Source organism: Urocitellus parryii, chromosome 3 (assembly GCF_045843805.1).
Source record: "Urocitellus parryii isolate mUroPar1 chromosome 3, mUroPar1.hap1, whole genome shotgun sequence".
In the NCBI taxonomy this organism is placed as follows: domain Eukaryota; kingdom Metazoa; phylum Chordata; class Mammalia; order Rodentia; family Sciuridae; genus Urocitellus; species Urocitellus parryii.
The window spans coordinates 61,328,327-61,472,505 of NC_135533.1; the positions used below are offsets into that span (position 1 = coordinate 61,328,327).

At 35.8% G+C, this 144,179-nt stretch overlaps 1 protein-coding gene across 1 annotated transcript; it reads left to right on the top strand.

Annotated features, from left to right (window-relative positions):
• The first annotated feature begins 30,145 nt into the window (after window positions 1-30,145).
• Window positions 30,146-113,128, top strand: Gnai1 (G protein subunit alpha i1). Its single transcript, XM_026384978.2, has 8 exons — window positions 30,146-30,559; window positions 81,877-81,919; window positions 82,012-82,153; window positions 93,334-93,491; window positions 97,522-97,650; window positions 105,884-106,013; window positions 107,062-107,215; window positions 111,481-113,128. Exons 1-8 carry the CDS (start codon window positions 30,442-30,444, stop codon window positions 111,669-111,671), a joined length of 1,065 nt encoding a protein of 354 aa, XP_026240763.2. The 5' UTR covers window positions 30,146-30,441; the 3' UTR covers window positions 111,672-113,128.
• Window positions 113,129-144,179: the final 31,051 nt, after the last annotated feature.

The window sequence follows — 144,179 nt, forward strand, 5'->3', positions numbered from 1 at the left end:
ATGAATCACAACATTTATAATTTTCTCTGGTATTTATCTCTGTATATAAATAACATATTTCCCTGTTGGAGCTATCCATGGGCTGTGTGTGAGTTATGCAAATTTGAGCATATGAGGGGACTGGTCTGGCGCTGGGTGCTGATTGGGCTGTGGGATGCAAGTGTGCCTTTCCTCTTGCTCTGCTTGTGATTCCACACAGCATCTGAGATGGGTGTGACTTGCCAAGATGTCAATCAATCTGCTGACCACAAGACATCACCAAGCAGGACTCCATCCTTCGAAACCCTACCCCTTGCCTTATTTGGGTAGAATATTCTACCAAATGTCTTTTCTCCAATAAATATGGGGGATCCAGGAGGGAGCACTCTCTTGCTTCTTTCAGTGCTATCCAGCATGGAGCTGACCCTCAGGGTCACCAAACATTCCCACCCTCGAAACTCGTGTTTTGCGTGGTTTCTTTGCTTTTTTCTCAGTTTATTGCTGCAGCCAGCTCCTTTGAACCCAGCTCATCTGGCCAGCCTGGCCACCTGGCGACACACACTTATACAACTATGTTGTACCTGTATCAGTTTTAGCAATTACATTCTGTTTTCGCACTATGGCAAATTAGAATTTAGCACTCTTGTACATGAATCTCCATTTCTTCCACACCTATGATCAGTGCAGACATAGAAATATTAGTTAAATCTAGTTTCTGTGTTCATGTACATTATATGTTACATGAAAGGTGCCCCTGTGATTCTTCAAAGTAGGAATAGAAAATAAATAGTTATGCTTGTGTAAATATTCTTTGCTTCCCAAAGAGTGCACTTTGATTATTTTCTTTCCGATGATGTCATACTTATAATCTATGCAGCTTAACAAATGACTCCAATATTTAGTTAAAACAACAATAAATATTTCTAACTTAAACAATTTCTGTGGGTCAGGAATTCAGAACCAACTTAACTGTGTGATTCTGGTTCAGAACCTCCTGGCAAGTGGTAGTCAAGATTTGGCCGGGGTTGCAGTCATCTGAAGGGGTGAGAATGTATTCACAAATTTCTTCACTCACATGGGGCTGGCTGCCAGCAGAAGGCCTGATTCCTGCCACCAGGGTCTTTCCATGAGCTGTTTGAGCATCTTCATATGATGGCTGGTTGCCCTCAAGAGAGAAAGTGAGCATGCCAAGAAAGAGTGTGGCAGAAGAAGAGTATCACGCCTCATCCAAATTCAGTAGTCACACACCATCATTTCTTTAGGGGGAGGGAGGAAAAAAAAAAACAACCACCTTTGGGAGATATAATTCATAAACAATTCTCAACTTAAAATGTGCAATTCTGTGTGTGTGTGTGTGTGTGTGTTTTTTTTGTTGTTGTTGTTTTTTTTTAGTGTACACAAAGACAGGTGCACCCATTACCAGAGTCGGATTTTCTATCTCTTATGGATATCCTTTATTATTTTCTCTGGTGCTTTAAGCTTGTTCCTTTGTACCTGGTTTTGAAATTTCACATTTCATGTAGTTTCTCAAGTCTTCTTCAAGTTTTCTGAGTCATACTATAGTTTGGAATCTTAATGTCACCTACAGCCCGTGTTATAAACACTTGGTCATCAGCTTGGTGCTGTTAGAAAATGGTGGATTTTCCAGTTGGTGGAAACTTTAAGAGGCTGGGCAGAGTAGGCGATTTTAGGTCATCAGAGGTATAACCTCCAAAGGGATTAGGGGACCCGAGTCTCTTTTTTTTCCCTCTCTTTCGTGTTTTGGCCATGAGGTGAATTTTACAATGTGCTTCTGGCAACGATATTCTGTCTCATTGAAGTCCCAAAAATAATGGATCCACCCAATCCTGAAATAAATCCTCCAAAATTATGAGCCAAAAAAACATTTTCTCTTTATAAGGTCATTGTTTCATGAATTCATTACAGTAATGGAAAGTTAATTAACATGGGCCACATATGCTAGACACCTTCAATTTGGAGATTTATGTCCTTTAAGTAAAAAAAAAAAAGCTTGTATTTTTTCCTCTCCATTTCATATTAAATGGATGCTGAATATCATGAATTTATTCTCCAACTTTTTTTTTCTATATTCCCTGTGTGTGTGTGTCTGTGTGTGTGTGTATGTGTTTTAACCTTTGTTCCTGGACTTTATCTTTAAATTATTTTATACTGTTATTTATTTCTATTATATTTTTGTTCTATGATGTTTTTCTTTTATAGCATCCTTCTTTTGTTATATCTATTGGAGAATTTTAGAGTTTTTTACATTAAAAAAATTTTTGGATTCTTTTCAATGTTTGTTTGCTTGTGTGTTTTAATGTTTGTATATAATCTTTCTTATTGTTTTATTATTTTGCTATCATTTTAGTGAGATTCACAGAAGAAAAACAAATAATATATAATGAGTCACATGCATTTTGAAAAAGAAATTTATTTTATCTTTTTATTTTCCCAAATAGTCATTTCAGGATTATCTGTTTGCACTGGTTTGAATAATGTCCTGCTAGAATATATCTTCTCAGAACCTATGAAAGAAGTTTTTTATGAAAATAGGATCTTTGCAGATGTAATGAATTTAAGATGTGGTTATACTGGGTCCTAAATTTAATATGACCATTGTCAAAATATGAAAAGGGAAATTTGGATATTCCCAGAGGAAGAAAGGGATTGGAGTGGTTCATCTATAAACCAAGTTATACCTAGATTGCTGGTCACCACAAGAAGCTTTAAGGGATAAGGAAGGATTCTTCTCCAGAAGCCTCAGAGGGAGGGGAGCGAGGGCCTGCTGACACATTGAATTCAAACTTCCATCCTCAGAATTGTGAAAGAATAAACTTCTCTGATAAATCAGCCAGTATTTGATGCTTTATTAAGACAGCCCTGGGAAACAAATACACCTCTTCTTCATTACTATGCTTAGAGAACATAGTACAAATAGAAAGCTCACCTTTATTTTTCAAGCATGCCTCAAGTTAGTACCATTTAAACCTTTCTTTTTCAGAAACAGAAAACTCAAGACAGCTCAGAGTCAGGCAGCTCTTCCTTGTGATCATACCAAGGTTGAAGAAGTTCCCGCCACCCCACTGTGCAGTGGCGTCTCCCAGCCAGGTCAGTCTGGGCAACACTAACAATATTTTCCACCCAATGATGTGTGGGTAGAACCAAACAGTTCTTTCCTGTGGTGATAACTGAAGATAAAATTATAGTTTTGTATATTTAGCTAATTAGAAGTATAGATAATGACTGCTTTTCTTATATAATTTTGGGGCCTGGGCAGTTTGATGCTTCTTTCTCTACAATTAGATTGACATTCATTTTTCTTTTATGTCTAAGAATTTGTTTTGCTCTGCTCATAATTTTACTTAATTATTTTTGCTTCAAGGAAAAAAGTGTAGAAAACAAAGAATCAAGCCCAGAAAGTGGTGGGTTTAAGAAGAAAATAGTCAATTTTATCAAATGCCACAGACTCTAGGTAAAATACTGTCTGAGAACGGATTTATGCAGAGGACATTACTGTCACTGGTGTCTTGGGGAGGGCTGGGAAAGAGCAAATTGCTGCAGGCTCCTGACTAAATAGAGGTGAAGAAATGGGTAGGTGTGCAGAGCTCTACTCTCAAGCAGTTTGGTTTTGAAAGGAAGGAAGGAGAAGCAGTTATAGTGCCTTATTTTTAGAAGTCACTCAGAGTGTTTATATTCAGAAGGGAAAGAAAAGATTCTGAAAGGAAAAGGCCTGTGGAGCTGGTGTTGAAAACAGGCAAGAAGAAAAAATAGCGATGACATAGAAGGAGAGGTAGAGGTAGAGGTAGAGGTAGAGGTAGAGGTAGAGGTAGAGAGAGAGAGAGAGAGAGAGAGAGAGAGAGAGAGAGAAGAAATTAAAAAAGACAGTGAGAGAGAGAATTGGTAAATATATTTTCAGATACTCATATTCAGGCAAAAACAAAGCCCACCCCTCAGACTAGAAAGAAAAATAACTGACATCCATGCAGCTTTGTTTTCAGGGAGTTAAGTGGGAAGGGAGAGGAAACAAAGACTCCACTTTGGATTTAGAAGATAAACTTGTATGCTGAGTGCATTTATAGAAATAAACTAAATTTAACAAGCTGAAATTATTATTTTACCTCCACGTCAAAATAGGGGGAAAAATGACAAAAATAAGCAAGTGCTCCAAGAACTCTCTTTAATATAACACTAACACAATCATTGAGTAACACCCAGTGTTCTAAGCACGTGGCTCCTTAGCAGGCCATTAACAGAAATTATGGATTTCACATGGCCCATCAATCTTTTATTTTTAGTTCATCTACAAAACAATAAATGACAGGTACAGGCTGTGGTTTCAGACTCTAAGAGGCCTGTAGGTTCATCTATTTTCTCTCTGAAGGCTCTAAGTATCCTGTTTCGATTGAAAAATATATATCTCTGCTTCCTCTAAAAGACATCCATTGAGGATGTGGCTTTATGAAGCAGGGTTTTACTTTTTTGCCTAAGTGCTTGCTCTTCGGGGCATAAGAAAAAGCCACACAGAAGTTGATATTTGACTTATCTAGTAGCCTTATCTTATTTCAGAAAAAAATAAAATATATATATGTATCTATATAAAAAATAAGTATGTCACTCCTGTAGATAAAGTGAAAGCTTCTCACATAAATTTCAAACATCAGTATAGACAATATTACTTACTGAAATATTGCATATCAAATTGCTTTTCTGGAAAAGAAAGTACTTTCATCAGCTAAGCATATAATTTATTCAGTCCTCGAAATTAAATGAGCACATTCATAATTGAACATGGCACAAATGTGTGCAAGAATGCCAAGAAACACACAGAAAAAGACCTTTGTTTACAAAAAAAAAAAAATCTGTAGACATATTTGTGAAGCACAAAAAATCAAGGAAGCATTGTAAGAGTATTTCAGCATTGCTATTTATATTTGCAACTTTTCTCCTTGCTTTTTGTTATGCTTATGTGTATTCCAGACCAAAAAGGAGAGTAATGACACAGGTACAACTTTTGTATTTGGCATATACACATAACTACCTGTAGCTAGCTCTGTTTTCAAGTGAATCAGTCAGAACTTGTAGAAACTACAGACACAGATTTGGATGAAAGCTATGACTATGACTAGCAAATTAATCAATGCTACCCTTATGGTGAACCTCTTTGTGATGCTTTTCTTCCTGCCCATTGGGTTAATGATGGAAGAACGAAGTTGTTTTAAATATGGTGCCTGTCTTCTTGGTTTTTACTTTTCCTACCAATGATTATTTCTGAATGGATTTTAGTTTTGCAAATTATAGCACAATGTCAGATTCAAAAATTCTCAGGAAAGACTGAAAATATAGAATTATGGAAATGATCCTAGCCACACTTAAAAACCCTTATTGTACTCATGTAAATGAGACTGCTTTAACTCAAAAGTCAGATAGAAATTGAGGGTTCTGATTACCATTGAAATAGAAGATCTGAGTTTTTAAAATGCTGTTAGCAGCATAATATTTCAAGATTTATTGAGAAGCAGAGGAAGCAGTACGTGGGTGGAAAGATATTGTATACTCATTCAATGTATAATTAATTGATACTAAAGCATTACATTAATGAAATTTTATCTTTTACACTTTTATACTGGATTTATTATATTTTAGTTAAAAAAGAAGAAATCTATTATTTTAAGAAAAACGTTTATATTACACATGGAGGTCTTCTTTTAAATATATAAAATTAAACCTAAGGGAGAGAAACAAATATTTATAGGTATATATAAAATAGTTTGCAACAAAACAAGAGCACATACATTAATAATGTTAGTGTTATTTAATTCTTAACTATATTCCATGTTTAAAAAATTTCCACAAACATGGTATGCAAACTGAGTTTTGTGTTTGCAGCAAAGAAATCTAGATAAGCTATTAATGTATTGCTTATCCTTGCTCATTGACACAGATGTCCATACATAAATACCTGATGATACAAAGAATAACTTACTGGTTTGTAGTAATTTCAATAAACTCAAATTTTTGAAATAGAAAGCTCATTACTATGGTTGTGCATCTCTGAGTAGTGCAGGGTTCATTGCTTAGCCTCTAGGGACCCAACAGTATGTATTACCAAGATTATCATAATTTGTAATTTGTATGTTTGTATTTGTCAGAATTCTCTTTTTTTGGGGGGAGGGTCAGGTACTGGGGATTGAACTCAGGGGCACTCAGCCACTGAGTCACATCCCCAGCCCTATTTTGTATTTTATTTAGAGACAGGGTCTCACTGAGTTGCTTAGAGCCTCACCATTGCTGAGGCTGGCTTTGAACTCATGATCCTCCTGCCTTAGCCTCCCTTGCCACTGGGAATACAGGCGCACACCACCATGCCTGGTTTAGAATTCTCTTAATAAAGCTAAATGTTCATATCTTGGTTTGTCTTCTAAGTCCTTATTACTCAAATGTGATTCCTAGATCATCAGTATCCACATCTCCTGGCTGCTTGTCAAAAATGCAGACTTCAGGCCCTAACCCAGATCTTCCTAGTTGTAATTTGCATTTTAACAAGATCCTCCGGTTATCTGTATGCACATTAGTGTGAGCAGACATGCTTAAAATATTAGAAACCTAATAAGTCTCGGGTAATGTGGAAAGAAAACAAATTCCAAAGAAAGGTAGCCCCAAATTATATTTAATTTAATATTTTCCAATCTTGGATTCTGTTTAGAATCTTTATGTTGTAATTACATCATTGAGTGAATCTGTTAAGCAAATAGGCATATTTCAGGATCTGGTAGAAACCACAAATTTTAATTAGGGCTAGTATGTTGGAAAATTGTTTCTTGTGCTGAGGCTGTAGCTCAGTGGTAGAGCACCCACCTTGCACGTGTGAGGCACTGGGTTATATCTTCAGCACCACATAAAAATAAATAAAGATACTAAAAAGAGAGAGAGAGAGAAAAAAATTGTTTCTAAAGTAGAAAAAGAGCTAGTAGTTATTGCTGAGTTGTTTTTTTCTGTGAATTTCTTCATCATTTTAAATCACAAATTCAGTAACATTCAATGTGTCCCTGCATTAAATGCAAAAATCTTTAAATAGTCAAGTGATTGAAAACTCCATTCACTTTCTTTGCATGATTTGAAAAGACTTCCAAATCTAAAGAAGTTGTAATAAAGTAGAGAATACACCGGCATTGCTCCTCTTGTGACAGTCCACTTGATTTATGTGCTGGAAAATTTTCCACCTTCACACATTGAGTCCTTTATGAACATTTGTTTAACGAATAAACTAGTCAGGAATCAAAGGCAAAGACTATTCTTTCTACAATAGACTATAATAAAAATATACAGGGTAATGTGCAAAAATAATATACATTCAAAATGATTTTATTTAACCGTTCATAAACCCAAAAAGCCAAACTGTTGTTTCAAAATGAGAATTATATCATCACTGATCAGGACATTCTCTTCCTGGAGAAAATATGTTTCAGAAGAAGTGTTTAATCAGAAAGTTATTATAAACCAGAGATGTTAGCTGAATGGTTATAATGATTAGTGCCATCAAGCCTGAAAAACAAATGCATTGTGTTTTGCCATAAGAATGTGTTAAGTTCACAGAATATTTGATTTTGTGTGTTCAGGGCACCTCATCTGCTGATCAGTAGACACATTTTTTAACTAGTTTTCTTGATTCCTCTCTCCCTTGCATGCGCGGGCTCTCTCCCATTCTTCCCTCCTTCTCCCTCTGTCTCTCCTTCTTTAAGACAAATAGATTGAGGGATAGATTGAGAATGGATTGAGAGAGAGCAGTTAGGCATTATTGCTCCAGTAAGTTTGCACACACATGACCTCAGTTACTAGTTTGGCTAGAAAGGCCTTGTTTACATCTATTTATCATTTCGTTAGGATTTTCTGTTTTTATCAAAACATTGGTATTAATATTTGCATTAAATAATCAGGGGTTAGTTTGCTAGTTATAATTTTTATATTTCTAGCTTCTATCAATCTGTCTGACACATAGTTAGCATCTTTTTTAAAAAATTTTATTTATTTATTTTTATATGGTGCTGAGGATCAAACCCAGTGTCTCACCTGTGCTAGGCAAAAGCTCTACCACTGAGCCACAACCCCAAACCCATAGTTGATATCTTAAAATCAATCTTTTATAACCATCTGCCTCTTCCAGAGCCTCTCCAGATTCAGTGTAACTAACATTTCCCTTTCAAAGATGGCATACAGTTCACTCACTATTAACACCAAGCATTCTTGGATATCAAGGTCTAAGGACAGTCAACTCTTTGCAGTTTTAGGTAGTGATGAAAAATGCTTTTGAAGTTATAATTTCTGGTAGACACTTGACAAAGCAGCCCCTCTTTTGTGACATAAGCCACAGCCCAGAAGATGCTTGAGGTCACCAGTCAATAATAAATGAAAAATTATAAAGAGAAGATATTTCTGCAATATAGGTAGAAAATACTCTAAAATATCTTGCTACTATAATTTTGACATATATTGAACACTGTGAATACTATGAATATTTATTTTATTATTTGGTAAAGCTTTGTTTTTATTTTGCTTTAGACGCTTTTGGCAGCAATGAACTCAAAAAGTGAAAAGTATGTTTGATGAAAAATCCAATACTGAATATCCACTTTTCAATCAAATAGAATATTAATACAAACTTGCACAAAAAATGCTAATCAATACTTTTATCATTACCATGGAGACCATAGTAAAGTTAATAGTCACTGGAAGGTCAAGAAATACAAATCTCTAAGACATATCAACATCTACTACAAAAGTTATTTTTAAAAGAATATTCCCAAAGACAACAATTTAACATGTGCGGCTGCTACATTCCATTCTCAAAAGCATGAATTTTCATTTAGGTCAGATCAGTGTTCTTCTAAATAATTAATTTATTTCCAATTCCAAGTGAAGCAAATAGTTTTGATGTTATTTTTATATAAGTACTATTAGAAACTTCAAGAAAGACATTATAGAAGATAATTCCAAAATTACTGTGATATTTTTCCACTCACTTTATGGAATCAAAGTAATATTAAAATGAACATTTTTGGGAAAGTGAAACATTGTCTTTTAATTTGAAAGCTGAACATTTTAAATATAGTTGTTTCCTTTTACAGTGATAATATGAATGCTGTAAAAGGCAAGCATTGTGGCAAAAAATAACATTGTATCTAATTTAAGAAACCTATTGTATCAATTGGCCATTTCCACATTAATATTTCATAATAAATCAATCCTAAATCCAGTGGTTTAAAACAGCATTTATTCTCATGGACATATGATTAGCTATCAGCAATAATACTAGCTGACAGGGTAATGCAATAATCAAGAATGAGATGATGGTGGCTCAGAGAAGAAGTGAAGACTTGTGTAGTGGTGAGAAGTTAATGAATTTAACTGTGGGTTTGGGCTTTGTTTCAGGCTATGGCATCTCAGGCCAAATGATCTGAGCTCCATTCAGCTGACATTCTATTTCATGTTTCCCACCCTCTCATGGAACCAGGTGTCTGTCTAGACCAGGTCTTGCTCTTCTCCTAGTGATGGAAAAAGGCTCAGAAGCAGAAGCAGAATTACTGAAGGCCTCTTAGAGCCTAGACTCAGAACTAGCACATTTTCAAACCTATCCACTGGCCAAAATAAGCCAAGAGATGGGGAAGTACTATTCTCGGAATAAGAGTATAAATTCAAAAAAGATGCAAAGATGTAGGTCAGTCATTCAGTATATAAACCCTTTTGGAATTGGCTAGCAGGCACAAGTAATTTTTGCATTCCCCAAAGTGTGATAATCAAACTAGAGAATTTAGATGTCAAATTTTTATTATTTTGTAGTGGGAATCTAATCCAGAGCCACTAGACTACATCCCCAGAACTTTTTATTTTCTATTTTGAGACGGGAGCTCACTAAGTTGCTGAGGACCTGGCTAAATTGTTGATGTTGATAGTGAACTTGTGATCCTCCTGCTCAGTCACTGGGATTACAGGTATATGCACTATCATGTCAAAATTTACACATTTTTGTATGTTCAAAGACTAGATGAACTACAAAAAATTTTTGATAAAAGTTATTTTTAAATAAAACCCACTTCAGTTTGGCAATAGATATTTTTTCTCTTCACTGTTCATCATCAATAAGATTTTTAAAAAATAACTGAAGTTTTGATGAATTTGTTTATACAATAACTTAAAGACTGCGTGGACTTGAACTAAAAAAAGGTACATGATTTAATATCTTAACCCTATAATTGCATCCAGAATATTTAAATTTGTGGGATGAACCCTTTAATCAAGGGCTTTTTATTTGATAAACTTATAATTTCTACTAAAATTGAATAAAAGACCTACAATGTCAAATTGGTAAAATATTCATAAATTTAAAATATTCAGAAATTTAAATAATCATCAAAGAAAATTTTCTGAATGGAGACAAAAATGTAAAAGTGTGCCAAAATATTGACTGAAATACTTGTATATTTTAATTAAAATAAGTAAATAAACAGTAAAATTTTAAAAAATTGACAATATCCCCCACTTAACAGTTTGGTCAGATCTTAACCAAACATTTTAGTATCCATAAAGAGAATATTTAATTAAAAATATGATGATCTACAAATAAAAGTCAGTTTAAATAATCAGCAATTTCAAATTTATTAATTATAAGATGTAAACTGGATGATTATAGGTAATTTTATCAAAATAGGACAATATTGAAAAAAACATAAGAAAAATATTAGTGGTATTATATATAGAAATATACATTGTAAACTGATTAAAGAGTATTTTCTAAGAATAATTATTTTGCTTACATTTTAAATGTTTCTATAATCAATGTAAATCAATGTTAAAATTTTCTTTATTGACCATGATTATATATATGTTATTTCTGTTTTTATAAATTATTTTATAGTTTGAGCATTATACTAAAATCATTGTCTTTTACTGGTAAAAAGAGAAACATTTAAAAATATATGCAATTTATTTTGGATCCTCTTTAATCCCCTAAAATATGCCAAATCAAAGGCTTAAAACAAGGTGTCAAACCCATATTTCAGAGACCTATACATGACAAAATGGTACATTAAACTAGGTAGATGGTATTTGTCAGAAAGAAATGAAGACAGAGTTTAATTTTATTTAAGAAGTAAAATCAATAGGATGTGACATTGACACTCCTAGGTTTATTGTAGTTAGTGAAACTATGTGGCTAGTGGGTTAGTAGATGCTGGCCTTCAAGGGATTAAAAAAAAGATACAGTTTATCAGGCAACTAGTTTTCAAGTGAGATTTTCAAGAAATATTACCCATTGGTCTTAAGCCTGGAGAAGTGTTGGCTATGGATGTAAACTGAAGGAACAACTTCTTCCTCAAGTGACTTCATCAAAAGCACTTCTCTTATTGAACTTACTGAGTTCTATTCATTTGAAATCTCTGAATATAGTCACATTAGGTGTTTTGAAAAGATATCACAGAAAAAAAAATAACATTTTCTGTATTTATCTTGGTAGAATAGAATAAGAAGATAGTAATGAGAAAAAATACTTATCATGTGTTAAAATTTTTATACCAGGTAAATCAATGAAGAGTTCAGCAAGACAATATTGAGAGGTAATTTTATAATTACATTTATCCTGTAAACATAATGTATAGTTCAACTAAACAATAAATCCATTGGAATTTAGTGTGGTGAAGTAATTAAAAATTAACGTAATGTTTTGAACAACTAATAATAAAAATTTTTAAAAAATATTGATTCATTATTCAAAAAAGATACTGTTGTTTGTTGTGTATAAAGGCATACATGCTACGTACATTGACTCACAGCCCATACAGTACCTCAGTTAAAAATGTTGATATATGATATATAAATCTGGGGCAATTGAGTATTTTATTTATTTATTTTTGTTATTGCTCTTTATTCCATCTTTTTCCCCTTTTTTAAAATTTGTTCTAATTAGTTACACATGACAGTAGAATGCATTTTGACACAACATATATATACGGAATGTAACTTCTCATTCTTCTGGTTGTACATGATGTAGAATCACACTGGTGATGCAATCATATACGCACATAGGGTATCAACGTCCAATTCATTCTACTATCCTTCCTACCTCCATTTCCTTCCCTCCTTTTGCTCCCCTCTGCCCAATCCAAAGTACCTTTGTTCTTCCCTAGTCCCCCACTTATTGTGAATTAGCATGCACATATCAGAGAAAACATTGGCCTTTGGGTTTTGGGGATTGGCTTATTTTGCTTCGGATGATATTCTCAAGCTCCATCCATTTACCTGCAAATGCCAAATTTCATTCTTCTTTAAGGATGAATATTATTCCATTTGTATAAATACCACATTTTCTTTATTTATTCATCTGTTGAAGGGTATCTAGATTGTTTCCATAGTTTAGCTATTGTGAATTGAGCTACTGTAAACATTGATGTGGCTGCATCACTGTAGTATGCTCATTTGAAGTCCTTTGGGGATAAACTGAAGAGTGGGATAGCTGGGTCAAATGGTGGTTCCATTTCAAGCTTTCTGAGGAATCTCCACATTGCTTTCCATTATGATTGTACCAGCGATTGGGCATTTTAAAGGTTTTAAAAACAATAGACTATTTTAAAATTTTAACTTGATCAAGGTTTTTAGTCTTCCAATATATGTAATAGGACACTTGATTTTTGCTTTAGTATTAATTAGGTTATTTGCACTATCTTATTATTAAAATTCAGGCTTTTTTGTTTCCTATCTTTAAGATCTTAAATTATTTTATGTTAATTTAATCTTATTTGTTTGAATATCTTGAAAAGAAATTTTTGCATATGTGTACATTATGGAAAATACTTGTGGAAAATATGATGTAGATTCCTGCAATAATATAACAACTTAATTTATGGGGCAGGAATTGGTATTTCCAGGATTTCTCATTACTTTCAAGGTACTCTAAGTAATACCTGACTCTCTTTTTTTTTTCTTTTTCACTTTACTGGGGATTGATCACTGGGGTACTATATTTCTTTGGGGTATTCCCAATCTTTTGATTTCTTACTTTGACACAGGATCTTGCTAAGCTGCCCAGGTTAATTTCAAACTTGTGATCCACCTGCTTTATTTCCCAAATCTGGGATTAGAGACATATGACTAAATACCTCTTTTTATCGATGACATTTAGATATTTAGTCAGGCTAGGTGTCAGCGTAGCTAATCAAATGCTTCCCAGATAACTAAAAGCAGAACAGAAAATAAATTAGCTAAATGGAAACACAATCAATTAGATTATAACAACTATTAGAAAGCTAAATCTCAATTTAATAGGAGGCCTTAATTTCTGAACCTGTGAAAATATGTCAGTCAGACTACTTGATCACTCATCTCTCATGTCATGTCTCACTCATTGTTATATTAGAACACGACATGAACATCCTCCGTTGCTCCTAGTGAGAACATCCTCTTCCCCATCCCATCCCCAATTAACTGATGCTCAGGTCTTCCTCTTGCTCCAGACCTGCCTCTGCTCAGCTCAGTCTTTTGCTCTTAGCCAATATCACAACCTACCTCCTGGTTAACTGAAAAAGTTACTGCATGGGAACTCCTTCACATTCCCAGAAGCAGATTTATTCATTTTTTGTTCATTCACTCCTACAGGTTCAAAAGAACTCACTGTCCTATTAACTCTATTATCAGCATACAATATTTTCTATTTCCATTTTTAAAAGCCCTCCCCTAAACCTTTATTTCTGCCAGTTCCTGCTCTATTTTTTTTAAAAAAAACTTTTAATTTGCTTTAATTAGATGTACATGAATGTAGAATGCATTTATGCACTTTGATATATCATACATAGATGGGGTATAATTTCTCATTTTTCTGATTGTACATGTTGTAGAATCACATTGGTCCTGCAGTCTTATATATACATAAAGTTATAATGTTTGTTTCATTCTACTATCCTTCATATTCCCATATCCCCTCCTGTCCCCTCCCCTCATTCCCCTCTACCCAATCTAAGGTAACTCTATTCTTCCCAAGTGCCCCCCCGCCCTGAATTGTGAATTAGCATTCACATATTAGAGAAGACATTTTGGCCTTTTGATTTTGGGGGGTTCAGATAGTGCTCTATTCTTTTTTTTTTTTTAACTCTTCTTCCCAGAAAATTTTTCTGTTTAGTTGCCTTGATTACTTTTTCTAATTTCATTTCTACAATTCACACATTAAATTACACATACTTGACATGATTCTCCTTTTCACTGACTCTGTCCTTTCCAAGATCACCAAGGTCAAAGTTGCCAATTCCAGGAGGAATTTCTCTATGTTTAGCCTACTTGGCCTGACAACAGCATTTCACCCACTGGCTGCACAGTTCTTCTGGAAACCTTCCCTCCTAGACTCCTTGACTTCATAGTCTTGGGCCTTTCATCCTTCCTCACTGTCTCCTTAAACTCTAATTTGGGTCCTGTTCTTTCTGACCCACTTTTCTCATGGCTATTCACATATTTTTTCTCAGTTATCCCAGTCTCTCCTATTGCTTTTGGTAGCATTTCTGTGCTCCCATTCACAATTCTCTTTCTGAGGTGAGGTCTATCCCCTTAATCTCAATTTTAACTCATATATTCAATTGCCTCTCTGACATCTTAGATACCTAATTAGGTTGAAATGTTCAAAAAGTAGCTGGTGATTCTCTTTGGCAACTCATTCCTCTTATTTTTCATCTTATAAAATGACTCTGCCAGTTAATTAATTAAAAGAAAAATCTAAAATTTATCCTTGGTTCCTCTCTGCTCTCTACCACCACCCCTGACTATTGGTCATCAGCTCCTCTTGATTCTAACTCTGAACTGCCACGGCCCTATTCTAAATTATCTTCCTGTCTTTTCTAAAATACTGTAAGAATATCTTAGTTACTATCCCTCTTTAATAGTTCATCTATTCTCCACATTGTGGCAAGAGTGATCTTTTAAAATAAATTGGATCACTTTGCTTCTCTGTTTATTCTTTGATTGTTCCCATTGCTCCTCTGTTTACCCCTACAACACAGGTCCCCATATTATCTCTTGCCTATGCTCCGTGCTCTCCAATATCCAGGTTACCTTTCTCTGCTTAAAATCTTCTTCTTTCCACCCTTACCCTTCACCTGGCTCATTCTCATCCTTCAGATTTGAGCTCAAACTTCTGTTTGCATATTCCTTCCCTCTTCATACCATTTAAAGTAGACTCTGCCTTATGTTCTTTATCTTCTCATTCTGTTTATTTGGCCCTGCATCACACCAAAACATCCAATTTGTCTTATTGATGATCATTTGATTATCCACTGCAACATAACAGGGACATTGAATTTTGTATTCTTTTAGTTCTAGAAAAGTGCTTGTACTATATAGCAGTAGACAGATAATTGTTTTCTAAGTTCAAATGAATGTTCAAATGAATAGATTATTTATATAGCTTCTTTTTATACGGAAAAGGCCAAAGACTATGGTGTTGGATGACATCACAACGTAACTCAAAATAAATGATCTGCCAACATCAATTGTCTAGAAAATTCAGAAAATATTTCAAAATCTTAGAGGACATGGAATAACAGCAGAGTTGAAAACAACAAAAATAAAAAAGAGGGATCGTTTTTCTTTCCTTTTCTGAGAAATTATCAGCAATGTATATATAACTATAGAAATCTTAATTATGTAAGGTACCTGAACTTCCTTCATCTGGTTAGAATCTCAGTTAGTACATTATATAATTCCCAGATTTTCCTATGGAGATCTGGGTATGATTACCGAATTCTTGAAATGTGGTTAGTGCAAATGAGAAGCCGAATTTTAATTTTAATTAATTTTTAATAAAACTAAAAACTTAAGAAATATTTTCCAGTAAACACCACTCTATTGTTTGGTACAGTTACATTTATTGAAAATGCAATCTTGAGCCAGGTGTGGTGGCACACGCCTGTAATCTCACTGGCTCACGAGGATGAGTAGGAGGACTATAAGTTCGAAGCCAGCCTCAACAAAAGCTAGGTGCTAAGCAACTCAATGAGACTCTGTCCCTAAATAAAATACGAAAAAGGGCTGGGGATGTGGGTTAGTGGTCAAATGCCCCTGAGTTCAATCCCTGGTACACACATCCCCACCAGAAAAAAAAAATGCAATCCTGAAATTGAGATGTTTTATAAGTCTAAAATATCTGAAGGATTTTTGAAGAAAATGTACAAAAGAATGCAAAATATCTTAATGTTTTTGTTGATTAGATGTTTAAATGGTCCTATTTTGGGTCTCATGGATTAAATTAAACATACCTCAAAAAATAAATTTATTTATTTTTAGTTTTCCTACTGTGGCCACCAGAAAATTTAGATTACATTTGGTTTATCTTATTTCTATTGAATTGCAATAGATATACATATACACATATCTGGGTTTTTAATGAAACTTAATTTAATAAACCACTTCTTGGCAATATCACAAAATCATTTTTGAAGTAAATAAATACAAATTTATATTTGGACTTTTTGAATAATTATTTAGTATTTCACTGTGACAAATATTATACATTTTTTATTAGTAAATGTTTAGGTGGTTTCTAAATTTTCACCTTTATATTTAATACCAGTATAAACATAGTACAGGGCACTTTTATTGGTGGGGAATGATTATAAAGTATCTTCTAGGCTAACATTTAAAAATATTTGAGAAGGCTATGGGATAATTTTGGAAAATCATTTTTATTATGTACATAAGCTTACATTACTTTGTGAAAGCATAGATCATATAACTTTACATATTTTTAAGATATTTATTTTTTTAGTTTCAAGTGGACACAATATCGTTATTTTACATTGTGCAAACTCAGTGCCTCAACATGCTAGGCGAGCACCCTACCATTGAGCCACAACCCTAGTCCCTAGCTTTTCATATTTTATAAAGTGCATTAATCATAATATAAAATGCATAATGTGTATTATGAAGATTTTTATCAATAACAAATTTCTTAATGCTAAGACATTTTTAATTTTCTGAAAAATAAAAAGATGATGATGATGATTTTACCTAAGAATGCTTTTTATAATTTTGAATAAGTGAAATGTTGCTATTTAAAATACAAACCCTCGGATATAAGTTACTGAAATCTCTGACCTATTTCTGTCATTTTTGTCTGTCTGTGAGAAGATGCCCTGAGTACAACCTCTCGTAAACAGCCTGCATGAACAGGTTCCTGGAGCAGTCCTCCTGAGAACATGCTTGTCATCTGTATGCTGATGTCATCCATCTAGGTTCTAGTTAGGGTTTGCAGACATGTGGAACTGAATACTTCTCAGGCCAGGTAGCGAGACCTTTATCCCTCACACTTAACCTGTTATACCTACTCCACATGAACAGAATCTGTAACAATATCCCTAGAGTATCAGAATATACTCTATATTAGAGGAAATAAATGAAGTAGGACTCTTTGTATCAATTGTTTAAGTGTTTTGAGTATATTATATGCTCAATCTTTCAGTATTATATATATTCAACATGTATTTCAGTATCTAAGGCCACAACCAGGTTCCAACATAGCAAAGGATGCAGGCTTAAGACAGAGAAAATTACAGATATAGACAAGAAAATACTGTATGGTATTATATCAAAGTAAAAAAAAAAAAAGATAAACATTATATTTAGTAATGCTAGAAAAAGAATTTTAGAATTTGAATCAGTTGTTTTTCTTAAAACAAACCAGTCACAGTGTATGGGAACTGGCCACCAAAGGCTATAGGGGCAGTGAGACCCATGAAACAGACAGACATATCCAGGACTGCACAAAGTGCAATTTATTGGGGACTTAGGGGCAGAAACAGGTCTTGGGCAGCAGCAAGACAGAAGGATCCCCCACACCTCAAGGCAAGAGGAAGGATTTGTATGCTCAACTAGACAAGGTGGGTGTGGCTAACCAGAATGTACCTGACCTTTCTCAAATAACTGTCAGCATCTGTAAGGTCAGTTAAGAAACAGTCCAGGCACCAGTGGCCAGAACACCACACTCTACTGACTATATATTACTGACATTGTCCTAAGGGCATATGTGACAGGTCTCGTGGTGGACAAAATGGCAGTTATGACCAAGATGGCTTTAGTCATACCAAGCTAGATTCCTATAGTTATGCCACTTGCCTTCTAAATCAAATGCCTTTCTTGATTAAGAGCAGTAAAATCCCATAATTTTCCATTGTTAACAAAGTTCTCACTCTTTTGTTACCTAGGTCTTCCATTAGAATTTTACTATAATTTCACTCAATTTAAATGGATAGTGAGATATAACCAATGTTCAATTTCTAACCTTTACCCCTTTTGTATAACTAAGTTAGAAATTCAGTTAGCAGGCCCTTCTGTCTGCGTTATCTCTATAGTGTTCCAGAAGCACCCAGAAGCTCTATCCTCTTTTACTGGTTCTGTCAGTACTAATTATGTAACCGAGAACATGCCAATTAATTCCTCTGCAAGTCAATTTCTCATCTATAATACAGGGACAATGAATCCCATGCTATCATCTACTTCATAGGATTGTCATGAGAATCAAATGAGTCAAAACATTTCAAAACACCTGGAAAAGAGAGACCGACTATTCCAGGAAGCCTAGAACAATTTTAATACTGATAACAATAACGAGCCCTCATTTTGTATCTGTTCTTTATATTATTAGGTCTCTTGTGATTACAAGCAATAGAAATCAACTAAAGCTAGTTTGAGTGGGACAAAAGGTGGAGACAAGGTTGTATTATAAGCACACAAAAGCATTTCCTGACAGCAAAATCTAGGAGCACATCAAGGTCCCAGGAAAAAAAAAAACAAAACCAATTACTTTTGCTCTCTCTTCTCTCTTTTATTTGTTCTGTTTGTCTAAAGTATTTTTTTAAAAAAAATCTAAAGATGGATTTCTTCTGCTTATTCTTGAATGAAAATGTCACTGCCTGCAGATTCATACCATACATTTTACAGATCCAGTCAACTACAGACAATGATCTCTCTTTTATTTCCAACTACAAAATCACACGGCATCTAACTTTGCCAGATTATGAATGATAAAGGAGGAAATAAATCAAATGGCTGCTGAATGAGTACTGCTATGTTCCAATGTATTGGAAAGAGAGCTCATCCCCCAATCTACTACTACAAAGGGGTCATCAAATATGGAATCTCTTAGGTATCTACTATTCTCTTTAAATTTCCAAAGCACATTCACATGTGAATGAAATGGGGGGAAATGTATTATATTAACAGATAGAAACAGAATTTCTCTAAGGGATGAAACTATTTGGGTTGACAGGGAAAAAAGATACTTTGGCAAACCATTTGAAAGAGAAGTGAGAGCTTGGGGGCATTGGTACCAGCTGAGTTCCAAGAACAAAAGAGCTTAGGGTGCTCTGCTGCAGAAAACTAAAGGCATTGGCTTCTGCTCCTAAGAGGATTGGGGAACAAAAAGGCAGGAAAGAGGAATCTGTAAGGCAAAGTGTTGTGCATCAATGCTGATGGAGTAAAGTATTTGTAAAAATCTCCAGTATCGGCCCCAGTAAACCAACCCACTGCCCCCCCCCCCCGCCCCACACATGGAAAAAAAAAATACCTTTAAGTTAAAAAATACCCAATGTATGAGTTTCAGTTGCTTCCAGGTAATTTTGGTTCTTTGTCTTCTCTGAACATTGCATGAACCAGAAAGGTGTGTGTGTGTATAAATTCAGTGTGTCTGGACCAGATCAGCATAGAACAGAGGGGATATGTTTTAAAACAAAGGTGGAGGCAGAGCATACATCACTCAACCACTCAGAATGCCAAGGGCAGGGAGGCAGAAGCTGAATTTGAGTTATGAATGCATTATTTCCTGTAATCTGCCCAACAACTTGTCAAGTAACTGCGACAGATGTCATTACCACTTAACAGATGAGGAAACTGAAGATAACCCTTTACCTAATGTCTTATAGCAAATGAGTCTCAGAACTGAAATAAAGCATATATGTCTTCCCTCCCAGGGAAGTTCGTATTATTGCACTAAACTTCCTTCCTTCAAATAGTATGACAGTGACAGAACAGTGGTAGAATACCTTAGTGGAAAGAATCAAGAAGACATTCCTTTAATGAATGCCTTCAGTGTTTTTAATTAAAACAGTAAGATTACCTGTACTCTCTGTTCCTTTCATTGAATATATATTTCCTAAATTCCTACTCTGTAACCAGTAGCGGGATAGGTGCCAGTCCTTTGCTTGTGAGTAATAATGATCTGATTAAAGTGAATGTTAAAATTATGAAAAGACTAAATAATAATGGAAGGCCAAGCACTTCACGGCATTTACTTCCTTTCTTTTTTTTTATTTTTTTCTGTACTTTTTGAAATTTCAATGACACACAAAGTCTGATTATGGTTCTAGCAGCAGAGGTTACTAAGAATTCAAGTCTAGCCACATCAACCTCATATACTGATAGGGAGAATATAATGATATATCCATTTTGGAAAACACCTTGGCAGTTGCTCTCAAACCTAAAAAGAGTTAGCATATGACCCAGCAACTCCTCCTTAGGTACATGCTTAAGAGAAATAAAAACAGGTATTAAAATCAATATTTGTACATAAATTTTCATATCAGCACTATTCATAATAGCCAAAAGGTAAAAACAAACCAAATTTACTAATGTTTGGATAAATAAGAGGTAGCATATCCATACATAGAAAAATATTCAGCAATATATTCAGGAATAAATTACCCATGCATGCTACAACATCGAGGAAGTTTGAAACAGTATGAAGGAAGACACAAGAAGTCATATGTTGTATGATACCATTTATATGAAAAGTCCAGAATAGTCAAATGCACAAGACAGAAAATAGTTAGTGGTTGCTATGGGCTGGGACAGTAGGGAATTGGAAGTGACTACTAACAGGTAGCAGATTTCATTTGGGGGTGATGAAAATGTTCTGGAATTAGTGTCAATGGTTGCACAACATTATGAACATGCTAAAATTTTCTGAATTCTTTACTTTAAAATGGTGAATTTCATGTATGAATTAAAACAAACTAACCACATAATATTTCTGTGTACAAGGACAATAAAACCAACATCAAAAGGAACACTGAACACAGAGAAATCACAGTAGGTCACTACCTTCTCCTTTTCAGTGTCTCCCCTGTGCTATCCAACATTTCCTCAGTTAGCTCCCTTATGTTAAAAAGCAGCCTCAGCAGTCTTGGGGAGGCTGAATTTCTAAGAGAGAGCTGTGCCTTTCTTTACTCTTCATTTTTTCAACATTCTGGTTCTACTTTATTATTTTTTTTAGCTATATTCTCATAATAAACTTTTTGTTATTGTTGAAAAAGCAATTATTAGTGGCTCAGCCTCCTGTAGATCAATTGACAACCTTCATTGTATGAATTATTAGAGATTAAGGTAAAACGTAGATAATTATTTTGATTTTTCTTTGTAGGGTCAAGAAATGCTTGGAAAGTGCCCTGTCAACAGAAAGCCTCTTCTTTATGTAGGAGTTCCCAGGAGCTATTTAGAAAATGGGCAGGAGTACTCTGTGGATCAAAGCATCACTCTTGTAAATAACCATGCTTCCCCAGATATCCAAAGTCCAGCCTCAGTGAAGGGAAGAGGGTGAATGCATGGCTGAAGTTTGAGGACTAAGCAGTACCTCCTAGTGAATTGTGGGAACAACAACAACAAACATGTAACCAGGCAGGCTTTGAGCCTGTGTTCCCATTAGAGTGAATCAAATGGAAGAGAAAGCCCCACAGAGGCCCTACCTGAGTCTGTCCAACCCTTGGAGGTCAGAAGCAAGACATGTAAGCAGAGCCCCTCTTTACAAGACAATGTTCTGGGACCCATTCCATGTCTAGGGTGTTGGTCTATTGAATTGATTAGTGCATCTTCCTGGATGTTAGGATAACAGTAAGCTGGAAATTAAAGGGATATGTGCCATGGATATGTGCAGAGATAACGTGCCAGGTCAGGAGAGGTGACCACGGATTTTATTTCATTTGATCTATTTTGTCCCTGTCACTTTTTTTTTTTTTTTCAGAAGATTTAGGGATATAATCTTCAGCATTTGACTGATTGACTTTCCATTTTGCTGGCTGGTATGGTATATGGAAAATGTAGATAATCCCATGCCTTAAAGCTTCACATGCCATTTTTCTCCCACTCAATGATCTTGAACTCTTACAAAGAGCTTTTATTTAAAAAAAAAAAAATCTTAAAACATATCTTGTCCCTTTTAGCTCCTAATTTATATGTAATCTAATAAGGTACTGAAGTTGGCAAATGTTTGCCAAACTCCTTAATACTATTATTTGGAATAACATTCCTTCTAATAGTAATTAGGATAGAAAAGCTCTTAATAGTGCTTCTCTGAATCCCTTTGGCCCAGTCCTCTATCAACCCTTCTGTTGCAGTTCCTGCTGAGCTGAACAAGAGACACACATGTTGGCTTTGGCTTAAACAAAGAGCTACAGTGAGTGGAAAAACAGCTGAGCCAGCAGGAAGCATAAACAGAGGGGGAGGTGTCAATATAGCTATTTTTTAATCCAATGTAGTAATGTAGTAAACAGGCCTTAGTAGAGCCAGGTAACTCTTTCCTTGAGAAGCTAGCCCTTGCTTCAAGCTTCGCTCCAGGTTGGCTTCATTCTTTATTAGGACGGTTCTTATGAAATTTTGGTAAAGTCAAACAAATATTGGGTGCAAGAGAAGACATGTCCTCCTGCTTAGCCTTATTATCACAAAGAAAAGCAGGAAGTTTGAGAATCATGAAAACACATGGCCTATAGGAATCACAGAAATATATACATATATGTATACATACATAATTTTGTTACCCATTAAGCTACAAGTGTATATTGTATCATGAATTTAGTACAAAGCAATTTTTCCCTTTTGGATCTAATCCCCCTTCAAAGCCCTCAGATATTTCTTTACCTTAATCTCCTTTTTCCTTCTATTTTGCTCTTACTCTGATCTCACAAAGCAGAAAGAAAACAGTACTATAATTATAAGCACATGATGTGCTAGGGACAGTTATGCATCATATTATTCATACAGTGCAACATTGCTGGTACCTCCAGTTTTGAAGAAGAAATTGACAAAAATATCAATTTAAAATAAATGTGAAATGATGTTACAATGAAGTCTGATTACCTCCAGATGGCCTACACAGCTCTAAGGACCTAGTCCCTGCTGACCAGGCAGCCCTCAGCTCTCCCATCTCCTACTGCATATTCAATTACTAAATTCTGAGTTCCTTGAGGAACTAGGAACTAATCAGGCTAACTTCAGTCCTACCCTAGGGACTTTGCCCTTGCACTCTGTCTGTGAGAGAGGTTGAAATCTTTTTCACGCAAAATCTGTTTCCTTCTTGTTATCTAGTTTCAGCTCAAACATGTCATCTCCCTAGAACAACCTCCATGAACATTCAGGTGAAGTTGCCTAACTCTTCCCTCAGAATGACTCCTTACTGTGGCCACTTAGGTGCATGTTCAGTTCACTACTTAGGATAGTATAGGTGGCCTAGAGGCTCCAAATGCCCATCTTTAGACCCACCACAGAGTTCACAGCTAGGCCAGAGGCCTCACTCCAGGGAGGCTGCCTCCAACCCAAGCCTGCAAGGCAGGGACACTAGACCTTGCCCATTTTATCCATCTCTGCCCAGTGAATAATACTGCCCTTCATGAGCAATATTCATTCAAGATAGGCTGTGCAGACATCCCTATAGGCCTTGCTAAGACCTTCTCAGAGTGGCACCGGGGTCAGAGGCTCTTACTACACAAAATGTGTTTCCTTCTCTCTTGCCCTGGTTTCAAAGCTGTATCCCTGGTTTCAAGGCTGTATTCCTTACTCCTGTGCATTTTCTCCTTTGTGTTTCATGACCATATCCCCCAGTAAATAAGAATCTCATCAAATTCTGCTTTAACATCCACTTCTCAAAACACTAAACTGTTATACTTTCTTGTGAGTTTTATTATCTTCATAGCATGCAGAACAATTTTTATTTTATCCCATTTAATGAATCTACTTACATGTTTATTCAGTATCTTCCTTGTACACTGCTATCATCTCCATCTCAATTTAATCTTATTCACTACCTTATTCTCAGTGTTAAGAACACTTCCTGGATCATTATAGGTCTTCAACTAATATTGTTGAGTAAGTGTATTAATAAATTTAGAAAACTAATTTATACTCTAAATCCTGTTCCTCCTCTTTGTTCATGTACTATAAATTTTACTGTTTTAGGCACTGGACACAAAATAGTACACAATGGGAGCAAATCCTCTGACCTTTTGAATTTATACTCAATTAGAAAAGATAGGCAATAAGTAATCACAAAAATAATATGCTTTATGATGAGAGTTATAAAAAATCATAGTGCATAGTAAAGGAATAAAGAAGGATGAGTGGGTGGAGAGACTATACCTCTCTGATAAGGTGACATTTGAACAGAGATTTGAATGAAATAAGGGAGTGAGTCAAGCAAGTATCTGGCTGAGTAGTGTTCTAGGTACGTGGAACTTAAGTGCAAAGGCAAGTTCAAGGAATAGCCTAGGGTCAAAGAGGCTGACCATAGAGAATAAGAGGGAGGGTGATAGTATATAATATGGGTAAAAAGGGTGGGCATGTTGAATCAGGTCAATCCTTTTATGACATCATAAGAACTTTGGGATTTTTTTCAAACATGTAAATAAATGAATAACTCTGATATTTTGAAAGGATGACTCTGGTTACTATGTGGAACATAATAAGGGATAAAGGTGGAAACCAAGGGACCAGAAATCAGGCTATTACAGTATTCCATAAATGTCTTGAACTCAGGTATATTAGTCTAGATGGATAAAATTCTGGATATATTTGAAGATGGTGTTGACAGGAGTTTTTGACAGCTTGAATGTATATGCTTTGAAGAAAAGGACACAATCAAAGATGACTTGAAGTTTTTGACCTGAACAAATCAAAGGGTGGAGTTGTTGATTACTGTGTTTTCCTCCAGTGAAACTTAGCTGTATAGGTACAGACACAGATAAGCAAAGAGTAGATTCAAGCAGATTTTAGGTATTCCCTCGGAACTACAGTGGCAGAGATGTTTTGAAGGTATATATAAGGAAATGATTATCCTGATGAAAAAATGGAAGATAAGCTGAATAAGGAGAAAAACTCACACATGAGAAGGCATAAAACCCAGGGAAATGACCTATGATCACTAGATGGAAGGTCTCTTGGGATTAAAGAAGTAACAGTGATGAGGTAACAGGAGTGAGATGAACAGGTCAGAGGTGGAGGAAGAAAGTGGCATAACTATATTCTTACAACCTCCAAAACCACCTCCCCATTTACAGCCCCATGCGTCTAACACATTCTGTGGTTAAAATTTAGTACCCTTATCAATCTTCTGAATTCTCATTATTTACTTACTACTGAATCCTATATGGGAAGGCTTCTATTCATACAAATGTTTCAGTATATTTGCCAACCATCTTGTCTGGTTGAATGACAACCTCATACAAATTCAGAATTATTGGAACTTTGTTTTGATGATCTAATTCAATACATTCATGTTTATAGATAGGAATATAGCAATTAGAGGTTAAAGGACTTCAAAGGACAGATACGGAGTTAAAGACAGAATTCTGAATTGCTATAAGGGTGCCTGATTTCTGGTCTAGAGTTTCTTCCCTATACCACAACCACCACTTCCTTTTCTTTATGTTTGTTCATAGTGATCTTCTCTTGATGCATTGAAAACCACATATTTCTTTCTTTTTTTTTCTAAACTTCTCCCACCTTTACTTATGAGGCCGTGTTGCCCTCTCTGCCTCCTGGCCCCATCAACAGTGACTTCAAGACTTATCTGCTTCAGTAGAAAATTAAATCTCTCCAGCCTATTCCCTAGATATTTCTGAGTCCTCCAATGTGGTATCATGTTTACAAGTGCTCATGAACTAGTCTGCTGGTTGGTGTCACTGCCTAGTATTTTCCATTTCCCCCTGTTTTACAGTTCTTTTTTGTGGTAGTCACTGTCTATGAAGCTACTTGAGGGAGACTTGAGTATTGCTGATGGTGTAGGATCCATCAGCAGAATGCAAATGTCCATACTCAGAGTGTTATAGATGCCATGATGTTCCCTCTATCTTTCTAAATATGCCTAGCTTGTGCCAAAACATTTTTCTCCTTTAGAAAGCAAAAAACGCCAATGCAGTAATGAAGAGGTGTGAACATGCCACATCGGTTAGCAGCTTAACTAGCCAAAGATATGCAATGCCCTTCTGATCTTGCCTCCCCTCCACCTACCAGGTCATATCCTCTTTCCAATGTTCCTCTTTATTCTCATGCTAATCCATCAAAAGATCAAACCAAGATATCTCAAACTATCCTTTCCCACTTTTACCTGTTTATCTGAGGATAGTATGAGTAGGGAAAACACTTGAGGCCAGAGGAGTTTACAAGTAGTACAATCTCAGCCTCTGACACCAGTCTCTTTTGATGTCTGAATAATACAGAATCTCATAGTTGGGAGTCATCCTAAGAGTTCACCCAGCTCTAGATTGTGCCCAATATGAGAGTTTTACATCTTAGTCAAATGTTTTTGAGATTGCCTATTTCACATGTGCACATGTGGTTGGTATCACTGCCTAGAAATTGTGTAACATTTTTCCCCACATCAAGATAAAATTTTGCTTGTCATAACTTTCCTTTAGTACTTCTAAGTCTATGTATGACCTTGAAGCAGGACAGAAAGTGTGTCTTTCCTCTGACTTGTGACATCTCTTCAGTCATTTGGAAATAACTGTCAAGTCACTTGTATCTTCTTGTTCCTTCAATAAATATCCCCAGTTTCTCCAATTATTCCTTATGACACAGTTTGAGTTACTTAAAGCCTGATGCTTTCAGCTGAACGTGTTCCAATTTGTCTCTTAACATATGTCTAACTCTCTTAACATATGATGTTCAGTATTATTCAGCAATAAAAAGAAATGAAGTAATGAGACCTGCTCAACATGAATAAACCTTAAACATTTTATGTTGAGTGAAAAAAGTCAATTACAAAAGACTACATCCATATTATCCCTTTTATATAAAATGTCTAGAATATGCAAATACAGAGGCAGAATTTAAATTGGTAGTGTCTAGGACTAGCAGAATGGAAGGATGGGGAATGATGGGGATGGATGCAGGGATTCCTTTGGGGGTGATGAAAATGTTCTACAATTTGGTAGTGGCTCCACAACTGTGAATATACTAAAGCCATTGAACTGTATGTTTTAAATGGGTAAGTTCTATGGTATGTGATTTATGTCTCAATAAAGAGGTTATGATGTTCAGAAGGGAAAACACTATTCTGAAGTAGAATGCTTTAACCTCTGCAATTTAAATTTCTCTCTTTCACTCTCTATAAAATAGATGAGTTATTAATGTCTGCTCCACCTCCTTGAAAAGGTTGTTGAATCATATTTCACAACCTCATAACTATGTAAGTTATTAGTCTGAATGACTCTCTTACCACCCCATGTTTGGATTACTAATACCATGCACTTGTTGGTAACTCATTTGTTTTACACATATGGTAAGAGGGTTTTTATTTTTTCTTAAACATCTATTACCCAACTCAGGAGAATGTATGGGACACTTAGTATTCACTGTGTCAAGTCCAACTTTTCACCTTAAGATGTAAAGCTCTCTTTCAATATTGCCCCATATATCTTATCATTCATCATATCCAAACTACCTTTAAATTGTTAAATAATCACTATTTTTTGTGTACTTCGTCATTCCTCTGAAACAAAAATTCACTATTCTGGACTGAATGTGTATGTCTCCCCAGATTCATATGTTGAAGTCCTAAACCCCAATGTGATAGTAGTTGGAGGGAGAACCTTGGATAGGTGATTTAGTTTAGTGGTCCTGATAGTGGAGTATCTATGACAAGATTAATGACCCTATAAGTAAAGGAATAGAGAGCAAACGTGGCTTTTCTCTTCCTTTCCCTTCTTTCCCTCTCTCTCACACCTCCCCAACTTCTTCCTTTCCACCATGTGAGGACACAGAAAGAAGGCAGTCATCTGCAAGCCAGGAAGAGGGGTTTCATAAGAGATCTCAATCAGTTGACACCTTAATCTTTGGCTTACTGGCCTCCAGAAACACGAGACGTTATTCCCATCCAGTCTATGGTATTTTGTTTTGGCAGATGGTATTGACTAATATATTCTCCTTCAAACTCGCCTCTAATATCCTGTTATCACTTCCTTCAATATTTTTTTCAAACTTTTTTCTCCTGGAGTTTCCTTCCATACTGATTATTTTATTACTTTGTATCCTCTTAGAAGTTTTGTTTCACATAAGATTAATTTGCAGTTCTTAATTGTCTATGTACTACATATAAGCTACTCAACTACTTGACAAGCTTTTCAAATTGATAGAGATAATGTGTATAATTTCATTACAACTTAATTTCTCCAAAACACAAGTTCTGTAGTGGTTTCTACCAGTACTCAGTCATAATTGATTCCTCTTTGGCTAAAACTGTTGATCCTACACTCCATCTGGCCTGAAGCTTATAGGAAAGACAGTAACAGATCAGCCCAAATGACTAATACGAAAATACCGTGTTGAAAGTTGATTTCATTAAATTTAATTTCAGAGTTCCTGATGGACATGTAATGTGCCAGGAATTATAATGAGGGTAGAAGGTGATTAGGTACCATTGAAGATTGCTCCTTTTTGTTGTTATATTACAAAAGGCCATAGGAAAATTTAGGCAGGTTTTGAAATCATATCGCAGGTCTGACTTCGGGGAAAACAGGAAAGGGCAGGTCCCATATAGAAGGAATTGACAATTCAACTGGCTCTGATGGTTTGGAGCACAAGCATGGCCAGTGGGGTGTAGAGCAGAACTAGCTTACAGGCCTGGTCTGAATGACCCAACCTAAAGGTATTCTGCCCTCTACCCGTGCCATCAATTCAATATCAATTTCTTAGAAAAAACTCAAGCCCGGTTTTCTCAAATGATTTTTAGAAAATAAGACTTCTGAATGGAAACCTAAAAGCAATAAAAAAAAAATTTAACACATCAAGGAAGACATCTTTCTTTGACATTAGTTTCATCTTTCCATCAGTCAACGTTTTTTTCCTGCGGTGTTTGTAAGGAAAACCTTAGAACAACAGGCATTGAGAAATGAGACCTTAAATCTATCCTCATCCATTTGGTGTTGGGTGGATGAATGCATCATCCCTGCCTGCCGGAGTTGGAAGGAGGAAACAATATCGCACAACTCCTCATTTTATGTGCAAGGAAGCCATTGCTTCCAAAAAAGAATGGCATGCCCATTGGCACAGGAGTTAGGAACATGGTCATAAATACTGGTTCAAAACTTGGCATGGGAGCTTACATATGCGCTAGAGGAGATCTGCTACGGCTGTGGAGCAGACTTGTTTGTGTGGGTGTGTTTTATTGCTCTTGTCATTTTTAAATATACTCTTTGATTTTTGGTCTCACATTTTCTAAGGTTATGAAGAAATCCTTAAAATTATAATCTGTTTATGAAAAGGAAGGCGACAAAGGAAGGAAAAAGGGAAAGAAAGAAAAATGGAAGGAAGTTGACCTTGGTGCCCACTACCACCACATCTCCTGACTTCTGTTTCCCACTGTCCCCACCTCTGGTCCCACCGCGGCTCCATTTGCAGCTCCCTGTCTTTCCCACCGCCCTGAACGCCGGCCGACACCGTTTTACATTTTAAAACCCTTGTTTGTTTGCGGGCGCTGGGCTTGCTCAAACGCCCTGGACAGGCTTTTCTGGGCTTCCAACTTTGGCATCTCTCCCATCCCCATCGGTAGAGGGACAGGTACGCACACATTCCTTGGTATCAGTAAACCCGGAGAAATCACCCCATTCCCGCCGCGGGCGCAGGGTTAGGGAGCGCATAGGGCCTGAGGCCATAGCCCCTCGGGCAATTCCTCGCTCTCTGGCACTTCCAGGGAGCGCGCGGGGGCGCGGGGCCCTCGCGGGGTGCGCGGCCCCGTGGTCGGCGGCCACGCGGGCGCGCGGCCCTTCGGAGGGGGCGCTGTCCGAGGGCACGTGCGCGGGAGCGCGCTCTGGGAGTGGTCGCGGGGTGGCGGGAGAGGCGGGCAGGGGCGGGGCCGCGGCGGCGCGCGGACGCGGAGCTCGCCTGAGCTTTGCGAGGCTGCGGCTCGGCCACCGGCTGGAGGGCGGTAGCCTCTGAAGCCAGAGCCTTCAAACCTGGGTCTCCCGGCGCTGAGCGGCGCCAAAAGCGGAGCCGGGCCGGGGAACTAGGCGCCCAGGGCTGTTTGCTCGTTTGCGGAAAGCGTTTCTCTGGACTCGGTTTAGGACGTAGTGGGGGTGGTGTGGCCGGCGTTGGGAGGTATTCGAAAGAGAGCTTTCACCTGTGTTCCGAGGCAGCAACCGGGCGAGGAGGGAGCGGCGGCAGGCTCTCGCTCTAGGCACCATGGGCTGTACGCTGAGCGCCGAGGACAAGGCGGCGGTGGAGCGGAGTAAGATGATCGACCGGAACCTCCGCGAGGATGGCGAGAAGGCGGCGCGCGAGGTCAAGCTGCTGCTGCTCGGTGAGGCTGGCCGAAGGGCTAGGTGCCGGGGCGGGCGAATGAGCGAGTGGGCTGGGCGCGGCGGGGGCCGCTGTGGGCCCCTCGGCGTCGGGAAACCGGAGGGAACGCGTGACAGCAGGCGAGGACGCGTCTGGCAGCGCCCGAGGTTGGTTCGGAGTGCGAGTGTGGCCCTTGAGGTGCGGAACCGAGGCGGGTCCCCTCCTAGGTCCCCTTCCGCCCTCCTGCCAGGCGCTGAGATCTCCCCGCGGTAGGGCAGGCATTGCACTGCGCTCTGTGCTTTAGTGACCCCACTGGAAGCCGAGCTGCATTTTGAGGCGGCAGATCTCGTGTAAACCCTTTTCTTTGAAGTTTAGCTGAGCCTTACAAATGTGAAGGGGTATTCATGTCAAGAAAATAAAAGACACCACCACCCCCCCCTTTCCCGGAAAACCTTTCATCCAGAGGGTGGTTTCTCGTTGGTGGTTTTTCTCACACCAGGAGTGCCGCTTTTGGTGAAGTCAGTGCACCTTTCCTGGGGCCTCTGTGGGGTTGAAATGTGTCTTTACTGTCAACTTCCCATGGCGACTCAGTGAGTGTTAAAAAGCACCGATTATGTTTACCCTGCGTAAGGAAATAAGCTATGCTGGATATTTGATTTTTATCACTGTGGGGGTAGGGAAACCACCAAAGTTGGGTTGCGTTTGCTCCAGTAGTAGGTAAGGAAGATACTTCAGTGGTGGAACCGCTGTGAAAGGTGCAGAGGGGTCACCGGAACAACAGGATTTTCTCTACTGCTATCGTTTCTGATGAATGAGGTTTGCCAGGTGCACGCCAGGCTTTGATTTGTTCTTAGCCCTGTTCTCTTGATGAAGTGCGACCTGGAGATCTTTTTCCAATTGTTTGAAGGGGAAGAGAATAATAAGGAGTAACCCGGGGACACTTGACTGAGGGAAACATTGTGATAATATTCACAGTTTAAGATCTTTAAATCTCTGAGTTAGGGGTTCCTTTTGTTTGGTTTCTTCCCACACTCTAAGTATTAGATAGATGAAAGATTTCTTAAAATCTTCATTTGCACTTTCAGCTTGTATTTTTTTATATAAGTTATAATAAAAGAGAAATATTATTGCCTAAATCCGTTTTCAGTAAGCTCCAGTTTTATTGGTTTAATGACTGTAGGGAAAAATGGTGGGCTTTTTTTTTTTTTCTTTCTCCATTACTAGTAGGCTTAGAAGCAAACTTGGCATGACTAAAAGTAATAATGATCTGAGTCATTTTGCAAGCAAACTGTGAAATAACTTTGCATTTTAAAGACCTGGTGGCTTTTTCACCCTCCGCAGCCTCCAGCATAAATCTTTCTTTGTAAATACTGTTAACCTAAGTTTTTAATTAATAAGATATATTGTATTTTGACAATGCCAGTGAATTTTCAGAGTATTGGCTATAGAAGACACACAGCTTGATAATGGAACCATGTAAATGCTCCTCTTGCAAAGTGAATCGTTCTAGACAGAAATGAAATGAAAGGATTTAAAAGTTCTTTTTCTGCTTTTCTGCTCTGATACATTATCTCTATTTATTTCTGTGTGACTTTTATTTGGAACCAACCATCCACCATGTTTAAACCAATTGAAAAATGGGTCTTTGGGTGGTGGTGGTTTAGTCCTTTAATTGACTGTTAGACATGGGCTAGGATAAAGGTCCAAGAAGTAGGTTGTTGCTTGAACTGTATTCAGGAGAGATCAGTGTTTCTTAACCTAGTACTGTTGGCATTTTGAACTTGATAATTCTTTGTGGTCAGGTTATCTTGTGCACTGTAAGGATGTTTAACAGCATCTTTAGCCACCATCCATTAGATGCCAACAGCTGCCCCCCATACCAAACTGTGACCCTTAAAAATGTTGTCATATGTCTCCTGGGGAAAAATGTAACCTTCAGTGAGAACTACTGTTCTAGATTAACATATATAGTTTAATACAGTGTAGACCCTAAAGCTGAATTGCTACAGTCATCTATGGTGATTTATGAGGAAACTGAAGGAAAGTCCTGATTTTCAGAAGAAATTATGGAATTTTTATTTCTTCTTACCAGTGACATTAGAAAGATTCCAAAAAGATTTTTTTTTTTAAATTAGGTAACTGATTTCCTTCAGTTGTCTAATCTAGCTTGGGCTTTTGCATTTCCCTACATCTCTTCTTTCTATAGGAATCCAGTTACTTCCCTTTCTTGTTGGTCTAACACTGTCATCTGTCTTACCCCACTCCACTCTACCCTTTGCCCAGACTTCCAACACCCTATAAACAAAATGCTGGCTTACTTATTTCATAAATCTTAATTCTTGGAAGGCTTGAAAACATTTTTCCCCCCTAATTTGACTTTAGGAGTGAATTGCGACCTTTGGTTCATTTTTGGATGTTTAAAGGCTATGTGTAAGCAACTCAATGGAACCATTCCATTTAAAACATAGCAATTGAATCAACTAGAAATGTAAAATGGATTCTAGGTAATCTATAACAATGTCACTTACATGTACATCAGTAGTTCTTCCTCATCAATTATTTTGTTTTTCCTCATTAAAGATTTTTTCAAATTTTATTTAAAGTACAATATCTTTAGAGTACCTTTAACATGGTATATTAATAGTTCATTATGTTGTATTTTTTGCTAGAGAATATATGGTCTTTAGATATTGGGACTGAAAGATTAAAAAATAAGATTTGCACATTATTTAGTAAATATTTGGTGCTGGGATGTCTAATATATATAATTTATATCAGAGGCATTTCACTATCCTAATTAAGCGCAGTAAATTAGGGCTTGAAAAAGAGAGGACCTCGTCTAATCATTGACCTAAAGGAAATTAGGTCATGGTTTGGGTGATTTAAGGCTTTCAGGTCTAATTTTCAGGTTTCACAGTGTTATAATATAATCCTAAATAGAGAAAAATTAATGAAAGAAATAAAAAGAAAAGTTTCTTTCCATTATATATGGGTACTTGTTAACAAAGGAAAATATTTTTATTGTTGTATCTTTGAGGATGTAACTTATCATCTTTTTAAGGTCAGTATCATTAATCTTCAAATGCTTTTCAGTAAGACTATGGTGTACTACTGATTTTATAAAATTACAGTTTTCATGAATTAGCTTATTCCTAAATCACAATATCACTTCAAATGTTTGTACTTCATTATACTAGTCCTTTTCTTGACTCTATATATCTCCACAACCAGACCAGCAAACAAAAATCTATACCTTCATCTTCTTCTCGAGCTTAGTTTAATATCCCAGGATTGGGCAAAAATAAATGAGAAGTTGCAGCTCTTTTGTTTCCTGCATATTTTCCATTGCTACCACAAACCAGCTATTTGGGATGCTACGTCATTAATCTTTTCACTCTCTTTGAACTTGCCCTGTGACTTCCCTAGTTGAGAAATTATGGCATTGCAGGACTTATTTCATTGCTTTAGCTTTTTCCTTCCAATTGGCTGAGGATCTTAAGTAGCACAAACCTATTTCCTTGAACAAATGGATCTGGTATTTAAACATGGGTTGTGTGCTTCTCTCTGCCTGGTTTACCTTGAATTAGTAGATACTTTTGATAGAAGCCACAGGTGGTATAAAATTATGTGCTGAGATTCGAGATTTTTCTGCATCTTCTGTTTTTCATTCTCAAATTCATAGTTCAGGTTCTCTCCTTCTGACAGCCTAATTCCAGTAGGCTCTCCTGCTTCCAGTCTTTCCTTTTAGCCTGTTCTTCTGGTATCATAATACTAGCTTGATCAAAAACTTTCTTTTAGACCTGGCTTTCCTGAGTCTTACACTGTTTTCCTCAGGGTGCTCTCCTCCAAGCAGGAGCAGTTAACATATGTTAAAAGCTATTTTGGTCTTGGTTCCTAGCGGTTGAGACTTAGGCCCTGCTTGTTTCACTATTACTGTGAGCACTTTAGCAGCAGAATCTTCATCTTTGTGTTCTTAGCAACGCTTCTACTTTGTCATGTGTAAAATGTGCTCTAAATGATGTAAAATTATCTTTCTGCTTTCTGGAATATAAACCACATACTCTGCCATTTTCAGTATTTATCGGAATAAATAACTACTCAAACAGTGTTTAAAAAAAAGAAAAGTAAAGAAAGAAAGAAAAAGGGAATAGAAGAACATGTATGATGACCAAAGTTAACGCATGGTATTTAAAAGCAAGTATTTAGAAACAAAATAAAAATAAAAGCAAGCAATTTGGTTTAGTATTTTATTTTCCATATGTAATAGTATTTCATAGACATTATATTCTTTGACAAAAAATTAGACAAAATCTCTATTGATGGAGAATCTGCTATGTCTGTTGAAGCTGTGATGTTTTTCCTTAATTTTTTTTTTTTTTTTTTTTTTTTGCGGGGGTGAAGGTACATCTCATTTTCTAGCATTTATTTTGGCCTCTTTTATAAAGAATTTATCAAGGATAGCAAACATAATGCCTACCTTTTAGGATTTAGTGGAAAATAGTAGGAAATATAATTGCTTACAGGATTTAGTAGATGTTATTTAAACATGAAAAAGATTGCTATAATTTTTTAAACCAAAATGAACTATCCAGCCACAATTCTTATTTTGTTACACACTTCTCATTGCCCTGGAAAACTTAAGATAGAGCAAATTCATGTAAGGGGACTTGAGTGTATTAGCCGCATTTCTAGGTCACATATTTCTTAATCACATGTCCTGGCCTGCATTTTACTCAGTGTGCGACTACCCAGAGTATGACATTGGTGAAGTTCAGATCCCAGATGGCATTTGAGCCTGTGAACTAAAGTTAACAGTACCTAATCTTAGGCTGTTTTCTGGTATAATTTATTAAACGATAATTAAAAACCCTAAGATAAATAGCAAACTAATTTTAAAATGAATATCTATTACTATATGCTTAGCAACTTCTGAAAAAAATATTATTATATAGTTAGAGGTTAGAAATCCACAGAGGGTATGCACAGGGCTAAAAATCAGGGCTTTTCTTCTGCACTTTCTAGGAGACTCCCTTTCCCTTCCCCAGGCTCTGTCAAGGGGCTGCCTGCTTTCATTGGCTCATGGTGCCTTTCCCCATCTTCAGAGGCAACTGTGGTTGGTGGTTTCCTTCTTTGACTTCCCTCTCCTGCCTTCTGCTTTCATTTATGAGAACCCTTGCAGGATAACAGCCCCACATCAAAATTCTTAATCAAATTATACCTGCAGTATTCTTTTTACCATGTAAGGTAACATATTCACAGGTTTCAGGGATTGGGGGATATGTCTCTCTGGGGTCTATTATAGTGCCTACCATAGTTCACCATCTGGATCCTAAAGATTGAAGTCCATTTTTCATGAAAAATGCATTCACCACCTTCCAACATCTGCAAAAGCTTTAACTCATTATAGAACCTACTCAAATTCCAAAGCTCCGGATCTAACTCAGGGATGGGTGCAATTTGGGGTCTAATCAGTACTAGGATAAATCCTTTTAATCTGTGAACTGGTGAAACTATAAAACAAGTTATCTTATCCCAGATTATAATGGTGGGACAGGCACAGGTTATCAATTACAGACATTGTCATTTCAAAAGGGAGAAAATGGAAAGGAAAAAAGAATTATCTATCTCAAGTACAGCCAAAACTACATTAGGTTTCAAGAGCTGGGAATAGACCTCTGTGACTCGACTGCGCCTTTGCCACCCTGGACTCTGCCCTTGGGTCTTTCTAAAGAAGAGTAGGATGTGTACTCAGCTGGTAGTCTGTCAGCCTAGTACTTACTCATAGCAGTTTGGTGGTCTTACAGCATTTCATTTTGTAGTGTCATAATTTTTTTCCCATCTTAATATAACCAGCAAGGAAAGACCACATCTTTAATACCTAACTTGGAAACGTCTTCATTTCAGTATCTGGGTTCATGGGTCATAAGGTTTGATTTCACATAATAGCAGGTCACAATTTATCTAAGCTTTCTGCGTCTGAATAACAAGTGTTCCCTTACTTCTGGTCTCTAGTAAGATGTCCTTCCTTTCTCACCAGCAGCACATTTAAAGCCTATGTTTCTTTTCCACAGTCTTTCATTATAATTTAGGTATTTTCTAGGATGAAATAAATTTCCTCCATAATGCTTCTCACTTCTTTCTGAGCCCTCGCAAGGAGAGGCATTAATATCAGGTCTCTCCTAACAGTTATGGAAACAGCCAAGGCCTTTTCTATCATGTTCCTTAATATTCTTTCAGCCTTTACCTATTTCCCAAATCCAAAGCCATTTCAACATTTTTAAATATTTGTAACAGCATTGCCCCCTCTCCCAGGTATCTTTATTGATATCACATGAATTATACTTTAGGGAAAGCATAATGATTATAATTTTGTATTCTCTAATCCTTCATACTTTATGTAACTATGGTAACCCTAAAATCACCAGTTTCTGGCATTTAATATTGAACCCCTGGTATTTTACTCAAGTCATAATGTAAAAGAGAAAGGCTTTTGTTTGTCTCCTCCTCTTCAATGAAGTTTTTCTTGATCATCCAGCCAAAATTACTCTTCCTCGCCCTTCCTGCTTACACCATACTAAAATCATTCTGTGCATTTACTTGTTCTAATCGTTTGTCTCTATGGCATCAGCTTCCTTAGAACATGAATCCTGTAGAACTTGTTTATCATCTGATGGAATGGCATATAGTATCCATTTCATAAATAAATGTTGGTTGAATGAATGAATACCATAGTGAACACTAATTTTGTCCTTCAGAAGTAGAGAATTGATTTTTTTTGTACTTTGAGTAATTAAGTGAATTTTGCCACAATATATGCACTTTAAAAAAAATCTTGGTTGTTAGAGTAACTAAAGCCTATATTATTCCTAACATTCGTTCAAAAATTAAGTTAATCAGCATGACAAATTATTGCATGATCAGAAAACAATTGTGATTCAGCTAATTGAAAGTAGGATTTTCATATGTGCCATTTGAGTACTTTGTTTTCTTCAGTATTATTTCATTGCTGCTTCACATTTGAACACTTTCTTAAAATGCCCAATTCTATGTGGCATGTGCTATGTTCTCACAGCTGTGTATATCACACAGGATGGTGTGATTATTGGTAACCTTGGCTTTCAGGAGCCAGCAGGGTGCTCATCCCCAGTGTGTTTTATGTCTTGCCAGCCTTTATGTGGTGGAAATCCTTGGCTGCATTTGTAAAGTATGTTCTGTGCTTTGGGGAGGTCCAGCTATGCCTTAGGCTTACCAGATCATTAAGAGAATGTGAAGTCTACTTAGGGAAGTAAACCAGATGCATGAAAATGATTCATCATAATGGCAAATGGGGAGGTAATAAAATGATAATAGACGCTAAGAGAGATGAGATTCAGTATTGGGTACCTCAGTGTTGGTCCTGTGGGGCAAGGGTAGAGGTGGACATAGAAAGACTCTCAGGAATTATTGTGGTTCTAAATCTGTCAGTTTCCTTCATGTATTTCTGAGCTGCTTCTTTAATTCTAATTGACTTTAAACTCTATGTTGTATAGAAATACAATTTAGAAGAGACCCTGCTGTTAGTGAATGGTGAATTTAGTTTTCTTCTATTCTTTCTGCATAAGGAAATTTATCCTCCAAGGTTTATTCAGTTCTGTAGGGACACTCTCCCGATAGGGGATAAAGCAGTTGACCTAGAACTCTAGTGGTAAAATGTTTTTTCTTAGGACCTTGGACAGGTTATCCAAATTATTTAAGCTTCAGTTTTCTTTTCTGTGCTGGATAATAAACGTATCTACCTCACAGGGCCAGGGACAGAGTAAGCTAATGTACTGACGTACTGAGACTAGAATGTGGCACATAAGTACTTAATAAATATAAGCTGTTATTATAAACATTTTAGAGACTTTGAGATCAGCCCTCCCTGTAGTTTGATCCATTTTTTGTCATAGACGTTAATCCCTTTGTTGGCTTTTCTTAGCAAGGGTGTGTGTATAGCATAGACTTCAAGAAGTACAAAATCAATTTTAATTACTAGTTTCTGATCCCACCCTAGATTACTTGTGGAATAGGAATTTCTGGTAACAGGCTCCTTATTAGGACTAGACCATGTAAATATCTGTACTATGTGAAGAATTATACACAGAGTGAATTTTAAGCAATCAGAAAACTATACAAATCATTTGAAAGTAATTTTCTCTGTATTTTATTATTCATTGTTGGAATAAATTCAGTGATTTCTTCTGAACTTTTCATTTGCACTTTCTTGCAAATAAAAGCTATTAGTTTTTTAAATATGAAACATTATTTGAGTTACTTAAAAAGAATGTGCCTTTTCTCAGGCATAGATTTTAAAATCTCACAAAATTCAAAATCTTACTGAAGCTTTCCATATTGTTGGCTCAGGAGATGCCTAACAAAACTCTAGTTACCATGATTATACTTTTAAGAGAAGTGTCTCTTGAAAAGCGGTACCAACCTTGACTTAGAAACACTGAGGCATTAAATCCATGATAGTGTTTGTACCTTTTAATAAAATTTAAAAGCAGTCCCTTAAGACCTAGCCTTGAGTTGTCAGGGCCTCTTTCTGTTGCCTCATCTTTCTAAGGTACAGTCCAAGAGCTTTTTCTAGTTATTTACTTGTCTAATCCATATTATATTTTTTCTTTCTTGGACACGTGCCTTTTATATGACAGCCTTTTCTTAAGGTTTACTAATGTTGTTCTTCATGGTATTTAAGAGGTATGGAACTTGTCAATTAAGTTGCAGGTAAGTTCAATATAATATACTAAGAATTAGAAAAAAATGCTGTTTTTAGGCTGTTTTTCTTTTTTTTAAAACTTTTTAGTCACTTGAAAAAATGTTTTACTATGAATTATATCGTTTTTTTTTATAGACACAGAATAGACTTTAAAATGTAGACTTTTTTTATGGAACTAGATGTGTTGAGAAATATAGGGAGACAATCATGTAACCCATACCTGTTTGTATTTATTTAAAGAGGTGACATCTTGTGTCTGTTCTTTCTCCTCTCCTTATGGAATACTTTCGTATGTAGGTTGGGCTTCTCATTTTACCTTCTATTTAACCTCTGTTTTATTTCTTTTTAAACTTCTTTATCTTGTGTTCTAGGTTCATTTGTCCCTTTGCTAATAACTTAATCTGCTTTTAACATATTGACCTTTCAATATTAATGATTTTTATATCTGGAAGTGATTTCTAATCCATCTTTTAACATTCATTTACCATTCTTTCCCCTTATTTTCTAGTTACTTTCGTCTTACTATGCCTCTTATCTAGTTTGAAGAGTGTATCCTTCCAGGTGATTGTGTTCGTTTGGGTGTCTAGACCTCTCAACGGCAGTATCCTCTTGTAATTCCTCATTGTGAGCCTATGTTAAGCAGTGAATTGTCTGTGTGACCCTGTGCACACTGGGTTGGCTGCAGTTTTTCTGTCAGTCCCTTGGGGTAGGGGTGGAGGACAGGTCTATTTCTAACTTACCCTAACACAGCATAAAAGCTGAAAGCATCATTTCTCATCCTTGGGTTAACTACTTTCTCCATGCTTCATCTGTCTTAGTTGACACCCTCTATCCTTGTCATCTCATTTATCTTAACACCCGATAAATCAAAAGCCTCATTTATTCTAAACATTTTACTCATTTTCCTGCCTCACATTTTATGATCCAGTAACACAGAACTGATGGTTTTCTGTGTGTGTTTGAGAGAGAAAGTGAGTGCATGTGTGCCCTGAAGGGTTTCCTAATACTCTTCTGGGCGTCTTGTGGACTTTGATGGTGTGCCTATAAGTCAGCTTATTTCTTACCTGCTGGCATCTGCTCCTGAAGTGTGAGTGTACTTGTTAGCCCATTGTCTCTCATTTTTATCACAGCCAGGACCAAGTCTCTTACTGTCTTGGCACTATTGTGTCTCGTGAGTGCTGTGGCCCTCCTAGTCACCATTTTCTCCAGGCAATCCTTTGCTGCAGAACCACTATGCGGGAGCCAGGCTTTGAGCTATCTTGAGTCCTCTGCCTTCTCAAGTCTTTTCAAGCATAAGGAAAATTACATGTTGCATTAGTTGCACAGAGGTGCCAATATGCTAGGGTGAAATGAGCTCAGGAGTTCCTTCTGCTTAGCCAACTTCTCCACCAGGCCCCTGGGAGACTTTCTTACCCCAAATCGGTAACTCTGCCTCTAGCAGTCTCTTCATCTTCCCCAACCTACCATTTACCTCTGGAACTTGGTTCTGCCCAGAGAGGCAATCAAGATAAAGAGTTCTGCCTCTCTGCTTCCCTTACCCCATCTGCCTTGGGCAGTTGCTGCTTACTGATTGCCCAAGTAACTTATGTTTTATACATTCATATATATGCCCTCACACACACGCATGTAATGCCTGTCACACTTGATTTTGTTGCTCTATAGTTAAGCTTCTGATGTTAATCTGGAACCTTGTTTCAGCAGTGCGTTTTGAGAAAAATTTTTCAGTATTATTTTATATGGAAACGTGAACTGCCTGAGGTGTGACCAGAAGCTGTGAGTGATAATGAATCTTCTAGTATTTCTATGTATGCAAGAATTTTGTAAGTGGAGTTCTTTTGATGACAGGTTTATTCAGGCCAGGTTGAAAGTGTACCTAAAATAGTGTTTTTATGACTATTTTTATCTCTGAATGTTCATGATAAAATTTCTGTCAGAAGTAAATAAAGTGCGGTTGCTTGCCATGGACTGAATGTTTCTATCTTCTCCAAAAGTATATGTTAAAATCCTAATCAACCCATCTCCCACACCCCAAAAACCCTAATCCCCAATATGGGGACTTTGGAAGGTAATTAGGGTTGGAATAGATCATGAGGGTTGGGCCTTTGTGATAGGACTGAAATTAATGGTGCTGGCACCCTGATCTTGGATTTCTAGCCTCCAGGACTATGAGAAATAAATGTTTAGTTTTTAAGACACCTGATCTATATATGCCATTTTAGTAGCCCAGACTAAATGAGGTATGTAAAGTGTGAAGATGCTAGAGAGAACCATTTGATAACATTTTATAGTCATTGGACTTGAAATAATTGATCATGTTACTTTTATATAACCTCAGCTCTCCTAATCTAAAGCCACATGCAATGGAATTTCCATTGCTTTTAAAAGGGAATTACAATCTTAGAAAATTCATCTTCCTGTTAATATTTAGTGATAAGTAATCACAAAAATGTTTTGTGATTAAACATGGCCTAAGTGTCCCACAGCTTCTTTCTTTCATTATAGTATCCTTTGCTGGTTGGGCTTACTTGAAGTTAGTCATAACATCTGGTTCTTATGAAACATGTGTAATTCATTCAGCAAATATTTATAGAATGTCAGCTCTATGGACTACATGTTCTAGATATCTGGATATGGAACAGTCTTTGTGATGCTGATATAAATTAGACAAAATATTCTTTAAACATTTGCCATTAGGTACAACAATGTGGTTATTTTGGATTGTTGAGTTATAAATACTAAAAAAAAAAAAAAAAAAAAAAATAGTTCTTGGTACTTTCCTATCCCATTTATCTCAGTATGCCTTTGTAGTAGGTTATTTTAACTTTGTTTTGAATGACTGCACTTTGTAGGTCAGGTTAAATTTTATTTATATTTGCTAAAAGCTACTCCAGGATTCTCAGAGTAAAAACTAAATAGTGACATCTCACAGAAATTTATACTGTGCACATGGTGATACTTAGAATTTCAGAATTTCCTGAAAAAGTTACTAACCAACAAAGATATAGTCCATTTTTGTCGACTTATCTGTGACATCTGAAATAACTTAAGCCCCAGTTTAAAAAGTAACTAATGTAGAGAATGATTCTGAATAAAATATAAAACTCTTAATGAGATCTCAATAGTGACTTCTTTTGGAGAATAGGATTTATGTTGTATAATTCATTAACTTGTATAGATTTGAATTGTATTTTGCTATTTGTGTACTTTTTTTGTTCATCAGTGAGCAAATGTTATTTTAACATTAAAGCATGAAAATAAGAGCTCATAAAATTCAAACATCTGAATGAGCTAAAAAAACCAATATTTTCTGAATATAAGTAAAAAATGCTATGAAGCATTTCTAGAATTGGTTCATATACATAAGCAAATGTGTAAGTTGAGAGCTAAACTTTAATATTTTAGAATTATATAGTGCTATTATTCTGTAAACGATTTATTTTTAAGACTTTCCTGTATTTCTGAAAGTTAAGATTGAGTATTTTGATTTATGACAATTTTAGTCCTTAAATACTATGTGGATAATATTTAATATGTGTATGTGTATGCATTATTGTCTGTGTTCCTTATTATTTCCTTAAGTTACTGATTAAAAGTTCTTAAGTGTTTTAAGGCCTACCATATGTATAAGGAGATCAGGAAGAGGCATCCATTGTACTGTAATGTTTAATTCTTAAGCATGTTGCTGGATGCCTAGATCTTTATCATCTTATTTTTCCAGGACAAAAATATTTCATAAAGAAACAAAAAATTTATTAATGTAGGCCAGTACATGTCAACTTTGTTATCTTCTTTTCCTGTGCTTTCACATCTAATTATTTCCTAAGCCTCATCATTCTTAATTTAGATTGCCTTGACCATCATCCTCGTTTTTCCATTTTCACGTAAGTCAGTCTGTTGAAATATCCTCCTCCTTGGTCTTCCTACCTACATAGTTTTCCACCCTTCAGTCTATATATGCCTCCTGAATGATAGCTTTGATCTTATCAGTAGTTCCAATTGTAACAGAAGGGCCACCCTGTTCATTAACATGGTGTTTGGGAACCTCTGTGATTTGGCTTCCACCCAGCCTTTCTGTATTTCCCATCATCAGTGCTTCCCTTGGTTTCCCATCTCAGTAACCTTACTCACACTATTCCTTTTTGCTAGGAATGCCTTTCCACCCTTATTTGTTCTCAGTTCTTTCTATGTATGTCCATGATCAGAGTTTGGGACATTTTTTCTCAAAACTCAATAATATCTGGATCCCACATAAAGCAATTTTTATCAATTCCTAATTTTAAATGTATTTCAGTATCTCTTAAAGGTATAAAATTATGTAAGATATAATTAGACAAGTTTCTCAGCCCTAGTCTCCACTTCCGTAACCACAGAGTTCCCCCCAAAATTATATACAAGACCCAAACAAATTCAATTCTCATTAACATTAATTGTTTTGTGGTCCTTGTGATGCCAGCCAAGTAGAGTGCTTTGCATTGGGCATGTCTACCATTAAATGCCAAAAGATGTCTCATTTCTCCCGTCCTCATTCTCTAATTGCAAAACCATCATTCTTGGAATGGTCCCACCTTCAACAGAATGAATTCTTCCATGAGGCATTATCTGTGGTATCATGAATCATAAGGCTAATTAGTGTGCCCATTAAGTACCTGCTTTTATATGTGAAAAAAATAAAACAACTGGATTAGAATTAGAATTAGAATTAGAATTTAGCATTGCTTAAGTTCAGGTAATTGTTCATTAAATATTAAATTATCTTCTGTCTGTCTGCTAAGGCCTGTGTCAAGGATTATATGCATCCAAACATGAATCTAACATGGATCCTGCCCTCAAGAGGCTTCGAAGCAAAAGAAAAAAATGAAATATTTATTGGAAGGATGAATTCTGGGAATGAGATTTGGACTTGCATAGGGAGCAGTGAACTTCAAGTTGAGAGCTGTTAACTATTTAGCCCTTTCAGCTATTAAAGGGCACAATCAAGAATAGGAGATCTGTTTATTTTGAGTTGACTTTTCTATTTTTATGTTTTGTTCTTCGTTTATTGCCTCTTCTCATTACTTTTTCATAGACTCTATTTCCTTGAGTTGTCTAGAACTAAAGTAAGTAGTATTAATCTCATGTTGAAAATCAGGAAATCCAGACTTTGATAAGTAAGTTATTTGCTCAAGGACATACAGTTAGTAAGTGGCAGGCTGGGTCTTCTTCTGCCTCTTGTTGTTTGGTTTCCATTTAACTCTCTTGATTATACTGCCTCTTAGTACTTACTTATACTTGAAACCAAAGAATACTTCTGTCTATTATTTCATGTGGACCTTTGCACCTGTGAAATTAAATAGAGCCTGATAGAATAGACACCAAATAAATATTGTTGAGAATGTGAACAATGATAGGCTCAGATAATAAATTAACTATAACTTATCATGCCAGCATTATCCATTATACCTAATCAGGTGTTTTAACCAAATATTTTTAAAAGTGGGGCTGAATTATACATATATGTTAAAATAGTGTATTTCTATTTTAAAAATTTATTTACTTATTTATTTTGGTACTAAGGGGTACTTTAAGCACTGAGCCACATCCTCAGATCTATTAAAAAACTTTTATTTTCAAACAGGGTCTTGCTAAGTTGCTTAGGGCCTCACTAAATTGCTGAGACTGGCTTTGAACTTGGACGTCTCCTGCCTCAACCTTCTAAGCCCTGGGATAACAGCATGAGCCACTGTGCCTGACTTACTTTTTTTTAAGAGTATAAGATACCAGCTTCCAGATATAATCTGGGATTAGTATAAATTCAGCCTCATCTCTTACATCTACTATGTATAGGCCTGAAATATTTCAAATGGAAAGTGAAATTTATTAAAAGGAGGAAAAAAAAAAAACCTGAGGCAATTAGATGTCCTGAATCTTTCAGGGGAGACTTAATTATACTTAATACACTATATTTACTGAAGAAAGGATGTAGATGGTTCTATTTTTACAAAGTTTTTTTTTCCTTTTTAACATCAGTAACTTCCATTAAACAAGCTAACTAAAATATTAAATTTGTGAGGTCTTACCAGAATGTAGAAGAGTCCCTGTCATTGACCTGCCAGCTGCTGCAAGATTATGATAGAATCTCAAAGAAATTTTGTCTTTTTTTTTTTCCTTTGGCATATCTGTAACATAGTTTAAAACCCTTTGTTTAAATTTTTCATTCTAAAATGACTATTTTAAAAATTAGTAAACTGAAATTAATGCTTATATTTTTCCAATAGCTTTTTATATGTGTTTGAGCACTGATTTGTCTTGGTTATTAAATAGAAATTAAAACCATTTCTAACACTACAGGTTAACCAGGAACTTGTTGAGGGTGTTTTTCTGTGATAAGGTAGGAGACAAACAGTAAGGCTATTAATAAATTTAAGTCAGGGTGGCTGGGATAGGATGTTGTTAATCTCCAAATGCTCACTTAGTGTAATTATTACAAAGAAGTGTTCCTGTTCAGTGTATTTTGAGGGGTCATGTTTGTTAATGGCTTTCCCATTCTGAATCATGGTCCTGGATGCTATTCTCCAAAATCCATAAAGAAGAGATATAATCTTTGTTCACAGAGAATAGAAGGAAAACATTTTAGTGGACAGAAAATAGTACTTTTTTTTCTTGCAAGTCAGCGATTATGTTGTTTTCCTAATGTTATCTCCTGTCACTTCTATTTTATTTTCTTTAGAATTCCTCCTGCAAGTATTTTAGGCAATCAGGTTGCATAAATTTCAGTGGAAATTAGGCTGATATACTTACCAAGTTGATATTTTTTTAAAGAAATAAACATAAGGACACATATTTATTTCAGTTGTTAGCATCATGGTTAAAATGTCTTGTGTTTAATTGATTCCGGGTTGGAAGCATTTTGTTAAGTGTTTAATTTTAAGTAACTGTGTGGTTTTGTGTTTTCTATAGTTGAGGAAAACTAGGATTGTACTTGGTATCAGGAACTTTAGGAAGAAAGCCCTATACCACTTCCAATTTGTAGAATTTTATATCCCCCCCCCCTTGCAAAGAGTGGCAACATGTTTCTGCACACTCTTTGTATATATTAATTTGCAGACCAAAGTTATTTTGCATTTCAATTTTTATTTGGTGTTTCTTACACAAAAAAAACCACTAACATAATTTGTATTCTTTACTAGAATAATTTTATTTAGGTTCATGGTTACCAATAACAAAGCTCAATTTTCATGTCATTTTCAAGGTTTGTTTTTCTTTATCCATATTGTAGGAAATGAAAAATACATTTGACATTTGAGAAAAAAAATGTAAGATTCACTTGAAAATAGGATTGTCCCTGAGTTGCAAGAACTTAGAAGGGTTTTGATTATTGTAACTGGAGCTTTGGGATCAGCAATAGCTTTCTGGGCTGTATTCCAGCATTATATGAGGGATATAATTGTGAAAGACTTGGATTTACAGTTTACTAGGTTACAGGTACAATATTTTAAAAAGTAGGTTATTGTTGTATGAAATGTAGTCTCATCTTCAATGAAATGTGTTACTACAGGACAGATACTTTATTATATGCTACAAAAAAATAAAATAATAGATCGGTTATTCCATACTAGCTTGCTTTGTAACTTCTTTTTAATTGTGTGGTTTATATTATAACTATTGTATCTCTAAAGTGCAGATTATTAAAAATCATTGATTCAATATGTGGGATTGTACGGTGTTTGAATTATTGAACTTTTCTTGGAAAAAGAAAGTTTAATGATATTTATAATTATGTTACATGACTAAGAACAAAAAAATTTGAGTTAATATTAAACACATGAATTATTTTATCTTTGGATATTTTAAGCATTGTCAAGTGCTTTTTTTCTTACATAAACAAGGAAACAAACTTTCTTTGATACCTTAACACTTTTAAATAGTTTACAATTCTGTATTTCTATTGGACAGTGCAATTATAATGCATAAAATGATTTTTTAGGGTGTGCAAGGTTTATGATAATTGAAAGTGATTTTAGAGTTTGGTCATTAAAGGTTTTGTTTTTATTTACTCAGGAATCAAATAATTTCATCAGAATTAAGCAAAAACTCCTATGCGCTTACCTTCTTTAAATATTTTATGTAGTCTAGTTTTCAAGACTTTGCACTCGTAGTTATTAAGGTGTCAAAGTCAATGAGTAGGCTGGTGTCTTTATTATTAAAGATCAGTGATTATAATTGAGGTTTTGAAATTTCAAGTAGCAGTGGTATTCCAGGAGGAATGATAGCAGAGCTGTGCCAGTAGATGTTTAACAAAAAAAAAAAAAAAAAAAAAAAATTAGTGTGTCACTGAACAGACTATTAGGAAATGAATGTACGTGTCAGCAGGTGAGTCTGCCCCTCTTGCTTGTGACATTAAAAACCAAAAACTGTTGGCGAAGGCCTTAGTTGTCTAAGGATGCTGTATTTGTTCCTCACTTAAAAAACTTGTATTCCTTAAGTTTATTGTGCACTTACCATGTGCCCTGTGTCCTGTTATTAGAAGAAGTAAAAGAAAATAAGGAAAGAGAAGATCTGGGACTATGGATCTAGCAGTGAGAGATTTAAGATATTCTGCAGGGTGGAACAAACTCCCCAAGTGTCTATTACATGTCCTTTTATTTTAAAGGAGAGAGTTTGAGCAGTGTACTGAAATGGAATCATTGTTTTCTAATTCCATCACTTTTTAAAAGAAATAAACTTTTTTTTTTCAGAGTACTTCAGGTTTACATCACCATTGAGCAGAAAATACAGAGTTCCCATTTGTCCCCAACCTACATGTGCAGCTTTATGTATCTTTGGCATTCTCTACTGGAGTGGCACGTTTTTAAAAATGAATGAACCTACATTGACACATCATTGTCATCCTAAGTCCATAGTTTACATTAGGGTTCACTGTTCCTGTTGTTCATCTTTGGTATTGGTGAGTTTGGACAAATACATAAAGGAAATTTTCCCACCATTATAGACTCATACAGAATAGTCACTACCCTGTACTCCTTCTGTTGTACTTCTGTTGCACCTAACCCCTAAAAATCACTTTTTAACTTGCTTCGTAATTTTGCCCTTTCCTGAATGTCATATGGTTGGCATTGTACAGTATGCACCTTTTCAGGTTGGCTTCATGTTCTAATATGCATTGAAAGTACCTCTGTCTCCTTTACGGCTTGGTGGCTCATTTCTTTTTAAAGCTGAATAATATTTCATTGTCTGAACCTACCACAGTGTGTTCGCTTACCCGCTGAGGTGCATCTTGTTTGCTTCCAGGTTTTGGCAGTTATAAATGTTTGTGATGCAAACATCCATGTGCAGGATGCTGGGCAGATGTGCAATTGCTGGATGGTATGCTAAGAATAGATTTAGTTTTGTAAGGATCTGACGAACTGTTTTCTAAAGTGGCTGTGTCATTTTCTGGTCCCACCAATACTGAATGGGAGTTCCTGTTGCTCTGCATCCTCTCCAGCTTTTGGTGTTGTCAGTGTTTGGGATTTTGGACATTCTGAAGCCTGTGGAGTGGAATCTCATGGTGGTTTTAATTTGTATTTCCCTAATGATACACAATGTCTTTTTTAGTTTTTATTTGTTTTAATTAGTTATACATGACAGTAGAATGCATTTATGCACTTTGACATACATAGATAGGATATAATTTCTTTCTTTTCTGAGTGTACATGTTGTAGAATCACATTGGTCATGCAGTCATATATATACATAAGTAGTAATGTCTGTTTCATTTTACCATTCTTCCTATCCCCCCCCCATCCTCTTCCCTCCTCTCCCTTCACTTCCTTCTACCTAATCTAAGGTAACACTATTCTCTAGTGCCCCCCCTTATTGTGAATTAGCATCTGGCCTTTGGGGATTGGCTTATTTTGCTTAGCATGATATTCTCTAGTTCCATCCATTTACTGGCAAATGCCATAATTTCATTCTTCTTTAAAGCTGAGTAATATTCCATTGAATATATATACCACATTTTCTTTATCCATTCATCTATCGAAGTACACTGAGGTTGGTTCCATGGTTTAGCTATTGTGAATTGAGCTGCTATAAACATTTACATAGCTACATCACTGTAGTATGCTGATTTTAAGTCCTGTTGATAAAAACAAAGGAGTGGGATAACTGGGTCAAATGGTGGTTCTATTCCAAGTTTTCTGAGGAATCTCCATACTGCTTTCCGGAGTGATTGTACCAATTTTCTGCCCCACCAGCAATGTATCAGTGTACTTCCCCTGCACCCCAATCCTTGCCAACATTTATTGTTGCATGTGTTCTTGCTATTCCAACTGGAGTGAGATGAAATCTTAGTGTAGTTTTGATTTGCATTTCTGGATACTTGCCATCTATCTTCTTTGGTGAGTTATTTGGTGTTACGGTCTCTGGCCTATTTTTTAATTAGTGGTTTATATGTCTATTGTTGAATTATAAGAGTTCTTTGTATATGTATTTTTTAATTTTTATTTTTTAAATTGACAAAACCCTTGTGTATTTTACATAGTAGTTATTTGTTAGTATATCTTTTGCAAATAATTATTCTAATTTCGTCTTTTCATTCTCTTGACAGTGTCTTTTAGAGAACAGAAGTTCTTTTTTACCATTCATGAGGTCATTTACCAACTCTTTTATGGATCATGCCTTTGGTGTAGTATATAAAGCATTACCTTAAAACCCGAGATCATCTAGGTTTTCTCCTCTAGAAATTTTGTTATCTTCTAGAAATTTTGTAGTTTTGCATTTTTTTAGGTCTGTATTCTATTTTGAGTTAATTTTTTGAAGGCCTGTGTCTAGATTCTTTTTGTTTTGTTTTATTTTGCATGGGGATGTCTAGTTGTTCCAGCACCATTTTTGAAGATTGTCTTTTCTCCATTGTATTGCCTTTGCTCCTTTGTCAAAGATCAGTTGACTGTATTTGTGTGGGTCTATTTCTGGACTCCATTTCTGGACCCCATTCTGACCCATTGTTCTGTGTGTTTTTTCATCACTCTTGTCTTGATCATGGGAGTATTATAGTAAGTTTTGAGGACAGGTGATGTTAGACCTCCGACTGTATTCTCTTCCCTATGTCTTCTATTCTGTCTTTTGTCTCTAGGTATAAACTTTAGAATCAATTTGTTGATAGCTGCAAAACAACTTGCCTGCTAATCGCATAACTCTTAATGAGGTGTTGTATGCTTAAATCGGCATGCTAATGTTTAATAGTGTTTCAATATATTTACTAAAATTCTTTCTTACCAAAAGATGACCTTTAAATAAAAAGTCTCACAGAGACTTTTGTGAAACAGTTCTTTTGAGGTTTACTTGGTGATTTACTGCAATACTTTCATGCTCAATTCCAATCCAAGTCCAGATGAGTTGGGCTGGGATGAGTGAGACCAGGCTCATACCCTTAGTTCTGAGGCTGCTCCTTTGCTTTTGAGTCAGCTGGTATGGATTGGCACTGCCCCTTCCCTAGAGAGGTGTGTATAAAAGTCTCATTCTGAGGTGAGCAAAGCTGAGTGCAATGGCCCAAGGCTGAAGCATGAGAATTGTGAGTTCATGGCCTACCTTAGCAAGCAACTTGGGAAGACCCTGGCTCCAAAAAAACAAAACAAAACAAAAAACCCCACAATAAACCAGTTACAGTGCAAATGGAAAAATACTGTTCTCTCAGTTTGCATCAGGCTTACTCATGCTAGCATGGAAATCCATCTCTTTTGAATGCTTTCATCTTGGGTTTGTTAGGGAGGATCTCGCAATAGTAATCTTGACCTCTTGACTTCAATGAACACTCCATCATTTTCACCCCTCTCTCTCACTGTGGCTCACAGTGGTGATCTCTTTTAAAGCTCAAGTTGAGGTTAGAGAATGTTGTAGGTGTTGCTGCCACTGCCCTCCATTGACAAGCTGAGACTGCTGGTGCTTGGGTTGGGTTTGCTGTGTTTGTTTTGTGGCCTCACAAAGCCCCTTGTCATACTCTGCATGTGAAGCCCAGAGTTCTATCCTGGGCCACATGATAAATAAATAAACCCTGTGTTGCTAGAACACATTCTAGTGCCTTGTGCTCCCACTGGCCCACAAAGACTTGTGAAACAGTTCTTTTGGGTTTACTTGTTGTTTATTGTGATACCCTTGTGCTGTATACCAGTCCAAGTCCGGTTGGGCTTGGCTAGGTTGAGTGACACCATGTTCTGAACCGTAGATTTGAGGCTGCTTCTTTGCTTTTGAGTCAGGCTATGTGGATAGACACCCTACTTCTCTTGAAAGATGTCTAAAAAAACTTAATACCTAGGTGAACACAGCTCAAGTTCAAGCAAGACGTTTCTATTTAATGTTTTCTCTTTCAGTCATTTGTTAACATAAAAATATTCTTTGTTTTCTCTTTGAAAAGTGGAAAGTGTTTGGTTGTGATTACATCTAGGTAGATGTCTTCTTTTACTTTTTTTGTGCTGAACGAGTCCAGTGTTCAGGCAGGTAGAATTCATTTTGAACTTGAGCGCTCTCATTTTAACTGCTGGTGTGATTGCAGCAATTTTCTAAAATTCTGGGGAACTCAATTTCCTCATCTGTGAAGTTGGCAGGAAACTCCTGTCTCATGGGAATAGTGGGAGGATTAGAGACTAGTGTCTGGTCCAGGGCACATGCTGGGTGCTCATTATGTGGTGCTGATGTTACCTTCTCTAAGTTGGTTGGATCCCTCATTAATCATCAGTAAATAAGTGGGTTGCTTCTGCTCCTTTTTTTTTTTTAAATTGATCTGTGCTTATAGGAAGCCCTCCTGCCTTTAATCTGCTTATATGAATTCTCAGAAAGTATAGTATACACTTCAGGGGACTGATAACTTATCCACACAGCACCTGTTGGCATTCTTCATATTAGTGTTCCAAGAATACAGTTGTCAAGAAGTTCCTCATATAGCACTTTGCAGTTTATCAAGTAGTGATATATTATTACCTCATTTGATGCTCAAATCCCTGTTTTTGGTGTTGTACTGGTCAGGTATGCAAGCATCTGAGAAATTGTGACTACCTTATGAAAGCACATACTTACTTACTTGGAGATTAGATTGTGCTGAAAAGGGAATTAGATCTTAAATCAGCAGCAGCATGTTGTTTTGAGACGTATTTGAGAAGTTAATTGAGTACAGCTTTGGTGATTAAAGAGAAATCTGTTAGAGGATGTTGATTTGGAGAATTGAGAGTTTAAGAATGTCAGCTATTTACCACTGGGCATGCTAGTGAAATTTTCCACTCCTTAATTCTGTTTGTAAAAACAAGAAAGAATTTCTTTAGATGTCATATATTTTTAGAATTGCATTATGACTCTGCAATGTAAATGCTCTAGGTTCCTATTGAATTAAATTTAAATATGCATTAATCTATAATGTTATTGTTGCATAAGGCTATGTTTGCTTCTAAAGTGGAAGCTTCACAATCTAAAATACCCTGAATCATGGACTGGTAGCAAACTGAGACCAAAGAGATTTTTGGCATTCCTTGGTTCATTCTCCTATTCAAAAAAAAAACCTGAAATAATCCTTGAATCTACTGGACCATAGAATTGTATAGCATGATTGAAAATCACTATAAAGGTGCTCAGTTGTTCTCTTTATTACCGTTTGCCAGACAGTATCCTAGGGATTTATAGATATCAGATTCTTTAGTTGACATGAGTGTCTGTTCTATAAACTGAATACTTATATTAGCCAAAATGCTGTTGATGCGTGGACCCACAATATGGTGGTATTTGAAGTTGGGAACCTTTGGGAAGTAATTGCATTTGGATGATGTCATGGAATGGAGGCCCATGATGGCATTGGTGACCATATCAGGGGATGAAGGGACCAGAACTCTCTCTACCATGAGAGTTAAGTAGCCATCTATAACCAGGAAGAGGGCTCTTACCAGGAACCTGACCATCCTGGTAATCTTATCCAAGACTTCAAGCCTTCAAAACTAGGTGAAATAAATGCTTGTTGTAGAAGCCACCTTATTGGGTGGTGTGTAGCAGCCCCAACTACAATGTGTCAGGGAGTTTGTCTGGTTCTTTATCTCAGGCATTTTATTTAATACTATAGCAACTGACTAAGGAAGTTTGTATTATACTTTTTATAGATGAGGAAACATACTTGACTAATCTCATGCTTCCCAAACTGATGGCACACAGCCATATGTTGAGGATAATACAATCAGCAGGAAAAGTACCATCCTACATCTTTATAATTTGTTGAGGCACAGGAAAATTAGCTGCATGCTTTTCAGTTTTGTGTTTCAAAGGGGAAGCTCTACTCTCTTAGCTTCTACTTCAGGAGAAACAGAAAATCACTCCACCCAGAAAGAAGCCCTTCACGGTCATGAATACTTTGAACAACTCCTTGAGATGGGGGTAGGGGGACATATTTGAGACACTTACCTGGGAGAAGTAATAAGCACTCCTTGTTCAGGCACACAGTAGGACTTCTTGGCTGAGCACAGTGGATAGATTTTGAGATTCTGTGTGGGAAGAGATTGAAGAGAATTGTGGTGAATTTGGTGGAGAGCAACCATTAAGAAATGTGGATATGTGTGGGTAGTATTAATAGATTTCTGCTCAGCATTGTGTGATGTAAATGTAATTCCTAGTCTTCCAACGAAATCTTTAGTATAGATTTGTTTTAAAAAATAATTTGCAAAGCTAGATTTGTTTTAGGGAAGGTGGCCAAAGTCTCCTGCAGCTTCAAGGGAGACTCAGAAGACTCGCTGAGGCCACCCAGGGAGGCCAACATGTCTGCCTTTCACTTGACTTGTGTTTATTTCCCCTGGCACCATACCCCGGCATCAGTTCTCTTTTGCTCTGCATCTGAAAGAGTTTAGATATTAGAAGTACAGAATGGTTCTTATTGCAAAACCTCCTCAATATTTTAAGCTAAATAACTTTAGTTCTATGATCATCCTTATTGCCTTACCCTGGAACCCTCAGTACTGTGCAGGCCCTTCTGTAGGTAGGATAGTATAAAATCCAAATGCATACTGAATAATGGCAAGCATTTTCACCTTGCTTGGTCTCATATAGAGTCCTCTTAGTAATATGGTCTGTTTATAGTAAATTCTCCATTGTTCTGTTTTGTGTTTATCAGGCTCTTCACTGTTGGCACCCTAGCTGTATTCAACTGGAATTTACTTATGTAACTACTTAGTTAAGCCAGTAACACACATTTGAGAGATTGGGCATTTTGAATATGTTTGAGTATGTACTTGAGCATTTGAGTGTATTTTATATTAATTTTAATACATGTAAAGATAGTTTATTTTAGCCAAATAGTACTGATTTTTGAGTAATATTACTGATTAGTCCTCCTTCCATCTTTTGTCTAACTCATAGTCAGAGTATAAATTCTTTAGCACATCATCTATGTGGTGGTATCAGCTCATTAAACCACATTTGTTAAATAAAGTTATCCCACCAGATACAGACTTGCCTGAATGAACTAGGCTCACCTTGTATTCTTATCTAAAATGCAGGAACGTCATGCAACATATAGGAAAGCCTTGCTGAAGTTAGGCTGCTCTAGCTCTCAGATGCTCTCACGCTGTTTCCTCTAAGCATCCTAGCTGATCTGGTCTGATAATTTTTAGTGAACCTATTGCTACTTCCAGTGCTCTCTTTTGAGCACTCAGAATGTGCCTTTTAATGAGGTGTCTTCAAAATTGCCAGAACTTGACTCTAGGCTTTAGCCAGTTTGACCCCTCCCTTTTAATTGGGGGCATTTGTTCATTTTTTTCTTCTGTAATGTGCTCCATGACTTTTCTGATTCCATTTGATGAGATTACTAAGGGACCAGTCACTTCAAGAAGCAGGAATGATGACTTAATAATAGCTGGTTGACATTTCCAAGCATTAGAGCACCACCTGCTTTTTTATTTGGCCTGGAAACAATAAGGGAAAGACATCAGAGAAAAGCAGTAGTTTCAGAAAATAAAGCTTATGAGAAAAAAGCTCAAGAAGGTATTATTTGTCCCCCAAGGATGGAAAGTTGAAGACTTTAGATGTGAGAATGTAGTGTAATGGCCAGCTGTTTTGCACATTCCACAGAGACCAAACAAAAGGAAATGGATTTAAGTTGTATTCAAGGATTTATATTGAGTATAAATGGAATTTTGTGATTCTAAATATTGTTCATCTCTGAAGTGACTTTTTGGAGGAAGTTGTGATTTTTCTCCTCTCCAGAGTCTCTAAAAATAACACAAATTTTCATTTCTCAGTAACGTTGGAGTCTTAAGTGCTCCCAGAGGCTAGCAGATACTAGGTGACCTTCACAAGCCCTTCCTGGCTCAGTGATTTTTCTCACAAATCTCCTGCACATCTAGAGCTCTCTTGCATTAGGTTCACTTTTGTTCTTTCTCTTCTGCCTTTTAAAGTACTGTTAACATTCTGTCATGAATCTGCTAATGGAAAAGTGACCATGCGGTTTAGTGTGCTGTTCTCAGTGTAAAAATAAAATCCTATTTCATATGTTTATAGAAAACATAAATACTCCATGCAGTATTTCAGTAATTTAAAAAGCATGAGATACTTGATAAATTATTTTAAAAGTCAGTCTTTGCAATTTGCCTTTAGAGTTTTGGCAGAACATTTTTTTCTGTTGTGAAATTGAACATGCCATGCTTTTAAATTTTCTTTTAAACAGTTCATTACTAGTTAATTCTTTTGATTAAAATATTCAGTAGCTAGGGGTTATTTTTTACTGTAATACTTTTAAGTTAGGTTATTACTGAGCATGTCATCCTATCTGTCCCAAAAGAAAAATGCTGTTTGAAAATATCATCCCTGAAAGATTCTGATTTGGAAATGAAATGAAGATATAGAGAAAGTATAATATAAAGTATTAAAGTAATTATTTTCATAACAGTTGCTGTGCCATTTGGATTGCATCATCCCATTTCTCTTTACTTTGCACTTTAGTGTGAATTAATGACCAACAATGTAAATTAACATAAAAATTGACTTCTAGATCTCCATTTATAAATGGTGTGGCTTTGGACAACTTGTTTAATCTTTAAGATTCAGTGTTACCATTTATAATATAGTGAAGTAAAGGCCAGATGCTTGTTAAGATTAATGAAAAATAAATGCAAAATACTCAGCACAGTGCTTGCTACATAGTTAGAGCTTAAAGGTAATTATTTTTAGGCATTAATTAAAACAGGCGCATTTTGCTTACTTCTGTTTACTGGGCTTTTTCTGTGAGGGAGCTTTCATGCTTGCATCAGATGTTTAACTGGAAACTTGTAATTGTGAGGAAGGAGGGAGCATACATAAAACTACAACTTTTCAGAAAGTAGGGTTGGATAATAACTTCATTATTGGGTGAAACAGAACTTCCAAATTGGTTTATTGAAAAAGAGAAGGGTATTTTTTTTTTTTAGATTATTTCCCGCGCACAAAATAGATGATACATTGTTCCTATAAGTAATCATAAAGTTAATAGTGGAAATGAAGTTTTCATTTGCTTGAGTATAAATGATTGTACATAGACAGACCATTGTTGGAAGAAGAGGAGAGACTGTCAGCTCCATTGTGAATTTACCTACAGATATTAATTTATTAGTTTTGGTTGACTTTAGGATTAAAGTCTCATACTGAATTTTGATTCTAATTTGTTTCTTTAACTTTATGTTGGATAAGTTTATTGTAGTCTCTTTAAATTACACAGATAAATTACTTTTAAATATAGTTTTGACAGTATTATCTGTATTTATAAGGCTATTTTCAGTTTCTTCCTCCCCACAAAATAATCGGAATATTGGGGATGAAATCTTACAAATGAATCCACTCCTATGCACAAGGCTCTATGAATAGTGTAAGCTGTGGTTCCTGAATTGGATTTGTTCTAGTTTTCCAAGAAGGTTCCATGTGCTCTTTACTTTTTAGTGTTCAGGTTTATATGTTAACAAGATCTATAGAGCATCTTCCGTCATGGCAGATTTTTTTTTTTTTTTGTCCTCATAAGGGTATTTTATCTGGGGGTGTCATGTTGCCTGGAGAGCTGATGGGTAGATGGAGCTTTATAAATGATAACCAGTGAGAGTGAGTAGGTTGATTCACAGCTGTTTCCTAGTAGTGTTTCATAACCTGAAGTCATGGAAGAGCCATTGGTGGTTTCATAGATTTCTTGGAGTTGGAAAGAATCCTGGAATTGACCCTAGTCCAGCCTTGCAGGTAATGTGAGAATGACCTTTGTCATTCTACATCTCTAACTGATGGGCATCCAGCCCCTAAGAGTAATACACATGGATGGATGAGAGAGAAGAAGGCTTTTTTCTTGTAGTGCTTAGCATTCTGTGGAAAACAAGCATTTACAGTGTATTATAATGTATAACAGGAGGCATATGGATTTCATAACTCACTTTTCTGTACTTAGTTGCTGGTAAAGTGAAGATGGAGTCAGATGGCTGGTAAAGAAAAGATTTGCAGACAGTGGTTCCTTCCCATCCTCATCAGATCCAGTGTTCCCTTTTGTAACAAATAATTTTAATACCTCCTATAATATTTTGAAACAGAATTTGTAGACAAAAACTTCTCTTTATCCTTTTTTTTTCTTTTGGTACTGGGGATTAAACCCAGGGGTGCTTAACCACTGAGTTGCATCCCCAGCCCCTGCCCTCCCACTTTAAAAAATATGTTTTATTTAGAGATAGGGTCTCACTAAGTTGCTTAGGGCTTGCGAAGTTGCTGAGGTTGACTTTGAACTTGTGATCCCCCTGCCTTAGTCTCCCAAGCCACTGGTATTACAGGCATGAGCCAACACATCTGGCAATAATCTATCTTAATGTTTATTTATAAAAGACAATTGGTATGACATATCCTGACTGTAATTTATATTTTTTCAGCATGTAAGGGCTTTTCAGCCACAACTATTTTGTTTAAAAGTCAGACACTTGTTTTCATACTTAGAATCATTTGTAGTTTGTTCACATGCAAGCTTCAGTAGGTTTGCCACTAAGAATATGATTTGAAAACATGGTGCTCAGCTTTTCCAGAAATTCCAGAAGATAAGGGTATTGCTGTCTTATCTCCATTTACACAGTAGTTTCATTGATGGAACAACTCGGTGTATATTAAAGCTATGCAAAATGGTCTTTGTGTTCATATGCAAAGTGGAGTTAGATATCATGAAAATTTTCTTTTTACCACCAGGATATCCAGAGAGTCATAGGAAAATTGTAAAACCTAAGAGCAGTACTTCATTGGTAGGATTGTTTCATATCTTGTCGTAGTTTACCCAGCGACTCCAGTCACCAAAGATTCCCTTGCAGATTTCCACTACATTCACTGCCCTATGCTGACTCTATTAGAGCTCCAAACAGCAACTTGAAGCTATCTCACACCAGAAAATTAACATGAACCTGTATATTTGAAAGGTGGTTTAGAAATCTCCAGTCATGCAACATGATTCTATATTTAGAAGACCCCAAAACCTCCACCAAAACACTTCTAGAACTCATAAATGAATTCAGCAAAGTAGCAGGATATAAAATTATCCATAAATCAGTTACATTCCTATACATTAATTAATGAATCAACTGAAAGAGAAATTAGAAAAACTATCCTGTTCACAGTAGCCTCTCAGAAAATAAAATATTTGGCAATCAGTCTAGCAACAGAGGTGAAAGACTTCTACAATGAAAACTACAGAATCCTAAAACTACAGAATACTACAAGGAAAACTATGGAACACTTGAGAACTGAAGAAATTGAAGAAGACCTTAGAAGATGGAAAGATCTCCCATGTTTTTGGATAGGAAGAATTAATATTGTCAAAATGGCCTAACTACCCAAAGCACTGTAAGACTTAATGTAATTTCTGTTAAGGTTCCAATGATATTCATTGTAGAAATAGAAAGAAGCAGTCATCAAATGTATTTGGAAAAATAGAGGCCCAGAATAGCTAAAGTAATCCTCAACAAGAAAAGTGAAGCAGAGGCATCACAATACCAGAACTTAAATCATTACTACAGAACTGTAGTAACAAAAATGGCATGGTATTGGCACCAAAAGCGACATGAAGACCAGGGAGGGGTATGGAATAGAAGACACAGAGACAAACCCATATAAATACAGTTATCTCATACTGTATTAGAGAAAAGATAGCCTCTTCAACAAATAGTGTGGGAAAATGAAATTAGATCCCTATCTCTCACCCTGCCCATAGCTCAATTCAAAGTGGATCAAGGACCTAGGCATTAGACCAGAGACCCTGAGCCTAACAGAAGAAAAAGTAGGCCCAATATCCATCATGTTGGCTTAGGAACTGATTTCCTCAACAAGACTCCTAAGGCTCAAGAAGTAAAATTAAGAATGAGTAAATGAGATTGTATCAAACTAAAAAGCTTCTTCTCAGCAAAGGAAACAATCAAGAATGTGAAGTGAGAGCCTACAGAATGGGAGAAAATCTTTACTACATTCACCTAAGTTCGAGCATTAATCTCCAGGGTATATAAAGAACTCAAACAACTTAACACCAAACAAACAAACAGACAAACAAAAAAACCCAAATAACTCAATCAGTAAGTGGGCAGCAAAGGAACTGAACACTTCATAGAAAAAGAAATATGAATGGCCAACAAATACACGAAAAAAAGTTCAACATCACTAGCAACTAGAGAAACTCAAATCAACCTACACTGATATTTTATTTCACTCCAGTCATAATGGCAATTATCAAGAATACAAGCAACAATGAATGTTGGCAGGGATATAGAGAAAAAGGTAAACCCATACATTGCTGGTGGGACTGCAGATTGTGTGCAGTCACTCTAGAAAGCACTATGGAGATTCCTCAGAAATCTTGGAATGGAACCACCATTTGAACCAGCTGTCCCACTCCTTGGTCTATACCCAGAGGACTTAAAATCAGCATACTATAATGAGTGGCAACATCAGTGTTTATAGCAGTTCAATTAACAATAGCTAAGCTATGAAACCAACCTAGATGCCCTTCAGTAGATGAATGGATAAAGAAAATGTGGTACATATATACAATGCAATACTGCTTAGCCATAAAGATGAATGAAATTATGGCATTTACCAGTAAATGGATGAAACTGAAGATATCATGCTCAGTAAAATAAGCCAATCCCACAAAGCCAAAGGCCAAATGTTCTCTCTGATATGCACATGTTGACTCACAGTGGGAAAGAATAGGGAGGGAGTGGAGGTTCACCAGTTTGGATGGGGGGAAATTGGGAGAAAGGAGGAGGATGGGAATGAGAAAGATAATAGAATGAATTGGACATAACTTTTCTGTGTTCAGATATGAATATACGACCAGTCTAACTCCATATCGTGAACAACTACAAGAATAGGAAGTTATACTCCATGTTTGTATGATATGTTGAAATATCTACTACTGTCTTGTTTAACTAAAAAGAACAACAACAATAACAGAAATCTCCAGTCATGTATTTGTCCCTCTTTTCAATGATTTATTAGATTTTTTTTAAGATTACCATGAAATTTTTTAGGAAATAGACTATATATACAGAGGCCACACCTGGAAAACCATATTCACTTTTGTGTGCATGTATCAAAATATTCATGACATGAAATTCACCATTTTAACTTTTCAAGTGTACTGTCAGGGGAATTAACTATGGTTACATTGTTGTTCAGCCAGCAACATTATCTATCTCCAGAACTTTTATTTCATCCCCAACTGAAACTCTGTACCTATTAAATAATTAAATAATTCCCCATTGCCTCTTTCTGATAGTGGACATTCTACATTGTGTTTCTATGAATTTAACTGTTCTGAATAACATAACTATTGAAATCATACAAAAACACTTGTCCTTTTGTGTGTAGCTTATTTCACTTAGGGTCAGCAAAGTGTGTCCATTTTGTTGCATGTATCAGAGTTTCCTTGCTTTTGAAGGCCCCCAAAATTCCATTATTTATATACAACACCACATTTGTTTATCCATCCATCCATCAATGTACATTTGGGTAGATTCCAGTTTGGAGCTATTGTGAATGTGCTGCAGTGAATATGGAAACTGCCACACTGTTTTCCATAGCATCTGTACCATTTTACATTTCCACTTACTGTGTACATGGTTTCTATTTTCTCTACATCCTTGTTTACCAACATATTTTTTTTTCTTTTAATAGCAACCATCCTAATATATGGGAGGTAATGTCAAATGGTGATTCTGATTTGCATTTTCCTAATGATTACTGATGTGGAGTATCTTTCCATGTGCTTTATTGCTGTTTATATATCTTCTTTGGAGACATGTATATATTCAAGTCCCTTGTATATTTTTAAATTAGGTTCTTTGTTGCTTTATTGTTGCTCTACAGGAGTTCTATATGTTTTCTTGAAGTTAATCCCTCATCACATAAAAGATTTGCAAATACCTTCTTCCACTCTTCAGGTTACCTTTTCATTTTCTTTTAATATTCAGGTTTTTTTTTATTTTGATATCCAGTATACTATAATTTATTTTATTGCTTGTGCTTTGGACATCATATCCAAGAAATAGCTGTCAAACCCAATGTTGTGTACATTTTCTCCTATATTTTCTCTGTTTTGTAAATTTTATTGCCTATGTTTAGATCTCTGGTCCATTTTAAGTAACTTTTTGCATACAGTATAAGGTAAAGGTTCAGCTTTCTAATTTTTATGTGTGGTTGTCTAACTCACTGGATTTTTAACTTTTTATTTTGAAAGTTGACATTTACAGGCTTAATATCTTACCATTTTAATGTCTTAAACCCTTTGTCATATGTAAATTTTCCTACTTTATCTATTTTTTTACTTGTTTTTTAATTTGCATTATGCTTCATTTTTTATTGTCAAATATGTGCACATTTTATTTGTAAACATCACTCTAGTTCTTTTAACAAACCTTTTTCAGTCTTCCTCATTTTTAAACACCACATTTCCTAACTCTCTTCACTAGCCCACTAGATATATGACTGACTTTGAATGCTGTTCTTCCATTGTAAGATCATTGCTTTTATTATAAAGTGATATCTGGTAATTATAAAAAGAACTTATGAGAGAAGGTATATAAATTAGAAAATGAAAAACACTATCCCAAGCCTCAGGGGATGACTAGTTGGTATATAGCCTTTCAGAAACTGATGATTGTATATGTATATATTTATACACATACATTTAATCTATTCACATACTTTTATAGCTTGTGTCCTGTACATTTTTCTGTGTTGACTCATGCAGAATTGTCACATTTTTAATGCTTTATAAAAATACACTGCGAGTATATGGCCATATGATAATTTCTTTAATGACTCTCCTATTCTTGGTAACTTAGTTTCTCTTCATATTGTTAAATGCTTTTAGGACCCATTGCTAAAAGGGACCGAACCGTTTGGATTTGGAATATTTTTTTAAGGCTTGGAAGTGTATTGTCAGTTGCCTGTGAAAGACTGCAGCAGCTCTGCTCCCAGTAACTGTGTGTGAGCTGCTCCTGCTTCCACACCATTGCCAATAGTTTAGCATACTAGTTTGACCAAAGATATTTTACTGTGGATTTTTTTGACCATAAATGACATCATCTGTCTCTATGTTTATGGGCCTCGTATCTCATATGTTTCCTCTGTTGCCCATTCTTCCGCTTCGTTTTTCCATTTACTGTAGCTTGTTCTGTCTTTATTGCTTGTTGGTTTCATTTTCCAATTTTACATGCAAATATTTTTCTCACCACCCTCTTTTTGTACATTTGTCCTTTATTGATTTGATTCTGTTTTTATCATTCTTTTACAATAAAATGATTTATGATTTTTTTCCCTTTTAAAATACTGTGGATTTCAAATTAGAGAGCAAGAACCATGACAATTATAAGGAAATCCTACCTCTTACGCAAGGTTTTGGGGTGGCTTTTCATCCACTGCCTCACAGCAGCTCTCCTGGCTCTCTCTCATAAAGTTCTGTCATGACTGCTTCATGGCCTAAAACCTTTGAACTTTGGCAAGTCTGGATACTTCAGGCCAAAACATCCTCCCAAGGAAATATTTTACTAATGTAGTGTCATACTGAAGTAATAGAAGTACATTATTCTCTCACATCAAACACCACTCATCTGCTAGTATAAAATCTTTATAGACTCCTACTTTATATGAATAGTTTTTCAGCATACTGTTTGGTCACAAGTGCCATTCAGTAGAAGGAGAGGTAAGCTCAGTCCAGCTTACCTGAGCAAGGAAACAAGTGTGGTCATGTTTCAAGATGATTTTGTCGGAAAGACTAACAGTGAAATAACAATTACTAAGATTTTAAATATCATTCATAGACTATTTTGATAATTATTGATTACTAAAAATTTATTAACATTTTATATTTTTATTTGTTCTTTTTAGTTATACATGACCATAGAGTGTATTTTGACATTTTATACATACTTGGGGTATAACTTCCCATTATTGTGGTTGGCTGTGCATGATGTGGAGTTAATACTGGTTGTGAATATAGGAAAGTTAGGTCTGATTCATTCTACTGTCTTTTCTATTCCCAATCCCTCTCACTTCCCTTCATTCCCCTTTGTCTAATCCAATGAACTTCTATTCCCTCCCTGCCCCATTATGAGTCAGAATATTCAGCCTTTGTTTTTTTGGAATTGTTTTATTTCACCTAGCATTTATTAACTTTTATAGATAGCTACTTTGAAATATAATTCACCAACCATGTAATTTCCCTAAAGTATGCAGTTTTTTTTTTTGAGTATATTCACAGTGTCATGCAGCCATTGCCATGACCAATTTTAGAATATTTTCATTACCCTGCAAAGAAAGCCTGTGCCCTCCAGGAGTCACCTCTGATTTCTTCTTAGGCTCCATCCCCCCCCACACACACACACCACTGAGGAACCACTAATCTACTTTGTTTTTCTATGGATTTGACATTTCTGAACATTTTGTTTAAATAAAATCATATATAGTAATATGTAATCTTTGTGTTTAACCATGTCACTTAGCATAATGTTTGTAAGGTCCATCAATGTTCTGCATGGGTGAGTATGTACATTTTTCCTTTATGTGGAATAAAATAATTCCATAATAAAGATTCCATTGTGTGGATAGGCCACATTGTTATTCATCAGTTGGTGGACATCTGGAGTTTTCCATCTTTGGGCTACGTGAATAATGCTGCTGTGGACATTCATGCACAACTTTTTAGATGGGCTTCTGTTTCATTTCTCCTGGGTATAAAGTAGGATTGACAATGTTGGTTCAAATGGTAACGCTGTGTTTAACTTTCTGAAGAACTGCCAGAATGTTTTCCACAGTAACTGTACTGTTTCACATGCTTGAGGTCAGTGTGTGAGGACTCCAACACTTGATTATGAATTCGCCATCCTAGCTTGTATGAAGTAGTATCTGTTTTTTTTTTCTTTTTAGATATACATGACAGTAGAGTGCATTTTGACATATTATACATCTATGGAGTGATGCTGGTCATAAATAAACATAGGAAAGTTAGGTCCAATTCATTCTACTGTGAAGTAGCATCTTTATTGTGGTGTTGGTGTTCATTTCTCTAATGGTGTTAAGTATCTTTTTAGCTGTTATGGTTTGGATGTGAGGTGTACCCCAAAAGCTTATGTTTGAGATGATGCAGAAAGGCTTAGAGGTGAAATAATTGGGTTATGAGAACCTGTGGGGTTTATATTTTATGGGTGGTGAAGGGGGTCTTTCTCTCTCTGCTTCCTGCTGTGATGTCTTGATCTGCTTTCCTCCACACACTCTCCACCATGACATTCTGCTCACCCTGAGCCCTGAGGAATGAAGCCAGTGGTTCATGGACTGAGACATCTGAAACTGTGAGCTCTAAATAAACTTATCCTCCTTTTAATTGTTCTCATAAGCTCTTTTTGGTCAGGGCAGCAAAAATGCTGAGTAAAATATCGGGTTTATTAACTTTTATTATCTCTTAAAACTTAAGCATACTAAATCCCTAATGGAAGCTCTAACCTCTCATTTAGATTTTAGGATGGATCAAGGGGACATGGTATTTTGTTATTTCTGAGAGATAAATTTTTCACATTTAATATTACTGTAGTCATCTCAAGTTCATCCTGGCTTTAGTAAAGACATTTTGAAAAAGAAAATCTATTTGATAGTTAAAACGTTTGTTGCTTCTGGTTTTATAGTGCTAGAGAAACTTGTACAACTAGAAACTAAATTTTTCTCAAATTAGGATCAAATGATTTCTTCTCGTATAGTTAATCAGACTAAAGTAGTTAAATAATTTATGGTGTGAAGTCTCTTTATCTACATAAACCTTTTCTGAGTAGTGGCCAATACCTGCCACTTTTAAAAAAAAATTATTGTTTCTTAGCCGGTCTGGAGGGATTTGATGCAATATTTATCCTCATTGTATTAAAAAAAAGAACTCCCATTTCCTTGTAGTGAAAACTTATGAACTGATTGGTTATTTTGACTTTTTGCTTATATTCTTCTTTATAAGCTTTAGATCTCTGTGTTTATTACCTGAAAGGGAGAAGAGGCTAGTTAAAGATACACCATCATCTGTCATTGTTAGTCTCATGCTCCTTGGGTGGAGACAGCTGATGAGAAAGGCTTGTCTTTTATTGCTCTTCATTTGGATTTTGACCCTCTGCAGAACTGACTATGGCCAGAATATGAACCCAGTAGTCTCATTGATCTCTGAATATTACATTTTAAAATAACTACATGAAACAGGTTAGACAGTGTTAATGATTTGCAGCAGTGTAATCTAGCAGCATTTTGCTTCCCCTTTCTTTTTAACTTACATCTTAATGTAAAATGACAACTACAGACACTACGCATATACGCATATACCCTCTACAATAGTGGACTGGGTGGGGGTGGCAATCCTATTGATAGATGATGTAGTTCTATAGATTCTGGCATAAGATTAATAGGTTATTTCTTTTCCAAAGCCAGATTTACCTCTGTATAACTGCTGTTATTGATCTTAATTTTAGTCTCCTGAGTGTCACATGATACAACTTCCCTTTCTGCATGAGGGCTCGCTAACTATTTATCACACATCTTATTTCCTCCTAGTCATCTTTCCCCCTAAATATTCCTCCCTCCCTCCTTCATCTATCTTTCAAATGAAATGGTTTATAGCTTTCTACATCATCTCCTTGATGTAAACTTACTTATCAGTGTCCTTCCTACAAGGATGGATTTTTAAATGGTGTAAAATATTAGTGGACCAAAGAAAAGTATTGTAGGGCCATAGTTCTTATACTTTGGTATTTTACGTGCTTGCACATGTTTTATTTGTATCAAATTTTGTAATTCTTTACTGTCATTTTCTTGTTTTTCATTAATTTAGTCCTCATGGTGAGTTACTGTGTATATTAATTTGTTGTTGAAATATATTAATAGCTAGTGTTGATATATTAAGTAAACCATGCACATGAATTGAGCACTTCCTTTCCTTACCACACAATCTGAAGGGTTTCCTGCCACCTGTTCCTCCCCCACTGAGAGCAGGGACCATAGCTCTTGTTCCCATTAACTCTGTCCTCAGTATCTAATGTTGTGCCTTTCATTTAGTAGATATTTAGTCCAATATTTTGAATGAGGCATTAGATATTGTGATGATTCGTTTGCATGTCTCTCTCCTTGTAGTCTGCATTGAACTTCAGAGAGTTAGAGGATCTATATTCTATTCAATATATTTTCTTAACACATTCCTTGACCCAAGTTGCTAAAGTTCTGACTGTGGAGTAGATGAATCATTTGAAAGAGTCAGTTGACTGGACAGTTGGGTTGGAGGATGTAAAAAGAGGTGAGGCTGAAAACAGTTGGATCCAAGTCCTAGCATGCTTAGATGCCTTGCAAAGAAGTTTGTGGTAATAGAATTGATAGAGATTTAAACATTTTAGAAAAACACTTCTGAGAGGAAATGGAGGTTAAGTTTTGGACTGAGGCTGGGAGAAGTTTGCTGTATGAAGATGGGATCAGAACTCATCTGTCAACAACAACCTGTCATAGGGGGAAAATCTAAAAAAAAGTTGTAAATATACCTTGGGATTTTTTAGTTGAAAATATGTCCATATACTTTTTTAAAAATACTTTTTATATTTTGTTTTATTTATTTATTTTTTATGTGGTGCTGGAGATCGAACCAGTGCCTCACACATGCTTGGCGAGCACTCTACCACTGAGTCACAACCTCAGCCCCATCCATATATGTTTGTCTAGTAATCCTTTTGATGTAGGATCATGGCTTTTTTTTTTTTTAGTATTATTCACTAATGACTGTTTGCATATCCAAAATGGACTCCTTATTTCCAGTTAATGTTTCTTTCAAGTGAGTGAAAATATAAGATATTTGCAAAGCAATCCAAACATTCTAAAATTTAAATTTCTTTTAACTCCTGCATACCATTTTTCTTCACCTTAATTCAATAATTTTGTTTTTAAACAACTTGTCTAATTTGTTCTTTTTCAAAGGCAGAGGGAAACCAAAACAAGTTTTAAAAACCCTCAGATCTCCAGCTCTTTCATTTACATGTATCAAATTGCATAGTATTTAATTTTTAAAGATTAAAGTAGAACAGTAGGAAAGGAAATTTAATAATAAGCTTATGGAGTACAGCAGAGACTTCTGGTTATCCCCCAGTATATATTGTCCTTCATTATCTATTTTGTGGGCACATCCCCACATAGCTACTGACGCTCCTTCCCAGCCTTACTTGTAACCTGTTGAGATGAAAAGACTAGGTTCTGGCCATGGGGGCATGAGTAGAAGCAGTGGGAACTTTTAGGTCTTGTCTTAAGAGGAAAGGGCATCCCTTCAATTCCCTTGCTTGTTCTTTCCCTCCCACTGACTGCAAGACACATGTGCCGGTGGGATCCTAAATGTGCATCTGAGATGGAAGTCATATCATGAAGATGGCAAAGCAAAAGCACAGTATTTATACCTTTTTCTAAATGTTTTAAAACCAGTTAGTTAGGTATTAATAAGGAGGCTTTCAAGAGTGGATTCACACTGTTGCTTGGGTATAGAGGGGTAAAATTATTTTAATTTAGCCTAAAATCAGGCTGTCTCCTGCAATCAGTAGGGAAAAACTACAAAATGTTTAAAAAAATTCAAAATGTTTAAAGCTTAGGTCTGATAGTGTAAACAGTCCACTAATGTAGTGTTTAGATTAAAATGCTTTGTCCCTTGCCATGCTCCCCATCTGCTGTTCTTCCTAATCAGTATAGGGGGACAAAGGGCAGGCAGGAGAGGAGGAAAGTGTGGTTTCCATGAGCCCTTTCTGTCAAGAACAGTCTGGTCTCTTGGATGTGATGTGCTCTGCTTCCTCTGGTCTAGAAGGTGATGGCTCTGTCCTTGATGCCCCTGGCATCACAGCCAAAATCACCATGCTGCAGCTTGTGATTTGAGCCTGCTTGCCCAAGTGCCCTCTAAGTGACAGCCTCAGATCTCATGTAAGTTTGTGTAGGGCTGTAGTCTTGGTGGTTGTCACTCCTCCTGCCACACTGGGCCATGTAACAACCTGGTGTCAACTCAGTTACTCTAGTCTCTGAAAACTGGAGGTGACTTGGTTGGGAAAATTGGACCCCCAGAGGTACCCTTGCTTAAACACAGTATGGTCCCCTTTTAGGACCCAAGTTTATAAGTGGCTCAATTTGGGAGAAAGTGCAGGGGAGGAAGGAAGGCAGGGCTGATCCTGAAACTTGAGAGTAAAAGTAAATTGCTATGACTAGAGTGTGAGATTTATGTGCATGAGTGATGCGATGGGAAGGTGGGTAGATGCAAATGAGTTTAAAGAAGATGATTTTATTCAGCTTTAATCATGGGAGAGATGTGACTGAATTTTTCTAAATAAATTACATAATTTTGATTCAGTCTTATTATGTACAATGTAAAAATTTGGAAATTGCAGAAATGTTTGAGGAATAAAATTGCATTACTCAGTTATAAACATCTCTTCGGTGTATTTCTTCCCATGCACTTTTCCTGTGCGTGAATATATGTATATTTATAGATAATTTTAAAATTCTGTGCTTTTTTTCCCTGCCTCTATTGGTTGTTTTTGTGGGCTCTTTGCTCTTCTTTCAGAATATCGCAGGTGCCTAGAATAGTGCCTGGCACACAGTCAATATTGAATAAATATTTGCTAGTGATTAAACTTATCCCAAGCCCTGGAGTGTTCCTGGAAAACAAGTGATACCTGCAGCACCCCAGGATTTTTTTTAATCAACCCCCATATTCACGAATATGGTCATTTTTTTCTTGTAAATTAATGATAGTTCTCATTGTATTAAAGAAATCTGTGCTTTGATACTCATTAATCGTGAATATTTTCCCTAGCCTGTTATCTATAAATGCTGTTAAAATACTTGTACTTTAAAACTAGCCTGTTGTTTTGCCTTTTTACTTTATTCATGGTGTTTTTTAAACATATGTAGGTTTTAGAATTTTTTGTTTGTGTGTGTGTGTGTGTGTATGTTCATTTATTTAAATTCAGTCACCTTTTAAAAATATTGTCAGCAAAAAACCAAGCTCTGTACCAAAGAAACTTAACCTGATCGAGAGCTAAAGAAAACAAATGTTTATTTCTTCCATGTAAGATAGCTAATGTTAAGTAATGCAGGGGTATTCTGCCTCTATGGTCTAGAGACCCAAGTTCCTGTCTTCTCCTTGCTCAGCTATCTCCTGGGCATTGTCCTAATCCACATGTTCACAACAAATCCATAGTGATACCCATTCTCACCTGAAGGGGCAGGAGAGAGAGGGTCCATGGCTGCCCTTTTCTTCTACACACACACACACACACACACACACACACACACACACACATCATGTGACTTTGGTGAGAAATGTGGGGATGTGGCTCCACCCAGCAGCAGGGGAGGGTGAGACTTGCTGCTGTCTCTAGAGGGAGAGACATGCTCCCAGCCACTGTCTTTTTGTTGTCCTTTTTGTTTTGTGCTGGGCATCACTGGAACCCAGGCCTCACACATGTTAGGAAAGTGCTTACCACGGAGCTACATTCCTGCTCCAGCCACTACTCTTCCATTCAGTAAGTGAAAGAAGAGAAAGTTTTAGTGGACAGTCATAAGTTTCCACCACTCTTTCATTGTTTCATCTGTCTTTTGCCAGAATTCTGGATCTCCTCCCATAGTTCATGTAAATATTCACTTAACATTTTCTTATGCTTTGTGGAATATCATGGAATACCTTCCTCCCCCCCCCCCCCCCCCCCGCCAGTCTGTTGAGCTCCTGCAATGTGCCAAGTATAGTAGACAATAGGTGTATTCCCTGGGAATACCACGGCTATGAAAACCAAGGGACCTTACTCCTCACCTCACCTAGTTTATGTTCAGGTGGGTGAGAAGGACATTAAATCATCAGTGTTTGGAATGACCTACAGACCCTAGGGGCAGTCTAGGATACCATTTTCTTAATAATAGTAGGATGTTGATTGATTGCCTTTTTCTATTGTGATGTTACTGTACCAGTGGTATCAAAGTACTAATGGGTCAGGATGCTGGCACATTAGCAGGAATAAAGACAGAAACATCAAATTGTACTACTATTACTGTAATTTTTTTTTCACTACTTCGTACCTGTGGTTTAAAGAAAAATAGCAGAGGCAGGAAAAATTAAGCACACATCTCTTTAGTATTCTGCATGATCAAATAGGAAGTGCACCTGAAGTACTCCTGCTAAATACCAAAGCATGGTAGTTTTCCTGAGGAGAGAGGTTGTATGATGAGTTGTGAACTGGTAATTGTCCTTTTATTGGGAAACTGATTTTACTTGAAAGGATGGCAAGCTGTGTTTAGTCTGACTTGGGGTTTTGGCAGCATTAGCCTTTCACTCTGAAGAAAACAGCTAACAGTATATGTGTCAGTAGTGAAATCAGCTTTCAAGAAAAAAAGGAAAAAAATTAAACACACACACACACACACACACACATACACACACATGAAACCTCTCTGCCACTGGAATCTTGAAGTCTTCCCAAGATTTTAAGCCTTTTCTGATGAGATTTTGGGTAACATTAAAAAGACAACTTAAATATACATATATGTGTGTGTGTGTGTGTATATAGTAATATCATGGGCTGTGTCAATATTTAGCTCTGCATAACTCAGTGAATCAATTTCTAAAACAGACATTAACAAAATGTCTATTTCAGTATAAGATAGACCAGTGGATTTAATGTACCGAAGTATGAAAATTTTATAGAAATGGTTCAGATTTCACATAGCAACACTTTAGGATGGTACCCCCTTTTTCACATTTCGGTATAGAATCAAAGACTATTCATGGTTATCTATAAATGCTGTTAAAATACTTGTACTTTATCTATTATATAATTGTGTGGAAATTAATTTTCTTGGTATACTTCAGCCAAAGTAATGTACTATGACATATGAAGTGCAGAAGTAGATATGAGAATCCAGATGTCTTTTATTAAGCAGTGTGCAAAAAAAGTAAAATAATGCTACTTGTTAGTTGTATATTTGGGGGTGAAGGAAGGAAAAATCTAATTTTTTAATAAAATAATGTTTTGGTTTTTAATATCTAGTCAGCAACTTAATGAATATATTTTGGTCACTAATAAAAATAGGATGTGGTCCTCAATATTTTTCTTGCCTCAAAATCATTTGGAGGGATTTTAAGTTACAGATTTCTAGACCCTATTTCCAGAGTTTCTAAGTAAGTTTTGGCTTGTTCTAACAAATTACAGATGCTGTGATACTGCTACCATGCTTTTATAAGCATCCCTATTATATCTGTTTCATTGGATTTGTTAGACTAACCTGCTTTAGATGCCATTTGGAGAAAGAAAAAAAGGATTTGAAATTTCAAAGTAGTACAGTTTTAAAGACAATGGCTAGAAGTGTGCTTAGTTACCAGAAATTTGAGGATTAATTAAAAGTGACACAGAACAGTTGGGAACCTGTTAGAATCATGGGTGCTGGCAAAAGATAGAAGATTCCTAGTTCATATGCAAGAAGTACTTCAGTACAGTCATTATAGTCTCCAGAGTCAGCATTTGTGGAGTTGTAACAAGCCTCAGTTCTCTGATGGTGACATGAGAGAACCATGTGATGGCTACACCAGCATTAGGTTGTATTATAGTTGAGGAGTCCTGAACTAGGGAGTTCCTCATTTTCTTTTTATATAATGCACAGTAAGTCAGCCTGACCTTTATTCTGGAGGATGCATTACATTTATTATACTGGACAGTAAACAAACCTTCCTCTGCTCCAGTGGAACACAGTATCTCTATCTCCCAAGGCTGTTCTCTACACACACACTCTTCTGAGGAAATTGTGAACATAGGCAGCCAGTCCTCTGCTCACACATGTTCACAGATGCAAGAGGCCCATCAAAAATTGTAATTTGACCTAAGAAAAGCTGGTAGTATATATCTGTGGCTTATTTACCAGTCCTTAATAGTAAATAGCTTAGCAAAAGCAAGAACAGTTAGACTTTCGACAGAGTGATGCATATACTCCCCAATGAAGTAAACATATCCCTCTTGAGTGATTCTAAATTATTTTCATAAATGTGTAAACTGTCATAGGGAGCAAATTTAAAAAGTAAAAGTAATCTTACAGTTACTGACACGTTAGCTACAGTGAATTGCACTTGCAATGTGAGTCTTTTTTGGCATACTACTTCTACATTTGGCTTCTAATGACTAATTTCCCACATCTTTCCACTATGTAAACTACTGTAGCTCTGATTTGTGAAGTGTGTAGTGATTATCATTTGATCTTCACTTGGTGCAAATGCATCATTAACCTCTTTTGTTGTTCCCTCATTATCTCAGGATAATTAAAGTAATACTACTTGGCACAGGGTTAGTCCACGACTCTTGGGTCCACAGGACAGAAACAAATTCATATCTGGTTCTCACAAATTGGAAATCAAGGTGGGCTTGTTCCTTGATTATGACTCCAGTCATAGATTTTCTGCCTTACCCATGTCAGCCCTGGAACCTGAACTTAGGGATTCCCAGTTATTTTAATATCTATAATATATAGTAAATCTGCCTGACCTCAAAAGTGTCCCAAGCTGGATGGTAATTACATCTTCCCCCAACTGTGATTTCATTGACAGGTGTAAGCAGTGCTGTCCAGATTCTCATCCCAGCTTTCTCATAGCCTCTCAGTGCCACTTTCCTGTTTGGGCCTCATCTTTTAATATTGTTTTCTGTGACGTGATAATGGAAAATGGTGTTTGTGGGTCATTTTTCACATCATACTTTTAGCACTGTGATCTTTCTTGATAACTTTCACATAGAGACCAGATAAGGAATCTGGTTGGTTCCTTATTGTCCTTCTTTTCTTGGGAATAGGGGGAGGAATTTGCTGTATCCAAAAGTGATTGATGTGTGTGTGTGTGCGTGTGTGCGTGTGTGTGTGTGTGTGTGTGTGTGTGTGTGTGTGTGTGTGAGAGAGAGAGAGAGAGAGAGAGAGAGAGTAGTTTTACACATCCTAGTTCATAAAATGTATTGTTTAATGGTTGATAAAAGACCCATAAGCATAAGGAATTTCACTCCCAGTGACATATTCCTGTGGTCCAGCTGGAGATGCAGCTGTTGTTTTCAATGGTCAAAAGTCAGGTGATTGATAACCAGATCAGACAGAGTTGTGCATAGGAGGGCCCCTAAGGCATACTGTTGACACTTCTTAAGGATCTTAATGTATCCATAAATACACATCAATACATATTTATGTCTATCTATAAATACATATTGATTATATATATATATATATAACATAAGTATCTATAAATACAAACTCAGATATAGATGTTAACATTGTGTGACTGTTGGATATGTGAAATCATCTAGGTGACTCAGTTTCTCATTTTTATTCCTATACAAATAAAAACACTGAATTAAAAATTGATGCAGAAAACTTTGGACTACCACCATTGTGTTCTCCAGTTCCATTCTTCCTCACCCTCATCTTCTGGGTCTGCAGACCCTAATTGTAGAGAAACATTGGTCTACCAGTTAGGGTTACTGAATCATGACTGTTAAGGCTGCCAGGATGGAGCTTCAAGCGCTACACATTTTTTCTTTATGAAATTGTCCTGTCTTTCTAGGAGTCTTGTGTACACATTTGTTCTTTTTCTTTTCCAAATAATAACCACGTTAACTTTATTCTTCCACAGTTCTGGAGGATAAAGTTCCAAATTTAAGCTGTCAATACACACACACATCCTCACACTTTATTTATACACTTATCTGTCTTCAAATATTTAGATTGATTTCATTTTTTAACTATTATAAATGTTCTACAGTAAACATAGTTTTTGAACATTGATTTTATTACTTTTGTGTACATTCATTCTTAATATGAAGGTATTATACCTATCTTAGGCATGAATGACTTAGCATGTCATTTTGTGAGGAGTTAAGATTGAGGAAAGTGGATCATCTTGAGAATCTAGATTTTGGGGTTTATGAGTATTGTCAAATTATTCTTATATCCAAGAATTTCAGGTATATCACTCATACACATACGTGTATGTGTATACATACATATCCATATACATGTGTTTATTTAAATATAAGTTTTAAGCTTCTTATAGCTAAATAAAAAAGATCCTAGATTATTCCCCTGCTTGAGCATTACAATTAAAAACAGAATCTTCTCTCATCCTAGAATTCCTCTTCATGAAAGTAATACAGAATGAAAACATTTATATTATTGAATAAACATTACATCAGAAGGTGGTGTGACTTCTAGGCAACTTGCTAAGAGATTGTAAAGACAGAAAGTAATCTCGCCCTTTGTATAGCCAACCTCGTACAACCTGTTACATACCTGTTGACAACATGAACAGTAACAGCCCTTAGATAGGAGAACTTGACCCCACCTTTTGTCACACATGCTCGTCCTAATCGTCCTATACCAGTTGGAGTGACCATCTGTGTTAGGCCAACTGGCCTCATCCAGAGGGAAATAAGCTTCTGGTCTTGAAGAAAGGAGGTAATAAGCAATAGACTCCTACCCTCCCACAGACACTGAGTGATGGGTCCTTGTGTCTTTGAAGTTTATATTTCAAAGAGGATTCCCAGGCCTTGATAAAGATACTCCACATCATCAAGCTGGCAAAAGGACTGCTTAGTTTTCAAAAGGACACACACACACACACACATATACATATTTATATTTCAAAGAGAGGAAAGCTACTCCTAATTATAGTCTTCCTAAAGTAAATGCTCTAAAGAAAAGGAGGGGGGGAATCTTTTTCCTTACTTTTAACTGGAAGAATTAAACCTCTTATTTTTAATTTTTATTTCCTATTATACCCATTATGCCTTTATTTGCTTGTCTCTTAAATAAAAAGAACTTGATATTGCTATTCTTATAGAAGAACTATGATAAATAGAAATGACTTTAAATGCACTTGTAATTTAGTAATCTATTCCATTTAAACTAAATTAAAATTTAGTTTGATTTAGTGTAAACATTTTAAGTTGTTAAAATCTATATGAATAATTAGAATTTGATGAAGGAAAGTAGTCGTCAGGAAAATTCGACTTATTTGACTAAATCACCATGTTAAATGTGATACTAGGCAGAGAATTGGACAAAGGATGTTCTTTAAAAAATTAATGTATTTGTTTTTAAGGTCAGTGTTTTTTTTTGTTGTTGTTGTTGTTGTTGTTGTTTGGTTGGTTGGTTTTGTTTTTAACCTTTGCCATCAGTTAAAATGTTAAAGCCTCCTATATTGCCTTTTAGTAAAATCAGAGACAGAGACACTGTTTGATAGTCATCTTTATAGTAATAAATTGTATACCTCTATTCAATGAATTGGGATCTAGCTTGATTTGTTTTTTCGTTTTCCCTCTCCCTCTGCCTTCCCTTGTCCTCCCTCTCCACATTTCCCTTTTATGGATCCCATTAGTAGGCGGTGCCTCTGGGACCCCAAACTGCAGATGTGTTCCCTCTTGGTGTTACTGTGCTGTCTCCTGTGCCCTTCCAGCATCTGTGCATGCAGTTGTGTTTGTTTTGCTGAGCTCCACTTCACAAACCTGCTGGGCTGCACATTTGCTCTCAGAGATGGAATTTTCTCAGCTACTTCCTCCTCCAAGGAGACCTGAGGGAGGGCTCCTTAGTGCTCCCCCTTAGGGCTTTATAGCCACAGACCTGCTAGGAGCAATATGTCCACATTCTCAGCCTCTGGGAGCCTCAGGCCTCCCTTCCCCTCCTCTGAAGGCTACCTCATTCCATAGTGACTAGCTTTATAGGCCATTTAGTCACCTTGACTGGTTGGCCCTTATGATCCCAGTGTTCACACACTTTGATCTTTCCTAACTGATACAAGCAGTGTAAGGATTTCTTGCTTCTTCTTGAAGTTGCTATTGGTGGGGTGGGAACATTTTGTATGCTGCTCAGGATTTAAGGGAAGAGTATTAGCCTCCTGGCTGAGTACTGAGTACTTTCTGGAAAGAAGTACCCCTTTTTCCCTGCCCCTGTCCCTATACCATCCCTTCATAGATTTTTTTTTTAATTGCTTCCTGCCAGTCATGTGACAGTTCCGACTGTGATTGTGGAAAACAATCTTTGAACTCTTTCCTAAGTGCTCTATGGAAAGCCCATCTGTGTTAAGCATGTTGAACCTTTCACCATGCAGCGTTTCTAATTTTCCTGTTAGGAATCTCTCCATATGGAAGTGAGAAAACAAATTACATAAATTGCTAAGCTTGGAGAGGTTTTTGCAGCGTGTCTGCCTCTGGCTATCTATTCCACAGAGTACTTCCTCATTAGTAAAAAAGAAAGTAGGAACCCAGTTAATAAGACTGGTATTTCTTTTCCTTAATGTTAAGCCAATTTCAGAATTTTTGAACCACAAGTCACAGACTGGATGCTTATTGCAACATAAGCTAAGTGTCCCATGTTGTCAGTTATTTTCAAGAGATATAAAGCAAATATGAATTTAAAGGTAATATCTAATCTCAGAAGATTTTACTTTTTTCTCAGGTTTAAAACTTATCAGTATACACATAGTTTAACTGGGAACAGTGTAGTTCTTTACAATTTCTGATTTCCTCCACTGTGTAGCTCAAACCTCTTTAGCTTATTTCTCTCAAACATTTCTCTGGGCTTTCAAGTGGTTTCACTAGAAGGGTGGACTATTCATTGGGGCTCCTGGTGGCTGTGGAATCATCACCCTCTGTACGGGTCCTAGGATCTGACATGCCCCCTCCCAGCATGGCAGCTGCTGACTCAGCATTCAGTACTCCAAAAACTGGTGGCCACTTGAAGACAACCCTACTGGAAACTGCCCGCCCTTGCAGGCTTGGTGGACTGCCCCTTGCTTAGAGAGATGTGTGAGCCATAATGCCTGTGATTGTGCTGTGTCCAGAGCCAACTACACTGTGGTTGATTAATAAATAATGGGTTGTTTATCTTGGAATTGTTTATATTGGCAGATGCTCTGAAAGATTCAAAAGCTGTCTGTAAGTGAAGAATGCCCTTTATTGTTTATTCAGTGCCTAATTTTCTATTTAATGTGAGGGTATCTTGGGTGAATTTCTTGAATATCAGACCACAAGTAAATATTCTGCAGTTTTTGCCTCAAATTTTTCAGAGGCCATGTAACTACAACCTGTGGCTGCAGATCGTCTCCAAGGCCTCTGATGTTTTGTATATATGTGTGTGTGTGTGTGTGTGTGTGTGTGTGTGTGTGTGTGTGTGTCTGTCTGTCTAAATGTATGTTGGCATGTGTGTTTGTGGCTCCATGGAGAAAGGGGGCAAAGGGAAAGAGGAAGCCTGGAGTGTTACCATCTAGTTTTGTCCATCACAAATAGCTGAAATAAACTTAAGAGCATTTCTGTTTGGTTGACTGTGTCTAGCACAAGATAGCAGCTGAGAAATCAGATAGGAATGTGTGCACAGTGAAAGGCAGCAAGCATCATGTGTGGAGTGGATCAGAGGGTTGACACAGGGGATAGAGGATCACCAGGAGACAAGAGAAAGTGTATTTTGTCAGGGGAAACAATATTTTTGAAGGCTTGTTGCATGGGCAGCAGCAGTGTTCAGTAATGCTCAGCATAAAACACTGTAGGAATGGCTGGGGAAATGGGGCTCAGGTGATGAAAATCCTGAGTTCTGTCCCTCAAACAGTAATAAATTCCTGCAGGGTGTGTACCTGTGGCAACAGGCTCATCCTGTCTTACCTTTGTTGGTCTCTGCTCAGATGTTCTCAATATCCACCAATTGAGAGGTTTGACATATTGGTCTAATTTAATATAAAGATAGCAGTTACTGTTAAGTGGGAAGGAAGGGTATTTAAGAGGACACTGACTTTGTAAGTGGTCATTTCATTAGTAATATTTTCATGTGAGAGTAGTACAATGGGAGGGACTCATCATAAAGAGACCCTGCATGTGTAAAGAGTGAAGGAGTTTTGAGAAAGGTTTTTTGACTTGTGTGAAAGGAAGATGAAAAAACCCGGTGGACTTTTTGTCTAACATACCATTGCATCCCCCCAGTGTTCACTGTGTTAGGTGTTCAGGGGTGCTGGTTGAACATAATTGCATAAGACAGAGCTGTAGTGACATAAGATGTTTTAAACCTTTAAAAAAAAATTATTGATTTTAATGAGGTATATATGACAGCAGAATGCATTTTGATTCATCATACACAATTACAGCACAACTTTTCATTTCTCTGGTTGTACATGATGTAGCGTCGCACCGTATGTGCAGTCATGCATGCACCTATAGTAATGATGTCCATCTCATTCCACCATCTTTCCTGCTGCCATGCCCCTTCCCTCTTCTCCCTCCTCTTTGCCCAATCACAATTTCTCCATTTTCCCCATGACCCTCCGCCATTACAGATCAGCACCCACTTATCAGAGAGAACATCTGGCCTTTGGGGTTTTGGGATTGGCTTACTTCACTTACCATGATATTCTCCAACTCCATCCATTTACCTGCAAATGCCATGCTTTTATCCTCTTTTAATGCTGAGTCATATTCCATTGTGTATATATACCACAGGTTCTTTCTCCATTCATCTATTGAAGGGCATCTAGGTTGATTCCGCAGTTCAGCTATTGTGAATTGTGCTGCTGTAAACATTGATGTGGCTGTGTCCCTGTAGTATACTGTTTTTAAGTCCTTTGGGTATAGTCTGAAGAGGAGAGGGATAGCTGGGTCAAATGGTGATTCCATTCCAAGTTTTCTAGGAATCTCCATACTCCTTTACAGAGTGGTTACACCCATTTGCAGTCCTACCAGTAATGCATGAGTGTGCCTTTTCCCCCACATCCTCGCCAACCTTATTTGTTGTCTGCATTCTTGATAACTGCCATTCTGACTGGCGTGAGATGAAATCTTATAGTACTTTTGATCTACATTTCTCTAATTACTACAGATGTTGAACATTTTTTCATATATATGTTGATCAAAAGTATATCTTCTTTTGAGAAGTGTCTGTTCAGCTCTTTACCCCATTTATTGATTGGGTTTTTTTTTTTTAATGCTAAGTTTTTTTTAGTTCTTTATATATCCAGGAGATTAGTGCTCTATCTGATATGCCTGTGGCAAAATTTGCTCCCAGAATGTAGGCTCTTTCTTCATCACACTGATTGGTTCTTTTGCTGAGAAGAAGCTTTTTAGTTTGAGTCCATCCCATTTATTAATTGTTGATTTTATTTCTTGTGCTTTAGAAGTCTTGTTAAGAAAGTCAGGGCCTAGGGGCTGGGGATGTGGCTCAAGCAGTAGTGTGCTCACCTGGCATGCATGCGGCCGGGGTTTGATCCTCAGCACCACATACAAACAAAGATGTTGTATCTGCCGAAAACTGATAAATAAATATTAAAAAATTCTCCCTCTCCCTCCCTCCCTCCCTCCCTCCCTCCCTCCCTCCCCCCACCTCTCTCAAAAAAAAAAAAAAAAAAAAGTCAGGGCCTAATCTGACATGATGATTTGGGTCTTCTTTTTTCTCTGTTAGGCTCAGGGTCTCTGGAATAATTCCTAGGTCCTTGAATTTTCTGCATGGTGAGACGGGTTTATTTTCATTTTGCTGCATTTGGATTTCCAGTTCTCTCTTACCATTTGTTGAAGAGACTGTCTTTTATCCAATGTATGTTTTTGGCGCCTTTGTCCTGTATCTCATATAACTTTGTCCAGTTATCTCATATAACTGTATTTATGTGAATTTGTCTTTGTGTCTTCTGTTCTCTGCCATTGGTCTACATGTCTATTTTGGTGCCAATACCATGCTGTTTTTATTACTAGAGCTTTGTAGTATATTTTAAATACTGGTATTGTGATGCCTCCTTCTTCACTCTTGTTGCTGAGGATTGCTTTGGCAATTTTGGTTTTCTTCTTTTTCTAAATGAATTTCATGATTGCTTTCTCTATTTCTATAAGGGATGATGATGGGATTTTAATTGGAATCACATTGAATCTGTATAGCATTTTGGGTAGTATGGCCATTTTGACAATATTCATTTTGCCTATCCAAGAGCATGAAAGATGTTTCCAACTTCTAAGGTCTTCTTCAATTTCTTTCTTTAATGTTCTGTAGTTTTCATTGTAGAGGTCTTTCATCTCTTTTATTGATTCCCAAGCATTTTATTTATTTATTTTTTGAGGCTCTTGTGAATGGGGTAGTTTTCCTAATTTCTCTTTCAGAGGATTCATCACTGATATATAGAAATGCATTTGATTTATGGGTATTGATTTTATATTCTGCTACTTTACTGAATTCATTAATTAATTCCAAAAGTTTTTTGGTAGAGTTTTTTGGATCCTCTAAATATAGAATCATGTCATCAGCAAATAATGATAATTTGAGTTCTTCTTTTCCTATTTGTGTTTTAAACTTTATATGCACTTTCTCAGTACCGATGCCATTCTACTTCACAAGAGCCAAAAGTTAAAACCAATTGGCCAAGCAGTGAAAACATCTGCTGATATGGACTAAAACCTAGAATGAAACTCATTTATAGTGCTTCAGTTTTAATGCAAGATGGAACTTGTTAGAGCTTTAGAAGATATACACAAACAACAATGAAAGGATTTTTTCAATTGAGTTTATTGAATTTGAGTATATTATGAAGAAAGAGACAATAGGACTTGCATCTGAAAAAGTTTCCATATATTTTGAATTAATAAAGCTCACTTTATTTTTTTAAATAAATCTTATTGTGTATTTTTAAGGTATACTACATGGCACATAACTCAGTCTCTCAAAAACACACACCAAGTCTCAAATGGTTAATACAGTTGAAGTTAATATTTCTATCAGCTTATCTAACTATACATTTTTCTCCCATGCCAACAATAGCTATAATTCACTTATTTGACCAAAATTCTCAATACGGGGATGGGTATTTATAGTGGTTAAAGCGCTTGCTCAACATGCACAAGGCCCTGACTTGGTCCCCAGCACCACAAAAGCAAAAACAAAACAAATTTCTAATAAAATAGAAAGAAATCCCAAATATACTACACTATTATGAACTGTAGTACTCATGTTGTATAGTGGGTCTTACACTTGTTCATCCTATGTAGTTGCTGCTTTGTATCTCGAGTGTATATGTGTGTTCTGGGAGTTGGATTTACTTAAGTTGAATGTTGAAATTAGAAATTCTTTATTTTGTTTTTTAGGTGCTGGTGAATCGGGGAAAAGTACAATAGTGAAGCAGATGAAGTAAGTAGATTTAAAACATTGAATTTTTTTTTTATGTTTTAAGTATACCCTTCATCAAATAAAGTGCTTTTTCTTTGCTTTCATTTCATTAGAATTATCCATGAAGCTGGGTACTCAGAGGAGGAATGTAAGCAGTACAGAGCAGTGGTCTACAGTAACACCATCCAGTCCATCATTGCCATCATTAGGGCCATGGGGCGGTTGAAGATAGACTTTGGTGACTCGGCTCGGGCGGTAAGTTATTTTATTGCAGTAGGCTTGATAAGTAAAAAGAATAACTTGTTAAATAATCAGGACTCTTTTATACAAGGAGTCAAAAGGATAGACGTGAGTCAGGAACTTTAGAAGTGAGTGAAATGAACATATACAGGATAGTTTATTCTCTCCTTCATGGTTACACTTACCTTATCCATCAGGTAATTGGGATAATTCAATAATTATTATTGATGCAATACTTTCTATATAACATGTATCAGGTACCTCTGTTTTTGTATTCATTGGTTTTCTATTACTGTAAAACATACCTGGTGTAATCAACTTAAAAGGAGAACATGTCTCTTTTGCCTCACACTTTCAGAGATTTTAGTCCTTGTACGATTGGCCTGTTGCTTTGGGCCTATAGTGAGGAAATACATCGTGGTGGTAGCAGGTAGCCAAGGAAGCTACTCACCTCATGGCAGCCAAGAAGTGAAAAGAGAGAGAAGAAAAGATCAGTTTTCCATGATCCTATTTAAGGGCGTGCCTCCAGTAACCTAAGACCTCCCATTAGGCCCTACCTCCCAATTGTTCCTCCACCTCACAATAGCCCCATGGGCAGGGGTCCAGGCCTTTAGCACATGTGGCTTTAGGGGACATTTCAGATGCAAACTGTAGCAGTCCCCATAACAATATTTTTGTAGTTAATACATTGTAAATTGCTTACACTAACACTATTTAAAATCTGTTCTTATAATTTAGAATTCTGAAATGACCTACTTATTTGTATTCATGCCCAGACTGCAAAGAAATCTAATCTTGAATAATGAAAACAGTGCAAAAGTTTGCTTATCTTCGCAATAGGAAAGTATTGGCTACTAAAAAACATGTATCAAATTTAAGAGCTAAAGGGGACCTTTGAAGACAAGCTAGTTTCACTCCTTTATTTTCCTAGTAAAGAAAAACTGAAACCTAGGAAATATTACAATCTAGAATGATCAAGGCTCTGTGCCTGTGCTTCTTTCTTTGACCCAGTAATTTGTTTTCAGTTTGATTCAAAGCAATACTGGTTAGTACTGTCCACAAAACATTGTTTTTCCCCAGCTCCCATTTGATTGTTTGCTATTTGAGTACTTTACTGATTCTTTTTTAATAACTGTTATAAAACTTGATGAAAAACCTTTAACTGAAGCTTAGCTCTTTTTTTGCACAAAGTATGTATATTATTAATAATACTGTGCTGCATTTTTATAGTTCTTTTATCTTTTTATGTTGTGTGTGTGCGCACACGAGCACACACATGCGTCTCCTTACTAATACCATGAAGATTTTCTGCGTAGAGACTATAACTTTCTGTCTTTCAGTTTGTTGTTGTTGTTGTTGTTTACTTTTAACATCCAGGGAAATTCATGCTTAATAAGAAAGGAAAATGAATAAAACCCATATTAGGAAATATAGATTAGAGAAATCTAAAATAAACCAGGCTTGATTATGAGTTACTCTAAAATTTTCTTATAAATTACTGTTTTTCCTTTTAAACAAAAATTTTAAAGGCTTTAGCATGTTAATTAAAATTTTCATGTAGATTTTAAGATCCTTTTTAAGAACAAATTTTATTTTTTGAAATTTATGACATTGTCATTAGATATGTATACATAGTAATGTTGGTACTATAATGAAATAAATTAACTTACATATCATCTCACACTGAGTGTGTGTTGGGGGTGGGGGAGGCATCTACAATCTTGTTTAGCAAAAATCCCTTTCAGTTTAATTAGCTATAGTCCTCATGTTGTCAAAAAGAAAGAGATAACAGATTTTGGTGAGGATGTGGAAAAGAGGGAACCCTAGTGCACTCTTGGCAAGAATGCATATTGACTCATCCATTATGAAAACAGTAGGCAGTTTCCAAAGAAATTAAAAATAAAATTATGATCCAGTTATCACTCTTCTGGGTATAAACTAAAAGGAGGCAAAATAACCACTTGATTATGGTATCTGCAGTTCTGTGTTCATTGCATTGTTTATTCAAAATAGACAAGATAGGGAAACAACCTGTCAGTGGACAAATAGGTAAAGAGAATGTGATGTGTGTACACATGTGGGGAGACACGCGCAAGCACACACACAAACGCACACACACAATGGAATATTTTCAGACTTCGAAAAGTTTTTTCCTCAACATGAGTGAACCTGAAGGGTATTATTTAGTGAAATAAAGCCGGATACAGATAAAAATTTTGCCTGATTTCATTTACATGTAGAACTAAAACCAAGAAAAGTCATCTGTGCAGAATTAGAGAATAAAACAATGATCACCAGGGGCTGGGTGGTGGGGTGCAAGGGAAGGAGGAGACATAGGTCAAAGGGGACAAAGTAGGAGATGTGTAGGATGAAGGAATCTGGAGATACAATGTACAATAGAGGACTGCAGGTCATTTAAAATAATGTATTCATTTATAATTTTTCATTCAACACATGTCCAGTAAACATGTGTTGAATGAACATATGATAAGTGGATAAATTACAGATTGAGTAGTAGGGCAGTATGTTGAATAATGTATCAGTATTCTGGACATATATTTCAAAAAAAAATTCAGCAGAATTATGATTTATTAAAATAATCTTAAAATCTTAGAAATGTTAATCACACTTAACTTTTTAATCTTTATGTAAAAGGAGTACATATAAGGACTCTACTCTTTGATTAAGGAGAAAGAATTAATAAAATTTATACCAATTCCATTTCCAATTATGGTATTTAAAACATTTTGTCAATAATGTATGCAGTATTCTGCATTCAAATCTTGTATGTGGCTATGAAAAAAAGATTTGTACCCTATAAGTTGGGAGCTAATGAAGGTTCAGTGCAAGGGCACTATACCACTGAGCTGCATCACCAGTCCTTTTATCCTTTTTTTTTTTTTTTTTTTTTGAGACAAGAGTTCTACTAAGTTGCCCAGTCTTGCTTTGAATTTGTAATCCTCTGCCTCAGTTGAGTAGCTGATTTATAGGTGTGTGCCACTATGCCTGGCTAGTGCAAGCAACTTTGAAAGAGGACTTTTTTTTCCATATTATTCTCTCAAGGAATATTATTTTCTTACACCTCCATCACCTTTTTATAAAGTTAATTTCAGTTTAGTTTCAGGAATGACCTGGAATAATCCCTTACCATACCATAATCCCTCACCATAAGCCTTTTCTTATCTTTTCTTTTTTAGTTGGTTTACCTGAGGTTTTGGAATCTAATATGGCCTGCTTTGCATCTGTTTCTTCCTCCTCTCAGACCTTACTTCTGTTGGCCTTTGTGGTCCCTATTAACTCATCCACACAGACACCTATCCTCACACTGTTTGTGATTTGACTCTTCCCTGTTGGGTCGCCTTGCCTTTACACACCTCTGAAGAACCACTAGGCCCTCAAAGTTATGTTCAGGGATGTGTAGATGGATTCACTTTGGACCGGAGGTGGGAAGGGAAGTTTGATCTGGGTATTGAAACAGGAGTAAATAAGGAAAAAGCATTTAGCAAATAAGAAACAGTTTATTCACAGGCAGTCTGAATATATTCCTGTTTCTGAAGTATCAGTTCCTAAGTTGAAGGATAATCAGATATTGAATTCTGGTCAGTGCCGTAGATTTGCTTTACAACCTTCTGCATTGTAGCAGCTGTTTCTCCTGTTAACCTCTCTTAGTCTTCTTAAATTGTTCTGTTAAATTGCTTGTCCTTTTCAAGTATGTGTGTGTGTGTGTGTGTGTGTGTGTGTGTGTGTGTGTGTGTGTCAAATATTTTTTCCCGTGTTTTTGAAAAACTTCTTGTTAGAGACCTGGGGTTTTATTTGTTTTTGTTTTTCAATCAATTCTAACTTCTGTGTTCCGTCTTCATAGAAAGATAGTCTCCATGTTACAATTATTTTTAAATTTTCATATTTTTCTAGAATGCCTACTTTTGTTTTTTATATATATTGTTTTGTACACCTCCATTGGAATTGATTCTTGCCAGTAGCCATTTTGAAAATAATCATCCCATTTAGGTAAAAATGCTGCTTTAACATTTGATTTGAACACCTTTTTTTCCCTACTGATAATTTGTTTTTTTATTTACCCATCCAACTACTAGCTAAGTTAATTAACCTCTCTAAGCATGTTTCATTAGAAGAGAAATAATGATAACATCTAATTTGCAGGGTTGTTAGGAACAGACAAAAAGAATATAAAGTGTTTAACACATTCTTTGGTCATAATAGGTGCCCAATAAAATGTTTGTTGGTTGTTTTATTATTTACAAGTTTTATACAGTCATTATGGTCAGAATCACATTATTTTGATTTCTGTTGCTTCATAGGGTTAATTGGCAGCTAGCAGGTAAAAATCACCTTATCCTGTTGTTGTTTTTAACCAGATATGCTTTTAAGCATTTCTCTTCCATGTGAACTTGAGAATGAATTTTCCTCAACTGTCTTGAAAACAAAACATTTTAAAAACCCAGTTGATATTTCAATTGGAATTACATCTTAAATGTAGAGTGATTTGGTGAGAATTGGCTAAAAAGGTGTAAAATTTTAAGAAATAATGATGACTAATGTGCTGTGGTTTGCATCATATTTGGCAGTTAGTAGATTTGCAAAGCAGATTATACATTAGTTATTTAAAATGAGAGAAAACAATTTTTCAAGGCTGGCATAGAGCAATCAAATTTTATACCCAATGTCTTTTTAAAATTTCCTTGAAATGAGGGTGGTTCATTTGTGAATGATAACATATTGACAACATAGTCTGTTATATTTCTAATAATGTTAAGATGGAGGGTCATTAGTGTGCCTCAGGTACTGGTTACTTAGAACACTGTTGCACAAAATGTGGTCAATGGACCAGTGCCTGTCCCAAGAATGTGTATAAAATGAGGACAGAGTAAGGATAAGTATGTATATGGATTTATAGAAATTGACAGTTATATATAATATAGATCTATATATAAATAATATATAAATAGCATTCAAATATAAATATATAAACATACAAAATATAAAAATGTATATAGATTTCTTTAATTATAGTTTTCTAGTAGTATTAGTTACAAAATAAATTAGAAACAGTATAAACCAAAATACTTGCCTTGTCCTTCTTAACAGCTGGAAAAGCACTTGGAATACCTTATTCTGTAAGGAATAGAAACTTTTCCTTGACTCCACTTAAACAACATCCATTTCTGCCTCAATTCTTAGTGTTCTCTTGCATAATGCTCACTTTTCTGTAATAAATTTGTAATTTATTTTCCTTATTGAGTTGGTTTGTGTGTCTGTTTGCCAGATTGCCTTTGAGAAAGGTTGTTGTCAGTTTACCTTCCAAGCAACGGCCTATGAGGTACCTTTTCTTAAAGTACTCAGGGTAGCCAAAATTTAGGAGTCTTATATTAAACAAAACAAAATAAAACAAACTTTGCTAATTTGCTTTTTGTAAATCTTACATTGATTTAATTTGAATTTTCAATTTTAATATAATTATATCGCTTTCTATATCTTCATTGACTAGATTTTATTTCTCTGTGGCTTGTGTTTTATATATATTTACCCACTGGAGTCTTGGTGTTTTGGTTACCATATTTGCTTGTTTGCACATACCTATGTGTTGACCCTTGTCTGTGATAGAAATTTCTTTCATAATTTGCTTATTGCCTTCAATCTTATGGATACATATATAATTTTTCCTCACATTTTTATTGGTACATTATACTTGTACATACTGATAGGATTTGTTAATACATATTTGTACATGCATGCAGTAGGCAATATAACAAACAATATAATTTGGCCAGTATAACCTCTCCTATTATTTCTTGTATTATGCTTCAATTTAGAACATCCTCTGTCAACCAAAGATTTGATATTTTTAAAGTGTTTTAGGGTAGTGAGTTTTAATATTTTTTTGTGTTTGTTTTTTAATCCCTTTGAAACTTGTATTTGTTCTGTGCATTGAATAAGATTCAACACTATTTTTCTTCTTTACATAACTAATTTTGAATAATCGTATCCTTTCCAATTGATTTGTCTTGCTGCCTTATCATAAAAGTGAATTCAAATTTGGGTTTGTTTCTCCTATTGACCTATATTAATTCCAGACTGTTCTACATATTATAGGCTTTTAATATCCAATAATATCAGCCCTCTTTCTCCAGTCTTCTTTTTCAAAATGTCTCTAGTTATTTTTAATTTGTTTTTTCTTGATTAATATTTGAGTCATTTATTACAGCTCCTGATTTATATTTGAGACATAAAATGAAAGAACTTATACTTTTATACTGTTTTCCTTTTGAGAAATATCAATATATGCAAAAATGATAGTTACTTGAAAAATAATGTGTGCTTCTAGCACTTCATATTTCTACCTTCCTCATTTCACTTCTTACCACATTCTTCTGTATCTCCATTGACAACAGTTTCTGTTATTCATATAAAGAACATATAAGTATCAATATTTCTTTATTTTATATTTTGAAAATATGTATACATATATAATATTCATGAATAGGCATTAAAATTATATTTGTGTCATACATTTTATCAGTAATTTTCCTTCTTGATATAATGAAGCTTATGCTTCATACTAAATGCACTGCAATTTAGTTAAAATTTTTGCTCTCTGCAATTTGGTTAAAATTAACTTATTTTATTTTTAGGCTTTTTTCCCCTTTTAAACAATCTTATGAAAAAAAGAATAATGACTGCCTATTTTCTTGCCTCAAGTCTTTTTTACTTAGATTTGTGTTTTTACAGAAAATGTGTGTTTGACACATACTTGTTTCTTAAAGCAACCCTTTAACATCTTATAATGGGCACCATGAGCCATGGTGTGATGAACACATTAAAGTTCTTAAGATTTCCTTAAGGATACAATAGAACAGTACAGTTGTTTTAAATTTATTGGAGTAAAATGGTATGCTATATAAGTATGGTAGATTAAATAATGAGAAGTTTTTATCCTATGTGGTTTAAGATAAGCCACTGAATCAAGACATTCATTTATAAGTCAGCCTTGACATTAATCTCTTATTCCTATGACTCAAAATTCATAGATATCACTATTTTTTAATATTATTTAGTCTATACATTAGAATGTCTTTTTTGATATTTTTTATGTAAACTCAGTCTCCTCCATAAGTTTTGTCTGCTATGTTGTCTAGCTTCTGTTTAAATCCCCCAACCTCTGCATTACCTGGTGCAGTGGCACATGCCTGTAATCCCAGCTACTTGGGAGGTTGAGGCAGGAGGAATGCACATTTGAGGTCAGCCTGGGCAACTCGGTGAGACCTTCTCTACAAATTAAAAAACAAACAAACAAAAGTCTGGGAATAGTTCAGTGTCAAATTCCCCTGGATTAAATCTCTAGAACTGAAAGGGGCAAAAAGAAAAAAGGAAAAATTTTCTGTCCATTTTTTTATTCTTTTAGGTTGCTGTGATTGTTAAAGTGTGTTCCCAATATTCAGTTGAAAGCTTATATCTTTTGTCTTAAGAATGCGCCTTTTTCTGCTCTAAGCTCAACAGGAAGTTTACTCCTTCTTACCTTTTATGATCTTTAGTATGTCAGAGGATAGCCATTGTGGTCCCTCAGCATCTCCCCTCCCCCATCCTGAACAGATTCGTGGATTTGATCAAGTGGATGATAGCTGCACATATAATGCACATCACTAAACAGCAAGAAAGTACTGCATACTAGGTGTTATCTGATTTTCATGGAAAAAGACTGGTTACTTCTCTCTAGACACAATAACATATTGTAGCTTCTTTTGAGTTTTCAAAGCAGAGCTATATGTGTATGTTATATGAAATTTGCATTCTCTGAACCATTTTATTTTCATTTAGTCCTTAGTAATTTAAAAACATTTTAACTTGGCTACATCCAAGAATTTCTTTTCCCCTTGCTACTCTCAAATAATTGCTTGGCAAATAACATTCCTTTTTCTTTACTTTTTTATTTATATTTTTTAGAGGGGAATGCTGTGAATTGAACAAGGGCCTTGCACAAGCCAAGTGTTCTCTGCCACTGAGCCACACCCCTGCTAGGTGCTCTTCTTTTTTTTTTTTTTTAATTACCACAAAAAAGTTTCTGTATACTGATTTACTAGCCTTTGTACCTCCTAATCAAACTTCAATCTTGTTTTCAGTAATACCTGCCCTTTTCCTACTGTGTACCACACCCTTTTGGTACCCTCATGTTTGTGTTTATAAATGTTCTTAATTAATTTTAATACAAACCTATGAAGACCTCATTCCTTGTCAAGATAAAATCAGTGCTTCCATTCTACAGTTTTGAAATTTGTCCTATTTTAGACACTTGCTACTGAGCAATTGTTGACTTACCAATTTAAATGACCATTGGGTGACTTTTTAGCTGTGAAACTTTAAGCAGATTGTCTAACTTCTCTGTGCCCTTGGGCTCTTTTTGTACAAAACAAAAGATTACATAGAATAATTTCTACAGTGCCTTCCAGCTCAAATTTCACCATCTGAACATTCAGCTACTGACATGGAGGTGAATGTTTTAGTTATTTTTCCAGTAGAAGCTATTTTGCATTTTAATACTGTCTATTTTTGAGGTTTAGAATTTGACCTTATGGGATACATATGGATAGTAAAATGGTTACTATTCTGAAGAAAATTAACATATCCTTCATTTCAAATAGTTACATTTTTTTGTGACAAGAGCAGCTAAAATATACTTAACAAAAATTTCCGATGCAATACTTTTTTGTTTATTTATAGCTCGCATGTTGTAATTTCTTTGGACTTGATCATCCTACATGTCTGTTCCTTTGACCTTTGAACTACAACTCTTCATTTCCTTTCTCACTTCCTATGTCCCACTGCTGTTGAAGTCTTTCTGTATATTTGACATTCGTTCATTCATTTGAATGTGGAGGAAGTTATGCTAAGTGAAATGAGCCAGACACAGAAAGAAAAATATTGCATGATCCCACTTGTATGTTGAATCTAAAAAAAGGAAGAGACATTTTTGAATGCCACAGAAAGTGCAGTTTATAAATAGAGCTTCCAAAGTTTCTTCTGTGTTTTCTTTAGGCTTCTTCCTAGAAAGTTAGAGGCAAGAATGATCTCCTGACCTATCCTGGAGGGCATTGGTCTTTCCCTTTCAAAAATTTATTGAAATTGAATAAAGATAGTATAACCAAAATGCATTTAAAAGCATACTTAAGTGAAAAGCATTTTTTTTCCAAAACAGAGAAATTATTTGATGTAGTTTAATAAATAAAAATGATCAAATGTAGAAATTTCTCACATATGAGTAAATATTTAGAAAATTGAATAGTCTTTTAATGGAATTGGGTTAGTGGTTTTCAGAATGACTTGAAACCATGATATATGGGGTTTATTAAGGATATTATGCACATGTTGCTTGCTTGCCCATATTTCTCTTGTGATTTACTAAAAAGGGGAACATATGCTTGAATAATATGTTCCCATGCTGAGACTTAATTATTTTTCATGATGAGTTCCAGCCCAAAAGGAAATGCTTCACAAATTGACAGCAGGATGAATTTACATTGTCAGCTCTGAGCTGTGTCACCAACTGCATCTTTTCTTCTGTATACCATATCGTAATGTGTTCCTCCTCTTTATAAGCATTTAGTACCATACATTTATTCTTCCGTATCTGTGGGGGATTGTTTCCAGGACCATCATTAGATACTGAAATCCAAAGATTCTGAAGTATCTTACACAATGGCACAATATTTGCATATAATCTATGCATATCTTTCCATACACTTTAAATCGTCTCTAAAATACTTATAATACCTAAATACAATGTAGATGTCATATAAATAGTTGTTATATAGTATTGTTTAGGGATTAAGGAAAAAAATTTGTACATATGCAATTATTTTTTCAAATATCTTCAATCTGAAGTTTGTTAGATCTGCAGTACAGAAACCATAGAAAACTGAAGGCCATCTGTATCTGGAAGAATGCCCCTTGATAATAATATTTTCCACCCAGTTAACATGTCTCAGGTTAATGAAAACCTCTATGAAGATAGCAGCTTCTCCCTTCTTCCATTCACTTTGAATTAGCTGTGTTATTACCTGGAGGATAGAGTGATATTATCAAGTATGGTAGGTAGCTTCTACGTACATATACCATTGAGTGACTAAAATGTATCTATTCTGAATTGACATGTGCTGGATGTGTAAAATACACACCACATTTTGAAGACAATATGTATAAAAATTTGAATTATCTCATAAACTTAATTGTTTACATGTTGAGTTATAATATTTTTGTATATAGATTAAACAAAACATATTATTAAAATTATTTTCATGTGACCTTTTTTGGTTTTGCTTCTTTTAAGTGGTGGTTAGAAAATTTAGATCGCATTATTGCTTACATTACATTTTTTTTCTTTGACAGCACTGGTCATGAGTGGTTGATTACTTGTAGATCAGACTTAATATTAGTAGCCTCATATTTAAGCCATATTTAGCTAACTTTATAGACAGTATGCTCAGAATTTTTTGTCTGTTGTCTTCTGTGTGTGTCTTGAATATTTCTATTCCCAAGATGTGCTTATTTTGTTCTCCTTGCCTGAGTTGGCAAACACCTGCTCCCAACTGCTTCCTCCTTGGTTTTGATGTATATACATTTTAAAGTCTCCTGTGAATCTACAGACCATTTTTTTTGTGTGTGTGTGAAACCTTTCTTCCTTACTCCACATTGATTTTTTCCTTTCTCTTAACATATTTTGCATCTATAAATTATATCATAAAGCTCACAATTAAATGGATTCTATTTAATGTAATCATTCATGGTGTTTTATGTTTCTTAGATTGAAAACATCTTGAGCAAGAAGGAGCAAGACAAGACTCTTCCTCTGTTTTCTCAAAAATGATCATATCTAGTACACAGAAAAGTGTAGATAGTTAACTCAGGTCCCCTTCATGTACCATAACTGAAGAAATTCTGGCAGCTTCCTGGTGCGTTGGCGAATATTGCTAATACCATAAGATATAAGCTCCTGATTTATGATTATACTCTCTTGGTTAAGCCAATTTCTTAAGGGTGTTTTAGAGAGAGAGAAGCTAGGACACTTCTATCAAAATATAAGGAAATTCAGTATTGCGTTTTTATCTCTAATCTCTCCATTTGTACTTTTTAATCTCTAATGTCTCTCTTTTTACTCTCTAAAAAATGGGTTGTTGAATGTTCAGGATGACGCCCGCCAACTCTTTGTGCTTGCTGGAGCTGCTGAAGAAGGCTTTATGACTGTAGAACTTGCTGGAGTTATAAAGAGATTGTGGAAAGATAGCGGTGTACAAGCCTGTTTCAACAGATCCCGAGAGTACCAGCTTAATGATTCTGCAGCATAGTAAGTAATCATAACTTCTGAACTGCACTATCATGAATAATTACTTGTGAGTCAAATATACCTCCAAGTCAATTTTATTGCAGAATTGGTTGACATATTCTTGTACAACTCAGGATATTCAGGATGACAATATTTTAAAACTTTCTATTTTTTGTATGTTTATGGATGGGAATGTTTTTTATTTCCTGTATGTTCAGTGGTACCTTAAGAGATTCTTGCTTATGTAAACTTTAATTGAAGCATACATAATGGGAATGTATCTTGTATATTTCCAAGGAAATAATTGGAATTTCCAAAAGTTCACGGTGCATTTGAGTATATGTCTAATTTACTTGAAGCTAGCCAAATGAGAGGGTAAGTGATGTGGGTGCTTTTCATAATGCTAATGATGCCTAAGAAGTGTACTTGTTCAGTGACAGGCACCTAAACTAGGGATCTTTTGAAGTACTGGATGGTGTTTCCAAGATATTTTTTCACTAAGTAAAATACCACTACACCTGAAGGTTGTTTGCTGTATGTGTCCTGACACATGAGCTACTGTTTGCAAATACTTATTTTACATATATATATATATATATATATATATATATATATATATATATATATAAAATTTAGAGACAGGGTCTCACTGAGTTTCTTAGTTCCTCACCATTGCGATCCTCCTGCTTCAGCCTCCCCATCCGCTGGGATTATAGGCATGCACCACCACACCTAACCTTACAGATACTTACATATAAGTTCTTTAGGAAAAAAAGGCTGCCCTAATTTTCCAGGTGGTGAACCCTGAAAGTTTGCAAAGCAAGTTGTGATAAAACCCAGCCAACTTCCTATTTTGTGATATAGCACACACACAAAATGATATAAAAACAAGAAAACACCAAGTGATTGTTCCATAGTTTGGGTCACATACCCAGAAATGTGAGATATTGCACAAGTAGCATTAATTGGTTTCTAAAATATGTATTATGTACTCTTTACTTTCTGATAGTGTTCTGTTTTGCTGAAAGAGTTGTGTTGGCTGTTAGGAACCAAAGTAAGGATTAGCTAGATGAGAACAAGTCTTGAGGCTCTTGGTAAATGGCATGCATGTGGTTACAGTGAGCAACAGACTAATGGGGTGTGGACCCAAGTGTCTTATCACATGTTGTTGGACATCTGAGTTTGCCCCATGTGTCCTGTGATTTAATGTGAATTAATAACATGCATCACATCACCCACAGCAATCTTTGTAACCCTGTTTCTTAATTTATACTTTAACTTTCATACTTGTGCGAACACCTTGTTACCTGTGTGGCTTATTGAATATGAGCCCACCTTTCTCACTGGTGTCATCACTTCTTCAAGAAAACACTCTTTGGTGCTCTGAGAAGATCCTTGCTCCACTGTTAGGTACTTGTAATACTCTGTACTTTTCCTTCAGAATTACAAATATTTTGAGTTTATTTTATTTTCTTGTTATGTTGTGACTATTTAAACATTTACTGTCTCTGCCACTACACTGAATTCAGTAATGTCTGTTTTTGCCTAACATATCACCATAGCCTGACAGGTAGTTGTCACTCAGACTGATCTTGTTTAATAATAAATGAATTAATAAGCCAAACTTCACACAAGGTAGAAGACAAATTAGAAAAATTACTTAAAGGAAAAACATAACTCTTAAACCATGTTATTTGCTTTGCCACTATCAGTACCTGCTGAAAAATTCAAATTGTAGTGACAATTAGAGATAGAAGATCACACTTTGCTAAGCTTAGCAAAAGGAGCTGCTTCAGTAACTAAGAAGTTCTCCTTGGGTGCATAGATTGAAGGCCTCTTCCTCACAATGTGGGGATACTTCCAGGCCTCTCCATCCTCTTTGACCAAGAACCATCTGTTTCAGTGCATGCTGTTTGGACATGCATTGGGAAAGACGTGTTGCTTTGGTTATTGTTATATTATTTTTGCTTTTTCTAAACTTAATATGCAATAATGCAGTCAGTTTTCAAGAATGAAGGAAGTCAGAGAAATCTTTTCCTCTGGAGTGCTGACATGTATCTTTAGTTCTGAGTTCTGGACTGGAGGTGGTGTTATCCTGTCATTAGGACTAAGTATCCATTTTCAGTTTAAACTTGTGATCATTTAAAACTTTGTGAGTTTTTTTTTTTTTTTAACTTTATTTTTTATGTGATGCTGAAGACTGAACTCAGGGCCTCCCATGTGCCAGGCAAGTGCTCTACCACTGAGCCACACAACACCAGCCCACAGTGGGAGTTTTTTTTTTTGTTTTTTTGTTTTTTTGTTTTTTACAATGCCTGTTTTTCTTTTCCGTTTTGTTGAAATATGAGTATGCCTATTTTAGGGTCTATTAGAATTATAGCAGTTTTAATAAAAAATGTATCTGAGTAATCAAAGCACATTTTAAATAAGAACTATTTTAAAGGGGTCAATAGTAAAATGTTGGTGTGGTTCATTTGGTTGATTTGTTAAATCATATTTTCCTATGATAAATTGTAACCTTGTATAATATATTGGTACATAATGTATAATATGTAATACATGTATATTATACATCATGTAATATATAGCATACTTATGGCATTAAAGGCTCAGAGAAAATACAGGGTATTGTTACCACTGTGATAAGATTCTCTTAAATTGAGCAAATATAATACTGACTGGTATCACCACATCTACAAGAAATGATCAGCATTTCTAATCCAAAAATCCAAAATCTGAAAGACTCCAGAATCTGAAGCATGTGTGGTTCTACAAATTTTGCTTTGTTTAGGTATCTGTATTGTAGTTTCCACACCACATATATATACTTGACTATTTATAACATTTTTGTTACTAATTCAGGATTTGGATAATTTCTCAACTCTATCTAAAATGAATCAAATATTTAGGATGTAGCTCAAGTGGTAGAGCGCTTCCGAAACTTCCACAAGGTTCTGGGTTCAATCCCTAGCACTGCAAAGTAACAAACTCCTTTGGTTTTTAAGACCCTGTTCTGAATGGCTAAGCATTCTGTTCAGAATTTAATACCAATTTGCAGTTTCAGTAGTTGGTGTTTCTCTGTGCCCAAATTATTTCTAAGTTATCTGTCTAGTGCTGCTGTAGTATTTCAGGACATTGCAGGGATGCCCACCATGTTCAACTGACCTCATTTAGGTTGTACACAGCCTGTAAATGGGGCTGCTCTCCAAGAATTAAGACCTCACTGTTTCTGTCTCCACTGCTTCTAACAGAAGTGACATGCCCTGTTTTTCACCCCATTGTTCATGTTTCTGATTATATTATCACTGTCCATGAATCCTTTAACATTCAGGCCCTTATTAACCTTCCATACCTGGACTTTCTGTTAGTTATTGCCTCTACCACACAATAGTGCAAAAAATAATTTTCATTTTTATATTGCATTATATGGTAACACTAAATTTTTGTATCATGAAATAGTTGACATCCTTTGGAGAGAGTATTAGATGAGTGACTAAAATCATTGAGAAGTATAATGTGGGTGTTGGTTTTGAGAGCAGACTACAGGAGTCATGTGCAGTCTTATCCTGCAGATAAGACTAAGAAGCAGCAGCATCTCATTCAGCCTTTGCCTAAGGTATCCTCAGTACTTGCACCAAAATTAAAACTTTTAAAATCTTTAACAGAAGAGTAATATATAGAACATAAGTACAGTTCATCAAAAAAGTGTAATGAATAAAAAGCATAAATTCATGGTGTTCATTAGCTTGGGATTTTTTAAATAAATTCTCTTTTTCCTTTGGATTACTGAACCTAAAAGACAAAGTGCATGTTTTAAAAATACTAAAAGAAATTGGTGGCTGGAGAATTATAAACAGTTTCATTTCAGTCAGTAGAAATCCTGTAAGATCTAAGACTAAATTGATTGTTTTACATCATTACACAGAAATTAAAAAACATTTCCAGTGATTTCACAGTATGGCATGCATTAAGATATTATAGTCTTTGTTTTGGATTATCTTTATTGGCAACATTTATAATTTACATGTTGTTTTGTTGTCTCTTTTTTCAGCTATTTGAATGATTTGGACAGAATAGCACAACCAAATTATATCCCAACTCAGCAAGATGTTCTCAGAACCAGAGTGAAAACTACAGGGATTGTTGAAACCCATTTTACTTTCAAAGATCTTCATTTTAAGTGAGTATTTATAAATTTAGAAATAAAAGATAGTAAGTGTTCATAACATTTTTATGCTTAGAAATTGCAGTCAGAAAAACTTTGCACAAATGATTAAACAAAAGAATTGGGGGGCAAAAGAGGTCTAAATGAAGGATTCATATAAGGAATGTTTTCATTTTTATTTAAGGAAAAATGCCAGATAAATGCCTGTAATTTTTACAGTGGTTTAAATGAAAATAGTATTTTGGCTTTTATTTCTGAACAGAAAATACTGGGAAATATTGCCCTTTGGTTTTATCAATAGAATATTTGCTTATTTATGGAAATGTTTGAAAAGAAGGGTGGCTTTTAAAATTTTTCAAGAAAAATCTTATTCATAGCCAAGTGATATTTGCACTATTTCATGATGAGAAATGTTTACTTAAAGTGTACTGAATATTAACTTCCTGAGGTCTGAACAGAGAAGCACTGAATTTTAGCTTTTAATGGAAGGGTTCTTAGAGTTCCTTTAGTTCTGTTCCCTCATTTTATAAGGAACCAGGCTCAGGGAAGGTCAGTAAAACATTGCATACAAATTTACAGAATTGGATTTCTCTTTTTTCCAATAAATAACTATTTTCAAAATAAGAGAAAAACTGTTGGACTTAAGCAAATATAATGTTTTAATTTGCACATTGTTATTTTATCTGTAAGGTCTTTTCATCAGTTACTTTCATCTAGTTTTCCCTGTTGAGTCATCTGCTATTTTATCTAAATTTTCCACTTAATAATTCATAACTCACCTAGTCAGAATTGTTGTATGTGTGCATTGTTGCTCATCAATTCTATGCGCCTTATTCCAGTTAAAATAATAACAATAAGATAAAGGAAAATGAGGCTTTATATCCTGTACAAAGATATGTGCATGAGTAAATGATTTAACACCACAGAATTTTCTACTGACATAAAACTTCTATGTTTTCATAAAAATCCCAGACCACTGTGGTTTTACTTGATCTGAAAAAAATATATATACTGGTTTAAAAAAAATAGCTATTTCCTTTCTTTCCCCCTTGTATTATCCATTTCCATACTTTAAAGCTATATGAAGAGGGCAGCAAGTTTAAAAAAAAAAACAAAACTAGCTTCTCATAATCTAAATTCATTTAAAATGTCACATTTCCTAAGTGCCATTTAAGTGCCCAGCAGAAGGGAAACTGAACACCAAGCCCTTGAACAGCTTGTGAGGCCCTTCACAGAGTCAGAGCCTAAATCTCACCAACACAACAGAGTCACATTATTCACACTCAGGAAAACTCACATGTTCCCTGATCCATATAAATATTAGCTAATAAGTAGTATTGGATAGAAAAAAAATGCTAAAATTAAACATGTGGATATGTGGGTTTTATTTTTATTCTTTTTCTTAGTTTAATATGTAGAGATTTTTGTCTCTTTGGTGGTTTTTTTTTTTGTTTTTTGTTTTTAAATCCAAGAAGGTTGAGATTCATTTTCAGGAAGATTGCGGCTGCAGTCATGCATAAGGTGCAGTCAGGTGCTGCTGTACACCTGCAGAGGTTTGCAAACAGTCTGACTCAAATTGAGCATGCACCAGTTGTCCCTGTAATAAATAAATAAATAAATAAATAAATACAAAACGCCTTTGTGCTCTGTTTTAAGGTTTTTATAATCTTTATACTACATGTCTTTTTTTTTTAGAGATCCAGTTTTTAAAATACTATAAGAGTTTAGATAGATCATTTGTTTTGTACTGGTGATAGATTTGTTTTTCAAATTGTTACTGAAGATTTTTATATTCTTTGTAAAAACTCAAACTTTACAAGACTATATATATATATTCCCTTAGCTTTTATCCTTCTCCATCCCCATAGTTCCAGAAATGTAGAATCAAAAATGAAAAACAAAAGATTAAAAGTAAAAAAAAAAAAAAAAAAAAAAAAAAAAAAAAAACCAACAAATTGTTCAGTAATTATGTCAAAAAGTAATTTGGCTTACAAATAGAGTATCCCATATTGTTATTATTTTATCTCTTCTCTTTTACTTTGATTGAAAATGTTTTGATTCAAGATAATCATTCTAAAATATGGCTTTAATATGAATTATGGGTTACACTAATGCTCTGAAATGATAATGACAGTAAAGCAGAATTTCTAAAAACATTAACAAAATGTTCCAAGCCAGAGATAAAAATCATTGGTTCACTTCCTAAAGAAAGCTTAACTGTTACAAGCTGAAAGCACTGTTAAATATTTACAGCTATACCTCTGATTGCTTCCACAGCTATCTGAAAGAGAATACACTTGTTACTTCCTTTTCTTACTGATTTATCAGTGGTTCAAGGAACTGAGTTTTTTAGAGAACAAAAGTTCCATTTCAGTTTTCCATGTCCTCTTTTACCCACCAAAAAAAAAAAAAAATGATCATTGCTGTGCTTTCTGAAATGAATACTCAGATCATAGCTAGTTTGTCTGGCCGTGTTAACTGTGCTTGATTCATAAAGCGATCTAATTTTTTTTTTTTTTTTTTTTTGTGGAACGGGTACCAGAGATTGAAACCAGGGGCACTTATGCACTGAGTCACATATCCCCAGCCCTTTTCTATTTTATGCTCTGTTTTAATGAGACATGGCCTCATTAAGGTCTCACTAAGGCTTTGCTTAGGGCCTTTCTAAGTTGTTGAGGCTGACTTTGAACATGCAACCCTCCTGCCTTAGCCTCTGAGCCACTGGGATTACAGGTGTGCACCACAACACCCAGAGCTTATTTCACTGTTAAGCCCCAGTGTCATGTTGAGCTACTGGTGTTCTCTTTTCTTGAATTACTTACTGTCTTTTGGTATACTACTGTACTTGACAGATGCTTAATGGCCATGTGATATGTCTGATCTGGGAACTGTCATCATATTTATCTTAAAACTATTAAGTGATTGTTAACTTTAAGGAAGTTTACTGTTAAAAAGAGAATTTATGTTTTTAAATTTAGTGCATCTTTCTGATTTTTTTTACTTGTTTTGTTAAAGATTGTGTTCTTATAAATTATTGTGATATGAGTTTATAGATAAGCAAGTAAGGATTCTAGGTCTAAGTTCTCCTATTAAGTAGCTGTATAAATAATATGTACTAATAAAAAAAGTCCAATGAGGAAAATGAGGCACCAAGAATAGAAAGAAGGGTGGACGGACACAGTTAATACAGGTGTATCCCATCAATTTGTACACTTATGTTTTAATAAATAAATTTTAAAAATAATATATATTAATAATTATAGTTAAAAAAATATCTTAGAATTTCTATCAGGACATTCCCCCCCCCAAAAAAAAAAGGATTCTTAACAGAGAGTCTATCACAGCCTTGCTCTTGGTCAAATGCTTAAAGATAAAGCAAATCATTGCCTATTTAAAAAAAAATCACAAAGGTTAAAACTATAAATGATGACAAAGGATAATGGCAAATGTTAAATCAGTTACTTGATACTTAAGGGCAAGCTGACTGTGAAATTCACTTTTCATCCTACTTAAATGTACTTTAAGTATTTTTTTTTCAGACCATACTCTTCACTTATTTAGGTAAAATCTAGCTGCATGTTTTAAAACTGTCATTTCAACATCAAGCATGTCCTAAGATCAGTGAAGTTGACTCTCACCATGATTCCCAGGAAGTCCATTTGGGCTTCTTGGGTGAGATATATTTTATTGGAAAGTATTTAATTAGTAATTAGTGCTCTGGTTTATTGACTTACAAAATAAACACAGCGTTTTCTAGAACTTCAGATAAATTTTGTCTTTATTTGAGTTCTGTTAAATTATTAATTTAACAGAATTATAATATGCTAATCTATATGATTATAATCATATTATAATCTAATTATAATATGCTAATCTATATGATTCCAACTTTGCTTCCCCTCCCCACAACCTTTGTTTGTTTGTTTGTTTGTTTGGGTACTGGAATTGAATCCAGAGATGCATAACCAAAGTGACCACTGAGCCAAGTCTCCTGCCCTTTTTTTTTTTTCTTTTTCAGTTTTGAGATGGGATATTGCTAAATTGCTTAGGGCCTCACTAAGTTGCTGAGATTGAACTTGGAATCCTCCTGCCTCGCCCTCCTGAGCCACTATGCTGCCATCACCCAGCCCAACTTTTCTTTTTATTTTCTCCTCATTGGAGAATGGATGAGGGCAGAAACATGTTTAGAATGATTCTGCTGGGAACGCTCTATGTAGTCATCATCTTGTAGTTCCATTGTATTTCATGTTATAATTCTTTGGTTTTAACCAAAGAGTAAACTAAGGTTCAAATTTCTTTGTGTGTTTGCCATTAACAAATTCAAAATGAGGCAATAGGGCATTTATTTTAATTTAAGAATTCATATTATCATCTCTCTGAATGGACATTTATGACCCATGCCCATGTGGTTTACTTTAATTAAAGAATCAACAGCTTATTAAACCATTTTCAGATACAGTGTTAATGCATCCTTCTATTAGAAAATTTGCATAGTGTACGATAAATATATATTCCTTTACTATAAATGTGTAATAGGTTTTGGAATATAGTGTTCTGCTTATAAGTGTGAAATCCAAGTTGGTCAGTTCTGTATTGCTCATTCTTGATCACAGTGGTATTAGGTGACAGTCCAAGGACAGGTAAGCACACAGCTCAGGGTATTCAGCCTCCCCTCTATTCCTCTCTCCAGAAACCCAGTGAAAACTCAAATTCATTCCCTATTTGATGCTAGTCAAAAGTCTTATATTTTTTTATGGAGAACATACTACTTTTTTGTTTGTTATTCTTTTAAACAATAGAGGGATTCAGAATTTAAAAAAAACATTAAATAATTAAGATATTTCTTTCTTCTTTGTCGAACAATGAATAATGCTTTGTATTTTATCTGCCTTTTCATGGAACATTTAAGACTGATAAAAATTAGTGGTTCTTCTAGTGATTATCTTCATCTCTCTCTCTCTCTCTCTAAATGCTACTGAACTGTTAAGCAAAGTCCAGTCATTTCTGATCTCAATTCCCAGTTGTTATTCTTTGACTGAAGAACTAATTGACTTTCAAACATATGTTCCCCAGACCAGTAGTATCGCATCTGCCATCTATTGATTCTCATTCACTGAAGTTTGAAAATCACTGGCTTAGACCAAAAGTTCTTTGTTCATAAGAAATACATGAAGGATCCTCATTTAGTTATATTTCACTGATTAAATATATACATTGAAGAGATTTCTTCTGTAGTCAAATTACTTATTAAATGATGACTAAAGTTTTTTCATATTTAAGTTTTCCACAAAGTAACTGGTAGATCTACATTTTGAACATAACAAAGTCTATTATTCCTTTAAAGTGTTAATATTCTTTAGGCATGGTTTATTCATTCAGACCATAAAGATTTGTGAAATACTTGCTACGTGTGTTCAATGTTCGGATGTAAAGTGAACAAAAAAGAGAAAAAAAAATTCTTCATCTTTACATTCTTGGTAGAACTGGGGTATGGAAGAGAAAATAAATTATACAAATTGAATATTTATGAGATGAGAAGAGCAATAGGGAAAAGAAGAATTTATAGGAAAAAAAAAATACTTGGTAAGAGGATCTGCTCACTTCCCAGGCTGCCATGACAAATTACCATAAACTAGGTGCCAAAACAAGTAGAAATGTATCTTCTCCCAGTTCTGGGAGTTAAAAAGTTGAAATCAATATGTCAGCTAGGCCTTGTGCCCTCTCAAAGTTCTAAGAAAGAATCTCCTCTCCTCTTCCTAGCTAGTTGCTGGTAGTAGCTGGCAATTCATGGTATTCCTTGGCTTGTAGCTATGTCACTCCAGTATTTACCTGTTTTCAGGAGTCCTTCTTCCCTGTGTGTGTGTGTGTGTGTGTGTGTGTGTGTGTGAGTGGTTTCCTTTTGCTTAATAATTCTTTCCTCAGCATACCTTTCTGCTCTTGTTTTACTGTGAGCACCAGGGAAAAATAGAATTGAACCTTTCACACTTTTTTTTACAAATATCTTCCACTGTACATCTACATTCATTGCTTACAAGTTCTGTCTTCTACCCAATTCAGCCAACTGGTTGTCATTTTACAATGTATAACATGTCCAGCAGCCCACCTTTGGTACCAGGTAACACTAAATTGCTTTGGGCCTCACTAAGTTGCTGGCTTTAAATTTTCGATCCTCAGCCTCCCAAGCCACTGGGATTACAGGATATAATGTGCTTTTATTTGTTTTTAAGACCTCATTATAAACAGCCTCAAGGTTGATCTGTCTACCAGCATTCTGTTCATGGCAATATATGCATTTTCTAAAACAATGAAAGCTTTCCCACTGTTCACTTCTATCTGAGTCTTTAATACCTGTATTTCTATTACCCGTATCTTCAAAATAGTCTAGATTTTTTTTTTTCTTTTCTTTTTTTCCCCCGTGAAGTGCTTCAGGATTCTTCTGCTTGCTGTTCATTTTCCAATTCCAAAGCTACTTACACATTTTTAGCACCCCTGTCTAGGTACCAGTTTTGGTATTCTCCGGAGAAACAGAACCAATAAGTTGTGTTTATTTCAAGGAATTGACTTCCATGTGGTGATGCTGATGGCCTGTAGTGCAGGTTTACAGGCTCAGAGACAGGCTATTGTGCAGTCTTGTGGAAGAGTTTCATTTTATTCTGAGAAACCTCAGTTTTTGCCTTTAGCCCCTTTTGACTTGATTGCAAGAGACTTGTCCATATTATTGAGGACAGTCTTCTTGACCTAAAGTCAGCTGATTATAGATGTTAACTGCACCCAGAACATTCCTTCACAGCCTCACCTAGAGGAGTGTTTGATTAAATAACTGTAATAGTTTAGTCAAGGTGATAACACAAAAGTCATCAGCACAGAGAGAAAATGTGGGATGGGTTGAGGTGGATTGTTATAATGAAAGGACAGAGAATAGGTAACATTTGATCAGAGTAGTTTTCTAAGAAAAGGCTAGCTCTCTGGTTATCTATTATTTTCAAGTCATGTTCTAAAGCAATGTTACAAATGTTTTTGCAATTAAGATAAATATATTTTCTTTTACTTTATTCTTGTTTGACCTCTATTGCCGTTTTTTTCATCTTATCCATTTTGTATTCTATCCTTTTTTGTTGCTGTTCTTATCCATTTTGACTTATGTGGTAGAATTCTTTTGTTATGTGGCACACTTCAGTGAAAAATTTCTGGCTAACTGAAACAAAGGCTGCATTTTTAAATGATGATAAAAGTAACAATAGTAGTTGATGTGCTCAGAGTTGGTTTATGGGCCAATACTGCTCTGTAGGGAAACTTCTTTTTGCCTGGGAATTAAACAAGGGACTGTTTTAATTAGTGCACCATCTAGATAAATGGAGCTTTTAAAAATGTACCAGTTTGCATGGTGTTTCCATTATATAAGTGGTTATTTCTAGGTTGCATAATGTAGTCTATGCAAATTTAAACTTTTGCTTAACTTTATAATCTCTTGCCAGGAAAAAAGAGGAAAAGGCCACTGTCGCTATGCAGTTTGATAGTGTTATTACCTCATTCACTTACCTGTAATGGTCCGCTATTGTATATTGTGTAAAAACTGAGTTTTTTTTTCCCCCACTCCAAATTCCACGACTATTCAGTAAGTCCACAATTTATTTCATATTTTCAGTTCTCATTTTTTTTGCATACCACAATTTTATTTTTTCATCTAGGCAAGTTTTTTGTCCTTATTTGAATTTGATTTGCTTATCCTACATTTTCCTACCTAAAATTGTTTCTCCTTTACATGAAAGTAATAACGTACTGGTTCTTGCTTCTGAGAGAAACTCACTGTAGGAAGTGGAAGCCATGCCCTCTTCCCCTAATGTTCCATGACTGGCAAATTGAATTTGTACTCTTTGATCTTTGTATTCCCCAGTTGCTTCATGTGACTTCTCAGTGTTTACATGTAGGACAATCCTTTCATTTGTATTTGCTTTAATGTCCTAAGTGTTCTCATATGTTAATGAATGTCTTGTTTGTTGAGGGTGTTTATTTTTATTAGAGATACCCGAGTTGCAATCAAAGATGTAAAAAAAAAAAAAACAAAAAACAAAAAACAGACATTTTTCCCTTTGAGAAAACCAATTTGTGACATTGTTTTCCTCCCACTCAGTCCTTTTCTCCTTTCTTTCCATCCCACATTCCTCCAGCTGTTTGGAGCATTTTTACAGAGCCCCTTGGAGCTTTTGAACATGTAAGGGATGTCAACCCATGATTTTTGCTCTTGCAGAATGTTTGATGTGGGAGGTCAGAGGTCTGAGCGGAAGAAATGGATCCACTGCTTCGAGGGAGTGACAGCCATTATCTTCTGTGTGGCCCTGAGTGACTATGACCTGGTTCTAGCTGAAGATGAAGAAATGGCAAGTACAACCCTTTTTGAGGCTTGAGCATGAAATATGCAGAGCTGGAGATGGTGTTGCCAAGAACTTTTCTGAGAAAAATTCTTGAGAAATTCTTGCTTATGCCTAAATTATTTGAAAGTTCAGGCTCTTTTCTTCAACTTTTCTGTTTGCATAATAAAAGGAAAGAATGCTGAAGAATCACAGATACATCTTGAGGAAGAGATTGAGAGTCAGTTTTACCTCTACCCTGTATGTTTAACTGTGCATTTCCAATATGCTGTACTTACAGACTAAATGAAAGTAAAGTTAGGTCCATGATAATCCAAGACTCATTTTTTCTTGTTATTTCTGCCAGTTTAGTAATCTTTGATGTGTGCTATGCTTTGTAATTTTTAGATGTGTTTCATTGCCATTAATTTGGAGAAGTAGAAATAGAAATTTAAACTATTACTTTAAATTAACTTTAATGCAACATGGGGGAAATAAAGAAGAGATAGGCTCAGTTTGTGTTTTTAAAATCAAGTACATACAATTATAATGCAGTAGGTACAGTGCAACACTATACTTTCTTTCATTTCAGCTCTATAAAATATCTCAGTGTCCCTGCTGAATACAGACCCTGGAAGGGCAAGAAACAAAAATTGGAAGTCTTCGTTATTTGGAGTGTTAGACTAATTGAATTTCACTTGTTAAATTTAATTTATTAATCTTTAAAAGCTCCACTTACTTCTTAATGAAAACAGAGATGACCTCTATAATCATGAATTCTTTTCAGATGTTCACTGTTGGGCATCAGATTATAACATCCTGCAGCAGGATGTTTCCAGGCATAGCACAGAACTCACAGCGAACACTCGGCAAGTAATTATTGAGTGCAAAAAGCCATGAGACACCTGTCTTGCCTAACATCAAAGTGTGCTTGTTCTGAAATGGTAGAAATGCATTTTATTGGAGAGTTACCTCTTTTTCAACTAATAAGCCCTGTTTTATTGAACATTGTGTTTTCTAAAAATAGTCTTCCAGATCCTTGCTGTTAATAAAAACTTGATTTTATTTTTTATTATAGAATCGAATGCATGAAAGCATGAAATTATTCGACAGCATATGTAACAACAAGTGGTTTACAGATACATCCATTATACTGTTTCTAAACAAGAAGGATCTCTTTGAAGAAAAAATCAAAAAGAGCCCCCTCACTATATGCTATCCAGAATACGCAGGTATTTTGCTTTTCTTTGAATAACTTAACATGTCATATATTTCTAAGTAAAGCTTCCCCTACGGCAAGATTTCAGTTGATTTAAATCTCTCAACTTGGTAATCCTTATACCTTGAGGGGATATTATTTATCAAACTGCATTTGAGCACAAGATGTGGAAGAGATTACTGAAAATGTGTTCATTTTATGGAAAAGCAGATTGATAGATAATTTTCAGTGATGACTACAAGTCTTCATAAAGTTAAAATATTGGTTTGTTCATCCAGGAAACAGATCCCATGAGAGGTATTGTGGGATGCACATAAATAAAACATGTCTCTGCTCTCTGTCTGAACTCAAAGACTGACATACTTATAAACAGACAAGAGCAGTGCACCATACCACTAAGAAGGAACATGGGCATTCGTATAAGGAATCGGCGAGACAGCTGACTCTGGGTTCATCAGAGAAGGTTTCTTATGAAATCTAAACTTCAATAACGAGACTGTTGATGATGCTTTAAATTTTACTACCATGGGAAAAGCACTGGAAGTGAAAAAAAAAATAGACTTGAAGTAGAATCCTAGCTTTTTCAAAACTAGCTCCTTGACGTTGAACAAGACTTACAATTTATCTAGGCTTCAGTACACCAGCTGTAAAATCAGGAATTGGGTTCATACATTGTTTTGAATCTAGTCTGGCCCCTCCTAACCTGAAATCAGGAGCAGGAGCGAGCACTGGGAATAGAGCTACTTACCCTCCCACACTTACCATCTTACAGCTCCTCTCTTACAGAGTAATTCAGTTCTCATCTGTTTTACACATTGGGCTTCTGAATAAGATTTTATTTTAGTAAAGAGAACTCTGTGCTTTAATTGCAAAAGTTATAGCTACCACTGACTTAAATGATCTCTAAATGGAAATATTCTGAAGAGTTTATTACCCTTGTCTAGTCTTTCCTGCTTAAAAAAAAAGAAATCTCAAGAACTATTTCATTATAAAAAACATTTTTAGTCCATCTTAATGATAATTAATAGTTGTAACATCAATAACTGCCATTTCCAGGCAATATTAGGCAATCCTGTGTGTCAGTACTTGGGTTGCTCAGTTCATATAAGTGTGAATGCTTGAGCTTGAGAAACCCATAGAGGTTAGTTCCAGACCCAAGTCGATTGTGCTCCTGCATCCAGACCACTAATAACGAGGCTACATTTAATCAAATTCTCTGTGGAAACAAAAGGGAAATGCTGCTCATTATTATAGCACTTTTTTATGTGTTGTGAAGCTATACTTTGGTTCACAATAATTTTATACAGTGACTTGCTTAAAAACTTTTGCTTTTGGAAAGTCATGTTATCCTAAGTTACCTTATTCAGAAAGATTTTTAGTGTTTATTAGGAATAAAATTATTTATTGTTCAAATTCCAAGATTGGAGTAATTCAGAATAAGGTAGCTCAGTTTTTCCTTACTTGCACATGTTCTTCAGTTTATTTTTTATTGTTTTTTATGTTGAAGTAGCTATTATGTATTAATTCATAAAAAAGTATCCAAATTAGTGCATAAATATTGTATACCTATAGCAATTTTACAACAACCAAGCATGTACTTGTTAGCCCTTTCCTTGCCAGGTATACAATGTGTTCAAGATTTTGGCTTATGTTGTCAAATTAGCAAGAATTTCTGATTTCAGAATCTTTGCCCACAAAGATTTATTAGATCATTATTTCATATTTTCAGTGTTAAGATTATAATTTAAAATCTGCACTGCATGCTGTAAGTATTGATTCAATTGCTGCTTACTTCAGCCTCAGCTCTCATTCTTATGGCTGTTGCTTCCTATGGAACAAGCCTATCTGGCCCCCAAGCCACACCCTCATTTGTATCTCCAGCCTCTGCCTGCTCCTGTGCTCTCTTCCTCTACCTCTTTTTCCTGTGTTGCCATTTCACTGGATTCCATCTGCAGTCCTGCAGTCCTTCAGCACTCTGCCTTTTCACAGACTTATCTGTTCTCTGACACATTCTTGTCAACTTGAATTTCTCTCTGGAGTCCCAGGCTCGAATTACCAACTGCTGGGTTCCCTCTACATTTCTTAGCACCTGAAATTCAAACTAAGCTCATATTTTTTACTCAGATCCTTTTTAATTATATCATCAACTTCTCAGTTCTCCATTCTTAAAAATGTTCTTATTCCTTTTTTGTATACTCATTTTTGTTTAGGAAGGTTCCGTCACGTGTTCAAAAATAGCTATCACCTTGATGCACACACTTTGCTGTCATTTTCTTAAGACTTAAAGTCAGATTAAGAAATGTGCTCCTTGGTTCAGTCCTGTAACTTGTAGCTCTTTGGTATAGTAATTTAACCAACTACGCTGAATATTTATAGTTAATGAGCACTCAGTGTAAGCTCTTTCTCCAAAACATATTTTTAATGAAGAGGTTATAGTGATTTCCTTGGTTCAAGCAGACACTGTTCATTGCTTCAAAATTTCAGAGCATTAATCTTATTATGCTTTAATAAGATAAAAATTGATTTGTTAAAATATATGATTATCTGCTAGCAACATCAGAATTCAAATGTAAACTATTCAAGTTTTACTACTTCTTTGTCCTTTATATAATGAGTTCTGTAAGCCCAGCACCCCAATGGATTTTGTCATGTTTCATTCACAGGGTTATCATGTAAGACATGAAAGGAACTGAGCAAGCTATAGAAGATGATGTTTATCTTTGAAGTGTTCACATTCTAGGTTAGGAGACATAATGCTGAAAAGGAATTTGAGACCCTGTTAAAACAATGTAACAAAAACTGAAATAGAGTGTTTCCACAGTCTTTAGGGGGTTTTAATGATACAGAGCCCATCTGAATTGGGGTAATTAGGAAGTTATATATAGTGACAGTCGTGAGCAAACCTGAAAGCCTGGTTGGGGAAATCAGGTGGTACAGGACAGTGCAGAGGAAAACATTCAGCAACACAGGGGGCAGTTTGTATATTGGGTCCTTCTGAAACAAAGGGAGCGTCATATGGGGAGTAGAGGGCCTCAGAATAGCAATCCAAAACAGACTGGGTAACAGAGGACCTTGAAAGCCAGACATATAATCTTGGATTATTAGTACTAAATAGGGATTTAAATAATGTATTCAAAGGACCATTTTATTCAACTATTTTATTTATCATATTGTATTAATATATTTTATTGCAGTACCATTATATGTATATAGACAGTACAAGTAAAGTATTGGATTTTTAAAAGTGAACTTGCAAAGTGAAAAGTGGAGAAGTAACATCCACAACTGGAGTTAGGAGACTATTGGAGGGTCACAGAAGCCCTTTCATGCCTCCTCCCAGCCTTAATTGATCAAGTACCTCCCTCTAACCCTTCCAGCCGCAGAGTAATCATTATCTTGAATTTTGTCCTCTTCTATGTATTTTGAATATTTTCTAAACACTTGTGGGATCACACAGTATGTAGTGTTTTTGTTTCTAGCTTCTTTTGTTGAACAAAGCATTAAGAAGATTGATCTGTGTTACTCTGTGTTCCTGTGGTACTTTTGTTCTCATCACTCATTTCTGTATGGCAACATGTTGTATGAATATACTAGAATTTATTAGCCAGCTACAGTTGATGAACTTTAGTACCACTGTGAGTGTCTTTCATATGTCTTCTGATGAATATGTACAGATAGTAGTATCTAGTGTATACTAAACTTGCTGGGTTAGAGCACGATGCAGTTTTCTTTTGTACTGCCAAACAATTTCTGAAGTCTTTAGTCAGTAACTTGAAAGTAGAAGTGTGTCATTCACTATTTGTAATCTCAGCCTTAAGCTACATTGTACATTTTTGAATAAAGAAAAAATGATAAATGTTAGTTAATGTGTAAATAATGTATAAATAAGAAAGGGGGTAGAAAAATCAGCATTCTGCCAGCATTATTGATCTGCCACTGGACTAGAACTGCAATAGCATGCCATCATCAGGCACTCTAGTGATTCAGTTTGGGCTGTAGATGATAGAGGATGAGAGTAAAAAGAAGATTGGGCATTTGGAGATTGAGGTCAGAACAAAGATCACAACAAATATAGAATACTGTGCAAAGGAGATTTTAGTTTTAAGGATAACTTATAGTCCTTAAAGGTTGTTAGGTGTTTTTCATTTAGAAAAGTCCTCTCATTCTATAAGGCAAAATGCAGTTACAGAGTCAAAATTTTATATTCTAAGATCCCTTTTGCTTAGCAGTGTAAGTACTTTAACTTTTTACATTGTTTCTTTGCTTTTCCCATCTCAGGATCAAATACATATGAAGAAGCAGCTGCATATATTCAATGTCAGTTTGAAGACCTCAATAAAAGAAAGGACACAAAGGAAATATACACCCACTTCACATGTGCCACAGATACTAAGAACGTGCAGTTTGTTTTTGATGCTGTAACAGATGTCATCATAAAAAATAATCTAAAAGATTGTGGTCTCTTCTAAGTTTTGCAGTTAATAGTAAAATGCATTTTCAAACCAAATGAGTACTTATGTATGGATCTCTCTAGACTAGAGTCTTGCAGCAACACAGAATGTAGTTATACAGCAGATGCATCTGGGATCTGACCAAAGTGGTTCTGTTTTGTTTCTTTAACCGAAAGTAACAGAAGGACCTTTCTTAATTGTGAAATATGGTCCTGAATGTGAAAATGAAGGACAGTGTTAACGCTGGGCTCTAGTATATTGATTTCTGTGTAAGTGTAAATATGCAAATGTATGTATAATGTATTTATAACTTTTATTTCCCACATTACTTTTAGGTTTAAGAGTGGCAACTTATAATTCTAGTGTGATGGCTTTGGAAATAACATAAATATTAAGTACCTTGTACTGAATGACAGACTTTTACTGTATTTGCCAGTTTTAAAAAGCTTTATTTATGTTCATGTCCTATAAATTTTTAGGTACAATAATTGATATTAGAAAATGTCACAGCCCCTTATCTTGATTATATGTATACTTGGATTCATAAAAATGTTATTTGTACAAACATTGCACAGACTATTTTAATAACATGTTTTGTTCTTTAAATTTAATGTGTTTTATTGAAACGTTCTTAAAAAGGATGAGTATACCTGCCTTTGGATCAATTATTTCAATATGTATGCATTTTAATTATTCTTTTATTTAATGAGTGCATGCTGCTCTGATTCTACCTTAGATTTAGTTTGAAAAACTAAAACTTCAGATTTTTGAGGATATACTATCTTAGACTTATAAACACATAATTTTTATTCATTTGGTTTGTTTTCACTTTGAATTTTAATATCTGGATAGTATTCATGCATTACCTTAAAGGTGATGCCAGATTAATTTTATACACTTTAAATAACTACATTTTTATTTATAACTAAGTTTAGGTGGACGTTGAGAGCATTTTGTGGGTAAAAAAATAATTTAGCATAATGAATTTCGAGACATTCATTTGTGTATTTCCTTTGGGAAATCCCTTGTACTTAGCATACATAATAGTTTCTTGTTTGCAGGATAACACAAAAGATCTTTGAATACTCTATTGCTGATATTTTATGTAAGCTTTAAATTCACACATGTAACTTGTTTCCAATTTAATTATAACACTATGTTAAAATGACTTTTTTTCTTAGATATTCAAATTCTCTTGTTGAAATTTATATTTTTTTCTTTTTAAATTATACTGTTATTTTTGACAATTAAATGGACAGTAACATCTAGAAAATGAGTAATAGTATTTAACAGAATCAGTGATTGTGTGTATGGTCAAATAAGTGTTACATATCAGCTAGATATTGAACATTGGTAGAATCATTTTTCTTTCAATTATTTACAAGGTGTCTCTGTGACCTTGTTTTAACCAAATGAACAGCACTCCCTGCTCCCATTCCCCCCCCCGCCCCCGCACGCCGCTTTTTTTTTTTTTTTTTTTTACTCATCCTGAAAAACTAAGTCTTTCAGTAAGCGTTGCTGGTAAGTGGTTCTTGAGTTTAGTTATGTGTTGTCATTTTGTTCAAGTATGTTTGTTGAAGTATGTGTATATGTGTGTGTATGGGTAACCATGAACTACATTCATATCTGTTTCATTAGGGGATTTTTTTTTCCTTCTTTGTAAAGAAATTCAAAGTTAGCGAAATTCCTTAAATGTGTTAGTTTAGATTCTTTATGTGCCTTTCATGAAAGATATGTTTTCATTAATTTTACTGATGGAAGACCTGTAAGATCCACATTGTGAAGCTATCTTTGAAATTTAAATTATGAATAAATTTGAATGATGAGGAATATGGTTTTAAAAGCCACAAAGAAGCACATACTGGTGACCATCATTGGTGAATTCTTGAACTTTATTCTCTGTGACTGTGTTACTAATAAATCCTAATAAATCTAAATTTTTAAAATTTTACAAACCTGTTGGCTAAACCCAATATGCATTAGAATTTAAGTATCATTGTATTGTATATTCATTTCTTCTTTCACAGTGCTCTTTTTGCAGTTCTATTTCAGAAGCTTGAGTTTACCTGCCCTACTTGTTCTCATATTGAAATATGATGCCATGTTTGGGATTACCTGCTTGAATGTCTTTTGAGAATTCGTCACCTGCCCCAGCTCAGTGTGCCCCAAACTAAATTCATCATCATTCTCCCTGGAATCCAGTTGTCACCCATTATTTTGATATTTTAGCTCCTGCTGTAGTTTGTATGTTGAGTGTCCCCCAAAAGTCCATCCGGGTCCCTGGATGGTGCTATTGGGAGGTGGTAGAATCTCTGAAAGCTGAGTACTATTGAGAGGTCCTTAGTCATTTGGGGCATAACCTCAAGGACATCTTTAATGTTTTGGGTTTTTTTATTTTGTTTTTCTGTTTTCCATTCCCATAGCAACCTGATGAACTCAGGTCTTTGCTGAACTTCCCAATTGAGATGACAAACTAAATTCAATTCCATCTCCCACTTCTTCCTCCTCTAACTCAGATTAGTTAATGAAGAGCTGTGACTATTTTGCATTCTGTGCAGTCACCTGCATTGTTTCTGACATGTCAATAAAATGAAATATAACAGCCTCCCATTCAGTGCTCTCCATCATCTGAGACCTCTTCACTACTCCCTGCTCTCCTCCTATACTACATCCAAGTAGTGCTCTGTTCATCGCCCAGGCTCTCTCCTCTAAGAATTATATCACATGGTACATGTTGTATGCTTTGAAACTGCCTGGTGCATATGAAGTCTTCATTCATATCTGTTAATAATTTTATTTTACTCATCAGTACTTTTGTTTGTGATACCTCTTTTAGATTTCACTGGTATCTTTTCTGTCCTTTTGAGAGAAGTACTTGGTCCTCTATGTAGAGTTGCCAGTCACATTTCTCAGTTCCCTGGCTGTACATGGCAAGCCAGACCAGACCAAGTTCCCCAAACTGAGTCAAAAGTCCCAATTTCTTTTTAATTCCCTTGGCTCATCAAGTGTAACAAATGTACCACTCTGATGGGAATATTAATAATGGCAGAGGCTGTGCATGCGTGGGGCAGTGTTATTTGAGAAATCTCTGTATCTTCTTACTCTCACTCTTAACAATAAAGACTGATTTTCTTTTAAAAAAACCTATTAAGAAAAGAAAGCCCCAGTTTCCATTCCTAAAGTCCCTAACACTCTTGTGGTATCTATAGTTCCCTTCATTGTAGTACCTATCTGAAAAAATTATTTTTATGCTTGATCTATTTCAATCATGTTTAATTTAACTGAAAAGTGTTAGATAGAATGCATATTGGATGCTTGTTAAATGCTGACAATAACTGTGAAACAGATCAAAGAGGCTCAGAGAGGTTAACTTGAGCATGATGAAGGTTTCAAACTTAAGACTTTTAACCCCCTGTCTGCCACAGGACTCCAAAGAATGCTTTTTTTTTTTTTTTTTTTTTTTACAGAAAATGTACACGTGATCTTTCTTCTATCTCACTCAGCCTTTCTGAGTTTCTCTGAATTTTACATTTAAAAAAGTACATATTATGTGCTATATCAAAGCTGTTTGTGTTATCTTAACATCCATTAGATTTTGAAGCTACTTGAGAGCACAGTTATATGAATTTTTATATCATTTTTTGTCTGCAAAACTACCCTTGGCGCCTTACATAATGAATATATTGAATAATGTGATCAATATTACAGATATTAGCCTGACCGATATTGTAGATGTTTAGCATGGTCATTTCTTAGTGTGTCATTTTGGAGTAGAAAGTAATGGTGAAAATCCTAAATCCCAGTACCCAGAATGGATTCAAATCCTGGTACTCTCTTAATTGGTGAACCTCAAGCAAGTCATTTAATCATGCTGTACCTCCTTTTTATCATCTGAGAAAAATAGGATTCAATAGCCCATCTTAATGGTTATAGTCAGTCTTAAGTTTACAGTGCATGTGCAGCGCTTAGAAGGGAGCATGGCATGTAGTACACTGTCAATACATTTTGCTGGTGGTGACTATAAGGAATATTTGTTTTTACAATACCTTTGATGTAATCTGTATTTACCAAGAAAGTTACTGATATGCATTTTGTATGAAATGCCTCAAAACCAAAATAGCTGTCACATTTCATCTTTAGTTAAAACTGTGGAGCATCTCACACTAGTAGAGATACTGGAACATGTGAATAAGAGAAAAATGCATCAACTTTAGGATGCTTCCCTGTAATTTTAAGGTAACCATAACTACAGGAAAACTTATTTTAATGTTAGTTTGGGAAATTTTCTTAGTTGCACTTCAAAACCCTGTCTTAACAGCTAAAATACATTTATATCAAAAGAGTTTTATATTTCACAACTCCACTGGCCTGTTTCCCAGGCATTTTTTCCTTTACCCATAACTGCTTGCTTTGGTGTTTGTTGTGATTTCTTTTATTTACTGGGATTTTTTTAGTTACATTAAAAGTTAGGAAACACATTTCATCAAGTCAAGAGACACCCAGATATGCACAGACAGGGATTGGCTGTGGTTGTACAGGACAAAACAGGTCGCTTGACTAGAACAACCCCAGTATGTGTGATAAACCTTCTCAAGCACCATGCATAAGATCAAGTAATTTCCAGCTTCTTTGAATTTTTTCCCTTCCTCCTGGGTCTTCATCTATAAAGGGGATGAAACACTGTGGTTTCAAAGAGATCATTCTTCTGATTAACAATGCATTGTAATGGATTTTAAATGATATAATTTAAGGAAAACATGCATGGAAGACTAATCTAGGTGGGGACTATTTTAGCCACTTTTAATAAAGGAATATGCTGTTTCTTCCTGAATGCTACTGTACTGCATCACTTAAAAGAAGGTGCATAGAGGGGAATCCCAAGACACCAAAGGCTTTAATAAACTTCTTTACCCAACTGCATTCTCTATGAAGGGTGCTATGGTGTGTGACCCAAACTGAGTCAAAAGTGTTATCAAAAGTCAGTGTTCTGGAAACTAATCCCCAAATTCAAATATGGCTGATATTTGAATGCAGGGTCAGATGATAAATCATGAGGGGGGGGGGCCCATCATGGGATTAATGACTTTATAAGAAGAAAAAAAGGAGATCTGAGGTCCAGCACCTGACTATCTCAGGCCACCACCTTGACATTGGACTTCCCAGTCTGCAGAACTGTAAGAAGTAAGTCTCTATTCTGCATTCCCCCTTCTCAGAATTCTGTTAAAGTAGCAAAAAACAGATGAAGAAAAAAAGGATTCATAAAATTTTACTCCTGTGGGAACACACTGGGTATATTCTCTATCTTACCAGGATTTCCTGTTTTTGTTAAATGAGATGTATAGTAGTTAGTTTTACTAAATTGGCAAATGCTTGTGCTATTTCACTGAAATCTAGTCTTCAAAATAAACCACTGTGAAGATCAGATATTACTTGGAATTTTGTTATGCACTCTTGAATTATAATGATTTTTGTGGAAACTTTACAGAATGTGCTCCTTGCCCCACTTTTGAAAATCAAAAAAAGACAAGTCAAAGCTACTTCCAAACAATCCTGCCTTTAATTTTCATTTACTAAATAGTGTTGCATTGTCAGTTTTGCAGAACATGGACTATACCAGCAGAAAATTCACTAAGGTGATTTGCACAGGACTTACTTTGCAACACTCCACTGTAGTAGTAGATATGTTTCCCTTACTTCGAAATACAAGTCATTACCATTCCATACTGACCAGTTCTCCTAGCAATCTACTTCATAAGGCAGTCTACCTTTAATAAACAGAACCTTTTTTTCAGACTTGAGAGTACATTCTACTTCATCCTTAAATTTTCTATTATAGATTATAAATTAACTTTAAAAGGATATTTTCTTTCAAATGGAAACTCACCTAAAGACTAAAAGAATTTTTCTGACTAAAGTTAAGAGTGGAAGCATGGAGCCCATATAATGTGCCCTTTCTTCTCTAAGACCCACCTCTGATATACTGCACTTGAGGCTTCTAGGTGCAGATTTGAAACAACATAGTTCCAAAGTCCCTTGAAATTTTGACAATAAAAGAGAATTCATTCAAAACTATAAACTCATACATAGTTTCAAATATAGTATAGATACTCTGTCACTTCTGGTGTCTTTAATATAGAGATTAAAATGCATGTATAATATATTCATTCTGCGCCAGCCCTGTACCGGGTACTTTTCTGGCTTCTCCTCGTTAACGTTCTCATTTATTCTTTAAAGTAGTGCTGCAGTGTCAGTAAGATTTCCATTTTCCAGATATGGACACAAATTTAAGAGAGATTAATAAATTACTCAGTGTTGGCTACCTAGAAAGTGTCACAGATAGGAGTGAAATACAGAAATGTAAGTCCTCTGTTAGTCTTGTCTTCAAAGTCTAGTGCATGAAGAAGCTTCTCCTAGGGACACCACATGGTTTAGTATGAGTCCATTTGTGTTGCTGGAGCAGATGTAAATTAGAATGCCTGATGTACTTGAGCACATCAATGACTATGGAAAGTCCAGCAGTAAAGAAATTAATAGGTTTTAACCATGTTTCACAACACTGGAGGTGTACTCAACAGCAGCACTTGAATTGTTGCTAGTCCAAATTTGTGCTGTTCTTGTGTGACATACACACAAGAGTTCAAAGACTTTCCAAAAAAAAAAAAAATGTACATGTTGAGCTGAAAGTGTTTTTGATATATTGGATTAAGTTAAACATTTCAAGTTCCACCTGTTTCTATTTATTTTGGTGCCAAGGATTGAATGCAGAGGCACTCAACCTCTGAGCCACATTCCCAGCAAACTACCCCACACTCTTTTTAAAGACAGGATTTTGCTAAGTTGCTGAGGCTGGCTTTGAACTTGAGGTCCTCCTGCCTCAGCCTCCCAAGCCTCTGGGATAACAAGCGTGCATGCGCCACCAGGCCCAACCCACCTGTTTCTTTTTACATTTTTTTAATGTGATTACTAGAAGAAATAATTCACGTATCTTGCATGGTATTTCTATTTAAAAAGGGGAATACTTTTTTTCCCCTTCCCACAACAACTCTATTTGCATTTCATGGGAAAGTTCTCACATTTTAGGGAAACACAATAAATTAAAAGCTAAAATTTGAATGTAGGAGATCTGGGTCTTGTCTTGGTGCCTTGAATAAATCTCTACTTTAGTGACTCCCTTGGAAAATGGTGGACCCAAATGAAGGGTTGGACAATTCCAGTTCTCAGTGCTGTTGTTTGGTTCAATATATGTCCTTTACTGAAAAGGAAAAAGGAATCCCTTTTTCACTTCAAATATTTCAGCTGAGATAGAAGAGACAAAGCTCATTTAAAAAATCTATATTATAGAAGTGAGGTTTGAAATTTTTAGTTCTAATACAGTGAGAGTGGATCCATGGGGTACTGGAAAGTTACTAAGCTCTACTTTACAAACCTATTTCTTCATACTCTTTAGTCAAATCACAAGATTAGTTTTTGGGGGTATTTTTTAAGTGTTATTATTAAGTTGTGTTTTGTTTTCTTAAAATGTTTCAATTCCCTCAGCCAAATTCCTTTCTTCCTCTACACCTCCCACAGGACCGGACTGAATACAGTCATGCATGAGAAAAGCTTCTAAACTTTTTTTCACAAAGAGCAGCTCCCAGGAGCTGTGGAGGAGGACAGGAATTAGGTAGTCTGCAGAATCTAAATCAGAACAGAGTATCAAATATCCCTAGGTCTTAGAGGCATGGTGTGTTTTTCAATAAAGACAGAAGACTGCAAATGGTTTGTTCTTGAAGGTTGAATAAAGCCATATTTACTAAACTCCATAAATGAAGCTTACTAGATCCTCAAACTTTGTAATTTGAGTTTATTTGTTTAATGGAACAGTTAATATTTATATGTGCATATACTTGTACGTAGGTAGGGTAAATACACTACAGGAACTATGATGATTTTCAACCTGAGAAGATGTGCCTCAAATAAAAAAGTCTATTCAAGTGGCTAAATGATTAACCTGGATAGGTTCTAACAGTTATGAAAAACAGAAGATTTTATGTTAACTCAGTTCTCATTTTATTAAGCAATTATATATCAAATAAAGGCCTTAAGAGTCAATTACATTTTTATACCAAAGAATCTAATGTTTGAAAATCAACTTTTCTTTCTCAAATCATCATGCTCGTATTTATGTCATCATTTGACTAATTCCACTATTTTTTTACCCCTCATATCATTAGATTAGTAGAATGTAACTTACCTTTGTATAATTATATCATGAGTCACATGAGAAGTAGAAGTTTTCATGGGAAAAAAGCAACATCAATGCTGTAACATTACTTCTTAGACTCCAACTTTATCTTTTAGGCCTGTGATTTCTCTTGGCATAAGGGTGTGGATAATCAAAATCAATGTTATTCTGTTTGCTAAATAGCAAAAATACTTGGCAGGCAGTCCCAACCCAGGGCTATTTTGCAACGTGACTTTTTTCAAATTTAGCAAAATTGTTCACTTAAGAAGCCATATAAATGCTCTATCCTTTCTAATTAAATGTTATCCCTCCTGTCCACAAATCCTTGGCAAAAAAAAAAAAAAAAAAAAAAAAGCCCTTTCTGTTTACTCTCAAGGACAGTCAGGAAGCATTTGACCTGTTAAGGAAACACAGCTGCCAGCTCCACTTATATAGACACTGTGGTAAAGCTGTAATCAAAAAGCGACTTTAAAAGGTATGTGTTTCCTCCAATAACTCTTATTTTCCTAAGTCAATTCTAATAATTTTAATTTAGATCTGAAAAGACCAAGGACAACATTTTCTGTGAATAGCTTTTTTTTTTTAATAGTTTGCCACAAATGTTTGGATAGAACACAAACTATTGACATTATTGTTTGTGTCCTTTTTACCACTAATATCTGGGATTAGGTGTGTAAACGTGAACCTAAGTGTCCTTTGCATTTCACAAAAACGCTTAGCACTTTCTAGATGAAAAGTACTATTTGGGGAGACAAAATAGGGATAACTAGTTTGTTCCAAACTGAACCCTGGTCCTGTCACTGCCTCCTGCGTGACCTTGAGCAACTTGACCTCTGCACAGCTTAATATTTCTCTATAAAATGAGGGTAACATTAGGGTCATCTTCCCGTGGCTGTTGCAAGGATTAAATGAGCTATTTCTGTAAGATACATAATGTGACTGGCAACATCCTGATGGAAATTTTTATTTGTTATACTTTTCATGATAGTGATGGCAGCTATGATCACTAACATATCATGAAGAATAGAGATGAAGAGGAGACGAGGGGACAGTAATGTAAGCAATTAATTGAGATTAAAGGCAAAGTGAAGTGGGACTTTAGTAGAAACATAAGAAGGGGAACCACCTGTCCCAGCATAGTTTCAATATATCCCTGTTGTCCTAGCATAATTATTTCCATCCCATTGCATGCTCAGAGAGGGTCTGAAGTTACTGTCAATAAAAGCAGGCTGATACCAGAGGCCAGAGTTTGGATTTCAGGTCTCATAGAGGAAAAGACTTGGGAACTGACTGGTAGAGAAAGAAAGCCATTCTCTGTTCCTTGCCACCTGCTACTGAAAAGAACTGGCAGGGTGAGTTTTTATCCAAATAGAAAGCAAAAGTTCCAGATTACATTCTATGAGTTTCCTCTCGCTGCTCTAACAAATTACCAGAAAATTAGTGACTTAAAGTGATACAAATTTTATCCTTTTAAGTTCTGTGAGGTAGAAGTCTAAGACAGGTCTACGGCACTTCACATTGTCTTGAAACCTAGGAAAGAAATGGGTTTCCTTCTCTCTTTCAGCAGCAAGGGGCTGTTTTCCTTAACAGATCAAATGCTTCCTGACTGTCCTTGACAGTAAACAGAAAGGGCATTTTTGCCACAGATTTGTGGACAAGAGGGATAACATTTAATTAGGAAAGAGTTTTTATATGACTTCTTAAGTGAATACTTTTGCTAAATTTGAAAAAATTTACATTGAAAAACAGCCCTGGGTTGGGACTGCCCACCAAGTATTTTTGCTTGTGATTGCATTGGGCTCACCTACATAATCCAGGATAATCTCCCCATTTAAAATCCTTAATTTAAATGCCACGTAAAGTTAACAGAGCCACTGGTTCCAAGGATGAGAAAGTGGACATTTTGGGGGGATCATTATTCCACCTGCCACAGAGACTCATGCTTTCATGGCTCTGGTATCAAAAGAGTATTCAGAGTCAAAGGCATTCTATTAAAACTGAAAGCTTTGATATTTTAACAATCTGAGGAACAGAATAAGTCACTTAGCTCCAATTTCCAAAACCAGAATTGGGAACTCACTGAGAAAATAGGGCTCAAAACTTCAATGTGACGTTTTAGATGTATGTTTAAACTAGGAGAATACAAATGCAAGAAATTCTCATTACCTAAAACTTCCTGGAAATCAAAAGGATCTCTTAAAATAGGGGGAAAAATCTAAAATAAATAATGATAAACAAGGTCCACTGATTTTTGGCATATGAATCTTCAAATTTAAAAAAAAATAAGTTGAATATCTTATGTTTAACAAAATTTAACTTCAAATGTGTTCCAATTTCTTGAACAAAGAATAAAGCAGATTGAATCTTTTGGTATAGTATTTTTTTTAAAGTGTGAGAGAGCATCACTGCCCTCATATTTGGCTTTCATGGAATAACCACAGAGAGATATTTCTGAAAATATAGGCTTTACCAGGTTGCAAAGTTGCCTCTAAACAGTTCATCTTTGAATATTCTGCTTTATTCTTATAGATATTTTTCTTTAACAATTTTGATTCTACCAGATCTTCATTTCCTTATGGGATTGGATCCAACATTATTTTCCTCATTTATGAGAAATCCTATGTTAACATTTATAATTTTACTTTTGACAATAATATTTCTAATTTTATTTCTTAGTTTCAATCATAATACATCAGATCATACTACACAAGTATAATTAAAGCTTGGAAGAGCAAAGATGTTGCAGTATTGGTGGAGCTATGTTCTAGTAATATGTTCTAGAAATAAGGGAGGGATGTTTGAGCAGAGACTAACTGAATCAAAAGTTCTAAATGAAATTTTTATCATGTAACTATTTTCTTTTTTTTGAGGCCCTAAACAATTTTTATTTTTTCTTTCTTTTTATTGGTTGTTCAAAACATTACAAAGCTCTTGACATACCATATTTCATACATTTGATTCAAGTGGGTTATGAACTCCCATTTTTACCCCAAATACAGATTGCAGAATCACATCAATTACACATCCACATTTTTACATATTGCCATACTAGTGACTGTTGTATTCTGTTGCCTTTCCTATCCTCTACTATACCCCCTACCCTCCCCTCCCATCTTCTCTCTCTACCCCTTCTACTGTAATTCATTTCTCTCCCTTGTTTTTTTTTTTCCCTTTCCCCTCACATCCTCTTTTATGTAATTTTGTGTAACAATGAGGGTCTTCTTCCATTTCCATGCAATTTCCCTTCTCTCTCCCTTCCCCTCCCACCTCTCATCCCTGTTTAATGTTAATTTTTTTCTCATGCTCTTCCTCCCTGCTCTGTTCTTAGTTGCTCTCCTTATATTAAAGAAGACATTTGGCATTTGTTTTTTAGGGATTGGCTAGCTTCACTTAGCATAATCTGCTCTAATGCCATCCATTTCCCTGCAAATGCCATGATTTTGTCATTTTTTAGTGCTGAGTAATACTCCATTGTGTATAAATGCCACATTTTTTTATCCATTCATCTATTGAAGGGCATCTGGGTTGGTTCCACAGTCTAACTATTGTGAATTGTGCTGCTATGAACATCGATGTAGCAGTATCCCTAGAGTATGCTCTTTTAAGGTCTTCAGGGAATAGTCCGAGAAGGGCAATAGCTGGGTCAATGGTGGTTCCATTCCCAGCTTTCCCAGGAATCTCCATACTGCTTTCCAAATTGGCCGCACCAATTTGCAGTCCCACCAGCAATGTACAAGTGTACCCTTTTCCCCACATCCTTGCCAGCACTTGTTGTTAACTTTTTTCTTTCTGTATATTTTTTTTTTACAATGAGGAACTCAAATAGTAAATAATCAAATAACCAATCAACCTTTAATTTGAATGATGTTATAATAATTTGGGGGAAAAAACAAGGGACTAAAAGCACATTAAATCAAGCTTAAAATTATGTTTCTTATTTTACCTTTAATAGGTGATTAATTTCTAAATTCTAATTTTCCTACAAATAAACTTTTTACAGGAAATAGCTGTCTACCTTGTTCACAATTGTGTCCCAAGCACTAAGACAGAATCTCTTATACAATAGGCACACGGTAAGTTTTGGGGAAGAAAGCAATGTTTAGAAAAACAATTATGTTAAAAGATCATTTGCTTTTAATTGTAATATTTACCCTAGAGAATTTGTTATATCCATATCAACAAAGAACTCATTGTTGAGTGCAAGAATTCAATAAAAATATTTAATTACTAAGATTTAATGTAGAAAAAAATAGCATTATCTTATCTTTACATTTAAGAACATTCTTGTTAGTAATTCAAACTCAGCATTTTCTTTTTCTTTTTTTTTCCACTGAACACAGTCTTTTTCAAGATTAGGTATTTGAAGACCAGGGAAATATTTAATCAAACAAATTTGAAAATAAACAGTTTACTAGATCCTTCAGAATTCTAAAGAGTCTGATAAGTTTTGCTATAAAAAAAAAGGAAAGAAAAAAAAAGTTTTTTAAAAGTGCTTACTTCACCAATGTGATGGTGCACACTTGTAATCCCAGTGGTTTAGGAGGCTGAGCCAGAAGGATCACAAGTTCAAAGCCAGCCTCAGCAATTTGGCAAGGCCCTAAATTTAGCAAGACCTATCTCAAAATAAAACACAAAAAAAAGGGTCTGGGGATGTGACTCAGTAGTTAAGTGCCCCTGCTTCAATCCCTGGTAACAACAACAACAAAAAAAAGTGCTTACTTTTCTTTTTTCTAACCATTTTTATTATTTTGAGTTTAAGAACTTGGCAAGAAGGGAATGAAGGGGAAAAAATAGGAAAGTGAAGAAAGGAAGAGAAGGAGACAAAAGAAGTATTCAAAAGGTGCAGAGTAGATGGCTGTGCTCTGGAGCCAGAGTGGCCAGAGGTCATTTGCAGGACAGCCTATAGGAGGAGATAGCCCATGTTTACTAATTAGGTCACAAATTCTGTGGTTTGTAGAGGACAGCTAGGAAAGAACTGGTGTTTGTTCCTCCTCTGTCAGCCTTCACCTCCTTAGAGTATTAAGAGGCAGAGAGTCTAGAGATAAAGTCATGAAGATTGACTGGACTTGCACTTACATGATTCAAGAGCCCACTTAAGTGGGTCTTTACAGTAATTAATTATGAAATTATATGTGTGGTTGGGTATGCATGATACATATAAAGCATGTGGTATATGTGTATGTGTATGTGAAATATGTACTGCATGATTTAAAGAATAATAAAAGAAACACATGTTCTCTGTGTTATATAAAATTAAAATAAGTTTGGAGCCCTCCTTGAATCTATACCTGATCATACCTCTCTGTCCCCTGTGGAGCTAACCAGGACCCTGAAGTTTGTGGTCATCATTCACTTGTGTTTATTGACCTATTACATGCATACATATTCTTTATTATTCAACCTCTCATATTTTTGAACATTGATATTTGCTTTTAGCTTTAGGTGTTCTTCTATGACTTGCTTTTTTAATTGTTTGATATCATTTGTAAGTTGTACCTGTTGGCATGTGTTGTGCTTCATTTATTTCATTGGCAAATTTTAATCTATTGCATGGCTATATCACAATTTGGTCTTTTTCCATTACTGGACATTTTGATCATTTTTCTATGGGGGGCAATACTGACATGAACACACTCATCTTGAGCACATAGTAGAATTGTTGGGCACAAACATTCACACCTTCAACTTTGCTGGATGTGTAATTGTGTTTCAAGGTGGGTTTAATGATTGATTCTCCTACTAGCATTTTATAAAATTTTCAGTTTATTCACATCATTAAGAACACTTGGTATTGTTCAACTTGTAGTCAATTTGAAGCAAGGCAGCAAAGTTTGCTCCCTGATCAGCTTCTAGGAGATAGAGCTTGTTGGAAATTTGAGTTTCCCCTCTAGGAAGGTATCTGTGCTGCTTCCCTGTGAGTCTGCACGTTTTCAGACCCAGCAAGCTTACTATACTGTCCTGGTTTAGGAAGCAATTTGAAAACATAAGTACCTAAAACCTGTATCCTTACAGCAGGATTATGGGAGTCACTCCATTCTGTGCAGGTATCTGGATGGGCAAGGGCATTCCAGCAGGAAGAACAGGCACGGACCAAATCAATGGTGGATGTGGACTAATTGACCACACAGTTCGCCTTTCCTGTCTGGTGTTTGGAAGTAGAATCATCTAATTTTATTGAGTTAGTCTCTTGGTTCTTTGGACAAGTCAGTTGGGGGTTGGGATGGGGGTATGTGGGGATGTCTTAAAAAGGAAAATACGGGACCTCATGTTATATAAGGAAATGTGAAAATTCAAATTGACTGGAAAACAAGAGGTCTGATTGTATTTATACTGCAAGCAAATAATGTGATGCTAAGTCCATTTTATAAGGTAATATAAAAATATTGTTTTGCCTCCTATTTCACACTAAATCCACTTAAACTTTTTTTGACAAGTTATATAAAAGCTTTTTATAACTAGCCAGACATATTTCTTATAAACCTGTTCAAAATTTCACCTTGTCTCTTCAGTTTAGCCTTCTCAAAGCCTTGCGAAGAGGCCACAATGTATTGCAAATGTTTTCCTTTCTCTGGATGACCTCTCTTCCTTCTCTGAAACGAGTAGTTTGAGGTTGCATTTAACAACTGTATCTTAGATCACAGTAGCTGCAAGCCCCCACTGACCTTGCTTACTGAAATTCCTGTAGTTTCAAGTACTTCCCTTTTCTAGACATTTCCAAAATTTCCTTGTGATGAATTATGAAATATTTCTCATTGGTCTTACCTTCATAACTCCAAGGGAGCAAGCCTTCAAATAAAGTTCCTAGAGGTCAAACTCCATTTCTAGCCCCCCTCTTTCTTCCAACCGTTGACCATGGTTCATATAGTTTTGCAAGCAAAACTTTGCTTGATTGATTACTGTTCTTAATTGTGGTTCATTCAACTGGACATAAAATGTCACTGCAAATTTTGCTGGAAGCCCTGGCAATTTTGCAAGTCTATGGCTCACCTGAAAGTCACTTCTTCCTGAATGTGCCACTAACGGTCTCACATGCTCCACAAGTTTCTGATGAAACATCAGTCAGTGCTGCATCAAATCCATGGCTCTGTGAGAAGGACAGTCTGTTCATTAGTCAAAATCCTCTTAGTAAAAATAATATCAAATGCCAACTCAAACCAGCTTAAATAATTAAATAAGTAACTATATAAACGCACAAAGTATTGACTCATATACCTGACAAGTAATCAAGTTGTCAGTGCTATTTCCCCAAAAAGGCTCCTAAATATAAATGCATGCATGGGGTAGGGTGCCCACTAAACCCACCCACTAGCTCACAGATCCTAATTTTGGAAATGAATAAAATCTCATTCCATAGTTCAGTATAATCTGAGCCCCAAGTTCTAAGGCTCTAATAAAGTGCCATGCTGTTTTCCTTCAGGATATATTTAGGACTCTCTTATATATTTAACTTTTCTATGTTTATTTCAGCTAAAATTGTTACTTTTCCTTGAACTGTTATGTATAGCTAGTCTTTACAATTCAAAACAAGTGTACATCACAGTCTACTGTGTATTCAACAAGAAAGTGCAGTTATAGAGCGAGCCATACCTTATGTATATCATATTTCATGCTGGATGTGTTACTGAAAGCTTGGTCCTTGTCCCTGATACCAATTCAATAATGAGGGCATGTTTTTGAGAAAAATGAAAAGGAAGTTTTATTGCTTTGCAAGCAAAGGAGAAGCACAGAGGACTCCTGTCCCAGAGGCTGTGATTCTGCCCACCCTGGAGAACAGAGAGTTTTTAAAGAAGTGATTCATTTCAGGTGTTCTCTGTGAGGGGATATGATTCACTTGTTAATTTTGGAGATAGCCATTTCTTAGATCTTCTGGAACCATCCCTGACTATATTCAAGGCATGAGGTGGACTACTTTTACATATGCATTTAATATAAACCTAAAATAGCCTTGAAAATATATAAATCAGTTCTAGTTTTCTTTTTCTTAAGCTCATAAAATTTATAAACTTCAGAAAATCATTCAGAACTATCAGTTTTCTGAAAGAAGAAAGGTATCTGAGACATCCCTATTTTACTCCATTTTCTTAGAGTGAGGAATTTACTTATTCATTTAAGCTGTTTCTTAACTGTTTGACAATTCTGCAAGATGTCTTTTTATAAATATTTCAAAGAAATGCTTACTATTTTCCCTTTTGAAGATTTACAAAACATATTAGCATAATAAAGATTCTGAATCTGCATCAAAGAAGGCTGCCTATTTATCTCAGCACTTCCCAAACTTGTTTGATCAGATAGACTTTACTATGAAACATCTAATAACATCTTACAGATCAGCTGCATAAGAAACACAAATGGGAAATGCTGAAAAATTTAAGAGGTGTAGACTTTCTTTTAGAGAGAGCACTTCTGAAAGGGTTTGCCAGAAGATGGTTGCTTTAGGCATGATAAAAAGCAAAGGACTACAGTCTTAGGTTGTTACCCTATAAGAAAAAAGACCCAGGAGATCAGTCATCCAGGCCCCACGTCGATCACAGCACATTTAATGCGCTGCTTTCATTCCTGATTCTATTTTACTTTGTTGTTTGTTTTGTTTCTTGAATGCTTTCTTTTTCTTATTGGCTGCATCACCTGTTTTTAGGGTGTTTTTAAATCTGTTCTTTTCATTTACTTCATTGAAAACATATTATGAGCAGGCTCTAGTCAGGAATAAAATTAACAATAGATATAAGAAAATGCCTTTTTATAATTTTTCAGTTCACTGGGAATTTCAAAAAGGTAAACAAGCTCTAACAAAACGTCTTTAGGAAGATGATCCTATGGGTCCTCAGAAAATGTTATCTCAACTTTGCACAATCAGGTAGGTTTCCCTGGAAGAAATCATAAAAGCCATGAAGGTGAGGTGACATTGTCAGAAGTGGTGTTCCTAGTAAACAGAACAACATGTTCTGCCCATAGGAACAGACAGAGAGGATACTAGTGTCAGGAGATGCAGCATTTAGTGACACAACATCATAGGAGGGATTAGGGGAGAGGGTAGTGGATAGATGGAGCAAGAATATTACACAAGGTCATGTCAGTTATTTTTAAGGATTTGGACTTGATCAGATTCACCTTTTAGAAAGATAACACTTACTACAACGAAAAATGAAAGGGGATAAAATGGAAAGTAATATTTGGGAATGGGGGTCTGTTAAATAATCCAATGGAGGACAGCGGGCTGGTTTTTAAACACATTTCTAAAATGGAAGTGATTTATGAAAACCACTCTAGTAACTAGGTATATAAATAAAAGCACATGCATGAGCATACCTTTAATATCCACACCCTTTGTCTCCCAGCTTCAGCTAATGGAGTGGCAGGGAAGCAGGGGCAACAGGTATTCCCTACCCAATAAGTCCCAAGCTTTCAATTCTGCAAATATCCCAACAAAATTGACGCAGGTGCATTGAAATAGGTTGGAAATCATAATTTAGTGCTTACATATCCTTTATATATACTTTTATATTTATATAAAAATATATTTTTCCAACACTCTAATCATTCACCTATTACTTTTCTCCAAGGAATAGACCTCTAAAAATAAATATTTCAAAGTTAACAAAGTGGTATATTGTTCAGCTGGGACAATGGGACTAAATAGGTAAATGTGGTGGGGGGGGGTAGTCTGAGAACAAGTGTGTGCATCTCCTCACTAGCTCTCTCTCCCACCAGGAAGGTTTTAAATGCTGACACTAGGCCAGAGATTCTGAGTCCATTTATCTGGACTAGTGTCTTGAAAACATCTTCAGGTGTCACCTGTAGCAGACCTATCTATTTTACCTCCAATAGTCAAAGGTTTTCAAACTTCAGTAGGCATCAGAATTACATGGAAGCCTTGTCAAAATTCATTTTACTTCTAAAACTAAACCCATATCAAACTATACATATAAAAGCAAAATAATCCAAACGATACACCCACTCTGAGAGTTTATATTTTGGTAGGTCTTGTGGGACCTGAAAATACACATTTGTAACAAGTGTTTGGGTGATACTGCTGCTGTTCCACAGCCCAGGCATTAGAACCACTAGTTTAATGGTATAAGGCTATCATTTTGGAAATGAGAACTTTAAGAAAAATTTATTTTTTGCTGGAGGAACTTCTTTTATTCTTTTATTTTTTGGATAGATAGAGTCTTTTTCGTTTCACCCATATGTGCTGTAAAAACACTAAAGGAAACAAAGATTAGGAAACTGATGTGTTTCTATTTTACTATATATTTGAGAAGGAAATACAGGACTTTGAAGAATTTCCTCAACATACTTTCTATGCTGAGCAACTTCTTTTAAAACATTTTATTCTGATTCAAATAAGGAAGGAAACCCATACTTTTAGAATAAGGCATGTACAGTTAGAGAACATTTAAAATAATCTAAAGGTTCACCACTGTTCCTATCTTAGGGCTCATCCTTCGTTATCATCTGACCTGCCGTTCTTGCTGAAATGAGACTGAAACCATGACAAAACCCAGAGCCACTGTGCTGCTGTCCTCAAGCTCAGGATCAGAATCCAGTATAATCTGGTCTGATTATGCTGAGAATTACTGTTACATGGCACAATTGTTCTGTTATTATGATTCGCCAAGAACTTTGGCTAATTTATAAAAGACTCCTTTTCTTATGAAAAATATTACCAAGGAAAACTTGGTGTTATAGTCAATTCTGATTTATTTCTAAATGCACACCTTTCATCTCAAAGTTTTTGTTAAAAGTAAAAATCTATTTTTTAATCCAACCCAATATGATTTAGATCAGAAATTTAATAATTTTTTTTCATAAAATAACTCATTCTTGAAAATATGTAAGTGCCAAAATATCAAATTACTTAGGTCTTAATATTATCTTTCTGCTTAGCACATTATTATTTTTTTTTTATTGGTCGTTCATAACATTACATAGTTCTTAATACATCATATTACACGGTTTGATTCACGTGGATTATGAACTCCCCCTTTTACCCCGTATACAAATTGCTGTATCACATCAGTTTCCCTTCCATTGATTGACATATTGCCTTTCTAGTGTCTGATGTATTCTGATGTCTGTCCTATTCTCTACTATCCCCCCTCCCCTCCCCTCCCCTCCCCTCCCCTCCCCTTTTCTCTCTCTACCCCTTCTACTGTAAATCATTTCTTCCATTTGTATTATCTTGTCTTACCCCTCCTTTCCTCTTGTATGACATTTTGTATATCCCTGAGGATCGCCTTCCATTTCCATGCAATTTCCCTTCTCACTCCCTTTCCCTCCCACCTCTCATCCCTGTTTAATGTAAATCTTCTTCTCAAGCTCTTCGTCCCTACCCTGTCCTTGTTTACTCCCCTTATATCAAAGGAGTCATTTGGTATTTGTTTTTTAAAGATTGACTAGCTTCACTTAGCATAATCTGCTCTAATGCCATCCATTTCCCTCCAAATTCTATGATTTTGTCATTTTTAATGCAGAATAATACTCCATAGTACATAAATGCCACATTTTTTTTATCCATTCATCTATTGAAGGGCATCTAGGCTGGTTCCACAGTCTTGCTATCGTGAATTGAGCTGCTATGAACATCGATGTAGCAGTGTCCCTGTAGCATGCTCTTGTTAGGGCTTTAGGGAATAGACCTAGAAGGGGAATAGCTGGGTCGAATGGTGGTTCCATTCCCAGCTTTCCGAGAAATCTCCATACTGCTTTCCAAATTGGCTGCACCAATTTGCAGTCCCACCAGCAATGAACAAGAGTGCCCTTTTCCCCACATCCTCTCCAGCACTTATTGTTGTTTGACTTCCTAATGGCTGCCAGTCTTACTGGAGTGAGATGGTATCTTAGGGTAGTTTTGATTTGCATTTCTCTGACTGCTAGCGATGGTGAGCATTTTTTCATGTACGTGTTGATTGATTGTATGTCCTCCTCTGAGAAGTGTCTGTTCAGGTCCTTGGCCCATTTATTGATTGGGTTATTTGTTATCTTATTGTCTAATTTTTTGAGTTCTTTGTATATTCTGGTTATTAGGGCTCTATCTGAAGTGTGTGGAGTAAAGATTTGTTCCCAGGATGTAGGCTCCCTGTTTATCTCTCTCATTGTTTCTTTTGCTGAGAAAAAACTTTTTAGTTTGAGTAAGTCCCATTTGTTGATTCTATTTGTTAACTCTAGCGCTATGGGTGTCCTATTGAGGAATTTGGAGCCCTATCCCACAGCGTGTAGATCATAACCAACTTTTTCTTCTATCAGATGCCATGTCTCTGATTTAATATCAAGCTCCTTGATCCATTTTGAGTTAACTTTTGTGCACGGCGAGAGATAGGGATTCAGATTCATTTTGGTGCAAATGGATTTCCAGTTTGCCCAGCACCATTTGTTGAAGATGCTATCCTTCCTCCATTGCATGCTTTTAGCCCCTTTATCAAAAATAAGATAGTTGTAGTTTTGTGGATTGGTTACTGTGTCCTCTATTCTGTACCATTGGTCCACCCGCCTGTTTTGGTACCAGTACCATGCTGTTTTTGTTACTATTGCTCTGTAGTATAGTTTGAAGTCTGGTATCGCTATACCACCTGATTCACACTTCCTGCTTAGTATTGTTTTTGCTATTCTGGGTCTTTTATTATTCCATATGAATTTCATGATTCTTTTATCGATTTCTATAAGATATGCTGTTGGGATTTTGATTGGCATTGCATTGAACTTATATAGGACTTTTGGTAATATCGCCATTTTGATGATGTTAGTTCTGCCTATCCATGAGCAGGGTATATTTTTCCATCTTCTAAGGTCTTCTTCTATGTCTTTCTTTAGGGTTCTGTAATTTTCATTGTATAAATCTTTCACCTCTTTTGTTAGGTTGATTCCCAAGTATTTTATTTTTTTGGGGGATATTGTGAATGGAGTAGTTGTCCTCATTTCCGTTTCAGAGGATTTGTCGCTGATATACAGGAATGCCTTTGATTTATGCGTGTTGATCTTATATCCTGCCACTTTGCTGAATTCATTTATTAGCTCTAATAGCTTCTTTGTGGACCCTTTTGGGTCTGCTAGGTATAGAATCATATCATCTGCAAATAGTGATAATTTAAGTTCTTCTTTTCCTATTTTTATGCCTTTAATTTCTTTCGTCTGCCTAATTGCTCTGGCCAGTGTTTCGAGGACTATGTTAAACAGAAGTGGCGAGAGAGGGCATCCCTGTCTTGTACCAGATCTTAGAGGGAATGCTTTCAATTTTTCTCCATTCAGAATGATGCTGGCCTGTGGCTTATCATAGATTGCTTTTACAATGTTGAGGTATGATCCAGTTATCCCTAATTTTTCTAGAGTTTTGAACATAAAGGGATGCTGTACTTTGTCGAAAGCTTTTTCTGCATCTATCGAGATGATCATATGGTTCTTGTTTTTAAGTCTATTGATGTGGTGGATAACATTTATTGATTTCCGTATATTGAACCAACCTTGCATACCAGGGATGAATCCTACTTGATCATGGTGTATAATTTTTTTGATATGTATTTGAATCCGATTCGCCAGAATTTTATTGAGGATTTTTGCATCAAGGTTCATTAGAGATATTGGTCTGTAGTTTTCTTTCTTTGAAGTGTCTTTGTCTGGTTTCGGAATCAGGGTGATGTTGGCCTCGTAGAATGAATTTGGAAGTTCTCCCTCTTTTTCTATTTCCTGAAATAGCTTGAAAAGTATTGGTGTTAGTTCCTCTTTAAAGGTTTTGTAAAACTCTGCTGTATACCCATCCGGTCCTGGGCTTTTCTTAGTTGGTAGTCTTTTGATGGTTTCTTCTATTTCCTCTATTGTTATTGGTCTGTTTAGGTTGTCTATATCCTCCTGGCTCAATCTGGGCAGATCATAAGACTCAAGGAATTTATCTATGCCTTCACTATCTTCTATTTTATTGGAGTATAAGGATTCAAAGTAATTTCTGATTATCTTCTGTATTTCTGAAGTGTCTGTTGTGATATTGCCTTTTTCATCCCGTATGCTAGTAATTTGGGTTCTCTCTCTTCTTCTCTTCGTTAGCATGGCTAAGGGTCTGTCAATTTTATTTATTTTTTCAAAGAACCAGCTTTTAGTTTTGTCAATTCTTTCAATTGTTTCTTTTGTTTCAATTTCATTAATTTCAGCTCTGATTTTAATTATTCTTGCCTTCTACTTCTTTTGCTGTTGTTTTGCTCTTCTTTTTCTAGGATTTTGAGATGAAGTATGAGATCATTTATTTGTTGGTTTTTTCTTTTTTTGAGGAATGAACTCCAAGCAATGAATTTTCCTCTTAGAACTGCTTTCAATGTGTCCCATAGATTCCGATATGTTGTGTCTGTGTTTTCATTTAACTCTAGGAATTTTTTAATTTCCTCCTTGATGTCTTCTAAAACCCATTGATCACTCAGCAACCTATTGTTCATTCTCCAGGTGATGCTTGATTTTTCCTTTCTTCTTTTATCATTGATTTTCAGTTTCATTCCATTATGATCAGATAAGATGCATGGTATTATCTCTACCTCTTTGTATTGTCTAAGAGTTGCCCTGTGACATAGTATATGGTCTATTTTTGAGAAGGTTCCATGTGCTGCTGAGAAAAAAGTGTAGCAACTTGATGTTGGGTGGTATAGTCTATATATGTCAATTAAGTCTAGGTTGTTAATTGTGTTATTGAGTTCTATAGTTTCCTTATTTAACTTTTGTTTGGAAGATCTGTCCAGTGGTGAGAGAGGTGTGTTGAAGTCTCCCATGATTATTGTATGGTGGTCTATTAGACTCTTGAACTTGAGAAGAGTTTGCTTGATAAACACGGCTGCACCATTATTTGGGGCATATATATTTATGATTGTTATGTCTTGTTGGTGTATGGTTCCCTTGAGCAGTATGAAGTGTCCTTCTTTATCCCTTTTGATTAGTTTTGGCTTGAAATCTATTTTATTAGATATGAGTATGGACACTCCTGCTTGTTTCCGTGGTCCATATGAGTGATATGATTTTTCCCAACCTTTCACCTTCAGTCTATGTACATCTTTTCCTATCAAATGCGTCTCCTGTAGACAGCATATTGTTGGGTCTTGTTTTGTGATCCATTCTACTAGCCTGTGTCTCTTAATTGGTGAGTTTAAGCCATTAACATTTAGGGTTATTATTGAGATATGGTTTGTTCTTCTATCCATATTTGTTTATTGATGTTACTATACCTGATTTGTTATCCTCTTTGACTACTTTCCCCCCTTTACTGTCCTACCTCCCATTGTTGGTTATCAATGTTATTTTCCATTTCCTCTTCCTGTAATGTTTTGCCAAGGATTTTTTGAAGAGATGGTTTTCTAGCTGCGAATTCTTTTAACTTTTGTTTATCGTGGAAGGTTTTCATTTCATCTTCTAATCTGAAGCTTAATTTCGCTGGATACATGATTCTTGGTTGGAATCCATTTTCTTTAAGCATTTGAAATATGTTATTGCAGGATCTTCTATCTTTTAGAGTCTGTGTTGAGAGATCAGCTGTTATCCTGATTGGTTTACCCCTAAATGTAATCTGCTTCCTTTCCCTTGTAGCTTTTAAAATTCTCTCCTTATTCTGTATGTTGGACATCTTCATTATAATGTGTCTAGGTGTGGATCTCTTATGATTTTGCACATTCGGCGTCCTGTAGGCTTCTAGGATTTGGGATTCTGTCTCATTCTTCAAGTCTGGGAAGTTTTCTTGTATTATTTCACTGAATAGATTGCTTAATCCTTTGGTTTGGAGCTCTGTGCCTTCCTGTATCCCAATGACTCTTAAGTTTGGTCTTTTGATATTATCCCATAGTTCTTGAATGTTCTGCTCATGGTTTCTTAGTAGACTTGCTGAGCTATCTATGTTCTTTTCAAGTTGAAATATTCTGTCTTCATTGTCTGATGTTCTATCTTCTAAGTGATCAACTCTGCTGGTAGTATTCTCAATTGAGTTTTTAAGTTGGTTTATTGATTCCTGCATCTCTAGTATTTCTATTTGTTTGTTTTTTATTACCTCTATCTCCCTGTGAAATTGATCTTTTATTTCTTGGATTTGTTTGTCAATATGATCTTTCATTGTCTGATTTTGCTGTCTCATGTCTTCCTTGAGACTCCAGATCATCTGAAGCATGTATGTCCTGAGCTCTCTGACATTCCATCTGTTGCAGCTATTACCTCTTCTAAAGTTGAGTTGACCTGCATTGCCTGTGGTCCTTTCTTTCCTTGTCGTTTCATACTGCTGGTGTTTCTTTCTGCTTGGTGAAATTGTTGTGTCTTTGATATTTTCCCCCTCTATTTAATTATATTGCTCTTGTATAGTTGAAAAGTCACCCTTTCAGGGCAGGTAGTGGCTGTGATCCTCCTCCAATTAGTGTGATACTGGGGAGGAGAGATATTAGAAGGGGAGGGAAGAAGTCACTAAAGAGAATGAGTGTAGGCAGGTAGAATTCAAGGAAGGTGGAATAGGAAAATTGAAAGAAGTGAGAAGACAAAAGAAAAAAAAAGTGAAAAGAAAGAAAGAAGAAACGAAAAAAAAATAAAAATTTAAAACCAACAAAAAAAAAAAGAAAAAAAGAAAAAATTTTATAATGATAGTAAAAAAATGGAAATTAAAGTTTAAAAAATAATAGTAATACTAATAAAATAAAAAGAATTTTAAAAAGTTGAAACCATTAATAGGAACGTTAAAGAACAACAACTACATCAACAACAAAAAGTGAAAATAAAATAAAAAAAAATACTAATAATAATCATTAAAAAAATAATAATAATAATAAATGCAGTCATATAGCTCGATTAACTTCTCATCCAGTTGGTGGAGCTATGCCCACTGGGCCAGGCTTTTCTTCTTGATAGGTGGGAACCAATCATGTGCCTCAGCTCTTCTTCCCAGACTGTGTGGGTCTCTAATCCTGAGTGCCTAGGGCCTTCTCTTGTGGTTCCTCAAGCCAGGCCCCGCTCACCTGTGACACTCACCACAATACTGACTATACGCCAGGTCTGCTGCTCCTGGGAGCCCTGTTTTCATGGGTGCCTGGGCACACCCTTTCTGTTTGCCTCCCTCAGACCCTAAGTTTGTAGGGCTTGGGGCTGAGGGCCCCCAGCGAATTTGTTTGCCCTCAGGTAGCAGCAACTCCCCTGATAGCTGGTGCAAGGGACCTGTTGTCAGCACTGGTGATAGCAATAGCTGGGAGTCCTGCGCCGCTAGTCCTGCGTCACTCCTGATTCCCTGGGTCTGGCTGTGGTGCTCTTACCTCTTTGAGTTCAGGCGGGCCGACTAGTTATTTCAGTGGGATCATTAGTGTTGAGTCCATGAAGCAGGCGAACCTGAGCTAGAATGCAGCCAATTCGGGCTCAGTGTGTTCTGAGAAGGCTAGACCGTTCACCCAGGGTCCACTTCAGCTCAACCGTGCCTAGTGGTCCTGAGCGAACAGTATTTTGACAGTTTCCTTCTCCCTATGCCCGTGCAGCTGAAGGGGTTAGAGACTTGATCTCTCCGCGTCCGCCGCCATGTTGGATCATTTAGATTTTAAATTGTCACTCATCTTATCAGCTGTTCCATTTTACTCGGTTAAGAGTCTGTTCTAAGGTGCTCCGCGGAAAGCGGTGGCGGCAGCGGCGGTGGCTGCAGCGGCGGCGGCGGTGGAGGCAAAGCTGTGGCCTTCGGGACCCCCGTGGAGGGGGTGCGGGCTGGGGGAGGGGAGGCAGCGCCTCGGGGCCCGCGCGGGCTGGGTACTGGGCACGCGAGAGAGCGGGTGGGGTGGGGGAAAGAGATTGAGATCTAGATTTAGGGAGTGAGCGTGGGAGGAGAGATGGCGGGGGAGAAGCGAAGCGGAGAGGCGGAGAGGGGAGTGAGAAGGGGCCCAGGGAGCCCGGCAGCTCGGGGGCTGCAGCCTTACTGCTCGTGCTGAAGTCGTGGCAGATTCACTCCATCTAGGCCCTTTTCTTGACACGGTGCTGAATCCTTGTCGACAGATGTCCTTTGATGATCTTTACTTCTTCTTTTAAGAAGCAGCAACATACGCTGCGGCGGAGGTGGCGCGGACCACAGAGCGGCTCACTCATTCCCAGCCGCCATCTTCCTGCTTAGCACATTAATAACATTTCTTATGTCTACTGGTGAAGGGGAAAAAAAAGTGTAATGGGTAGCAAGGCGTTTTGATACTAAATAATTTAAACAATATTTCAAAATAAGTGTGGCATGCTTTTCACATATATACATTTTCTTTCATAGGTATTATTTTTACTAGTAACAAAATGAAATCTACTCAAAGAGCACCAAACAATTATTCAGTATACATTTTACTTCTAAAACTACACTGATATCAAACTATACATATAAAAAATAAACCATCCAAATGATACAAACTGATGCAATTTTGGAATTAAGGCATTAATTGATTTCTCCTCAATTAGGAAGAATCTGGCTAAAGAGATGAATGGTACCCTGAACACTGAGGTCCACAGACCTGGCTTTAGTGGACCATAACCTATGGCCATGGCTTTGCCCTTTCCTTTTCATTAACTCATAACATTTTACCAGATTGGAATGCTCTAAAAATAAAGCGAATATTTAATTAGCTTTTGAGTACATCTTAAAAACTGGAAGAAAAAGCAAACAATCTGGCACTTTTTACTTTATCTATCATTTCACATTAACTCACCAAACATAATAAATTTTGAGTGTCTCTAAATTTCATGTTTACCCCAGTTTTTCCTGACATACGCTTCTTCAATAAGATCTCCCCGTACTTATGAAAATTCCATTATGAAAGAAATAATGTCCTTTATGCAATCCAATTATTATGAGAACATGCCCCAAGGACATGCCCTAAGAACTCATAATTTACTCAGAGCAAGTTCAACTTTTCAAGGTAATTAGAAATTATTTTAAGATATCTTAGAACTATGCAATGAAGCCTCCATAAGCCTTTGGAAAAGTTTACTGATGATCATTTAAATCATGCAAACAGTATTTTTATAAACCATTATTTATGTCAGAATTGATGGAGTACTTAACCACCAGTCAAGGATTATCAATTAAGCACAGGCTACATGCTAATCAGCATAGGTTTGGTTTCACTCTCATTGCTTATTCATAGGTTAAAAAGACATTGTTTAACTCTGTATTACCAGGCCTGAATGACTAAACATGCAATCAGGTTAGGTTGATTATTACAGATTAGGTTGTTAATATAGTTATAGAGATTGCATTTTTATAATAAAGAACAAGGAAAACTTGTGATTAAGACATTGAAATAAAATGGGATTGCTATAGCTTGATTTTGAATGTTTCCCAAAGGCTCATGTGTTGAAGGTTTATTCCCAGTCTGGTGGCGCAATTCTAAGTTGGTAGAACCTTTAGCAGGTGGGGCCTAGTAAATGAAAATTATGTCATTGGGTGTGTGCCCTTGAGGTATGTACTGAGATGGGTACCCTTGTCCTTCCTGTGTCTTTCTTTGCTTCCCACTCTTGCATTCTCTGTTGAAGCATGCCTTCTTCTCTTCAAGCGTCTTAGGTGAGAAGCTTTCTCTGCCACACCCTCCCCATCAAATGTGCTTCCTTGCCATAGGCCCAGAGACAATGAGGACAAATGACCATGGATGGAAAACACTAAAACTGTAAGACATAATAAACATTTCCTCTTTAAAAGTTAATTATCTCAGGTATTTTGTCACAGTATTACATATTAATTTTTATTACATATTATCACATATTAATTTTTGTTGTTAAGTATTTGATATTTGCCTTTGGAAGTAAAAGGAAGTAATTCAGTCATCTAAGATTGCCCAACAATGTAATCACTGTTTTGAATACTTGTAGTAAAAAAAAATTAATAAATTTGCAATAAGTGGATCAGAGTATACATGAAATATTTAAAGCATCACTCTCATCTCCCCTTATTTTGTGCCAACAAGGGTAATAAACTTTAATATTTGCCTCTAGCCAGTATTTTAAATGACACAGTTAAGAGCCCAGAGGAACACCATTCAACATTGTTACTTCAAAGTAGCTATGTGTATAGGTTCATAAATGAGTAATTTAATCAACATTTTTTAACAAGAAATCATTCAACATGCTCACTTTAACATGAAGAACCTGAAGCCCAAAGCTAACACCAAAAATGTAGGTATATCTTTATCATATTTACTCCTAATGCATAAAAAGCATGTCTGCCGATACACTCCTTGTATAATATAAAACATGAAAATGCTTATTGATAGCTAATTTGTCCACTATTGCCCAGAGATTCTGTCCAATAAGTCTGAATGGGATCCAGATATCTGCAGTCTCAACAGGTGCTTGCAATGTTTGTGATGCATGTTCATCATTAGTTAATATTAAGAAATACAGAACTATAGATAAAATAAAATCCCTAGAAAGAGAGTTCATGCTGAGTGAGTACACTTTTCCAACAACTCAGGTTTTTTTTTTTTTTTCATTCAAATGTAATTGCTTTTCCCTTCCTTTGCCATTCTAAGTAGAAGAAAATGTTCCTTCAACAAACTGGGAAGACCACAGAACAATACTTGTGGTTAACTTCTTACACTTAATTAATAATAATTAGATTCATTTGGGGATTTGGGCAAAAATACAGAATTACTTGACAATTCTCATTCATATGGAGGTGTGTATTGGGATCCAGGAATCTGTAGGTTTCAGAATCACTCCTATCATTCTATTTACCACCCCAATTTGAAAGCTCAGCTGTGGTCTGTTGAATCAGAAAGTTTCAGTGGTTCTCAGCTTTGGTATGTAGAGTCAACTAGGGGGCTCTGTAAGTTGTCAGGCCTCATCTCCTGAATGGCTAGGTCTGGAGTGGGGCCAAGAATCTGCATCCCCATTGAGTTTCCAGGTGCTGCCGCTGCTGCTTTTATTCAGGAATGACACTTTGAGAACTTCTGGGCTAGATTATGGTGTGCTGGTTGGGCAGGGAATTCACAGAAGAAATTCCTAGAGGCTGCTGCAACTTTGCTGCCAGTACGACACACTTGCTTTCTGTTGACCTAAGAATGATAATATGCCCTTCACTTAATTCTTCCACATCTTGAGCAGGTGCTTCTGATTAGTTGAATTGACTCCTCCTGGTAGTGGTTCTAGTAAGTGGAATTCTCAGGCTTCTTGCTGGCACCATGGTTGGTTTAAAGCTGCAGCTGGAGTGGGCTGGACTAGGCAAAATTGAGTTCTAATGCATATAGAAGCAAAGATGTGCAGGTAGACTTTTTGTAGAGTTTGTTCCAAGCTATAGAAATCAGTTAATCCGTGGCCATATTCAAAATATGTAGGGTTAGTAGGATCTGGGAAAAGGAACACAAAATAAGAGAACTAAAAGAAAGAAAAAAAATAGGGTTGAAATGATCAGGATAAGATCAGATTGTTTAATGTGGCCAATAAAAGGATAAAATCAGGAGGCTTAGCAAAGCCAAAACGAAAGGTGATGATGAGTGAAGGAGTCCTTGTTTGGGGGCAATGCATGTAAACAGAAGCCCACAAAAAGCCTGGGTATCTGAAACCTAACCTTATATGTGTACATTATAGGCTTTGGAAGCAAAAACAGATCACAAAAAACCTCCAAATCTATGTTGGGGAAGAAGAGGCTTGAAGAGAAGAAGACATGCTTCAGCAGAGAATGCAAAAGAAAAGAAGACTGAAATCTAATCAGAACATACAGAGGGAAATGTCACATTGACCAGGCAAATGAATGCACTGCTGTGTAATGATAAAAATAACACAAAATACTTAGAGACAAGAAACATACATGACTGCTAAATGCATAACCCAGAGAGAAAATAGCAGCTAAGGCAAAAAGCATGGTACTTAAGAGTTCAGTACACAGAAAGAGGTATATTATTAAGATTCCAGTTAGCTTCACCCTCTTCTGCCAGATGCCACTTTCAAAAATAAGTATTAAAATAGAGAATATCTCTGATATAAAATATTCAGCTTTACAAATAGCACTAAACAAGGACATTGAAGCCATCATTAATTTTGGTGGCTCAGCATAACCAGATAATCACATTAGCACAGAACCAGATTTTCAAACACTAGGTTCTTTTCAATTTTCTCTTGAATTCTTATCTTAGTTATATTTTAGGGAGATAAAAAAGCAATATTCTTTGTTCTCAGTTAAGCAAATGTCCCATGTTGCTGAAATATTTAAACACATTGTGCCTTCCATGTAAGCATTTATAAATAATTGGGTGGAATAAATCACAAAATAATTAAACATAGATGTGACTACATTAAAATTTTGTTTATGTTAAAAACTAAAAAAATAATTACATGGATTGGAAGGGAAAATGCCTCTGATAGATTATAGCATAATATGTGTGCTATAATCACATTTTATGACTTAAACATGAAAATGGAGAGCGATACATTAAACTAGTGAAATGGTACATCTTGGGGTGAGGAAGGTAAGAGCCCCGGGCTTGAAGTTTTTACTTTATATACTTTAGTTCCACTCAAATCCTAAATGAACCTTTTGTTTTACAAATATAAAAGATTTATGTTTTAAATATTAGAATATCAGATTCAGAAGTTGATTATTTATACATTTTCAAATTTCCTTTGCTTTAGATATCTTCTCAGCTCCATTTTTATATCAAAAATCAATGGAGTGATACACAATGAAGGAAAAAATTTCAAAAAAATGTGATACTAAGTTTTCAAAACACATCCTTCAATGATCAAGTACTCAAAATATACATTATGCATGTGTTCCTAAGTAATGCAGCAATACATATATAACCATTAATTTTAAGTCATTATATAAAAATACCAGTTATGAATATTTAATTCATTAAAGCATAAAATGAATACTAAAACAATACAGAACATCATTACAGAAAATAGGATAGAAGTTATGATTCTTGGAATAAAGCTACATAACAAAAATAATTTCTTGATAAAAGACCAAAACAAACATTATGCAATGTAGCCCCCAAATGGGGAAGTAGAAATGGGAGAAAAGCACAATCATAAAAATGCTCTCAATTTTCACATATGAAATGCGGTGAATAATGTGATAAACCCCCCAGGTCTTCCTTCAGGCGTGACACATTTCCACATCTGCCAGGAAAGTGACTGGGTGTGCCATCCCGTCAACAAACCTCAGGCCTCAGCAATCTCCAGGAATTGCCTCATATGCAGTGAGTCACCTGGCCCAAGGCATACCCCTTCCAGGGCCAGCCTGCATACAAAATGACATAAAAAAACTATAGTTATTTATCAGTTTAATATTGGATGAGGGATAAAGAAGCTATGAAATAGCAGCATCTAAAAACAAGCTCCTGAATGTATGAGGATTTAGTTTGTAATAAAAACAGTATTTATTGGACAAAAAATGAACTAGTTGAGAACAGGGTTGAATTGAATGACTAACTACTTGCAAAACATTGTCATATTTCTAAATCACACTGTAGAACAAAGTTAACTTACCACTCCGGCAAATGATTCCCACCCTCCTTTCAATTCTGTAACCTTATTTTCCTCACCTTTTTTTTCCCGTACTTTCGGCCTCTCCCTTTCTGTTCTATCAACATTTAAGCATACTTAAGTCTCTCCTAACTTTAATAATTTCTAACTTTCAATAAGAAAGTTCAACCTCACCAGCTTCTTGGAACTACCACGTAGTTCCTTCCTCCCTTTGATTGAAAGAGCTGCCAGTTACCTTTTGCATTTTCTCCACTCCCACACACACTAACTCTTCCATTGATAGCAGCTTGTCTTTTGCCCCCATGTCTTCAGTTGGGTCCCTGCAAATAGATTCTGAAACAGAGAATTCAGGCCAAAGGCTTTTTGGAACAAGATACATTAGTGAGGAAGTGAGGGAGGCAGGGGAGAGGGCATCTGTTGTGTGGTTTCTACTGCGCTCTTGGTGGGTCTTATAGTGGCATAACACATTCTTCCCATTGAGACGAAGGGACCAGGTCTTCATACCCAACATCAGACAGGCATTGGCCTAGGTTGCCCCATGTGCAGCAGTTCTCTGCCACTGAGGGCACCTCCCTTGCTGAATGGCAATTCCCATAGAAGAAATGAGGTCATTGGCTCCACAGAGAGAGTCTGGGTAGATAGTACTGGAGCCATATAGTGCTTTGAGAGTCTCACAATCACTTGCTTCCTAAATAATTTCTCTCCACCAGGAAAATGGCTAATCAGGCCCACCACTAGGACCTCTGCCCACTGGAAGGATTTCCTGTCACCAGTGACTTGCAGGCCAGCCCTGAGTCAGAGTGTAGGCAGAACCTTCCACTTTTACTTTTGAACTCACTGTAGCAACTGATCCTTCCATTGGATTAATGCTT

Excerpts from the sequence above, each read along its gene's own strand:
- Gnai1 (XM_026384978.2), top strand. The coding sequence starts at position 30,442 with ATGGGCTGTACGCTGAGCGCCGAGGACAAGGCGGCGGTGGAGCGGAGT. Across the intron at positions 82,154-93,333 it reads TTGGTGACTCGGCTCGGGCG|GATGACGCCCGCCAACTCTT; the intron begins GTAAGTTATTTT and ends TTGAATGTTCAG. Across the intron at positions 93,492-97,521 it reads CTTAATGATTCTGCAGCATA|CTATTTGAATGATTTGGACA; the intron begins GTAAGTAATCAT and ends CTCTTTTTTCAG.